Source organism: Nicotiana tomentosiformis, chromosome 12 (genome assembly GCF_000390325.3).
Source record: "Nicotiana tomentosiformis chromosome 12, ASM39032v3, whole genome shotgun sequence".
NCBI classification, from domain to species: Eukaryota; Viridiplantae; Streptophyta; class Magnoliopsida; order Solanales; family Solanaceae; genus Nicotiana; species Nicotiana tomentosiformis.
In genome coordinates this window covers 20,055,113-20,198,258 of record NC_090823.1, presented here as the reverse complement: position 1 = coordinate 20,198,258, position 143,146 = coordinate 20,055,113, and the positions used below count along the sequence as shown (strand labels likewise).

Sequence of the window (143,146 nt, the reverse complement as noted above, 5' to 3'; positions counted from 1 at the left end):
ACTTTTTTTGATATTTTAAAGCTTAAATAAAGAAATTTGGAATTTTTATTAACTATTAAATAAATTCCAAAACTCAAACTACAAATAAAAAGAGAGGCAATATAGCGATACTTATGTCGTAGGGCTCATTTTGATGTTATCACTTCTCGATTTCGTACCCGGGATGTTAGTATTATTTGAAGCACTATTAGAGAGTTCAAGGACTGTTTTTATGTGTTATCTGGTCAAGTTCTATGTAGAAATAAAGAGAGAGACGAGTTAAGACATATATATATCAACTTTTGAAAAGTCAAAAGGTGCTAGCTTGGCACCCTCTCATTCGCCCATCTTCCGACGCTTATATCTTTTTATTCAGATGTCGTATGAACGAACGGTTAAGAGCGTTGGAAAGTACATTCCAAGACCATTAATCTGGTATATAATATATCCCAAAAAGATCTCATATATCATACAAAATTTATTTCTTAAAAAGCTTTGTTACAGGGTAAATCCTTAGTTGGTTTTTTCGCAACTTTAATCCGATTTTTTCCAAACTTCATATGTTTTATCCAAACATCATATATAGTCATATTATGACTTTAAACTCATTTAAATCATGATTAACAAGTCTCATATCCATTATACGTCACCTTGGGATGCACAAGGTGTAACATCGGGCCTCTTCTGCCTTCGTCCACTAAGCAAACAATAATCAGCGCTGCCCCTAATGTAGCTGCTTCCCAACCTTCAACGCCTGCAACGTCACACCTCTTTACACCAGCTGTACCTTCGCCACCAGCACCTACTGCATCTCCACCACTGATAACAAATGTTCGAGAGAGGGGTGCTTCTCTTCCCGGTCTCCCGAGTATGGAAATTTGGGGCACAATTATTCATCCTCTTCCTAGATCCTCGAGGGTGGAGGAATGTTACTCTTTCGGTTTCGAAGGAGTTCTATCTTCTGTCCACACTAGTGGAGCTTGCAAACTAGCTGGTTCTAGAGAAAGATAGGAAGAAAATAAGCCTCCCTTTGGGGGGATTGCTTGTTGAACAATGCCATGCACAATGCGACAGTGGTACCATACTTGTCCTCTTATAACTTCCTTTCCATTTATCTACTGCAATGGGGATATGTATATATATATACATGACAACTTATTTGATTTCGAGGGTCTGCGAAAATTAATCCTCGATAAGCAAGGACTCGATTCCAAGCGGGATTAATTGTTGGCCGAAAGAGACCAACTTGTTGCACGCCTCCTGGTGTTGGAGGCAAAAACTGCTGATGCAGGCAAACTTGAGGCCCGATTGCAGCAAAATGAAGAAGAGATGACGACCCACAACTAGGAAGTCACTCAATTACATGCACAACTTCATGAGGCTAAGGCTAAGTTGGTTGAGCTCCAAGATACTGTGTTTGCGGCTTCCGAGCACGAGTCGGACTCAAAAGACCAAATAAATAACCTGACGGTAGAGCTGACCTCCAAAATCGAGGAGGCAAATACTGCCAAGGAGAAGAGGGCCAAGATGCAGGAGAGGTTCAAGAGAATGGTTGAGCAAAATCGGATCCATTTATCTATAAATATGGAACTTGATTCTCGCCTCGGTGCCATAAAATCTGAAAGGGACGACCCCTAGGCCGAGGTTAATAGACCTAAATCAAGGCTCCAGTTCCAAAAGGATTCCCTCATATTTGAGAAAACTTATGCTATATACAATATGAGGAGGAGAACCTTGGAAGAGGCAAAAGAAGGCATCATCGATATTGATGATTGCATCGTCAAGGCCTGAGAACTGGAGCTAACTGGCCGAGAAAATATTTCTGGTTGGCCTGCTGCAACCGACTCTTCGAGCACCCGTTCCAAATACTTTGGAACCGAAGGGGAGATTGAAGAAAATGATGATGAAGGTCCAGGCTCTGAACCGACAGCTGATCCGCTTTCTTCCACCGGGGAGGGGGGCAGAACCTCTCTCCCTTCGGGCTCCGGCGGCGATAATTCTTGGATTCTTTCTTCCTTTCCTTTGTTGTTTTTTTGTACTTAGTAATTATGACAAACTTTTAATCGAGTTTGGAGTGTTGTGCAAAATACATTCTCTTTGTGTTGAATTAGTTAAAGCTTTGGGCGTATATTTATCCGATAGCTTCTGATTCCGGGCACGAATTCTTCTGGATTTAACCCTTCATTATGAGGGTTTCATAAGAGAGGCCCCTCTTATGTTTACGGTGCACTTGAAGAGGACGTCTTTATTCCGGTACAAGCATTTGAAGTTTTTTGTTAACTTTTGAATGATAAAATAAACTCATCGGTTGGACAAGAAACAAGATAAAAATAAAAGGACTTTATTTTATTCCTTCTATCTTTGAAAGTGCATAAGCATTCATTTGCTAAAGGGAAAAAGAAACTTCCAATACATGTGGCTAACTTGTATAGCTTATTTCTATGGGTCATGCAGTTCTCGGTCCCGATGAGACATTATTATTCCCGGTTCTCGCAGTCCCCTATTTTCATGGCATTCTTGTTTCTGTATCTTATACTATTCCCCCCACTGTCCGAATGCGAATTGGAACACTGGAAGCCTTGGTTCGCTGGTGGAAATAACTTGTGAATGGTTAAATACTCTTTGGTTCGATGGCAAGCTTTGCTTCCCATTAGGAATTTTCCATCTAGCCAAAGATTATTTAACCATCCCATAGCGTTTTATCATTGATGTGTAGACTTCAATGCCTTGTCATTTAAAGGTCTTAATATTGTCGATGACACTCCTTTCGTGGTATGTTTTCTCTTGCTGCCTCACTGAAAACCTTACCTGAAAAATTCGATTAGGACAAAAACTGGTCGAAGGAAAAAAAAAAGTACAGCATATACTTTCAGTATTGATAAGATCCATCAGTAGTAATACCTTTTGAGGTGAGTCACATTCCAATTGCTGGAAAATTTGACTCCATCTTGATTTTCTAGCTCGTACGACCCTTTACCAATGACAGCTGAAACTCGGTAAGGACCATCCCATGTTAGACCCATCTTCCCAGCGTTGATTTCCCGAGTGATTTGAGTCATATTTCTCAAAAATAAGTCTCCTATTTTGAAGTAGCGGAGTTTGGCCCTCCGATTATAATATCTTTCCTCCTTTTCTTTTGAGCCACCATCCTCACGTATGCCAAGTCCCTGTGTTCATTGAGCAAATTTAGCTTCACCAGCAATGCCTCATTATTTTCTTCCCTGTTTGCTCGCGAAAACCATAAAGTTTGCTCCCCTACTTCCACCGGTATCAGAGCTTTCACGCCATACACAAGAGAGAAAGGTATTTCTCCCATGCTCGATTTTGCCCTCGTCTGGTACGCCCATAGCACAACCGGTAACTCTTCAAGCCATTTGTCTTTAGTAGCTTCTAACCTTTTTTTGAGGTTTTGGATAATCACCTTATTGGTTGCTTCCGCTTGTTCATTAGCGCTCGGATGGTACGGTGAGGATGTAATCCTCTTGATTTTCTAATCTTCTAGAAATTTTATGACATTTGAGCCTATGAACTATGGTTTGTTGTCACAGGTAATCTCCTTTGGAATTTTGAATCGGCAGATTATGTGGTCCCATAGCATGTCGAACATTTCGCGCTCACTGATCTTTTGGAAAGGACCTACTTCAACCCATTTAGTGAAGTAGTCAGTTAAAATTAAAAGTAATCTTACCTTGATATCATTTCCGACACCAGCACCGCCTCATTAGCAGCAAGGGGCATTTATCTGGGACTCAAAGCGGCCACAAAGTCGGCAAAAACTTGTGACTTGATTGTAGTCCTAGGCTTGTACTCGATATCGAACTCACTAATTTCGATTGCCCATTTAGCCAAACGGGCTGACAATTCAGGCTTGTGAAGAACATTCCTCAAGGTAAAGGTTGTCACAATAACTATCAGGTGGCATTGAAAAGAAGGCCTAAACTTTCGAGAGGCGACTACGAGAGCTAGGGCCAACATTTCGAGGTGCGGATAGCGAGTATCCGCTCCCAATAATATTTTACTAACATAATAGACAAGAAATTGCGTACCTTCTTCCTCTTAGACTAAAACAGCACTTACCGCAACTTCTGAGACCATTAGATATATTAGCAACTACTCGCCTTGCCCCAGTTTTGATAGTAACGAGGGGCTTGATAGGTACCGTTTTAAGTCTTTCAAGGCATGTTGGCTTGTAACACCCCGAAAAATTTTGAAGTAATTAAGTGTAAAGCCCGGTTAAATTTGCAAAGAAAATAATATTTCATGGTGCCGGACTAGGCTTACGTGTTGAGTTTGGTTGAACAATGCACGGGAAGTAAAGGAAAATATTTGGTGGAAAAGTGCGTTTAAGCGGTCCATTATGCGACCGCATAATCACTCTGCGGGCCGCATAATGCCGCAAAAGTGAGCAGGAGAGGGCCATTCTGGAAGCAGCTATGCGGTCGACTATGCGACCACATAACTGTTATGCGGTGCATTATGCGACCGCATAGTGACCGCATACACAGACAGATTTTTGATCATTTTTGTCAGCAATTATGTGACCGATATGCGGTCCGCATATCCATTATGTGGTTGCATATGCGACCGCAGAAATGTTATGGAGCTCCTTTTTTGGGTTTTTAAAACCTAACCCTATTTCGTTAAATACACTCTTTGGGCCATTTTTGAGCAATAATCTGACACTTTAGAGTGAGAGAGAGTGCCCTAGAGTGAGAAGGTGTTCTTCAATAATTGTTCTTCAATTCTTGCTCAAGTTTTGGAAGATTAAGGAGGGAAACTCACTAAGTCTTCATCCTAGATGTAAGATTCTACACCCCAACCCTCAATTTAGCAAGATAATACTCGGGCATGAGTGTTGTTTATTTTACATGCATGTGTTATCAAAGGGTGTAGGAAGATTTTTGAGCTAAAAATGGTAAAGATTGGGTTGTGGGATGATGGAATCCTTCATAAAAAGGACCTTGAAACCTTATGCACACCTAGTGTTTGATAAAAAGCTCAAGTGAGCTAGAACCATGATCATCTTCGTAATTTTGGTGCAATTTGTTATATTTCTAAAATAGATTGAATTTGCTAAGAATTTCGGAACATTTAGAGTGTAAGGAAGCTCAAGTGAGGTATGCTGGCTAATCTCTTCTCTTAGAATTGAATCCCACGATATTCATGTAAATTATGTAAGTCCCGAGTGATTCATTATGAAATTGGCTATTCCGAGTAAGATTGGGTTGAAAGATATATGTTCAGCAAGCATCCCAAATGCTCTATTCATTTTATGTTACCAATTGAGGATGTGTTAAAATATGGGTTGTGCATTAATAATGTATCGACTTTAAGTCAAGTTCAAATGAAGGCTTTTATGCCAAATTTTGTGAAATATCTCTATGTGCATTAGACTCTAAATTGCTCACATGTGTACTATACACTTTGATTTGAATAGTGTTTGTTGTTGATGATGAGGATGATATTTGAAATTGATAAGGTGAGCATGAAATACTGAATATGGCCAACGTGCCAAGAATGATCTTATAATTATGGCCACTAATGCCAATGAAATGAAAAGATGTAAAAGAAGTATGAAATGCGATGGTTAAGGTAAAAAGGTTAAGGTCTCGAATAAGACAGCCTAGCCGATCGGGTCGTGATCGGACCTCATGCCACACACATGGTAGTGATTGTGTTGGAAATTGTAATTGAAATTGAGATTTTGGTTGATGTCTTTAAATAAGACAGCCTAGCTGATCAGGTCGTAATCGAACTCCGTACTAAATTTACGGTGGTATTTATATTGACAGTAATTGTGGTTGATTCTCTAATGAGATAGCCTAGCCGATCGGGTCGTGATCGGACTTCGTACTAAATTACGGTGGTATTGGTATTGATGGTAATTATGGTTGATTCTCTAATGAGATAGCCTAGTCGATCGGGTCATGACCGAACTCCGTGCTAAAAGTACGGTGGCATTGGTATTGTGAACACTGGTATTGTGGACACTGTATTGTCGATACTAAAAATCTCCCAATATGAGATACGGAAATTAATTTGAACACTGTCTTGATCCTAAATTGAGGTTTGATGTTGATTAAGGCTTTCATTGATATTATGATAATCTTGTTTGTATTAATTGTCATTCTATTGAGGGGGTGTTTAGTTATACATACTAATACTATTCAACGGTATTAACGTCCCTTTTGCCGGGGCGCTGCATCTTTCAATGGATGCAGGTGGTTCTAAAGCAGGAGATATTGATCAGTGATAACAGTGCACCTTCTTCCCAACTGACTTGGTGAGCCCCACTTCATTCCGGGGTCATAAATCTTTTGTACTTAGTGTATTCTGTTTGAGGTATAGCCGGGGCCTTGTTGCCGGAATTATCATTGTACTCTTCTTTATCTATAGAGGCTCCATAGATATAGTGTGGGTTGTGTATTGGTGCTGGGAAAGTCAAAATATATATTATGTTGTGGTTGTATTACTTGTCCATTTGAGACTTTAAAAATGATGAAACTATCGAAAATGAATTGTTATTGTAGATGCTAACACCTTTTTTCTAATTAATAAATATATGTATTATCTCCATTCATGGATGAGTTTGGGTGGAAGGAAATCTAACAGGCTTGCTCGGTCGGGTTCACTCGGTTGAGCGTCGGTCGCGCTCCTCGATTTTGGGGCGTGGCAAACTTGGTATAAGAGCCTAAGGTTTTAAAGTGTCCTAGGATGTCTCGGAGCCATGTCTAGTAGAGTCCTTCTTATCGGTGTATTGTCGACCACATCTATAATTAGTATGCTACATGAGCATTTAGGAATAATACCCTTCTTTGATATTCTGATTCGTGTGATGAAACTGGTTGTGAAACTGTTTTTCCTCCAACTCGTGCGTTGAGGTACAAAGTAAGTTTAAATACTCTTTTGGTTTATTCCAAGTAATGTTGTCATGTGACATGACGAAGTGGTAAAGGCCAGAATATTAAACAGATGGCGCATGTATCATGCTGAATGAATAGTATGACCATATGAGACAAGTATATAGTACCATGAGCGTACTTTATATGAGAAGAGTGCTAGAAGTGATTACCCACCTCCAAATAGGCATTGACGTGAAAAATGAAACTTAAGCTTAACTAGTACACGTGGATAGTGCGGGAACCATGTATATGATTCATAGATGTAAATTTGTTACATAGGCACGTGATATATGAAAGGCATGGCCTGGAGAGTAATTATAAATGTGTAGGTCTCTCACGGGAGACAAGAAGTTATGAAAGGAGAGTTAATTAAACCCACAATGAGAATACCCTAGCACTATAAATTTTATAAAAAAAAAGGAAAAGGATATTGACACGAGGGATTTGGATCCCAAGCTTGTGTGGCTGAATAAGAGTAGATAACCTATGAGGCTAATACCATGGGGACTTAAATCTCCCTAATAGTCAATCATATACAATAGGACTAGAGATGTGAAATATATGTCCCTCAAATTGCTAAATTCAAGACTTATGTCAAAATGTTACATTCACCCCAAGTGGGAGAGGAAGGGCCATGGTAAGGCTACTTAAATACAATAAAACGAGTAGGGCCATGTAGCTATCATGTTTGGATATTTTGTTGAAGACATGTGTAGTCTAGAAAAGTGGTAAGGGATAACACGATTCTCTGAAAGGATATGCAAATGATAAACCACTAGTACACCAAGAATGTGGAAGGTTAAGCAATGTAAATTCTTCGTATGTAACACTGTACATGACATGGTCAATGATACTAGAAACTAAGAGTAATGTTTGTAAAAGGGTTTTATACTTGTTAGACAGGGACAATGGAACCCAGGGAAGTACTATAAATCAAATGAGAAAGGATTGCGAGTTCATAGAATGAGTTAATCACGGATTTGCGATTTAGCTAAAGTTCCAAGGCTTTAAGAAAGACAGAACGAGTGGGAGAGATAAATGTGATGTTGTAATAACCCAAGAGTGCATCGGTACTTGATGGAGAGTCTCTTAAGAATCTTACAAGCAAGGAAGTGTTAAGTGATACACAGTGAATGCACTTTCCCACAGATATCCCAACAAATGTCGAGAGGCGAGCAGGATGAATTCCCAACTAAGGGAAAAGACCACGTAACGTATGGAAGGGCGCATAGATATTCAATAACTAGGGAGAAGGAGGCGAGTAAAATTGGAAGAAAATCTATAAATTGAGATGGTCATGGTTATCACAAAATAGTTCATATCAGAATGGTGGACTCGCCTAGAGCACAAGTGTTAATAAAAGATATAAAGGATCAACTGTAATGCAGCCGACTTGAGTGACGCCGAATATCAACTAAAATATATAGAGGGATTTCATGTCTAAATATTACATTGGAAAGTGAGACTACTAGTGATGAAGTGATGGTGTGATAAACTCAACAAACCAGCCACAATGATACTACAAGTTCATGGGAGGCAAACAAGTGTGGCACAATAAGGTTGTCAACTATGAATTAAGGGCAAAATGGGATGGGAGTAAAAGCTCTAGTCACAAAAGAAATATAGTATCAACATATTGTTTAGACCAAAGGGGAAATGTTTGAAACAGATTAAGAGAGGATGAGCACTTGTTACGAACTAAACATGTTTAACATGATAGTTCTTAGGCTGCAATACCAGGAAACACTATTGGTAACTACAATACGGGAAATAAGGTGATTTACTCATCGAGGATGGAATCAGGTGGACTAAGTCCTACACTTATAAGGAAAACAAGAAGTCGTCGTTGAAGAATTTAGGAGGATCTCAAGTTTCAGAAAAGGCCCTGTTCGGGTTAAATATATATGAAGGGTATCGATATGTGTTTTGGAAAATGTTTAGCAGTAAAGAGGAATCATGAGAATGTTCACCAGGGAAGTATAGTGGTTTCTTAAAATCCTATAAGACTTATAATAAGGAAAGAGGATGGCTAAGAAAGGTCTGAGCACGATGTTACTTCACATATTGAGGCAATGCCATGCAGGTTGATGTTATCAGGGTGTGTGCACAAACTAGTAGATGTTATTCATTTGAAACAGATGGTCCCATAAGAAAACTGGTCTAGTAATGTCTTTTGTTGGAAAAAAAAATTTGGAAAAATAAGTTGCAAGTACTAATAAGATCGTAACTGTATCAAGGAAATTTTTGTAGAACTCAATTTCTAGAGTCATATGAAAGAGAAATCTAATATAGATGTTCCACTAATGATGAAATATGGCAAGATGATCATTTATACCTCTAGGCAACTCAAGAATCATGAGAAAAATAATCTAACACATGACTTAGGACTTGCGGCTGTGATTTATACATTAAAGGTTTGGCATCATTAATTGTATGGGGTCCAGGTGGACATATTCACGGACCAAAGGATCCTTCAATATATTTGCAAATAGAATAAATTGAATCTAAGGTAGAGAAGATGTCATGAGTTATGTAATGATTATGATATCAATATTCTATATCATCCGGGGAAGCCAATGTTGTGGCGGATGCTCTTACCCGGAAATCTATGGGTAGCTTAGCACACTTGGAGGCATATCAGAGGCCATTAGCCAAGGAAGTTCACCGATTGGCTAGTCTGGGAGTTCGTCTTGCGGACTCTAGTGAAGGAGGGGTAATTGTGCAAAATAGGGTTGTATCATCGCTTGTTGTGAAAGTCAAAGAGAAGCATTACAACGATCCATTGTTGGTGCACTTGAAAGGGGGGATTCATAAACATAAGACCATGGCCTTTTCTCTTGGCATGGATGATGGTACACTAAGGTACCAAGGGCGACTCTGTGTTCCAAATGTGGATGGTCTCCGTGAAAGAATTTTGAATGAAGCTCACACTTCTAGGTATTCCGTGCATCCAGGTTCTACAAAAATGTATCATGATCTTAAGGAAGTCTATTGGTGGAATGATATGAAGTGGAATGTGGCAGACTTTATGGCAAGATGTCCGAATTGTCAGCAAGTGAAGGCCGAACACCAAAGGCCTGGTGGGTTGACACAAAATATAGAAATTCCAATGTGGAAGTGGGAAATGATTAATAAGGACTTTGTGATAGGATTACCGCGCACTTCGCGCAAGTTTGACTCAATTTGGGTGATTGTGGATCGACTCACGAAGTCATCACAATTTTTTCCGGTTAAGTCTACCGACACAGCGGAGCAGTATGCTCAGTTGTATATCAAAGAAATAGTTAGGTTGCATGGCACCCCAGTTTCCATCATTTCTGATCGGGGGGCACAATTCACTGCTAATTTTTGGAAGAAATTTCAGCAAGGTTTGGGTACTCAGGTGAATCTTAGTACAACCTTTCACTCGCAGACTGACGGGCAGGCAGAGCGAACTATTCAGACGCTTGAGGATATGTTGCGTGCTTGTGTTCAAGACTTCAAAGGTAGCTGGGATGATCATTTACCACTCATAGAATTTGCATATAGCAATAGCTATCATGCTAGCATCCAGATGGCACCATTCGAGGCTTTATATGGTAGGAGATGTAGATTTCCCATTGGGTGATTCGAAATTGGGGAAGCAGAGTTGATAGGGCCAGACCTCGTACATCAGGCCATGGAAAAAGTTAAAATCATTAAGGAGAGGTTGAAGAGTTCTCAGAGTCATCAGGAATCCTATTCGGATGTTCGTCGTAGGGATTTGGAGTTCAAAGAAGATGATTGGGTATTCTTGAAAGTTTCCCCCTTGAAAGGGGTAATGCGATTTGGTAAATGAGGATCGGTGAGGTGGCGTACAAGGTTGAGCTACCACCTGAGATGTCATTAGTACACCCAATGTTTCATGTGTCTATGTTGAAGAAAGTAGCTGGAGATCTGACACTCATTGTTCCGGTTGAGACCATTGAGTTAAATGAGAAATTGACTTACGAAGAGATTCCGGTTTCTATTATTGATCGGCAAGTCCGAAAATTGAGAAATAAAGAAATTGCCTCCGTGAAAGTGTTGTGGCGAAACCAACAGGTTGAAGAGGCTACTTGGGAAGCTGAGGAAGAAATGAAGAAAAAGTATCCTTATTTGTTTGAATAGCTATGTATTTATAAAGTTGTGATCTATGAGAAATATTCTAAGAGTTGCTTTCTATGAATTTTGTATCATTTGTACAATTGGCGTTAAGGGTGTTCCTTTCTGGAAATACATTGCTTGTGAGACCACAGTTGGTGTTATTTTGTATTATGTTACATCGTTGGATTATGTATGTGCTGTTAGGATGTGTTTCTGGGGCCCTCTGACAGGTGGATAGGCCTAGTTACAAGGGAAACTCTGGCAAAAGTTTTGGAAATTTTAGTCATTCGAGGACGAATGATCCTAAGCGGGGGAGAATGTAACACCCCGAAAAATTTCGAAGTACTTAAGTGTAAGGCCTGGTAATATTTGCAAAGAAAATAATGTTTCATGGTGCCGGACTAGGCTTACGTATTTGAACAATGGGTTGAACAATGCACAGGAAAGTAAAAAAAAAAATTTGCCGAAAAAGTGCTTTTATGCGGTCCATTATGCGACGGCATAATCACTCTGAGGACCGCATAATGGCCGCAGAAGTGAGCAGGTGAGGGCTATTCTGGAAGTAGCTATGCGGTCGACTATGCGACCGTATAACTGTTATGCGGTGCATTATGCGACCACATAACAATTATGCGGACCGCATAGTGACCGCATACACATGCAGTTCTTTTGGCTATATTGTAATCAATTATGCAACTGATATGCGGTTCGCATAACCATTATGCGGTCGCATACGCGACCGCAAAACCTGTTTCGGAGCTCTATTTTTGGGTTTTTAAAACCCGACCCTATCTCATTAAATACACTCTTTGGGTCATTTTTGAGCTATTATCTGATATTTTAGAGTGAGAGAGGGTGTCATAGAGTGAGAAGGTGTTCTCCAATAATTGTTCTTCAATTCTTGCCCAAGTTTTGGAAGATTGAGAAGGGAAACTCACTAGGTCTTCATCCTAGAGGTAAGATTCTACACCCTAACCCTCAATTTTAAATTTTGTGTAGAAATGGATAATAAGCAAGATAATTTCTGGGTAAGAGGGTTGGTTATTTTACATGCATGTGTTATCAAAGGGTGTAGAAAGATTATTGAGCTAAAAATGGTAAAGGTTGGATTATGGGATGATGGAATCCTCCATGAAAGGACCTTGAAACCTTAATGCACATATAGTATTTGATAAAATGCTCAAATGAGCTAGAACCATGATCATCTTCCTAATTTTGGTTCAATTTGTTATATTTCTAAAATAGATTGAAGTTGCTAAGAATTTCGGAATATTTAGAGTATAAGGAAGCTCAAGTGAGTTATGTTGGCTAAACTCTTCTCTTAGAATTGAATCCCACGATATTCATGTAAATTATGTAAGTCTCGAGTGATTCATTATGAAACTGGCTAATCGGAGTAAGATTGGGTTGAAAGAAATATCTTCAACAAGCATCCCAAATGCTTTATTCATGTTATGTTACCAATTGAGGATGTGTTAAAATATGGACTGTGCATTAATAATGTTTCGACTTTAAGTCAAGTTTAAATGAAGGCTATTATGCCAAATTTTGTGAAATATCCCTATGTGCATTAGACTCTAAATTACTCACATGTATACTACACACTTTGATTTGAATTGTGTTTGTTGTTGATGATGAGGATGATATTTAAAATTGATAATGTGAGCATGAAATACTGAATATGGCCAACGTGCCAAGAATGATCTTATAATTATGGCCACTAGTGCCAATGAAATGAAAATATGTGAAAGTATTATAAAATGCGATGATTGATATAAAAAGGTTGATGTCTCAAATAAGACGACCTAGCCGATCGGGTCGTGATCGGACACCATACCGCACACATGGTGGTGATTGTGCTGGAAATTAATATTGAGAGTAATTGTGGTTGATGTCTCTAATGAGATGGTCTAGCCGATCGAGTCGTGATCGGACCTCGTATTAAATTTACGGTGGTATTGGTATTTATGGTAATTGTGGTTGATTCTCTAATGAGATAGCCTAGCTGATAGGGTCGTGATCGGACTCCGTGCTAAAAGTACGGTGGCATTGGTATTGTGAACACTGGTATTGCGGACAATGGTATATCGATACTAAAAATCTCCCAATGTGAGATATGAAAATTAATTTGAACACTGTCTTGATCCTAAATTGAGGTTTGATGTTGATTAAAGCTTTCATTGATATTATGATAATCTTGTTTGTATTAATTGCCATTCTATTGAGAGGGTGTTTAGTTATACATACTAGTATTATTCGACGGTACTAACGTCCCTTTTGCCAGGGGCGCTGCATCTTTCAATGGATGCAGGTGGTTCCACAACCGGAGATATTGATCAGTGATAGCAGTGCACCTTTTTCCCAGCTGACTTGGTGAGCCCCACTTTATTCCGGGGTCATGAATCTTTTGTACTTGTGTATCCTGTTTGAGGTATAGCCGGGGCCTTGTTGCCGGCATTATCATTGTACTCTTCTTTATCTATAGAGGCTCCGTAGACATAGTGTGGGTTGTGTATTGGTGCTGGGGAAAGACAAACTATGTTATGTTGTGAATGTATTACTTGTCTATTTGAGACTTTAAAAATGATGAAACAATTGGAAATGAATTGGTATTGTAGACATGAATACATTTTCGTCTAATTAATGATAATATGTATTACCTCTATTCATGGATGAGTTTGGGTAGAATGAAATCTAAGAGGCTTGCTCAGTCGGGTTCACTCGGTTGAGCACCGGTCGCGCTTCTCGGTTTTGGGGCGTGACATTGGCATTCCGCACTCCATTCAAAATCATTCTTCTTTTTGAGAAGTGAGAAGAAATGATGGCACTTCTTAGAAGATCTTGAGATGAACCTGCTTAAGGCTCCTAACCTTCCGGTTAATCTTTGTACCTCCTTTACATTTGTTAATTGATTCGGAATGTCCTTGATAGCTTTGATTTTGTCGGGATTTACCTCGATCCCTCTTTGTGAGACCAGAAACCCCAAGAATTTTTCGGAGCCAACCCCGAATGCATATTTTTCCGGGTTGAGTTTCATATTATGTTTCCTCAAGATATTGAAGGTTTCTTGGAGGTGTTTTAAATGATCACATGTATTCAAAGACTTGACTAACATGTCATCAATGTACACCTCCATCGTCTTGCCTATTTGATTCTCGAAAATTTTGTTAACGAGCCTCTGATAAGTGGCTTCGGCATTCTTAAGCCCAAATGACATCATATTATAACAATATGTGCCAAAGTTTGTTATGAAGCACATTTTTTCTTGATCTTCTGGGTTCATCTTGATTTGATTGACCCTGAGTAAGCATCAAGGAAACTCATTAACTCGTGCCGGGCCGTAGCATCAATTATCTAATCAATGTTTGGAAATGGGAACGAGTCTTTGGGGTATGCCTTATTTAGATCTTTATAGTCTTCGCACATTCTAAACTTGTTATTCACTTTTGGTACGACAACTACGTTGGCTAACCATTCTGGATACTTTACCTCCCGTATGGAACCGATACTGAGTAATCGGGTTACATCTTATTTAATAAACCTATTCCTAACCTCGGAAATCGGGGTCTTCTTCTACCTTACCCGCGGGTAGCTTGGGTCCAGGCTTAGCTTATGCATGACCACTTCCAATGGGATACATGTCATATCCGAGTGAGACCATGCAAAGCAATCTACGTTAACTTTAAGAAAATTTATAAATTCTAACCTGAGTTTGGGATTGAATCATGTTCCCAAGTGAAACTTCCTCTACAAGAATTCTTCGAATAAATCCACTTGCTTGAGTTCTTCTGCAGTGGACTTGGTTGCATCCGTTTCCTTTGGTACCTGAAAGTATCTCGGCACTTGGTGGGGTTCTGACGACACCTCACTTTTATCATCTTCATTTGGCAAGGGACGAGGCATCGGTTCGTGTAATTTCTATTTACTGGGCTCCTTCTTCTTGTTGTTGTAGATCGACACTACGTTCATCTCCCATGCTATTGGTAGATATCCTCTTATCTGCTTGATTCCTTCTGAGGTTGGGAATTTTAATAGCTATTGGAACAACCTTCATCTCGTGTATCTATGGCCTTAGGATGATCATGTTGTAGCCTATGTCACCGTCTACCACTTCTAATAAGGTGGTCTTGGTTACCCCTTTAGCGTTTGTGGGCAGTAGGATCTCTCCTGGGGTTGTCACACTTATCAAGTTGAACCCAGCTGGGAGCCTTGTCGCCAGAATGATGCTTCCGGTCAACTTTGCTTGTTTCATCACTCTCCATTGTATGATATTGGCTGAGCTTCCTGGGTCAACCAAAACATGCTTAATTTTGAAATCTAAGACATTAATTACCAGAGCGTCGTTATGTGGGAGGAGAAGCCCATCAGTGTCTTCCTCCGTGAAGGTGATATCATCTCCGGCAACTTACCGGAGTCTCTTGTTGTGAGTCGCTAATACCTTTGTCTTCTTGGCCGCTGAGAAGGTTACACCGTTGATTTCATTCCCTCCGAAAATCATATTGATAGTCAACTGGGTGAATTTTCTACCGCCTTCGAAGACTTTGCATTATCCCAGCTTCGGCCATAGTTATTTTTGTCTCGGTCACTTAAAAACGCCCTTAGATGGCCATTCTTTAATAGTGTCTCCTCCCCTTCACGTAAATGCTGGCAGTCCACAGTTTTATGGCCGTGAGTCCCATGATATTTGCACCGTAAGTTGGGATCCCTCTAGCTGGGATATAATCTAATTGGCTTCGGGAATCAAGCTTCTTTGATATTCCTCATTGACGATACCAACTCCACTATGATGACGTTGAAGTTGTAATCTGATAACCTGGGATATGTGGAATTTCGGGCCGCCGATACCTCTTTTACTTGTAGCGACCTACTGTTCCGGCCATAGTCAATTCTTCTATCGGGAACGAACCTGTCCGATAACCGAAACCCTTTGTTGTTGCATCCCTCGGTTATTTCATACGGTAAGAAATGACCTTTAAAAGACCGCCGATCCTCATCGAAGTCATTTTTGAACTTGTCTTGGTTCTTGTCTTGGTCCCGTCCTTTAGTCGATGTCGGGAACCCAAGATGATCATCTTCTATTCTTATTGTTTACTCGTAACGATTATGAACATCCGCCCATGTGGTTTCTTGGAATTCGAGCAGGATTTCCTTCTACTTTCGGAAGCGTCAGAGCTTCGTGGATTCAAATCCTTTGTGAACGCCTCTGCTGCCCACTCATCTGGTACAACCGATAGCAGCATTCGCACATCAATTCAGACTCGCCTTGCACAATCCTGAATATGCCCCGCCTTCCTGGCTTGGACCTTTCTTGCCCCGGCATGGGCCTTAATGAATGAATCTACAATCATTTCAAAAGACTCAATTGAATGCTTGGGTAAGAGTGAATACCATGTCAGAGGCCCCATTGCGAGGGTTTCACCAAACTTCTTCAATAGGACTGATTCGATCTCATGTTTGGCCAATCGTTCCCGTCCATAACTGTGGTATAAGTTGTGATGTGCGTCTGACAATGCTTGCTTCAACTCCGTCATGACCTGATCCTACCTTGAGAGGGGGCCCATGATGGCTTTCTACTGCTATCTTAGGATTTTCACCGTTTGCATGATATGTTCCTCCTCCGCGTCATCGGGAGTTGGCTCCCGTACATGCCAACAGTGTTTTAAAAGGCATTTTTGGGGTAAGCCTTGGGGCGAGGCGCACCAGAAATACCCTGAGGCGATAGTGTGGGGCGAAAGTCTCAAGAGGAGTATGCCTAGCAATTCGAGGCGTACGCCCGGGTGTTCGAGGCGTATACCCAGGCGTATGAGGCGTGTTTTTTAGGGAGGCGTAAGCCCCAGAGACTTTTTCAAATTAAAACAAAATTTGTTGAATAAGTCCTTCATATAATATCCAAATTCTCAAAAGTCAGCTCGGTAATTACTCAAAAGTTTTAAAAAGGAACGTAAATATATTAAATTTAAATGTCAAAACCTTTTTTATTGATTGAAGCCCGAATTCATGGTCTTTCCAAATTCTTTATCTTGTCTGCTAGTCTGCTAATATCTCCTAAAAGCAACGAATATTTAATTTTTTTTACAAATACAAAGAGAACTACATTCTCCTTCATAGCAGCAAGTTCAAATTTCAAATTGCAAGTTAATCATCCCTTTTGTTCCTCCATGTAGAAAACTTTATTCTTTTCTACTCAAGTTACTTATGCTTCTAAGTAGCGTATAATAGATTATTTTGACTAGTTTTTTGTGGGGATGGAGCGCCTCTGCGCCCACAAGACCACACACACACACACACACACACACACACACATATATATATATATATATATATATATATATATATATATATATATATATATATACACACACACACACACACACACACATCACATATTTATAGTTTTCTTTAATTTTTATGTAATTTTACCTATTTATAAATATTTACTGTAATTATATTATTTTATAAAATATTAAAAACTAAATACCTCTGGGGCTTACGCCTCGCTGAGGCATATGTAAAATACCTCGCCTTACGCCGATGCCTTTTAAAATACTGCATGTCGGGGGTACTGCCCTTCACAAACCGGGGTTGCTTCGTCCCTTTTGTTACGGATGTTGTTGATTGAGTCTTCATGTTGAGGCAAATCTTCGTGTCCCTCAACATTGTGTATGATGTTGATATCATTAGCTTCCATTTTCTATTTCTTTCTAAGGAAAAAATCAAACAAGTTAGTAATAAATGCAAGGATCAAAGCAATTACGCAACTGTCTAAGCCACACAGTGGGCGCCAAACTATTTAGCTGTAAAACAGTACAATTAAATTTATTACGTGGCTTATAGACAACCGCACTGATTTGCTCCAAAAATGATAGAGAAATAAGATTAAAAATAAGACATAGCAACTGAAATTGAAGAAGATGACAAGTCTGGCTCTGAGCGCAATGTCTCCGAGGACAGAATTGAAATCAATGAAAAAAACAAATAAAGTTGTTTAATTGAGAGCGAAAATGTAATGCAGCATATGTTTTGCTAAGAATTTCGTGCCTTACAATGGCTGCAGAGCCTGCTATTTATAGCTATACATAGGGAAATAAAATTCTAGGATTAAGCCCCACTTAAATGATAATAAAGGAGGCATTGATGAATATGGAACGACAAACCATGAATGCAAATATTCATTGCAATGGTCGTTCATTTAATATGATAGAATATTCTCTCACTGAATGCCATCTGATGGCAAATACTCGATCTGCTCCCGTTGACTATACTACCTTCGGGATTTCATCGCTGTCAATCACAGGTGTCGTGTCTGGTACTAAGCGTTTCTGGACTTGCCTTTTGTTTGCATTCGGTTCTACATGTCACGCTATCATTTGACCATTTATTATTAACCAATTTTACCCCATACAAATTTCAAGTCAGAAATTACCCAATACGTCCTTTTACCCTATCTGTACAAATAGAATAACTCATTTATACAGAATGGTAAAAAGACTTCTATGGTCAATGACGATAGAAATAGAAATGAAGTGGAAATGCTTAAAGAATTGCTCATGTTGCCTGGCAATAAATATGCATGAACCATGTCACGAAATATATATTCAGATGGTCTAAAGTTGATAATTAGCCCTCGACGTTTTGGTCAAAAAACTATATCGATAAAGGTGTGTAGGTGCACTATTACGTGAAGGAGATTGTAACTTTCTATAAATTTTTCATTTGTCACTCAATAACGAAACCTTGCTTATTTCTTTTTTGAGGATTGACAAATCGAATGATATTTTTGATCTAATTATTGCCTTCCTTTTCTCTCTTTGAATCAAACTTTTTCTTGTCATAATTAATGGTTGAATTCCTATTAGTATCCTAGATGTAGTAATAGAAGAAGGTGGACCACATTTCTATCTCGAAAGAAATAAAATTATTGCGCATACACATATTAAAAATATTAGCCAAATTTGTCTGACGTGCCACTCTTAAAGCAGATTAATGTAATCCAAAAAGTCAGAAAGTACCCTTCTTTAATAACAAAATCAGATTAACGTAATCTTAACTTGTTAGTGTAGCATTGGATTACTCTTTCTTTATGACTGGATAAATCCAAACTCAATACTTCAATTAATGTCAAATCTCTATATCATATCTTATAAAGTGAGGAAACCAAACTTCATTTTCACTCTCATAAAAAACAAATTAAAGTCTCTCAAAATGGCTTATTATTATTATAACCCTTACACCAAAGTGCAACTTTCATTACTTATTTTATCCTTCATCAACACTGTGCATATTACAAATGCTATCAATATCAATCCAACAATTAAAGAAACTTTTATTAGTGGCCTTCCTAAAAATAATCCTTTACTCTATGTTCATTGTAAATCTGAAGATGATGATCTTGGAGTTCGCGTACTTAAAGTCGGTGAAAAATTTGATTTCTCATTTCATGAAAATGCTTGGGGCACAACTCGTTTTCATTGTGAAGTTCGATGGGGTGTAAAACATAATGATTTTGATGTTTATACTGAGTGGTATAGACGAAAAAAGTCATTTTGTAGACCTAAGTTGCTCAAAAATAATATCTATTGCACTTGGTTGATAAAGGATTCTGGTATATTTCTTGCTCGTACTCCTAATCCTTCACATAATGACTTCAAATTTGTCATTTCGTGGTTGGGATAAAAGGAGGGATTGTATTACATATCATATATAGTTAACTTTGAATGTCTTCATAAATTAGAAGTAATTTATAGTATAATGGATCTCCCTTTCCTTGTAATCTTTCTTTTTTCTATAAAGAAATACACATCCACGCGCTGTCTCTATCTTTGATTTTGGTGCGAAATCTACTTTGTTATCTGATGACAAGGTGGGAGATTATTTATGTTAAGTTAGTTTGTAATATTTGAAGGGCCTAAATTGAACAGACATATCTGTTTGTGAAATAGTATGAGACCTTCTCGAAAAGTTATCTCTAAAATTCTATAAATTTAAGGACTTCCCTGAAGTAGCATAAGAAAAATCTGCAGTATAGTAGGGTTTTTTGGATACGAGAGTGGATGATTGATCGTCGCCTCCTTGTCTTGGAGGCTCTCTAGACGGAGAGGGGCTTGCTATCGTAACATTTTCTTCCGGTGTATGTGAAAAAGATGGTGTCTGCCTCCTCTTTAGACGTGTCCTCACAACCTGTCAGTTCTTCAATCTCCGCTTTTGGGAATGATATGGAAGTGCTTGGTCGATGGGGTTTTCTCTTCCTCAACCAATTCGGTTGTATCAGTTATTAAATTGGTCTAGCGGTTTGGAAAAAGAGACATTTATTGAAAGTTATTAAGGCACCTTCCTTTGAGATGAATCTAGAGCTACCCACTTCGATCAATTAGCCAAGATTTTGATCGAATACGAAATCACATGTGCTCGATACATATATCTAGTGCTATTTTTATGGGAATTCTATTTATTATTGTAAAATCTTTATTCAAGATCACTGTAGGTCCTTTTCGGGCGGATCAAAATAGGATTTTACTAGGAAACCATGAATATTTAAGTTTTCGCCATTGGTTACTTGGTTGAGCCACTGGAATGGAATGAGACAAGAATTTCTGGAGATCTTTCCTCTCCGCTTACTCGTAATAGGTTTTTCAACAAAATGAGAAATGAGAGGGAAAGAAAAAAGAAGTCTTTATTAAAGAGGTTTTGCACCTTAAATAGGACTAATGCAGATCTAGAAGAATGATTTTGGGCATTCAAAGAGACGAGGATGCAAGAGGTAAAGAGACAGTCTTTCGAACAACCAAATTGGCATAACAATTCTAGTGTTAACCTACGTTTACCTAATTAATAGGGATGCTTTTCGTGATATTGAAAGGGACATGTACAAGTGTGAAATCTTACTATTACCGAAAGCAAGGGTAGAGCAACCAAATATACCCACCAAAGGTGGAGCTCCCCACAAATTCTTTATATCTTGATGACAAAAATTCCTCTTTATTCTTTATAGTGAATTCAACTATGGATCAAATAGGCTAAACTGACACCTTTGGGAGAAAGAATGCCTTCACCAAATAAATTGATAGCTGTGGCAATAGACAAAGATAGAGGAAGCCAAATTGCTCTGAAATGGAAAATTGATCATCTTTTAGCCAAAGGCCAGACAGTTCTTCTAATTCATGTCAAATCACCTCCTCTTGGTTCCCCAAGTAATTAATCATTCTCTCCTTTTTTTTTTCTATGCTAACAGGCGGATCTAAAATTTAAAATCGATGGATTCATCCTTTGACGTTTTTAACAATAAATTTATTATACTACTAAAATTATAGGTTTTAGAATTTGTTATTTACAAAAAATTTAGTAATTTTTCAATATATATATTATGTTCGATATAAAAATTATGGGGTTCGGTTGAACCGTAGTATAAACACTTTATCTGTCACTTTCCACATACACATACATTATCAAACTAGCTTGCCAGAAACTCAACTATTCTATTGAATACTAACAAATTATAAATCGTATTATATTCATATCTTAAATCGTGTTATTTCTTTTTATGGTATAGTTGCACAACTAACTTTGTACTTTTACAATTTCAGGATCAAACTAGATTTATGATGAAGCTGGATGTAGAAATTTTAATGAGTTGGATTTGCAAACAAAGGAAATGTTTCTTCCTTATTTTGTACACGAAAAGATGTTAGTATTCAACTCTAAGAATTCCCACCAAAACATCAGTTTTTCTCTTATAATCATTTGCTATCTGAAACTCAATGGGAAGAAAGTAGAGGGAAGGGAATTTAACTGAATTCCCATCGTTAAAAAGTTAAAACGTGCAAATAGGGTTTATAGGGATGCTAATTAGCCCGTTAACAGATTAGATAGCCCTCCTCCTAAAATCCCACTTATATTATATAAATGCACTATACATATTTTTTCATTAAGATATGACTGCGAGGGTAGTTTAAATTTCTTAATGGTTGAGGGACTTTTTTCTCTCGTGTACCAAAAGATTTTTCTCTAGGCATGATAACATGATATCATCTCTCTATATAGGCACACGTTAGTGGTGCAACCAACGTACACCACTGATGTTGGCATGGCGAAAGGCCGGCCACAGAAGTATAGAACACGGCACTGGCTCCGGTTCAATTGTCACTGCTACTGCTCCGCATGTTATACTCAAAGCTCAGGCGAAAATGGCGCGACTAGGTGTGATTCTTACTCCGCCTAATGTTAGGCTTCAAGGGGAAACCCCCTGTTTGTTCACACCCCATCCTTGTATTCCTTTTTTGCTTGTATTATCGGAGGTAAAGTTTGTGGTCCCCATCCTATGTAATCTTGTTTAATAATAATACAAGGTAGGATTTAAATAAAGAAAAAAAGGGAAACCCTAACGTGGTGAATCAAAGCGGAGTGACTAAGGTGCAAACAGCCCCACCCGCTGGAAAACTCAATTCTCCGCCAAAATTGGTTGCTAGTCCACAGAAATCTGAGCTTGCAAAGCAGCCACCACCGCCTACGGAAGAGAAAAAGACGTGTTAAAATGGTTCTATTTGATGAAGTTGAGGTCGAAAAGGAAGCTGAAAATTGGGAATACGCAGTGATCCTCTATGTGGTTGGGGATTCTCCAACTATTGGGGCAATCACCAGATTCCTAAGGAGCTAGTGGACGTTTCAGCATAAACCTTACATATACTACCATAACGATGGTTATTTTGTGATACAATTCTATAGTTTTAGTGATAGAGATAATGTCTTGATGTTCGGATCTTATGTGCTAAATAGTAAACCAATGATTGTTAAGCCCTGGAGTGCCAATTTTAATTTTAGTGAGGAGATACTAAAAACAATTCCCCTTTGGGTAACGTTTCCTAACTTACCCCTGAGTTGCTGGAGTCCTAGCTCTCTTAGTAGGCTAGCTAGTGTATTAGGCACCCCTCTATGTGCTGATGAATGCACCTCTCGCAAAGAGAGGATTTTGTATGCTCGAGTACTTATTGAAATGGACATTATTGTCCCATTACCTAAAACTGTCAAGTTGTTGAATTCATTTGGCAAGCCATATGACCATGAGGTCATATATGAATGGTGGCCCCTGTAATGCCGAGTATGATGCCAACTTGGACATATCTGTCAAGCCGAGCAAGCAACGCCCCAACCTAAGAAAGCCAAAGTTGAGTCAAGGAATACTAAGAAAATTTGGTAAAGTAAGGATGCCCCAACACCACCAATACCTGAGGTGCCACCAGAGGAGGTGGAGGGTGATCCTGAAAATAGAAAAGATGGGTGGACAAAAGTAAAAGGGAAAGCAGTTGCAAGGCCTCGGGTATTCTATGAAAGTAGTCAATATCTTGTGGATGTTGAGAATGGTTTCACCCCTATAAGAGGAATCTCATTTCAACAGGTGTTGCAAGCAGCCCTAAGAACGGTGGACACAAGATGCACCTCTAGCCAAGAAGGAAAGCCTCATGACCCCTACAACAATCACCAAAGATTATTGCTACATAGAATGTTAGGGTTTTCAATTAGTTTTTTAAGAACAAGGAGATGAAGAAGATAGTAAATAAAGAGAAAATAGTAGTTTTACTTATTACGGAACATAGAGTCATTGAACAAAATGCCTTAAGGATTATAAATAAAGAATGGTTTTCCTACCTAGAGTTGGCATGATAACTATGATATTAATGGGCGAGGAAGGATCTAGCTTTTATGGGATCACAGGCTGGTTGATGTTACAATATTTTGTACAAGCTCTTAGTTCATTTACTGTGCTATTAGAAGTGCATACTGATTTATTTAGTTTTATTCACTGCAATATATGGCCTTCACACAATTGCTGATAGGAAACACCTTTGGCAGGATCTGATAGGAATAGAGTCCAATATTCAGAGCCTGTGGCTCATTATGGGAGATTTCAATGCAATACTTCAACTTGATGATAGAATGGGAGAAAGTGCAATACACGATATAGCGGTGAAAGACTTTGAGGAGTTCTCGGGGTCAATTGGTCTGACAGTGATGAAAACAATGGGAAGATTCTATACCTGGACTAATTCACACATTCACAGCAGGATTGATAGAGCCCTGGTCAATCCTTCTTGAATGTCTCTATGGCCCAGCTTCTAGTTGAAGCTAAAGATCATTATTTTTCTGACTATTCCATGTTTTACATTACATTCAGTAGGAACCCAAGAAAGGTGACAAGACCCTTCAGGTTCTTGAATCACTTGACCGTTCATATGGAATTTCTTAATACTGTCTTTACTGTGTGGAATCGTACTGTGCAAGGGGAGTATACGTAACACGTCTGGCACAAACTCAAACTAATAAAGGAAGGGATGAAAGCTTTAAATGAACATAGGTTATGTAAGGTCGAGCAGAAGATGTAAAATATCAGGAAAGATCCATGTGATATTCAAGAGAAGCTATGAACCGGCTACATTGATCCCACTTTATATGCTATAGCGAAAGAGTTTAAACTTAACTTAGAGAAATTGATCCTAATAAAGGAAAGTATTCTGAGACAACAATCTAGAGTTCAATGGTTGAGTCTAGGAGACACCAACTCATCTTTTTCCATGTTATCTCAAGAATAGGATTTCCCAGAATCACATTAACAGGCTAATCACTACTAGTGGAGATGTGGTACAGACTGACAGGGCAATTGAAACATAGATCATTGGATTTTACAAGGGACTCCTAGGCATTTGTGCTACACAACTACCTGCAATTTCCTAGTATTCTAGTTGTTGGCCCATCCTGAATAGAGAACAACAACTTGTCACGACCCAATTTCCCCTCTGTTGGGTATCGTGATGGCACCTAGTATTAGGGACTAGGTAAGCCTAACATTTATCGAATACAATAATAAATAACATCTGACAACTTTAGAAATGGAATCCTCTATAAAATTTATAATTTTTCAAAATCGGTAGTACAAGTCATAAGCCTTTCTAGGAGAAATTTTACATAATGGATAAATCATTGTTCCGGAATAGAAGAAACAATGGAAATAAATACATTGGAGGGTGACTTCGGAGCCTGTGAACGCCCGGCAGGTGTACCTTGAAGTCTCCAGCCACACCAAGTATGATTGTCAAAACTTACTTGATCCGAAGTACCTGACTCTGCACAAAAATATATAGAAGCATAGCATGAGTACACCACAGTGGTATCCAGTAAGTATCAAGCCTAACCTCGGTAGAGTAGTGACGAGGACAGGTCAAGACACTCACTAAACATCTAAACATGTGCAGGATATAACATAAAGCTAACAAAAAAGAAATATTAAAGAAATGTCAATAGCAACAGAACTCAGATTACAAACAGTAATAACGATAAGGGAAACACGACTGGCAAAGAGAAATAACCAGGTAATTAGACAACAATATATTTGGGATACAGATAAGGGTAAATGTACTCAAGTAGAGAAAATGATGTCAACTCAACCAATCAAATCGTTCCTAATGCACGACTCCAATAATCCCAATTCTCGTAATTTCATACCACAGATCTCATCTTTCAAACCTTTAACACATACGGCACCTTGTGCCCACATCTTTCCATCTCACCTTGTACGGTAAAATTCGCGTGCTACTTAGTACATATTATTCATGATAAATGCTAATTAGGATGTTCAAAAGACTTTATGTATATATAGCGAAAAGTAAACTACAACTTCTGAACTAAGTAGGAAATCAATGAGAAAATGAGTTTATTTTGGAAATCATCTGGTTAATGAAAATAACCTCTTTCAATAAATACAACACCGGATAAGCAACTGAATTAAATATAGAATTTATTAAATTATAATATAATAACAATTCCTTTTTAAGTAATTAACAAAGGAGATTAAGTTGAGAAATCAATTGAAGTAAAATATGACAACTAGTAGACATGGTAAGTATCGAAATAAACGACGGGTTTTAACTTAAAAGTCATACAAGGCAGCATGATATTAATTCTTTTATTTATCTAAAGTTACTATATTACTAACAACTCAGCAGGACAGGAGGCAATGACTCAACGTAATAAATTCACCTAGAAAATCGATTTACCATAATAATAGTATTAAGAAAAAGAACTCGAAAAATGACGGCAAGGCGGTAAGTCAACGACAATAACTCAATCCTTGGAAAATAGTAAAGAATCGGGAATACAAATCCTCAGAATCTCGTACGAAAGAACCGAAACCAATGCAACAAAATAGGGAATACAAAACACAAAGTATGTTGCGGCGTGCAACCCGATCCCACCATATAATATCAATATCATAATTCACCCTTATTCCACCATATCAATTCACCCTTATTTCACCTGTTGCGGTGTGCAACCCGATCCCACCGTACAATATCAATATCATGCCAATAAAAAAAATATGTTGTGGCGCGCAACCCGATCCCACCATATAATATCAGTATCATAATTCACCCTTATTTCCTTATAACAGTCCACCCTTATCTCACCTGTTGCGGCGTGCAACCCTATCCAACCATATAATAGCAATATCACAATATAAATATCCTTTCTTATTTCACCGCCTCCCTTATTTCACCTGTTGCGGCGTGCAACCCGATCCCCCTTATAATAATTTAAAACAGCAACAACCATTCAATGACTTCATTTATAAGAATTTCTATAATCAAGGGTATCAGTACACAACTACAAAGAAACCATATAAAACCCGAAGGAACACAACAACTTTACAAAAATGACAAGGCAGACAAGGTACGTGGTGACTAAGTATGCAATCATAACAATTAAGACAAGTAGCAGATAAGTGCAAGACATAGAACAATTCAACAATTAAGCGGTAATAAGACAATAAGGAAGGCAATAACTCCAACTACGACATATAAGGCCAAATAACGAGTAAGGAGTACAGTAGGTGCTAGCAGCGTCAAATAAGGGATGTAAGAATAGACTAACAATGAGATACCACATGTTATGACAATTCGATTATAGGCATGGAAAGACACTAGACAATCTAAACGGGTCAAATACCACATATAAACCGGGTACCCACTCGTCACCTTGCGTATACGGCTTTCACATAACAAGATAGTATAATTTACTCGGTTCTTAAGGGGTAGTTTCCTCCACACAAAGTTAGGCAAGACACTAACCTAAATTCGGCCAAATCAATACTCAAATTATCTTTTCCTTTACAAATTCACCTCCGCTCGGCTCAATCTAGCCAAAGACGACTTAAATACATCAAACAATGCAAGAGAAAACAACTTCAATTAACAAAGCTATGGTCTTTATACAATTTGCAAAACGTCAACAAAAGTCAACTCCCCGAGCCCGTACCTCGGAACCCGATAAAATTTATAAAATCCGAATACCCATTCCGATATGAGTTCAACCATACCAAAATTATCAAGTTCTGATACCAATTCGTCCTTCAAATCATCATTTTACATTTTGAAAGATTTTACAATTTTTCCCAAATTTTCCTTTAGATTCTCATGAATTTGACGTTAAACCTAAGGTATAATCACAAAATATGATAGAAAATTTATTAGAGGTACTTACCCAATGATTGTAGATGAAATTCCTCTCTCAAAGTCGCCCACTCTCGGACCTAGGGTTCCAAATATGATAAAATGAAGCTAAGTCCCGAAATGGAAATCTTAATACCACCTCAGATGTCGCATTTGCGACTTCAGGATTGCAAATGCGATGCTCGCAAATGCGACAAAAGTATTGCAAATGCAAAGGCTGGCCAGCTCTGTCAAAGTCGCAAATGCGACATAAGACTCGCAAATGCGAGCTCACTGTTTTCGCAAAAGCGACTGATTGTGTCGCAAATGCGGAGCTGCCTAATCGCAAATGCAGTGAAATGGTTCGCAAATGCGAACTCTCCTGGCCCAGCCCATCGTCGCAAATGCGGATATCGCAAATGAAAGAACAGAAACACCAGCACAGCTGAACCTTCTTCCAATACTCCGAAACGCGTACAAAACTCATCCGAACCCTTGGGGCTCTAAACCAAACATCCTCACGAGTCTGAAAACATAACACGAACTCGCTCGCATGATCGGGACAACAAAATAACCTCTAAAATCACGAATCAGACGCCAAAGCACATGAAAATCACCTTGAACTTCAAGAACTTCTAGAATCGCAACCGAACGTCCGAACCATATCAAATCAACTCCAAATGATACCAAATTTTGCAGGCAAGTACCAAATGACGAAACAGACTTATTCCAAGTTCTGAAACCATAATCTGGACCCGATAGCCTTAAAGTCAAACCATGGTCAAACTTAGGAAAATTCTAAACCTTTAAATTGCCAACTTCCGCCAAATGATGCCGAAACCTTTTAGAAATATCCAAATGAAATTTCAGGCATACGCCAAAGTCTAAAATCACCTTCCGGACCTACCAGAACCATCGGAACTCTGATCCGAGGTCAAATACTCAAAAGTTAACCTTGGTCAATTCCTTCAACTTCGAGCTTCTCAAATGAGAGTCATTCCTAAAAAACCTTTTTGAATCTCTCAAAAACCCGAACCGACAATGCACGTAAGTCAATACACTGTGTGAATATACTCGTAACCTCAAACTACCGAGACGGATGAAATTGCTCAAAACAACCAGTCGGGTCGTTACACAACTGCCCCTCATAGCTCCAGTCACAAGAGAAGAACTCTACCTAACCTTGAAAGATATATCTGATCTGAAGTCCCCAGGATGTGATGGATTTAATGCATGCTTATTCAAGAAAGCATGGTCTATTATTGGAGATGATGTTTCAGATGCTGCGTTCCACATTTTTCAGACCACATGGATGTATAATGCTATTAACTGCACCACTGTTACCTTGATTCATAAGGTACAATCTGTCACGATCCCAAATACATTAAAGGTCGTGATGGCGCCTAACACTGCTATCAGAAAAGCCAACAATTAAATGATTAACTCCACTACTCATTTTAGTATTTTTGAAATCATAATTTCCTTCAATTAAATAGTAAGAGATAAAATTTACAAAGTAAATGACAATATTTTCACAACTACAATACTGAACAATCCATAAGCATCCCCAGAACCCGGTGTCACGAGTGTATGAACATCAACTAGAGAAAATACAGTAAAATACAACATCTGTGTGGGATACAATTAGACAGGAGCGTACAAATAACTCGGATGGAGACTTTGTGCGTGTTGCGGACTCATAACGTGGACTGCAGCTCACCTAAATCCCCGCAATAACTGCGCCTCTGCGCCCACAAGGCCACTAGACATATATGCACCTGCACAAAAATGTACAGCAAGTGTAGTATGAGTACGTAAATCAACACATACCCAGTAAGTATCCAGTCTAACCTCGAAGAAGTAGTGACGAGGGGTCGACTCTGACACTTACTATGGGCTAACAATAAAATACCGATATTATAATTAAGCATGGATTGTATGGAACAGCTGTAAACTCAATAACATGAAGTAGGTAAACAATTCTTTTGTTAATAGGACATTTTCAAATTTATTTTTGTCATTTAACGTTTTTGTATCTCGAGCCAATGAAGCAATATCAATTATTATTAATTCCGAAGATTTAACATGCGCAAATCATGCCGAGGTCGTATGGCCCGATCCAACATAAATATTTAAATTGTGCACTGCCGAGGGTCGAACGGCGCGAACCATAGATGCATCTATCTGCTACCGAGGCGTTCGGCCCGCTCCACAAAAGAAAAAATACATTCAAAACAACCAATTCAAGATTTATTAAGGGGCAATTATTCAAGAAAATACCAATTTCATTAACGGTCAAGAAAAATGAATTTTAACCTTTTACAATTCCTTTATCAAGTTTCAATATGATTTAAGCAATTAAATTAACAAGTAGGGTGCAAACATCGCAAGTATAATATGATTTGGGTCTTACACTACCCCGACATAAGCATAATAGTAGCTACGCACAGACTCACGTCACCTCGTGCGTACGTAGCTCCCACAAATAGGAGCACATAATAAATTGATTCACCTATGGGGTTAATTCCCTCTTACAAGGTTAGAAAAGAGACTTACCTCGCTCCGAAGTTCCATAACCGGCTTCGACGCCACTCTAACACCTCAAATCAAAACTTGACGGTCCAAACTACACATTCAATGTGCAAACCAATCAAAACGTGTTCTAATAGCCATAATTAATAAATTTAAATAATTTCCAACTCCGCTCGAAAAGTCGATAAAAATCACCCTCGGGCCCACGTGCCCGGATTCCGAAAATTTTCGAAGATAAACATTACTCATAACCCCACGAACTCAAATATAAAATTTATTCCCAATTCCATGCCCAAATTCGTGGTCAAAATCCAAAGATACCAATTTCTAGGTGTTTCTTCAAAATCCCAAATTTCTACAAATTTTCATTTATAAATTCATATACAAACCATGTATTTAACTCACAATGTGCGGGAAATTACTTACCTCATGATAGATGATGAAATCTCCACTTCAAAAGCTCCAAAAATCTCCCAACCAAGTGAAAGAAGGGAGAAATGAGCAAAACCCCCCTGTTAAAACAATCTGCCCATTCTTCGCTATCGCGGAAAGACCATCGCGATCTCGAAGGCCAAAAATCACTGCCTCCAAAAATTCCCTACGCGATCGCGAAGTACGACCAACCCATCAATCACGAACGCGGGACAACTTCGTGTTCGCAAAGGCCAACTCCATCAGCCCCTGCTTTACCACTACGCGAACGTGTAACTTCATTCGTGAATGCGATGGTCCAGCCAAGGACACTACGCGATCGCACTCCTTAGCCGAACGCGAAGAACAATTCACATCTGCTTCCATTCACCTTCCGCGATTGAGAAGCATGCCAAGGACACCAGAAACCAGCAGCTGCAAATCACCCAATCTTGGTTCGAAACCACCCCGAATCACACCCGAAGCCCCGTGACCCCATCCAATCACACCAATCAGTCCTATAACATAACACGGACCTGCTCTTGGCCTCAAATCACATCAAACAATATCGAAATCATAAATCGCACCCTAATTCAAGCTTAATGAGCTTTAGAACTTCAAACCTCTACCTTCGATGCCGAAACATATCAAATCACGTCTGATAGACCTCAAATTTTGCACACAAGTCACATTCAACATTACGGACCTACTCCAACTTCCAGAATCGAAATCCGAACCCGATAGCTAAAAGTACACTCCCGGTCAAACTTCCCGAAAACCTTCAACTTTCCAATTTTCGCCAAACAACTCCGAAATGACCTACGAACCTCCAAATCCACATTCGGACACGCTCCTAAGACCAGAATCACCATACGGAGCTATTTTAAGGCTCAGAATCTCAAACGGACATTGATAACATTAAAATACACTTCAACCCAAATTTATCAAATCCTTCCAAAATACCAATTTTCCACAATAGGTGCCGAAACGCTCCCGGGTCATCCAAAACCCGATCCGGACATACGCCCAAGTCCAAAATCATCATGCGAACATGTTGGAACCTTCAAACCTCGATTCCGAGGTCGTTTACTCAAAAATCAAACCTTAGTCAATTCCTCCAACTTAAAGCTTCCAAAATTAGAATTTTCTTTCCAAATCAACTCCGAACTTCCCGAAATTCAATTACGACAACACGTACAAGTCATAATACTCGAGGTGAAGCTACCCAAGGCCTCTATCCGATGAACGACTCGCTAGGGCTCAAAATGACCAGTCAGGTCGTTACATTCTCTCATACTTACACATATGTTCGTCCTCGAATGTGCTAAGAACTGCTCTGGAGTTGTCCGAAATCACTGTTTAACCCCTTGAGCACCTACCCGTGATACCACAACCCAGTCGAGCGCATTAGCTCGAGCCAGTCTGAAGATTCTCCTTTTTATTTAGTCAAAAAGCCTTAGAGCCAGATTTCAACATCCAAAATTCCTACCATGCCTGTTTCTAACATACAAACACTGTATCAATCATTACACACCGTACCGAACATGACTGTATACCCTTACTGAATTCATAATATGCACCGCATAATTCACATGACCATAATAACATCCTCTGACGACAATAGCCATAATTTCACGAATTCGATGCCTATAACACACCTCACAACACATTTAAGTTCTGTTCTAACCGTTGCAATACTGCCACGACGGAAGAGATGTGTAGAAATTCTTAACCAACTGCCGAGTCAACAAATCATTGAGTCTCTCCTCCTGACAAGAACCGTTACATCATTATGAACCAAATAACGATATTTGCTTTTTAATATGCCTCATATAAATTTGTTCGCACTGATCCCAGGTCCAAAAATCTCGTCTCACCCAGTACAAGTCGTTCTGGTAATAAGCCACTGCAACACTACCAAAAGTCTCATATGATGCCACCATGTGCCAACAAGCCACGAACTCGAATGTGATACATAAGGAAATCAAACCCTGGAAGGAACTACTTAACCCGCGTAACTAATTTAACAACTGAAAAATGTGTTATGAACCTTCCTTAGATCATGAGAAACAAGACACACAAGAATAGATATGGGGAAATGTACTCAACATCACACTGTTGCGGCGTGCAACCTAATCCACACATGATACCATTGCGGCGTGCAACCCGATCCAACCATGATACCTGTGGCAGCGTGCCACCCGATCCAAACAACATACCCGTGGCGGCGTGCCACCCGATCCACACATAATAATCTATAAGGGAATACTTACCGAGCTAGACTGCTCATAACTACGAAATACCCGAATATTAATACCATCCTTGGGGAGACAGATAGCGCCATATGCTACAAAACTCAAGCACGATAAGGTGCGATATATGATCTGCATCTCGAGAGCCATCCTACTCACATAACACCATCACTAACCTTAACATATGTGCAATTAATCAAGTCGTCTCACAACCCACACGACACAATAGAGTATTACATGAAATAGTTGACGACGAAATAACATCCAATGTCTAAATACTCCTTCATAAAGAGTGTTATGTTGAATGAATACCCCCAGGCTGGTGTAGAGTACACATCCACATTTGGACCTATCAACGGACCTCAAACCGATTCTGATCATACCATGCTTGGGCAAATAATCTCTCAAGGACCCACAATGACCTTTTTCCCATGACACACAAGAATAGTCGTCGAATCTGGAACGAACTTCCACAATTCACAACCAACTGAATAGAGCGCCTTTTAGGCCTAAACTCTCACATTAGCGATAGTACCAAAATCTCCTTACTTGGTTTCAATCTTTAATCAATCAAGTGACTACATGTCACACTTAAACAATCTTCCCGTGGGATACGCTCCCACGACCTTCCGTACCAGGTAACAAGTCTGCACATCTATACCACCGGCCACACTAATGTTGTAAAGCAAATCAAGAATCCGTAATCAGTATACAAACCCTCTTACACAAGACACCGATCTCAGGTGACGCTAAAGACAATACCAGCTTACTCTAACCATCTGAATCCTTTCTTGCTCATTCGCGCTCGTGATATTCTTGTCAACACCAAACTGCAACCTTGATCCTCAACTTCCAATTCCCATGCCGCTCACTGCACCTAACATGCCAATACGCGAGAGTACAAGAATTTTACCATAACTCCTAAACCACTAGTAGAATAAATACTTCATCATATAGAAACCTCTTACTTAGCTTATTTCAGAAGAACCAATGCAACGCGCAACTGAATTCTCAAACCGCGGGAACACAAATCTCATGTCGCGATCTAAATCGCCATGACTCTTCCGGAATCCATTTACTCAACCTAGTCCTTAGAACCAAATACCTCCCAAATCAATAGAATTATGGTGGCTGTCAGGCCTCGTACGTACCGCCATAAATCACATATATAACTGAACACGATGAAGGAACTGATCACGACCACAATCATATCGATTCAACCATTACTAGCCGACCCATCTTCTTCCAATTTATTTTTAACTTGCCTTAGAAATTATAATAGCTTCATTCATTAACGTAACAAAACCCAACAACACTCATCCCGAGTGACCCAATCCACGAGACCACATTGTCTCAATACCCATGAACCATCTCGTATTCTCCTTAAGCGTATAATAGCATCGCCAACTGGTACACCCTTTCTGAAAATTCCTCTATGAACCCGAAGTTATTTTCTCCCATTCCTCCAATGCTACACCGCAGACCGATAATAACATAGAACACTCCCAGTCCCTTTTCATAATCTACTACAAAATCTCAATACTTATCCATACCACGGACTCGAAATCTTTAGGCACCGCACTTAAATTTTGAACCCGCTAGGACCGCTGTTGAGAGTTACCCACTCTGACTTGTTCCCAAATATGATCAAACTCCAAGGCCCTGCTAGAACATAAACACCTTCCAAAAGAAGCACCCGGCTGAATTTTGTACATTACTCCCACTAGAAGCAGAAACTCTGAGTCTTCTCAAAAATGAACATGAATGGATAAGGCCAAATATAGCATACATTCCCCAAATCCCTTGCTCAAATTACCACTGATGTTTTCTTTCCTTAGTATAAATAACCCACCGATATGCCGATAATCAGAAACCTCACAAGTAGACAACTATGCAATCTAATCGTAGACGGTGCGGCTCTCCCACTTAGCTTGAAGCTACAAGTACATAACCCTGGAACCTACCAAGATTCCTTATTCTTCACCGACATGACCTCGCGCAATCGACCTGCCAAATTCCTCGAAATCTTCCTGTTAACCATTTCATGAACGCTATGAATCACTAGCCACATTTACCTGTTCGACCTCTTTACCGGATAGCCAGTAGAATCCTTCGTATAAGCTTCGTAAACACCATACAACCGTTAACTTGCTAACAGGAGATAACTCACATGTGGAAATTCCATGCCGACACCTTCAAACGATGTTGCACTGAGTACAATTTCTACGAAATCAATAAACCATCCTGAGCCCGTGCTCATTCACCAGCTGTACAAGTCTGTTCACTCCCCATTGACTTCGACTAAAGGTGTGACGATACATTCCAATCCAAAGTCATGTTTCCTCCCTCTTTATATTAAGCAACTCCCTCCTATCGTATCCAATCTTTCTCAGTATAGTAGCCAATATTCCAGGTTAGTCCGTAGACCTAGTTACTGTCCACCATGAATCCCAAATCACTCTAAACTTTCCCCTAAGGCGTGTAGCTATCCTACTACAGAACCCATATGCTACTCTGCCACTCTCCCACTTTGGTCGAACCCTGTCCTTTAAGCAACTACTTGACTTCTGCTTCTCATACTTGGCCTTCTAGAAATTGAACCACCACAAGACACCTCCCACATGTCCTTCCTCATCCTCTGCTGCCCAGTTGTTGCCTTAAACCAAAATCCGTCTCTATAGCATTTGAACCAATAGATCGCTACCAACGTTAAACCTCTCCGAAGATCATTCTTATAGAGCCATCAATACTAGAAACACCGATTCGATCCTGAACCACTGCACACCGCGATCTCTGACAGCCGCTTCCCTGGCACCATTTCACAATACCCTGCCCCAAAAGCGAATTGAAGAAGACCATAACACCAGCAAACTTAACACATTCAATCAAGGACGACGACACCACATCACAGATGAAAATTCCACCACGCTCAAAAATACCAAGTTTCGTTACTCCATCAACCCAAGCCTGAACATTCGTAGTCCGATTGCCTTTCCTCGCTAGAAATAAAACACTGAACCTCTTAATCATGCATTGAGAAAAACCTCCTTTCAAGTCGTTCACTACCCCGACACATATACAAGCATCCTACCATTACATCAATACTGGGCGATAACAACTCATAAATATCATAGTAATCTGTGCATAGCCTCAAAACCATCGGAAATACAGCTACTAAGCTAAAATGACAGAACATCCTTCCGCAAGGTGACAACATTAGCCCAATCGAATACGCAGTGAGAAACATCCTGCACCATCTCTGTTGTACCATTAAAATTCCCTAATTCCCAATTGATAACATGCGCTTCACGTCACATAAGATTAAATAGGAAATAAATAAAGGCATAAGCCTCAAAGGAATCAAATCGCTCGATGAGGAATCAAGAAGGGCAGTGCTCCTAACAGCCCTGTAGCCTCTCGAAGATAAGTACAGATGTCTCTGTACCGATCCTTAAGACTCTACTAGACTTTTTCATGACTCGTGAGACCTAAGTGAACCTAGTGCTCTGATACCATGTTGTCACGACCCCAAGTCCATTAAAGGCCGTGATGGCACCTAACACTGTAGTCGGGCAAGCCAACAATTAAATGATTAACTCCACTACTCATTTTAGTATTTTTGAAATTATAATTTCCTTCAATTAAATAGTAAGAGATAAAATTTACAAAGTAAATGGTAATATTTTCACAACTACAATACTAAACAATCCATAAGCATCCCCAGAACCCGGTGTCACGAGTGTATGAGCATCAACTAGGAAAAATATAGTAAAATACTACATCTTTCTGGGATACAATTAGACAGGAGCATATAAATAACTCGGATGGAGACTCTGTGCGTGCTGCAGACTCGTAACGTGGAATGTCTAGTGGCCTTGTGGGCGCAGAGGCGCGGCTATTGCGAGGACTACAATACTGAACAATCCAATCGAATACGCAGTGAGAAACATCCTGCACCATCTCTGTAGTACCATTAAAATTTCATGATTCCCAATTGATAACAAACGCTTCACGTCGCATAAGATTGAATAGAAAAGAAATAAAGGTAGGAATCAAATCGCTCGATGAGGAATCAAGAAGGGAAGTGCTCCTAACAGCCCTGTAGCCTCTCGAAGATAAGTACAGATGTCTCTGTACCGATTCGTAAGACTCTACTAGACTTGCTCATGACTCGTGAGACCTAAGTGAACTTAGCGTTCTGATACCATGTTGTCAGGACCCCAAGTCCATTAAAGGTCGTGATGGCGCCTAACAATGCTGTCAGGCAAGCCAACAATTAAATGATTAACTCCACTATTCATTTTAGTATTTTTGAAATCATAATTTCCTTCAATTAAATAGTAAGAGATAAAATTTACAAAGTAAATGGTAATAATTTCACAACTACAATACAGAACAATCCATAAGCATCCCCAGAACCCGGTGTCACGAGTGTATGAGCATCAACTAGGAAAAATACAGTAAAATACTATATCTTTCTGGGATACAATTAGACAGGAGCGTATAAATAATTCGGATGGAGACTATGTGCGTGTTGCAGACTCGTAACATGGAATGCAGCTCACCTAAGTCCCTGCAATAACCGCGCCTCTGCGCCCAAAAGGTCACTAGACATATATGCACCTACACAAAAATATGCAACAAGTGTAGTATGAGTATGTAAATCAACGTGCACCCAGTAAGTATCCAGTCTAACCTCGAAGAAGTAGTGACGATTGGTCGACTCCGACACTTACTATGGGCTAACAATAAAATATTGATATTATAATTAAGCATGGATTGTATAGAACGGCTGTAAACTCAATAACATGAAGTAAGTAAACAATTCTTTTGTTAATAGAAAATTTCCAAAATTATTTTCGTCATTTAACATTTTTGTATCTCAGGCCAATGAAGCAATATCAATTACTATTAATTTCAAAGATTTATCATGCGCAAATCATGTCTAGGTCATACGGCCCGATCCAACATAATATTTAAATTGTGCACTGCCGAGGGTCAAACGCCGCGAATCATAGATGCATCTATCTGCTACCAAGGCATTCGGCCCGCTCCACAAAAGAAAAATACATTTGAAACAACCAATTCAAGATTTATTAAGGGGCAATTATTCAAGAAAATACCAATTCTCATTAACGGTCAAGAAAAATGAAGTTTAACCTTTTACAATTCCTTTATCAAGTTTCAATATGATTTAAGTAATTAAATTAACAAGTAGGGTGCAAACATCGCAAGTATAACATGATTTGGGTCATAGACTACCCGGACATAAGCATAATAGTAGCTACGCATGGACTCTCGTCACCTCGTGCGTACGTAGCCCCCACAAAAAGGAGCACATAATAATTTTATTCGCTTATGGGATTAATTCCCTCTTACAAGGTTAGAAAGGAGACTTACCTTGCTCCGAAGTTTCATAACCGGCTTCGACGCCACTCTAACACCTCAAATCAAAACTTGACTGTCCAAAACTACGCAACCAATGTGCAAACAAATCAAAACATGTTCTAATACCCATAATTAATCAATTTAAACAATTTCCAACACTGCTCGAAAAGTTAATAAAACTCACCCTCGGGCCCACATGGTCGGATTTCGAATATTTTCGAAGATAAACATTACCCATAACCCCACAAACTCAAATATATAATTTATTCCCAATTCCATGCCCAAATTCGTGATCAAAATCCAAAAATACTAATTTCTAGGTCTTTCTTCAAAATCCTAAATTTCTACAAATTTTCATGTATAAATCCATATACAAACCATGTATTTAACTCACAATATGCGGGAAATTACTTACCTCATGATAGATGATTAAATCTCCTCTTCAAAAGCTCAATAAATTGCCCAACCAAGTGAAAGATGGGGAGAAATGAGCAAAACCCTCGCTTTAAAACAATCTGCCCAGGCGACCCCTTCTTCCCAATCGCGGAAAGACCATCGCGATCGCAAAGGACAAAAATCACTGCCTCCAAAAATTCCCTACGCGATTGCGAAGCACGACCAGCCCATCAATCGCAAACGCGGGACAACTTCGCTTTCGCAAAGGACAATTCCATCAGCCCCTGCTTCACCACTACGCGAACGCGTGACTTCATTCGCGAACACGGTGGTCCAGCCCAGGACACTACACGATCGCACTCCTTAGCCGAACGCGAAGAACAATTCACATCTTCTTCCATTCACCTTCCGCGATCGTGAAGCATGCCAAGGACACCAGAAACCAGCAGCTGCAAATCACCCAATCTTGGCCCGAAACCACCCAGAATAACACCCGAAGCCCCCGGGACCACGTCCAATCATACCAATCAGTTCTATAACATAACACGGACCTTCTCGAGGCCTCAAATCACATGAAACAACATAAAAATCATGAATCGCACCCTAATTCAAGCTTAATGAGATTTAGAACTTCAAACTTCTACCTTCGATGCCGAAACATATCAAATCACGTCCGATTGACCTCAAATTTGTACACAAGTCACATTCAACATTACGGACCTACTCCAACTTTCAGAATCAGAATCCAAACCCGATATCAAAAAGTCCACTCCCAGTCAAACTTTCCAAAAACCTTCAACTTTCCAATTTTCGCCAAACGACTCCGAAATGACCTACTGACCTCCAAATCCATATCCGGACACGCTCTTAAGACCAGAATCATCATACATTCCTAGGCTTGGAATCCCAAGCGGACATCGATAACATTAAAATAAACTTCAACCCAAATTTATGAAATCCTTCCAAAATACCAACTTTCCACAATAGGTGTCGAAACGCTCCCGGATCATTCAAAACCCGACCCGAAGATATATCCAAGTCCAAAATTATCATGCAAACCTGTTGGAACCTTAAAACCTCAATTCTGAGGTCGTTAACTCAATTATCAACCTTAGTCAATTCCTCCAACTTAAAACTTCCGAAATTAGAATTTTTTTTCCAAATCAACTCTGAACTTCCCGAAATTCAATTCCGACTATACGTACAAGTCATAATACCTGAGGTGAAGCTACTCAAGGTCTCAATATGCCGAATGATATACTAGGGCTCAAAACGACCGGTCGAGTCGTTACACAATCTCTCTCTACTATTAAGGAGTTTAGGCCCATATCTTGCTGCACTATACTATACAAACTGTTCTCTGAGGTTATTACAAAGAGGACATAGAATGTCATGGATTGCTTAGTTGATAGTAGCCAGGCTACCTTTGTTCCTGGGAGGGTTATAATTGATAATATCCTACTGAGCCATGAACTAGTAAGGGGCTATGGGAGGAAGGGTACTTCCCCAAGATGTATGCTTAAGATTGACATGCAAAAAGCATATTATTCTGTGAAGTGGGCATTAATTGAGCAGGTGATATTTGGTCTGAACTTCCCTAGTGCATTTTTGGGCTGGATAATGACATGACTTAGGATAGTATCTTTCTTTATCATTATAAATGGGAAGCCTTCTAAACCTTTTGATTCCAAAAAGGGCCTGAGGTAAAAGGATCCTGTATCCCCCTTCCTATTTATTTTAGTGATGGAGTACTTGAGCAGATTGTTGAAGCAATTGGGAAAAATCGTGATTTCAATTTTCATCCCAAGTGCGCCAAGCTGAATATCATCCAATTGGGATTTGCAGATGATTTACTTCTTTTCTGTAGAGGTGATGTTGCATCAGTAAGATATTTGATTGAGCATTTTTAGCACTTCACAGCTATTTCTGGACTCATAGCTAACCCTGCCAAAAGATCAGTCTACTTTGAAGGCATGACTACTGATGTGCAACAAGAAATTTTGCAGATGCTTAGGTTCAGTAAAGGAGAACTCCCCTTCAGATATTTAGGGGTTCCTTTTAGCTCCAAAAGAGTTTCATTTGTACAATGTAACCCTCTGCTAGATAAGATTCTACAGAGAATCAAATCCTGGACTACCAAGTTTCTGTCATATGCTGGTAGAGACAACTCATCAAATCTGTCTTATTCTCTATACAAGTCTTCTGGCCTTAAATCTTTGTGCTCCCTAAGAAAGTTGTGCAGATCATAGAAGCTACATGTAAAAGCTTTTTGTGGACTGGTGGTGTTGAACTCTCAAAGAAAGCATTATTGACCTAGGACAGAGTATTCCAACCTACAACTGTTGGGGGCTTAAACATTTTAGACATCACTGCTTGGAACAAAACGGCAATTAAAAAATTATTTGGAACTTATGCCAAAAGAAAGATAAACTATGGGTTAAATGGATACACTGTTATTATGGGGCTAATAAAAACTTCCTGGAGGATATTCCAAATCAGACTTCATAGATCATCCAGAAGATTATGAAGGCATCAAAGTACTATATAGAAGCAGGATATGAACTAACTGATATACACAACATGGATCAGTTCTCTTCAACGAAATTATACCAGAGGCTAAGAGGTGAGTTTCCAAAGGTGTCCTAGAGGAAAATGATATGTAATAACCTTGGACTGCCCAAATAAATCTTTGTGTTAAGGCTAGCAGCTCATAGCTAGCTATATACAAGGGATAAACTAAGTAAATGGGGTATGACTAGCGATAAAATATCCCCTTTGTGTGGCCAGGAGAAAGAAAGTCACTCCTATTTGTTCTTAGCATGTGAATTGCCTGCTCAAGTCTGGCAGAAACTTCTCAAATGGCAAGGTATTAACAGGAGGCCGAGGAACTGGGATGATGAGCTACAATGATCAATCAGGTTTGCAAGTGGAAGGAGTGCTAGAGCAGAGGTACACATAATGTGTTTTGCAACTTCGGTCTACTCTATTTGGAGAGAAAGGAACATGAGAGTATTTCAAAACAAGCAACAACCTGTGGATTTAATGACCAAGCAGATAGTCCAAGAGGTGTATTTTATAAGTTATAAGAAACTCAAAATAGCTTGTTGGTTGGCAAGTTTTGATTTCTATCCTACTTAAGTAGTAAGTAGTTTGCCTTGGTAGTTTTAGTATATAGTTGATTTGATCATGAGCCTAACTGAAGTGTTGGAATCACTGTCCAACAGTCAGTCGCCGAATGCTTTGTAATTCAACACCCATTTTGGTAATAAAATTTTTTATTTACCAATAAAAAAAATGACGGCTAGGGTTTATGAAGAGAATTCTCTTCAACTTCTAGAGGATATCTATACTGTGAAAATCCCTTGGTAGTACCGACATCTTCTAACATAGGTTTCTCCATCCTCGACGCTCGAACTAGAGATTTCTAGTAAGGAGTGAATGGATCTGATATATCTCACCAGACATCCACACCCTTTCGAGGTGCCAAAACATCTTGAATATAAACATGGACGAATTAGAATAATCAAACTTTTTTGTATACTCTTACTAATTTTTTTCCTTTAGCTTTCACGTCTCTAATATTGGTAGTTCTTCTAATTCTCCGAGAAAACAGGTAGAGAGTCATGTTGTTGTGTTAGAGGACAAGGATGTAGTCAAAGCAATTGTTGAATATGTGAATAGAACTGGAGTAGAGGCATTGATTCTTGGTGCTGCAACAAGTGGCGGTTTTCTCAGGTATGACTCCGTTATTAACAAGAATTAATTAATAATCTGATAAAATTATGTAACTAACATGTTATGATATATATTAAACTATTATTAATAATGCTCATCTTTCTAAACTCACCATAGGAATATGTAGATATTAGTGCATAAATATGCTACAGCCTTGGCTTGAAATATTTTTTCAAAAGTTTTGTGACTAGAAAGATAAGGGGAAAAGGTGTATGTACATGTGCATACCTTTAGAGCTCTACTAATGTTTCATTTGATGAATTAAATTTGAATAAAACATCTTACTCGTACCGGTACAAATTTATTCACATTTTATGTTCACATCAAATCGATACTAGATGCATTGTGTTCGTATACACACTTTTCTCTCCTAATCATTGTTACATATACTTTTACCTCATTCAATCACTTGCCTATGGTAATTTGATATGATTTGCTGTAAAACATTCGATTTTCACCACTACTCTAGGCAAATGGTCAACTCTGCAGTGAAAGCAAAATGGCTTTTATATAGAAGCAAGTTGTCCCCGTTCAAAAAGAGCACTCTATCTAGTTTGGCCCCGATACAATCATCGATATCGATCTCATCAAAAAGAAACCTTTAGGCTTGTTATATAAGAACTTATTTTGCATCATGATGTCGAATCATCTTTTGATGAAACTCTTCAAATAGTCTAATTTCAGTAGCCTTCTGCATTGCAGATTTAAAGCCAAAGACATTCCAGGAGGCGTATTAAAAGGCGTTCCTGATTTTTGTACTATACATATCATCTCAAAATACGGAAAGATTGCATCTACACGATCTGCTTCTCGCCCCCCTCCTTTTGTCCATCCACCACCTTACCATTTCGCCGATTTGCTAATTCAAGAGGTGAGGATCTATTCTATTATAATATATACGAGGCGGGCCTAAGATTTAAAAGTCACGGTAATGAAAGTTCCGAAGCATGTCTTAAATTTAACATGTACTGTGGGCAAGAAATCAAGATGTGGAGGAAATTAAGAGAGAACTTCAACAAATAAGAGCTCAATTCGTCGAATTAGAACAACACACGAGGGTGATTAAAGTTATGTTGTCCAAACTCCTCGAGACTATTGGGAGGAACCACGACCCCTATTCTACAACACTATCATCTCCACCACCCCCTCCCCCTCCTCCTCCCCATCCCGTGGTTGTTTGATACTTCTGTTTACTTATTTTTAGAGGCTAGTATATACGCAATCCTATCCTTATCTTGCAAAGGTAGAGAGGTTGTATTTTGCTTCTGAACGTGAAATAATCAATACTACATAGTTTAGTTAGTTTTCTTCGGCTTGAATCTTTAACTTTTCTGCAACTACTCCAATTCATATTTCTTTCACACAATAATGTCTTAAATGTTACAATTTTATATGTACATAATTCTTTATTAAGTAGCACATTGTTTTATCCAACACAGAGAAAATAATATAGGTAAAATCATAACTACATATTAGAACTCCATAGACATTACTTTGCATGAATTATTAGGTAGAAGAGAAAATTAATTAATCTAAACAGCTTCAATGGTAGCAGTAGCCATAGGCCCTTTCAATCAAGAGGTCCTTCTGGAAGGTAAAATTGACAAAATGACACGTTTTCGCTCCCCCTGTAATTGAAAATATAGCCTCTGTTTTAGAGTTTCAAATTCTACAATTGAAACTACTGCAGGACAATAGTTATTTTTTTTTTATAAAAATAAGGCTAAAAAGTGGCCCGTGAGCGAACATAAGCACATCTAGCCAGAGGCGGACCTATGTGTTATAGTGAGCGGTCACCGGATTCCGTAAGTTTCGACAGAAATGTTATATATGTATATGTATACACCTTGAAAATGATTAATTTAAAGTACTTAGCATCCTGAACACTAAAAACCTTTAATCGTTGTTAACGGAGACAATTTGTTAGCCTTTAAGCAAGGTGTATATATTAGAAGCTAGCTCGAACCCGTAACCTATAGGTCATACGGAGACAATTTAATCGTTGCTTCAATATTCCCTTCAATATGAAACCTTGTTAGCTAGCTCTATTTAATTTTTCTGATCCTTGTGAGCAAATTAACAAAATGATGACCAAAGGTTTAATTCCAAGTAGCAATAGTCTTCCTTTGCTTCTAATAATCAGAAGCAGAGCGATGATTTTAATTTTTTGAGTTTTAGATTTTAGAAGGATGACGATTTAGGGGTCGTTTGATTGGAAACAAATTATCAGAGGATGCACTATTATGAGATTGTTATTTTATCCTCCCGTAGGGATAAAAATAACACTAGTTATACTGTGATTTTATCTCAACCAAACGTGAGATAAAATTATCTCACCTTTAATTTCGTGATTAATTATCTCTTATCCCTCGTGTCAAACAAGCACTAAAAATATTAATAATTGGGTTCTAATTTAATATATGTACTTATTTAATGAACTAGTCCTTGGGCACGCGCGTTGCGCGTCTATCCCATATAATTAGTACAAAATTGAAAAAATTGTATCATTTTTTACATGGATGGTAAAACGTTTTGAATCATGATTGCATTTATAAGAAAAGAATTGCATTAGAAATAATAACAATCTGAATATGTAAGCAAAGAAAAATAAAAGGAGAAGATAAAAGATATGAACCGTAAATGTTAGCTTAAAAAAATTATTATACGCATGGGAAGTTAAAGAGCTTATCTTTGTAAAGTGAAGAATTTAGATACATATACCTTAATAAATTCTTTGATGATTCCAAGTCAAATTTAATGTTACAAAACTAACTTTGTTATTAATATTGAAAGTATATAACTTTTAAGGGCAGAAAAGTCTAATAATATGTAGGGTCAGTTTTGTCTTTCACATTTAACTTTTATTCTCCATACTTATAATATAGTATGATATCTAATACAATTATATTTTTTAAGTAAAAGCTACTGGAGCGCTTTACTCTAATAGACCTTACGCAGCGCAATGTGGGTACCAAATAAGACAAGGAACAAAAAAAAACAGTAAAAACTAGCTCAATAAATTATTAGCTCATAAAATGGGCTCCATTCAATCTCTAATACACTTGCATCTTTTCCTATTGGTAATTGGCATCTTGCAAATGAGAATTTTTGCGTTCATTCTTATAAAATGGATTATGTATGTGCTAATTAAATCTAAACAATTAAGGACCCACTAACAAATTGGTTTGATTTGGTATACAGATGATATAATTAAGATAGCCACTAAGTACTTGTTAACATAATCGAATACAGGATTATAAGTTAGTTCCGAAATTCAGTTACACCCATAGCCCTTTTGTGACAAAGGGTGCAAACATTAAATAGTAATCTAAACATACTTTAATATATATATATCATAAATGGGTTGTTTGTCCCGGTGAAAGGGACACTCTCGTTTTAATCGCTATGACGCATATGTTGAATAAAAAGGGTCAGAAATGTCCTTAACGTATTAGAAATGGCTCAAAAATATTCTCCTTTCACCTATAGGTTCAAATTTGCCCTTAATGTTATTTTTAGGCTTAAAAATGCCCCTCTCTTAATAGAAAGATGACATGGCATTGATGGGCATTGTAAAAGGAAAAATTTGAACACATAGGTGGAAGGAGAGCATTTTTGAGCCATTTCTAATACGTTAAGGGCATTTCTGACCCTTTTCCGTTTTAATTAAACATGTAGCATTTATTTAGTCTGGAAAAAGTGATTTTTTTTTTCTAAAAACTGAAAAAAATGAAAATATTTTTTTTCCAGTTTTTACAAAAAAAATGCTTTAAAAAAAGCTGAAAAATATTTTCTAAAATAATATTTTTGTAAAAACTGGAAAAAAAAACTGAAAAGCAATTTTCTAAAGCAATGTTTTTGTAAAAGCTGAAAAAAAATATTTCCTCTTCTTCTTCCTTCCTTGTTTGTCCATATGCTTTATGAGTTTATTTTTTATATATATTTTAGTTCTTCTAATGAGTTAGTATATCAAAACTGAAATATTTTTCGTTTTTTTCAGTTTTTAGTAAAAAAAAAAATTATTAGTCTCGGAAAATTTAGCATTTATTTAGTTAAACATGTTACATTTATTTAGGAATAGATTGGCTTTCTGAGTTTTGAAAAAATGATATTTTAATTAAACATGTAGCATTTATTTAGTCGGAAAAAAAGTGAATTTGTTTTTACTAAAAACTGAAAAAAAAACAAAAATATTTCAGTTTTGATGTACTAACTCATTAGAAGAACTAAAATATATAAAAAATGAACTCAGAAAGCATGTGGACAAACAAATAAATATATATAAATGAACTCAGAAAGCATATGAACAAACAGGGAAGGAAGAAGAAGAGGAAATATTTTTTTTTAGCTTTTACAAAAACATTGCTTTAGAAAATTGCTTTTCAGTTTTTTTTCAGTTTTTATAAAAATATTATTTTAGAAAATATTTTTCAGCTTTTTTAAAAGCAGTTTTTTCTTGTAAAAACTGGAAAAAAAAAATATTTTCATTTTTTTCAGTTTTTAGTAAAAAAAAAAAAAAATCACTTTCTTCCAGACTAAATAAATGCTACATGTTTAATTAAAAAGAAAAAGGATCAGAAATGCCCTTAACGTATCAGAAATGGCTCAAAAATACCCTCATTCCACCTATGTATTCAAATTTGCCCTTAATGTTAAAATGTCCATCAATGCCATGCCATCTTTCCGTTAAGAGAGGGGAATTTTTAAGCCTAAAAATAACATTAAGGGCAAATTTGAACCCATATGTAGAAGGAGAGCATTTATGAGCCATTTATAATACGTTAAGGGCATTTCTAACCCTTTTTTCCGATTATTTTATGTGTTCATTATCTTTCTGGAGCATTTGGTTTTTCCAGAGATCGCCGTGAGTTCTTTGCCATTATATATTTATAAATAATTTAGTAGCAATGATATATATGAGGACAAATTTGATATAGCCATTGAGTTGTTGTAAACATAGAATGCAAATAATTTTATCGCTATGGGCATTTAATTATTATTATTATTATTATTATTATTATTATTATTATTATTATTATTATTATCATCGTTATGTTGTTGATTTTATTATTATTATCAATATTAATATTATTAATATTATTATTATAAATTTCTTGGAATAACAATTGAACACGCCTGTTTTTTACCGCACAAGTAAAAAGGGGAAAGGAAAGAAAACAAAAGAATGCCCAAAAATCCTCTAATCCAAGAAAAATTTCATTAATTTTTCAAAGCCCTGAAATTTCCCTTCGTCGTCTTTCCTCGTCAATCTATCACTCGATTTCAACAAGATCAAGGTATGGTCTACAATTGCTTTCAATTGAGTGTTCAACTCATGTGGATAAGTCCCTTGAATTTTCACGTGTGTGAAGATTTGTGGGCTTTTTGGGTTCTTGGGTGGGTTCATAGTCAGGATAGTGACATGTTGATTTCTCAATTGTATCTTTGGTTTATTTATTTTATTTTTTTTTAAATTTTTTGGCTATTGATTGATATGATTTGATCATTTACTGCTTGAATTCTGTGAGCTGGAGCTAGGTTTTCAACTGTATTGTAAACCCAAGTTATTGTTTAAGCAAATATTTCATTACAAAAGAAAATGTTCCAAAGGGGGAAACCCATATACAATAAGAACAGAGCCCCCCAAACCCAATATTTGTATGGCCTCAAAACTCCACACCTATGCCTTTAGACAACCGTCTATTCCTTTTATATATTTCAAAATTGTCTAATTATGATCTTACCATTTTCACAGTAGCAACTTGTAGATGGAGATAGGTTTTCTTATTGTAACAGGATAGATAGATGGCACCTCAAGGGTCAATCAGGTTTAGATAAACCTTAAGGCATAACATCTAGTTTCAAGTTTTTGAATGCCCATTATGAGCTAGCTAACAATTTTTCTCATATGAAATGATGCTAACAGTTTGCTTTTTGACCTTCGGATTAGTCCATTATTGGATATCTCACAGTGTTCTTTAACTTATGACCTAAGTTACTTGGAGTCTGGTACCAGTGTTTTTGAGAGTGAGAAGCGCAAAAAAGCGACAGGGGCTCGCCGCAAAACGAAGCGACGCTTCATTGAAGTGAAGCGCAATTCTTAAAAAACATAAGGTAAACCTTGCAAAGACACAATATAAATAATCAAAAAGTTCAATTTAAAAACTTTAAAGTAGGTACCACATAATTAACTTTATAAATTGAAATACACATAAAAATTAATAAATAAAGGCTAAAATACTAATCAAATAAACTGAAAATATAATATATATATATATATATATAAATTAATTAACTTTATAAACTGAAATACACATACAAATTAATAAATAAAGGCTAAAATACTAAATAAGAAGAATAAAAAGGAAAAAAAAATCGCCCCTGCCCTAGCTGTGAGCAGACGCCCGGAAGAATAATTACCTAGAGGACCGGAGGAGGTCTCTGGCGACTTGAACCCTAGCAGCACTCAGCAACAATTGATTTTGAGAAGAAGAGAGAAATGGTCTTCACTTTGGTCTTAGGGGTCTGTTTTGTATAATAAAAAAACAGACCCAAACTTTTTCTTAAAAAAAACTGACCCCTCTGAATAGAAGCAGCGATTCTGCGCTTCTCGCTTCAAGGTTGCTTCTCGCTTCTTCGACTGAAGCGAGCGCTTCGTGTGGTCGAGTCGCCTCAGGCATGGAAAAGTGAGCAGCCATCGCTTCGCGTCGCTTCTCGCGTAAAGCGATCGCTTCGTCATTTTTTAAAACACTGATCTAAACATAGAGTTACAAAAATATGCCTAAATTGTGGTGGACTATTTGGAAGGAAATGAATGCAAAATTTTGAGAGCAAGTTTGAATTTGTAACTATTATTAAGTACAGATGCATCTCCGTACACTTTTTTTGGTTTAACACGGCTATTGCAAATGATGTAGAGACCATGATAGACTTCTTGAGTTCGTTGCGCATTCTGCCGTGCTTTGACCGGTAAATATCTTTAAAGCACCTTCTGGTTGCTGACGTTTTAATACAAATATCTTTAACAATTAAAAAGATCATATGCCTAAATTATGGTCACCCTAGCTTTTGTTTACTTTCAAAATTATTGTATCTGTCTCGAATTTCTTTATCGATTTTTGTCAAAGTACCCAAAATCGATTGACCAGATCGGGTACGGACCCCACTCACACCCACACGCATGTCGTGTCAAAGTACCCAAAATTTTGTTTAGTTTTCAAAATTATTGTATCTGTCTCGAATTTCTTTATCGATTTTTGTCAAAGTACCCAAAATCGATTTACCAGATCGGGTATGGACCCCACACTCACACCCACACGCATGTCGTGTCAACACCGTTATGTCACTGAAAGTGAAGAGTCCAAGCAACTTAGCTTATGACTTTTTTGCAAGACTATCCCATTTGCACATTCTTTTAGGTTTACTGGTTATGGTGAATTGTTGTGTCTTGGATTTATACTATGGGAGAAGTCATTGAAAATTGATAACAACGACAGTTTGTGTTGAAAAATTTGTACGAGGAAAAGAGAGAAGTGGAATAAAATGCAAAGCAATGAATACATCGGCGACCCTTTTAACTTGTCTAAATATTCCATTTAGACACGTGAAATAAGGCTACAACCTATTAGACATAATGTTAGTTGAAAATGTGCCTATTGAACCCTTCATAAATAACTTGTCAAACCAATAAAAGAGCGTGCAACTCACACGCGAATGATGTGTCAAAATCACGATGAGACCATGCCACATGGCTTTTTTCTTAAGTCTAAATAATTTTAAAAAGAATTTTGAGAAAAGGATCTATATATTTTTAGAAAATTTTTTCTCTCCCTTCATTTCCTTTTTTCTTACTTGCATGGTATACCCACCCTCCAATTTGCTGTGAGCTTAAAGGAAGAAATCAGAGATTGTTGCTGATAGCTTTTTCAACTTCTACCCCTACTTTGTTCATACTAGTAGTAGTGTAAGTTTTCGGTAAAAGAAGAACATCAGGAACACATTTGTCCGGCGACCATCATCACTGCCTATTTGTTTTTCCTCTAAACCTTCTTGCTCTCCTACTTTTCAAACACTCTCAAATATGTTCATATACATATAGGTACACAGTTATACACAAGAGTATAATGAAATTGAAAGCAAATATTCCAGGAAAGAAATAGAAAAATCATACTGAAGCTCAACTTCACCAATCCCTTAAAAGAGAAATCATCAAAGACAAGATTCTACTTGCATTCCACTTAGTTGACTGCACTTTCAGTTCACATCCGAACCCCAGAATACAAACTCCACACCCACCAATTCAATAAGCAATGCACCCTCAAGAAAAATGTCAACAGTGTGTGTCTAATAGACACCGTTTGGACATAGATTAAGTGTTCAATAGTTTAGGCCCTAAGATAAGGTGTCTAAATGAAATTCTTTGACAAGCTTAAGGGGCCGCCTATGCATTTGGCCAAGTGCAAATAGTGGATGGATGATTAAGACTACCTTTATCTTAGTTAAATAAGTTATTTTGCATGTCTCTGCTGTGTTATTGCGGAGAAGTTAATTGTTACATTTGCAGCATGATTTTGTTTTGTTTGCTGCATGCTTGGTATCTTTACTGTCTTCAAAACTCATGGACGATTTTACATGATGTATATTGTTTAACTTTTGATATTTGGATTTTAGCTTATTTTGACATTCATGTTATATGGCTATTGGTGTCGACAGTTTTTAGCTTTCATGTTTAAATTCCAACTGATCTACTCTGGTTATTGGTCTTGCTATAGGTTACTCAATTTCCAATTTCCTGATTTGCTTTATCTTGTACCGAGCTTCCACAATGGTAAGTCAGAGCTTTTACTTGTGTTATGTTTTGCGTGATACACATTATGCCCCTCCCTGGACCCTGTTACCATTTGATTTTCCTTATAAATTGTACCCTGTATCATTGTTTCGTTTGCCAACAAAGTCAAATATATGTACTAGAAATGGATGTCAATAGCTGTTATATCCAGTAACTGTTTTTTGTTAGATTAGGATTTCTCATTTATACTCTTCATCTGTATGAACTTGAAAGCCTAGCGGATTTCAGTGAGATTTAATTATCAATTATCTGATAAAATTGAGAGCCTTATGATCCTTGTTGCATCTCTGGATGTTTACACATGCAAAACTTGCTTGCAAGAGGGAGGAATGCAAAAACTGTAGATGTACCTTATAAACCAACTTTAAATGCATATCAACATATGTTTAATCGAAATTCAGCCTGGAGAGAAAGGATTACTGGTTTGTCTAATTCTCCTTTTTTTTTAGGCTGTTTGGTAGAGGTGTTGTTAGAAATCCATAGCAGCAGTTGGAATGAGTTGAGAAGCATATGCTACTCAAGCTAAAAGATGTGCTTATTACTAGGTTATCAGCATACTTGCAGTACTATGAATAATGTTTTTTGTTTCCCACCCGGTGGCCGGTACCCGCACCGGGGACCAATTAATCCAGATTTGCGCCGCGTAAGGCCCATTAAATAGTGGAAGCGCTCCTTACTAGGATTTTTTCCCATTCTCAGGGTTCGAACATGAGACATCTGGTGGTGTAGTGCGGGGAATTTCATGGCACTAGATAAATGCATAATTGAGATGGGAATGGACTTGGTATTGTTATGGAATGGATTTAGTAGTGATTTTCCCTTCCATTTCTTGCATTATTCGCCAGTGAATAACTTTTCAGGTGATCATAGTAGTCAGTAGTCACTCTAGGTTTTTGTGTCGTAGACAAGGAGATTAGGTCAGCGAAAAAAGAATTAAGATTCACTCTTGGGTCTATTTTCCAGGTTCAAGTTCTACCCTGGTACAATTGTTCGTCTAAGAGTTTATTCTTTCCCACTAAGAGAGGCTCTCGCTTTACTTAGCAATTGTATCCGAATTTAAAGGCGGAAGAAAATTGACAATATGGCCAATTTCCCCTCAAGCCAACATAAAATGAAAAGACAACAAAACAGAACAAATCAGAAGAATTATGCTATTCTTTTTCAGTATGCTCTGATGAACCTTGTGGTTACGGGCTTTTACGGCATATTTAGATATACGTGAAAGCAAAGAAGACTTATTGTGAATATTTCACTAAAATCATGTTCTTGTTACAGGCTGCAAAAATCCTTGCTAATTTGATTGTCATGGGTTCTACAATATTGGCAAGGTCCTTTGTTCAAGCATATCGTCAGGCACTGGCTAGTAAGTATCTTTCATACACTTTTTCCTGTCATTTTGCAATGAATTGATACGCGACTAATCTGAAGAGTGGTGTAAACAAACATTTCAGTGGTACATCAATATTCGTGCTTTTTCCATGAGAGGTTGATGCAAGTCCTGAGGAAAACAATGTGATGATAGTTAAACATACCAGTTAATCAGCAATTAGCACTTCGCGTACCTTAATGTTTCATTCCAAGAACTTGTAAATCAGTGTTAAGAGATAGGGCAGCGCGACTTTCACACTGATTCTTCTCATCTCTCATCTGGATCTCTGACTCGTGCACTCAAATTCATCGTGGATAGATTATGTTACTTCTGCGCAAATCATACTATCTTACACTTCCTTTTTGCTAATGATGGCAGAAGCCTCTAAAAACGGGGTTGCTCAAGAAGCAGTGCAGAATATCAAAAGAGCTAGTAAAACCATGACCGAAACAGAAGCAAGGCAGATTCTCGGTGTCACTGAGAATTCATCATGGGAAGAAATCGTGCAGGTTAATGATCTTTCGTATTTGATGCTGCTGTTTGCATATGCGTGATCTCAACTTTGCTTGCTCTGTCTGCAGAGATATGAAAACTTGTTTGAGCGAAATGCTAAAAACGGGAGCTTTTACCTTCAGTCAAAGGTTCATAGAGCCAAAGAGTGTTTGGAAGCAATTCACCAACCTAAAGAACCAGAGGAAAAATAAACAACTTTGTTGAGTGTATAGCTTTTCTGCATAGTTGGTTTACTTATAGTCAGTTCCTAGGGTTTTGTTGGGAACAAACTGAAAATTCTTTCTGATGGAGGAAGCAATATTTCCTATTGTAACTTGAATTTCCTATTCAAGTTTCATGAGCTACTCTATGGTGTTAGACAAACATTGTAAAATAGCCTTAGCATATATTAGTAAAGGGCTTCTTTTTTTTAAAAACAAAAATAAGCGTTGTGTTTAGGTCAGCTTGCGCGCACCTGGACTAATCCCGTGGGGTACTTGCTATCTCCCACCAACACAGAAATAATCTAGTATTTTTTGCCTCCGCTAAAATCTGGTAACAAAAGTTTATTAACCACTTATCTTACTAATGTAAAAGTAAATGTAATTTCCTTCCTGTAACGACCCGACGGTCGTGTTGAGCATTTGCACTTCGCTCGATAGTTTGAGGGCATGAGTAGCTCTGTATGATGTATTATGACTTGTGTGAATCGTCGGTTTTGGTTTTCAGGTTATTCAGAATTGATTTGGAAGAACGGTTCTCAACTAGGAAGCTTTAAGTTGGAAGAGTTGACCAAGTTTGACTTTTTTGAATTTGACCTCGGAATGGAGTTTTGATGATTCCAATAGCTTTGTATGGTGATTTTGGACTTAGGAGCGTATTCAGAAAATTATTTGGAAGTCCGTAGTTAAATTAGGCTTGAAATTGTTAAAATTGAAATTTAAGTTTGGAAGTTTGACCGGGGAGTTAACTTTTTGATATCGGGGTCAGAATCCAGTTCTGAAAATTTTCATAGGTCCGTTATGTCATTTATGACTTGTGTGCAAAATTTGAGGTCAATCGGACCTGATTTGATAGGTTTCGGCATCGAATGTAGAAGTTGAAATTTCTTAGTTTCGTTAAGCTTGAATTGGGGTATGATTCGTGGTTTTAGCGTTGTTTGATGTGATTTGAGATTTCGACTAAGTTCGTATCGTGTTTTAAAACTTGTTGGTATGATTGAATGGGGTCTCGAGGGGCTCGGGTGTATTTTGGATCACTGGTTGAGAAAGTAGTTAAGTTAAAGATTTGGAGTTTGACCATGGTCAATACCGGGTCAAGATGATCTCTTTTCGGTGTTTTGAGTGCGCGAGCAGGTTTATAGCGTATTTTATGATTGAAATGCATATATGGTTTGTGTCCGAGAGGCTCCGAATGAGTTTTGGGTGCTAAAACAAAAGTTCTTTCGTTTCTGATTTTCTGGTGTAAAATAATTACGAAAATGTCATTTTTTTTATCCCTTAAATTTCCACACTTCATTTAAATCTTCAAAATATCATATATCCCTCATGTTCGGGCCAAATTGGGTGATTCAAAAGCCTAACTTGACTGCAATTTTACAAGGAATCCATTGGAGGCATCAAAAGAGAGTTTCGGGATTTTTTAGCACACGAAACGAGGCAGAACAACTGGGCAAAAAAAAATTAATATCGAGGATTTGTTCATTTTCCATTTTTGACGAATTGGAGCTCGGGAAGAGGCGATTTTCGGGAGGTTTTTAAGAAAAACATCGGGGTAAGTGTTCTTAACTAAATATTGATCAAATTACCCGAATTCATGGTTGTTTTTAACATTTAATTGGCGAATTAAGTTGGAAAATTTAGAAAACCCTCTTAGTTTAATTTGAGGATTTGAGAGTCGAGTTGATGTCGGAATTGGTAAAACTGGTATGGTTGGACTCATGGTTGAATGGGCATTCATATTTTGTAACTTTTGTCGGGTTTTGAGACGTGCGCCCCACGGGCGATTTTTGATTGTAATTTCGGATTTTTGGGAAAATTAGTATTTTGATATGGAATTAGTTCCTATAATTTGTGTTGACTGAATCGAATTAATTGTGACTAGATTCGAGCCGTTCGGAAGTTGATACACGCATAATGGAATTTCTAGAGCGTTGTTTAGCTTGCTCGACATTGGATTCGACTTGTTCGAGGTAAGTAACATCTCTAATCTTGGAGTTGAGGGTATGAACCCTGATTATACGTGTTATGTGAATTGTTTGGAAGTGACGCACATACTAGGTGACGGGCATGTGGGCGTGCACCATAGAAATTGAGACTCAGTTGATTCCGTAGATCTGTTTAGTCAATTAATTTGTATTCTTCCATATATTTTTATGTGTTAGAGAAACTGAGTTGTGACTCATGTTAGAAATCATGCTTAAGCAAAGGTTGGTATTATTGGGACCCGATGAGGTTATTTCTATTGTCGAATTATATGTTTAAACTGTAATTTCATATTTATTCATTGCATATCATATCCCAGTCTCTGCTGTTATTTATTGATACATCATATCATCATTTTGGGCTAGTTTCATGACATTGTGAGCTCGAGAGACTAGAGAGATTGATAACTGAGTGAGGTCGAGGGCTTGATTATGAGGATATTTATTGATCGGGTTGCACGCCGCAGCAGACCAGATTGGCTTATTATAGCACGTGAGTTGTCCGTGCGGATTTAGATATTGATAATATAGCACGTTAGTTGTCCATGCGGATTCAGATATTGATACTATAGCACGTGAATTGTCCGTGCAGCACGTGAGTTGTTCGTGCGGATCCAGATGTTGATACTATAGCACGTGAGTTGTCCGTGCAGATTATAGCGCTTGGGCTAAATGAACCCCTCCGGAGTATGTGCACACTCCTAGTAAGCGCAGGTACCTATCGAGTGCGATTGCCTAGTGCCGAGCGATTGGGAGGATTGAGTGACTGTGAGGACGGAGTGACCGGGAGGAGTGAGTGAATTGATACTCTGAGAGTATGCACCTTGCGTGCAGATATTGGATGTAGATGTTGTTGTGATCGACGAGAGCTGGATTTGAAGATGTAGCAGATGTTGCTGTGATCGACGGGAGCTGGATTTGAAGATGTACTGTGTTCCGATCTTAGCTGTCTCTTGTTCATGGAAGCCTTAGATTTATAAAAATCTATTTATGTACATTTCGAACAGATGATGTATTTATTTCATACCAGCTTGTAAATTCTAATCTTAGATGCTCATGATTTGTACTACCAGTCATTGGGGAGTGTAGTAGAGTCAGTTAAATATTAATTGAATCGCATTATTGTTATTTGAGTTACCTAGCGGGTGAGGTTAGGTGCCATCACGGCTAATTGGATTTTGGGTCGTGACACTTCCTTTATTGATGTTATTTATATGAGGAGCGGATAGATATGGAAGGAGTAATTTTCCTCTTGTTAGAGCAAAGTATAAACTTCAATAAATATATTGTGTATATTATTACTTACTAGATCTGATATTTGCTCTAGTTTTTTGCATATAATTTTATAGGTCGTTTGGTCTATGGTCTAGTTACGCAAGAATTATAATACGGCGAATGATATGTAGGAATTATTATGTAGTGAGTAATATTGCATGGTGTTTACCCGAAAAACGGATAGAGTTGAATTTATATGTAGTTCTAAGGATACGTGATATAAATTGATACAAATTGAGAAAGATATGTAAATGAATATCGAAATTAGTTATAAAAGAAATGGATGCAAATCGAATAAACTAGTTAGCCTAATCCTTCAAGTTTTATCACTTCTAAATTGAGTGAAGAACGATTGGTAGAAGAAACAATATGACTTAATATAGAATCCAAAAAAGGATAGTATTTGCTCTCTTTTCTGTATATCTCAAAATGAATGTGTGTTTTACAAATGATAACAACTCTTAATATAGTGGGGGAATCCCATTTTGGATATAACTAAAAATACATAGTGTAGATCCCATGATAGATTAATTAATAAGTTTTTACTTGATTCAAGTCGTGATTCCACCGAGATTCTCCCCCCAATTGCAGCTATAACGGCTTTTTTGTTTCTTGGTTCGATCTCGATCTTGGCCGATCTCAATCTTGATCGGTTTCTGGGTCTCGAGCTCGACCTTGACCGATCTCGATATTGATCGGTCTTTGGAGCTCGAGCTCGATCTTGACCGATCTCGGTATTGATCGGTCTATGGGTTTCGAGCTCGATATTGATCGGTCTCTGGGGCTCGAGCTCGACAACCTAACTTCGCATCATGGCTCGATATTACAATGATGAACCTTCGGCCATCATGTTCCAATCTTAATTAGTAATAAGAAGGGCAGACTCGGTTTTGATCGTATAAAGATAGTTCCCTCGTTTCTCGGAAAGAAGATGACGAGAAACGATATGAATTTCCGAACTTCGACTTGGTGGATGATGATATTAGCGACGAGCCCGATTATGACGTATGTTACAAATGTCCCATCGGTCCAGTTATCAAGGCATTAAATGTCTGTTAGTCGTTGGTCGGCCACTACCGGGACTGAACCGTCATCACCAGGCTATAAATATTCAAACTCTCATCCCCATCCAAACTTTTCACTCAAAAGCTTCTTCTCTATTCTTGCGTCTTCTTCAGAAAATCCCTCTGCTTCATACATTTTACATCGCATACAACACTAATTCTCTTTTCCTTTATTCATCAATGGCGAAAACCTCCAAAACGGTGCCGCAAAAAAAGGTCGTTTCTTCATCATGACCTATCGGCGGCGAGGATGCGGCGGAGCCTCGCCCCGAGGAGTTCGTTCCAGTAAGGTGCTCAACTGTCATCGATTTTAAGGTTGAAAAACCTTCTTCGGTACCAGGACGATGTGAGCCGATCTCGAGCTACCAGTGTTCAATCACCGAGAAAATTCTCGACAAAGTAAAACAGGAATGTAACTGGGCGACAAACACGTGGTAGTCCCATCACCTGAGGAATTAATTACTACCCACGTGGAAGGGATCTTAAGCGTTTATACTTATTCATTTACGTTGGGCCCATTAGATCCTGTCATCGTCGCCTTTTGCAAAAGGTATGATGTGACCCTTGGCCAGATCCACCCTTCTTTTTGGAGAATATTGATTCTCCTCCGATTCTTCTCAAGCAAAATCGTGGGGTATTTTTTCACCCTCGATCACCTTATGCGCCTTTATAGTCCCCGACTCTATCAGGAGGGTTAATCAAGCTTGCTCGCCGAGCCACCAAAGCGTTGTTCTCGAGTATAGACGAAACTCATGATTGAGGTTGGATGAGCCGATTTGTTCGAGTCAAAACCTCGGACCTGATCCCTACCGATGACATGATGTTTCCTGAGAAATGCAATATCAACTGTGAGTACTTATTTCCCTTCAAGCGTTTTAATTTATGTCTGTCTTTCATTTTCTTGATCCATTTTTTCTTTCCTGTTACAGCTGGGGCTCGGATGCCGGAACCGATTTCGGACCTTAAACAATGGGTTGAAGGTCTGGTGCTGCAGAGACTGTACTCCGAGCGTGCTTGGGTGGAACTATCAAAGGGGCGATGGGAGGCCCGTAGTCATGGTAAGTTTCTTTCTTAGTTTGTTTGGTGTTCGATCTTCTTCACTTGCTTATCCCCCTTTTTCCTTTGTAGGACTTGGGAAGGATGTTGCCATGAGGCCCCCATTTGGTGATGAAGAGGTCCCTTACCTGGAGCAGGTTAAAGAGAAGAAGAGAAAAGATGCACCGAGTTCCCCGGTCTCGAAAAAGAAAAAACCGGCAAAGAGAACTCGCAATCCCAAGGGGGGCTCCGGTATCATGCCTTTGGACTCGATCCGTTGATTAAGGGACGAGCCCGAAAAAGGAGAAGAGGAATTAGCCTTTGTACGAGCTAATGTTGTGATACAACAATCCTCCAAATCGGTAGAGACAGATAAGGGAGCTTTGGCCATAATTCTTGAATAAGGAAAAGTCGAGACTATTCCGTCTCGAGCTGAGATGGTTGAAGGAGAGACCGAGGGCAGGACTTCTCGGGAAGTAGAAGATATTTTGAGGGACAAGCTCGGGATAGTCGTTATTACTGGATCCCCTCAATTTTCGGATGCTATGATCCACGAGGCCAGCATGTTGGAAGGTCGATCGTTAAAATAGCACGGGCTAGCCAGTTTTCAGACTAGTCATTCAAAAATAGTCGACGTTTGCCAAGTCATTATAAAATAGCCACTATTTTACTGCAATAGAGACTAGTCTAGCATAATATACTGGAGTTCGATGCATCTATGTATGAACTTCCAGTATATTATGTTGGACCGGTATACTTTGCTGGCTCCAGTATAATATACTGGAGTTCCAATATATTATACTGGAGTTCCAGTATATTATGCTGGAGTATTTTCCGAATTTTGAACAGTGTTTTCGTTCATATTTATCTTTACATGAAAAGTGGCTAAATTTTGATGACTTTTGAAACTGTGGCTATTTTTGAATGACCACTTGTAAATCTGGCTATTTTTGAATTTCTCCCAGGTCGATCTTACGAGGGCATTCAGAACCATTTAAATCACTTACATGAAACTTTCGATATACTGGGGGAGTACAATATGAAGCTCAACCCCGAATAGTGTGCATTCGGAGTTGGCTCGGTTAAGTTTCTTGGTTTCATGGTGTCCAATCGAGGAATCGAGATCAACCCCGATAAAATTAAACCTATCGAGGATATCACGGTAGTGAATAATGTAAAGATTGTGCAGAGGCTGACGGTGCGGATAGCCGCCCTATGACAATTCATTTCAAGATCCTCATATAGGAGCCACCGATTTTTCTCGCTGCTTAAAAAGAAGAACAATTTTGCATGGACTCCGGAATGCCATCAGGCCTTGGAGGAACTAAAGCGGGCTTCATTCACCGAAAGTGAACGAACAACTTTACATGTACTTAGCTATCTCGAAAATAGCAGTAAGTGGAGTCGTGGTTCGAGAAGCACAAGATATGCAATTACCTATTTATTATGTCAGTCGGACCTTAGGTGAGGCCGAAACTAGATATCCACACTTAGAAATATTAGCACTTGCTTTAATAAGCGACTCTAGAAAACTAAAACCATATTTTCAATGCCATTTGATATGTGTTGTAACAACTTATCCTCTTCGAAATATTTTACACAAACCCTAGCTTTCGGGTCGATTGGCCAAATGGGCCATAGAAATCAGTGGGTACGATACTTAGTATCGATCCCGAACTGCCATCAAATCTCAAATCTTGGCGGACTTCATGGCTGACTTTACGCCGGCCTTCGTACCCGAGATTGTAAAAGAACTACTGATAAAATCGGGCACATCTTCGGGTGTCTGGACCCTCTTTACGGACGGAGCTTCGAATGTGAAAGGTTCAGACTAGGTATCGTACTAAGCTCACCCACAGGTAATGTAGTTAGACAGTCTATCAGAACTACAAAATTGACTAACAATGAGGTCGAGTATGAGGCCATGATTGCAGGTCTCGAACTAGCTAGAAGCTTTGGAGCGGACATCACAGAGGCTAAGTGTGATTCCTTGCTCATGGTAAACCAAGTTAACGGGACTTTTGAAATCTGAGAAGATCGAATGCAGAGGTACTAGGATAAACTATAGGTGACTCTACATCGATTTAAGGAATGGACCTTGCAACATGTACCTCGAGAACAGAACAGCGAGGCCGACGCTCTTGCAAACTTAGGTTCATCAGTCGAAGATAACGAACTCAACTCGGGGACTGTCGTACAACTCATGGGATCGGTAATCAAAGAAGGTCACGCCAAGATAAACTCCACAAGTTTAACCTGGATTGGAGAAATAAATACATAGAGTACTTAAAGAAAGGGAAGCTTCTATCAGATCCAAAGGAATCGAGAGCTCTGCGCATAAATTCAGCACGGTTCACCTTTTTCCGAAGACGGAATGCTGTTTAGAAGGACGTTCAATGGACCATTGGCAATATGTTTGGGATCGGGAGATACCGATTACATCCTACGGGAAATTCACGAGGGCACTTGTGGAAATCATTCCGGTGCCGATTCGCTAGTCCATAAAGTAATCAGAGCAGGGAATTATTGGATTGATATATGAAATGATGCAAGGGAGTTCGTTCGAAAATGCAACAAATGCCAAAGTCATGTGCCCATGATTCATCAACCTGGGGAACTACTCCACTCGGTCCTATCCCCATGGCCCTTCATGAAATGGGGAATGGACATTGTTGGCCCCCTCCCATCAGCCCCAGGTAAGATTCAGTTTTTTTTGTGTATGGCTGATTATTTCTCTAAATGGGTTGAAGCACAGGATTTCGAGAAAGTCAGAGAAAAGGAAGTCATAGACTTCATTTGGGACCACATCATATGTCGATTCGGGATGCCATCCGAGATTGTATATGATAATAAAAAATAATTCATTGGCAGCAAAATAACAAAATTTCTCGAGGATCACAAGATCAAAAGGATCCTATCGACACCTTATCATCCCAGCGGAAACGGACAAGCCGAATCGACCAACAAAACCATCATCCAAAATCTTAAGAAGAGATTGACCAACGCCAAAGGAAAATGGAGAGAAATACTACCCGAGGTCCAATGGGCATACCACACAACATCAAAATCCAGTATCAGAGCAATAACATTCTCGTTGGTTTATGGCGTCGAAGCTTTGATCCCGGTCGAGATCGGAGAACCTAACATCAGGTTTCGATATGCAACAGAGGAGTCAAATAAAGAGACCATGAATACGAGCCTAGAATTGTTGGACGAAAGACGAGAAACTGTTTTCATCTGATTGGCCGCCTAAAAACAACGGATCGAAAGGTAATACAATTGAAGAACCAATATTCGACATTTTAACATCGGGGACTTGGTGCTAAGAAAAGTCACCCTCAACACCCGAAATCTGAATGAAGGGAAACTATTTCCGAACTGGGAAGGACCGTATCAGGTTCTCGAAATCATCGAAAAAGGATCTTACAATCTCGGCATGATAAACTTCAAACAACTACCTAGCAATTGGAACGTATCGCACCTAAAACAATACTACTGCTAAGGTACGGCCCCTCCCATTTTCATTTATATTTTAAAACTAAACCTTGCAAGTGTTCGACCAGAAATAGCGATGGATTCTTCAAAACGAAACCTTTAGGTTTGAAAGCACGCGTTGCACTCTTTTTCTCTTAGATCGATTTTGTCCTAAATGGGTTTTCCGGTGAGGTTTTTAATGAGGCAACCATTGATCGTGCTAACTTAGAACAATTCAACAGTATCCTAGGCCTCTTTACAATCAGCCTCGAATACTGGGGGCATTGCCCTTGAATATCAAGTTTGATGCGAGGAAGTTACTTCATGGCAGCAGGGTCTCGATAGAAAAATTTTATAAGGGCCAAACGGTCAAACGAACCATGCCCGCGTAGTTTACTCGAGCCCTGACACAAAACATGTATGTATGTATAATGATTTATAAATAGAAATATTCTTCTTTATCAATATCTCATAAATAGTTTCTCGGTCTATTATGTAAATAAGCTTAAAGGCCGACCATGACCGGAGTTCGGATAATTACCCCCAGAATCGGGGACTACCGTCCGAAAAATAAACGAGATCGAATTTTATAAACTCTTGGATCGTAAGACCTTTTAGGCAACCCTCAATTTTATAGGCCACGGCCATCCCACCCGGGGACTGACACTTCGGGTAAGCTCGAAGTAAAATGGGAAAGTAAGCCCAAGGGGAAAATCTCGAACCAAAAAGGCTACGACCGAATTAACACAAGTCGGAGACGTCCAAATTCTATAACAAAACACGCCTTTGAATCCTCTCATAAACCGGTTAAAAAGGCTACCCCGGGCAAAATCATAAAAGGCTTCGATAATATCAAGACTCGAAAACTCTAATGAGTATAAAATTGTTCGAACTCTCGAACAATTTCATATTTTATGCTAAGGCATTACAAGTTTTGCAAATAAAAGTCGAAAAGGTGACAAAGCCATAAAAAATCTTTTTTATAAAAGCCTAAGGGTTGTTTTTTGCTTTGAGTTCGAGAGATCATCATCGCTCAACTAAAAAACCTAAGGGTTACCTTACTTCGAGTTAGAGCAACTACTCACTCAATCGTAAGACCTAAGGGCTACACTGGTTCAGTTTCAATCATATTGTCTGAATCTCGATCCTTAGAATACAACTTCATAAATTTATAAGGCAGAAGGGAAATAAAGGCAAAGTTCTCCCGAACCCTCGAACACAAGTTTATGCTAAGGCATTTTCGACCTTTGTAAAGTACATAAAAGCAAAGAAAAAACACAAAAACCAAAAAGGCAAGAAAAGCCTTATGTTTATATTCAAAGGTTTTTACAAAAGGCCAAATCGGCCTCAGAATAAATACAAAAGAAAAACAAGAAACTTAATATCCTAAGTGGCTTGGTCTTCATTGGAGGCCGCGTTCTCAGGATTTTCTCCGTCTTCAGATTCGCTCGAGCTATCGGAGTCTTCCTCAAGGAAGGCCAACATTCGAGCCCTGGTTTCCTCCGCCTTGGCATTTTTAATTTCGGCCTCAACATCGAAGCCCTGAGCACTGACCCCCTCGAGAGCTTCACTTCCGAGCCTGCTATTTAGCATGTTCGACCATGCTCTTGGCCTTGGCCTGGTTGACCTTAACATCGATCTTGAACTGGGCCACTTTAGCATCAACTCTTTTATTAGCCCCGGTCACCTCAAATCTGGCTATAGCCACTTCAGATATGGCTACAGCCACTTCAGATCTGGCCACTTCGAGTTCATTAGCCAAGTTTGCCGTATCGGAAGTGGCCAAATCTAATTGATGCTGAAGCTCTTTAACCCTCTCGATCTGCACCAAGGCATTTTTTTTGGCAGCCCGAAGCTGGGCCTCAGCCAACTCCAATTGCGCTTGAACGGCCTCCTTTTTCGAGGCGAGGATATCCATATTCTTTTTGAATTTTTCCTCCTCGGCCATTAGCTCATCTACCTGCAAATTGAGTCATCCGATCTGTTCAAGCCTCTGCCGAACCTGCAGAATCAGATCGTTAGTGGTTATCTCCAATTCATCTTTACTATCGTGAAGAATTCGAAATACCTACTCAGTTATCTCCTCGTGCTCATCCCAAGCTACTGCTAAATCTGCTCGAAGTGTCTCACTAAGAAGTTTGTAGGAGTCATTCTTCACAGTGAGGTTCCGAACCTCGGCCTCATGCTCCTCTCAGATTCGGAGGAAAGCCTCGTGATGCAACACCAAAGCCTACAAACATGGGAAAAATATTAGAATTATCTACAACTCTAAGTGTAAAATAAACAACATAGATGCCATCGAAGTTACCCGATTCAAAGCATGTTGGGCCTCGTTGAAAAGGCAGTCGGGTCCTACCGCATTCATCACGGTTTGACCCTCTTCGGTCACCAAAGATCGAAGGTAACTAGAAATCCCCACGGGGGTAGAGAAAACTCGGGTATCCTCCAAGATGGAGAGCACTATTTTCCGCCTGCGATCGGGATCAACACTCGGGGTCGGGAATCGATCCACCAATTTTGGGCCCGATGAAGATTCGACAACACCCGACCATGATGTTTTCTTCGGTACCAGTAATCCACTGAACTCGGTAATATCCTCCGAAGTAGAGGACTCGAGCCCTTCCAAAAAGCCATGGATATCGATCGACTCCTGAATGCCCTTGTAAGATCGACCTTCCAACATACTGGCCTCACGGATCATAGCATCCGAAAATTGAGGGGATCCAGTAATATCTACTATCCCGAGCTCGTCCTTCGAAATATCCTCTGTTGCCCGAGAAGTCTTGCCCTCGATCTCTCCTTCAACCATCTCAGCTCGAGACGGAATAGTCTCGATTTTTCCTTGTTCAGGAATTATGGCCAAAGCTTCCTTATCTACCTCCGCCGATTCGGAGGATTTTTGTATCACAACATTAGCCCGTACACGGGCTAATTCCTCTTCTCCTTCTTTGGGCTCATACCTTAATCGGCGGATCGAGTCCAAAGGCATGATATCGGAGCCCCCCTTGGGCTTGCGAGTTCACTTCGTCGATTTTTGCTTTTCCGATACCGGGGAACTCGGTGCATCTTTTTTCTTCTTTATTTTAACCTGCTTCGGGGCAGGGACCTCTTCATCACCAGATAGAGGCCACATGGCAATATCCTTCCCAAGTCCTACAAAGGAAAAAATGGGATAAGCAAGTGAAGAAGATCGAACGACAAACAAACTAAGAAAGAAACTTACTATGACTACGGGCCTCCCATTGACCCTTTGATAGTTTCACCCAAGCGCTCGGAGTACGGTCTCTGCGGCACCAGACCTTCAACCCATTGTTTAAGGTCCGTAATCGGTTCTGGAATCCGAGCCACAACTGGAACAGGAAAGAAAAAGTGGATCAAGAAAATGAAAGGCAGTCACAAATTAAAACGCTCGAAGGGAAATAAGTACTCACGGTTGATATTCCATTTCTCAGAAAACGGCATGTCATCGGTAGGGATCAGGTCCGAGGTTTTGACTCAAACAAATCGGCCCATCCAACCTCGATCACGAGTCTCCTCTATACTCGAGAACGGCGCTTTGGTGGCTCGGCGAGCAAGCTTGATTAATCCTCCTCTATAAAGGCGCATAAGGTGATTGAGGGTGAAAGAACACCTCTCGATTTTGCTTGAGAAGAATCGGAGGAGAATCACTATTCTCCAAAAGAAGGGTGGATCTGGCCAAGGGTCACATCATACCTTTTGCAAAAGGTGATGATGACAGGATCTAACGGGCCCAACGTGAATGGATAACTATAAACGCTTAAGAACTTTTCCACGTGGGTAGTAATTGATTCCTCAGGCGATGGGACTACCACGTGCTTGTCGCCCCTTTTGCATTCTTGTTTTACTTTATCGAGAATTTTCTCCGTGATTGAACACTGGTACCTCGAGATCGGCTCACATCAGCCCGGTACCGAAGAAAGTTTTTCAACCTTAAAATCGATGACAATTGAGCACCCTACCGGAACGAACTCCTTGGGGCGAGGCTCCGCCGCATCCTCGCCGCCGGCAGGTCGTGATGAAGAGGCAGCCTCTTTTTGCGGCACCATTTTGGAGGTTTTCACCATTATTGAAAAAAGGAAAAGACAATGTTGTATGCGATGTAAAGTGTATGAAGTAGAGGGATTTTCTGAAGAAGATGCAAGAATATAGAAGAAGCTTTTGAGTGAATAGTTTGAATGAGGATGAGAGTTTGAATATTTATTGCCTGGTAATGACGGTTCAGAGCCCGTAGTGGATGACAAACGACTGACAGACATTTAATAATTTGGTAACTAGACCGACGGGACGTTGTAACATACGTCATAATCGAGCTCGTTGCTGACGTCATCATCCACCAAGTCGAAGTTCGGAAATTCATATCGTTTCTCGTCATCTTCTTTCCGAGAAACGAGGGGACTATTTGTATACGGTCAAAATCGAGTCTGTCCTTCTTATGATTAATCGAGATTGGAATATGATGGTCCAAGATTCATCATTGTAATATCGAGCCATGATGCGAAGTTAGGTTGTCGAGCTCGAGCCCCAGAGACCGATCAATATCGAGACCAGACAAGATCGAGCTCGATCCCCAGAGACCGATCAATATCGAGATCGGTCAAGATCGAGTTTGAGACCCAGAAACCGATCAAGATTGAGATCGGCCAAGATCGAGCTAAGAAACAAAAAAGGCGTTATAGCCGCAATTGGGGGGAAAATCTCGGCGGAAATCACGGCTTGAATCAAGAAAAATCTAATTAATTAATCTATCATGGGATCCCTACTATATATTTTTAATTATATTCAAAATGGGATTCTCTCACTATATTAAGAGTTGTTATCATTTGTAGAACACACATTCATTATGAGATATATAGAAAAGAGAGAAAATACTATCCTTTTTTGGCTTTTGATATTTAGTCATATTGTTTCTTCCACCAATCGTTATTCACTCAATTTGGAAGTGATAAAATTTGAAGGCTTAGGCTAACTCGTTCATTCGGTTTGCATCCATTTCTTTTATAACTAATTTCGATATTCATTTACATATCTTTCCCAATTTGTATCAAATTATATCATGTATCCTTAGAACTACCTATAAATTCAACTCTATTCGTTTTTCGGGTAAACAATAGGATTGCTTAATTTAAAGGAACTTTGATCTATAGATACTTTTATACACGTCTTGTTACTATACAACTCCTTTTACATATGTCCGATATAAAATAATACATACTAATTTTTATAACATAATTTGTACCCCTTGTTAGCAATACAGTGTTTGGATGGTGATAGAGATTATATTAGTTATATATAGTTTTATCTTGGAAAGAAAATGTAGTATAAGTAAATCAGAATTTTACGACAAGATTAATTTCATTTATTCATCAAACCAAAAAATCCATTGTTATCTATATGTAGGGCCGGCAAGTGAGTCGGTCCAAACGGTCCCGGGCTAAACGAGCTTTTTGTAGGGACCGGCTCGGGACCGGGACCATTTGATCCCGGGCTAAACGGTCCCAGCCCGCGGGCTAAACGGGATAAGTGAGCTAAGTGGGTCCAACATATATTTTTTTTAAAAAAAAAAAATTAAATAGATATTAGAGACAAAAGGATGTTGAAAAAATATCTAAGACTGCTTTGTAAATTTTATTATAGAATTGTGACCTAAATTTTAATATTTAATATTTAATATCGAATATATATATATATATATAAGTAATAAGCTATATTCGATAAGCTATATATACATCTTATATACTATATATAAGATGTATATATAGTATATAAAATGTATCATATATTTATATATATTCGATATAAGTAATAAGTTATACTCGATAAGCTATATATACATCTTATATACTATATATAAGATGTATATATAGTATAGTATAATATTCAATATCGAATATATAAGATGTATATATAGTATAGTATAGTATATATATTAAATGTATAATTATATATAAAAGCTATATATATATACAAAAGCTATATTCGATAAGCTATATATACATCTTATATACTATATATAAGATGTATTAGTATATAAGATGTATATATAGTATAGTATAGTATATATATTAAATGTATAAAACGTTTGGGGTTAAAACAAAGTTGGGGGGATTAAATGACTTTTTTATAAATAGCCAACGGCTATATTTATAAAAATATATATATAGTCGTTGGGACCGTTTGGCCCGCTAAGAGACCGGTCCAGTCCCTGGCGGGCTAAATGGTCCCGGACTTGGCAGGCCCAAATCATAGGACCGGCCCACGAGATCGGCTGAGGCCCACTAAAATCGAGCCAAACGGTCCTAGCCCGTTTGGTCCCGCGGTCCCGGGCCTGGACCGGCCCACTTGCCACCCTTATCTATATGTATGACAGAAGTTTAAGCATCAACAAGTTGAAGATCTCTTCTAAATATCTCTTAGTTTATTCTTGCATATAACATGTTAAGGTAGGGCTAGCAAATAGGCCGGTCCCGGACCTAAACGCTCCCGTGCCGGTCCCAAATTAAACGGGCCAAACAGTACCGAGCTAAACGAATTTTTTGTAGGGACCGGCTCGGGACCGGGACCGTTTGGTCCCGGGCAAAACGGTCCCGGCCCGCGGGCTAAACAGGTTAAGTGGGCTAAGTGGGTCCAACATATTTTTTAAATAAAAAAAAATTAAATAGATATTAGATACAAAAGGATGTTAAAAAGAATATCTAAGACAATGCTCTGTAAATTTTATTATAGAATTGTGACCTAAATTTTAATATTCAATATTTAATATCGAATATATATATATATATATATATATATATATATATATATATATATATATATATATTATACATTTAATATATATACTATACTATACTATATATACATCTTATATATAGTATTTAAGATGTATATATAGCTTATCGAATATAGCTTATTACTTATATATAATAAGTTATATTCGATAAGTTATATATACATCTTAAATACTATATATAAGATGTATATATAGTATAGTATAGTATATATATTAAATGTATAAAACGTTTGGGGTTAAAACAAAGTTTGGGGGGTTAAATGACTTTTTTATAGGCTATTTTTGACAGGCCAATGGCTATATTTTAAAAAAAATAATTTTTAAAAAAAAAAAATATATAGCCGTTGGGACCGTTTGGCCCGCTAAGAAACCTGTCCCTGGCGGACTAAATGGTCACGGGCCTGGCGGGCCCAAATCATAGGACCGGCCCAGGCCCACTAAAATCGGACCAAACGGTCCTGGCCCGTTTATCCCGTTTGACCCGCGGTCCCGGACCGGTCCCGGACCTGGACCGGCCCACTTGCCACCCTTATGTTAAAGACTAGTTGAGTCATAACTCCAACAATAAATTTCCCAAAAACAAAGCAAAATCATTAGCATCACTTGAGGAAAAAAAGAAACAGAAACTAAGTGGACGTTTGGACATAAGAATTGTGAAATTCCGAAAAAAAGTAAAAAAAAATTCAAGTGAAAATTGTATTTGAATATTAGAGTTTTGTTTGGACATGAATACAATTTGGAGCTGATTTTTTAATTTTTGTGAGTGATAAGTGAAATTTTGAAAAATAAGTTTTTTGAGTTTTTCAAATTTCTAAAAAATTCTGATTCAACTTCAAATGAAATCTAAAATTTTCATGGCCAAAAACACTTATAGAAGAGGACACCCTAGTACATGTTCCTCGATGTTGAGGGCATCCTTGAAGATCGAAAAAATTTGTGATTTTTCTAATTGATTTGTCTTATATTTTCAGTAAGTCGTTTAGTAGTTGGCACGTTGAATCGTATACATAATAAATAAAATGGGTTGGTTCCCACTTCTCATACCAAACAAAAGAGAGAAAGTAACTTTCATTCACTTTCTCCTTCAGCTTTCCATTTTCTATTACCAAATACAGTCTATTTTGGAGTAATAGAAAGAAAAAGAAAAGAGGTGTTAAGCCATCAAACTTTCCATGTTTACTTTTTTGGACCCAAATGTTTTCATCAAAGAGCCAATAGTTGAATACTACATCTAGAAAGGTTAGGTACTTACAAGCTATGTCAAAAGCATTAAAGCCATATAAAGATAGAAAAAGAAAGAGAAACCACTTGTTTAAACAAAGTAAAAAATGGGATACTTTATAAAGCACATAAAGTTATTTCAACAAATCTTTTTTTAATAATTACTTCCTTTAGTTATTTAATCTTCAAATTAGTAGTATAAAATAAGACTACAATATTAAACTTAATCGAGTTAGCTGATAAAATTACTTTTTGAAAAATTAAAGTTCTTATATCAACATTATTCTTTTTTAAATTTTGATATGCCACATTAGTTGAAAACTTTATTTTATACATAAATTTACAATATCAGTTAACTGAAATAATAATTTAGAAAGAATTACAAGAAAATACACATGACTTTACACCATAACAAAAAATGACCCATATTTTAAAGTTTTATCCGACCTAGCCCATATTGTACATATTTTAAAAACACTAGCAAATTCAAAATATGTGTTCTTACAAACATTGCTTCTAAAAGTTATGGAGTTAAATCTGTGTTCTCACAACCATTGCTTTCACTTTCTCTTCTTCTCACATCTTCTACATATGCTTCAAGGGGCCGTCTCTTAGCCTATTATTTTTGGGCTAATTGATTGTAAATTAAAATATGGGCTATAAAATTAAAAAGTAGGGAGTCGAGTTGTTCTTATGCGAAATTTTTCCAATAATTTATACTTTTTTGGTAATTAAAATTATAGTTGTTACTTCCTCCACTACGAAATATTAATCTTTTAATTTTTAATAAATTCTTACTGTTTTTTAAAAATTGTAGGTGGAAAATATTAATTATTTCTATTTTTAATTGAACAATCTTTATTCAACACGACATTCAACTTTTAAGTACAATCTTTGGATCTATAGCAGCCTTTTTAAGGGTCAGTGCAAGTCCCAATCAAACTACATTGCTTAGGTCCACTTGTTTCCGAAAAAGCCCTCAAATGTTTGTCCTATTTGCATATTTACCTCTTGATATCACTCTCCAAGATTGATAGACTCTAATAAATTTTTCGTTTTGTTTGAGAACATGCAACAAAAAAGAAAAAGAATTGCATACCAATATAGCATTTAAAGCTTATGAGGTAATTGAATTTCCGTTTAAATATTTATGAATATTTGAAAACTTTTTAATATCCTCTTGTACAAATAATTCGAGGATTTCTTGTAAACAACATCTTTATCCGCACAAGGTAAGAGTAAGAACTAATACTTGCGTATATATTAGCTTCTCAAATATGCTATTGTTGTTATATTTGAAAATTTCTTATAAAATATATACAAAGTTTCTAAAAAAAAAAAAACTATTGAATTGATGTGAATTCATTAATTAATTACATTATAGATCTGCCTTGGGATTTGTGTACGTTTTGTTAGAATCTTTCACCGAACATATATTCCTCGGGAGGCAACAAGTATATTCTCTTTAAAGTTTGCAGGAACTTGATCTACACGTTCTTCTTTTTACTATTTTGAAGCCTAAAATTTAGTTAGTTGTTGATATTAATTCACAAAATGAAAAATATAGCTCTAAACTTTTCTCTTTTTTTTTTTTGGAAGAAAAACCATTTTAGTTCGATAAAGTTGTACATAATTAACAAGTTATTAGCATTTGTTTTAGTAATATTTTTTTTTCAATTACATAGGGGAAGAGGAAAAGGGAGAATATGAACAATTGAGAATCAAATACATACCTATATGATAGAAACTCACGGTATCATTAGATTATAACTTTGATGATAAGTTGTTTATTTTCAGAAAAATGATTGGGAGTTGTTTTATCTTACATTTCTTTAATTGAAAAAAAAAGTCATAATCTACTTCTGAAAGAATTATTTATAAATTTAACTTTTTCGGAATTATTTTCAAAAAATTTAACAAATTATATTTTGGTAAACTCTTATACAGAATTATCAATTAGATAAGTATTTGAAGAACACCAACAAGGTCTATTCGTTTGTCCAATTCCATGAAAAGTATAAAAACAAATAACGCATTTGATGGTATATAAATGAGGTCCTATCAGTCATGCATTTAAAAATTATGAGCTTTCGCAAAATAAAATAAAAATTAAGATAGAACAACGAGTTGGGAATCATTATCGAAAAGATGCTTTTTTAAAACTTAAGGATTAAGAAACTTGACAGTCAAAACCGCAGTCGATCCCAACGTGTAGGAAATGAAAATCATAAGTTGCTTTTTCTTTCGTCTTTAATTTTTGTTGTTTCTTTTTTCCTTTTTCTTATTTTCGATTTAGTGGGACTATGAAATATAGAGAAGGAAAAGGCAGAAAAGAGAGAGTAAACAACATATAATGACTGAGGATTTGGGTTCAAGTCGCGCGAATTAAAAAAAAAATTGTAGGAAGCATTTTCTTTTTTAATGAATTAACACAAATTGAATTAGTTCGAACTTCAATACGAATACAAGACATCAAATAATATTAGAGAATAGATTGAACTCAAAAGTTTTCATCTATATGTTTTCTCATGCAATTTCAAATTACAAAAGTTTAACTTTATGATAAATACATTAATAATTTTATCGATTTACCTAGAAATTAAACGAGTATATTGACAAAATAAATAAGATATTAAATTTGGATTTTAATACCTTTTTCATATGCAACAAACGCAATGGAAGAATCTTTTACACAAAAAATTGATTTTCATCACTTGATGTTACTCTCTTTTAATTCTTCTTTAATGTAGGTGTCAATTAGAGACTTAACTAGCATTTGGACATAGATTTGATTGAAACTTGAAAAAAGAATTTTTGAAGTTATATTAAAAAATATTTTTTAAAACTTGAAGTCGTTGTGTTTGGACATGCATTTTATTTGAAGAAAAGTAAAAGTTTTGTGAGTGGAAGAAAAAATTTCAGCAAAAACTATCCTAAACTAGTTTTTGGGAACTTAAAATTTTTTGATTTTTTTTTTTCAAAAACATGATCATATTTCATAAGCAAACTATGTTTTCGAATTGTTTTTAAAAAATGAAGCCAAAATCTATGGCCAAACGGGGGCTTAATCTAAGTTAACAAGATGTTCTCTTCTGAGATAAAATTTTCTTTTAATTTCTCACATGGTGTTCGGTACCTGTATTGAATTTTAATTAACTCAGATTCTTGCCAAGTAGCCCGTTAAAAGAGGAAGTGCTCTCTGTCAAGATTATATTCATACTTAGGCCTCAAACACGACCTTGATGGTGAGATAGGTTTACTAAGAAATATGAATGATAATCTTTTACAAGTTATGTGGTACCTCTCTAAAGAGTCATGATTGAAAGTTGAAACTACTCATATTTCCATCCCTCCTCCCCCGCCCCGCCGATGCCCCCCCCCCTCCCAAAAAAAATAGCACAGTGCACAAAATATTTTGCATAGGGTGTTGGGAAGATTCGCACTCAAGGGGTGTGATATAGATAATTCATCCTAATGTAAATAAGTAACTGTTTTCAGAATTCGAATCGATAACCTACACGTCACAGAGGAACAACTTTACCTCCTTCGATTTTCTCAGTAAATGTATAATAATTTGATTTATTTCATTTTATTAATTTGTTGATTTACATGACCATATAACTTCGTTACTACTCGTTAAATAATATATTAAAAAAAGATACTATTGTGAAACAACCGCTAGTTTCTCTGTTGTTCATTAATTAATTCTAGCACCAAATAAAATCAATTAAGCTAAAATTAGTACTAATTAAAAGTAAAACTACTTTTGGAGTCTTCCCTTACGTAAGAAGGTGAAATTCTTTGTTAAAATTGTAGAATGAATGGGACATACATGATGTTCACATCGATATACATAAGGGGTCGTTTGGTATGCAGACTAAATTATCCCAGGATTATAATCATGGAATTAATTTATCTCATATAGAAGGTGGAATAATATAATATCAAGTTTGATGGGATAAGGTGGGATATCCAGTATTAAAATTGGGATTAAATTTATACCATATTTAGTTGGTGATCGCCAACCAAACATGGTAAAAATTTAATCTCACACCTTATCCCTAGGGGCGGATCCACCCTTTAGGGTGGGGGTGGTACGTCACCCGCTAGATTGATAAAATTATCATATATTTATGTAGAAATTTTCTTAAACTAGGTTAAATATTTGATCTTGCCACCCCCAATCACAAACTAGACAAAGGTGTCATGGCTGGTAGACCTTTGTGAAAGCGTTTCTCGTGTGCAAAATTCAAATTCGAATTTATCTTGAACCTTGTCTAACTTTCCTTTTTTTGTTGTGCTTTTTATTTCCTTTGTCCCAGTCATTTTCCTTTTTGGCTACCTCCCAATTTCATATTTGTCGTTTATTATTTTTTATATGTTTTCCTCTATTCATTTTATCTATGATCTTTTGCAAAGACACTCAAAAAAGAGCCTCCTATATTTAAAATACCGTAAAATAATAATTTCACTTAATTCAAATATGTTAATTTTTTTTTTGAAAAATCAAAAAACTTGGGTATTATTAGAAATTTTGGATTGAGATCAGATTTAATTTTTATAATTTTTTTTATTATAACATAAAAATTTGTGTTATTCTATGACTGTTAAATACAATTTAATTGTCTTTACTATTAAATTATGATGAATATTTCGTAAGTATTGCTTAGAAAAATATGAGATTTTTTATTTTAATTTTTGGGATCTTGTAGTTTATCTAATTCTGCATTTACTTATGGTGTATAATTTATCTATTGAAGATATTTTTTATTTTTCTTATTCTGATTGGTAGAATTCCCTTATTAAAGATGTTATTTTACTTGTTCAAATTTACTTTTAGCATACAAAAAAAGAAGTAGTTTCCTAGTAAAACAATATTGATTTTACTTGTATTGTTAATAATAAAGGTATGATTCCTTCTTTAAAATGCTAATTATATTTGCTTCTTGATGTCTGAGATGTAATTTTTGTACAACAACATACCTAGTGAAATCTCACAAGTATATTCTAGGAAAGAGATGTAATTTTATAATTTTAAATAAAAAATGTCTATTAATTACATGAATAAACTAATAAATAAATAAATCGGACAAACGTTCCGAACAAACTCTATATTAATTATTTTAAGGTGTACATTAAAAAAATTTGTGACACCCGCCACCTTCAAATCCTGGATCCGTCTCTGCTTATCCCACCTTATCCGCAGTACAAATATTAGTATATAACATCGGTTACAATGATAACATTAAAAGCTCGAGTTGGAAAAGTGGGAATTTTTATTTGATATTTCCTTAAAACTAACCTTTATAACCTTTTACTATATGCACATATGACCTTTCTCCCCCCCTCCCCCCCCTCCCCCCTCTTTTTTTTTGGACGTAAGCATCTGCACGTTCTTGTAAGGTATAATTTATACACGTTCAATATTTTACAATAAATAAATATAATTTAGGATAAATATTAGATACGGATAAGTTTGAATTACCATATGTCATATAGGGACGGATACGAGTTTACTAGAACTCAATAGTTTTTGCTTATACCTTATATATATATATATTAAATATTTATAAATATTAGACTGTAAATTCAATTATTATATTATATTAACTTGAAATTATTTTAGTAACTCATAAATATTATGGCCTCGTTCACGTGATTTCCTTTTGGCCCTTTTTTACTTGGTGGTAGGGATACTTTGGTTTTGGTGTGGTAGCCACTTTAGTGCGAATTACATGCAAGTGCGTTGCAAGTACAATGACAATGACTAAATAAAATACAGCTTTATAAAATAAAATAAAAATTCAAACTAACTCTGTATTTTAAAGGAGAGTATCTCAAAATGTTGGGGAGCAAATAAATTTTAGAAGGACGACTTTAATATTTGTATATATTTAATAATGTCTTAATATAAAATATTCTGTCGAGCAAAAGCACCAAACTCGACTTCTACCTTGGCCCCAACCTCTCACATCAGATATTGTCATGATCCAAATTAACTAGTAGCCATGGCCGACACTTGACGAGCTTACCTCATCAGGTGAATCACTACTCGAAATTCAAATAACTCATAATAATTAAAAATACACATAAATAATGCAATCTTAACTTAATTTCTTAAACACAACTTTTAAATATCAGTTTAGAAACATGCTATCTTTAGAAACATGTTCAATGGAATCCAATAACGTCTACATAAGTAACACCCGTCTTAAATCACCTTTATGTTACTTTAACACAAAACTTTATGACATATATTTTATTATTCATATCTCATTTACTCAAGGGACTTGCATTGTAATTTTAACTCATAAGATCTCATATCTCGTTAACTTAGCTTATATTTTTGTTCTAATTATGTATTATAACCTACTGAGTTTATATATTTATTTTTTATATTTTCAAATCCTCTTAATTAAAATCTTGACTTCCCCACCGATTTTAGTTGTTAAACATATGACTTACACAAAAGCATAATTTGGCTTTGTTATTATACATCGCCAATCTTAGAAAGTAGACTAATTATAAATTAGCATTCATAAAGCACGTTCGATTATGCAACCAAAATTAGTTTGGATCATAAATTTGCAATTCGAAATCATACATTAATTTAACAAGCAAAGATGAAGCAAAACATCATAGATTATTGGAACCAACATATAATTCATATCATTGATCTATGGAACCAACATATAATTCATATCATTGATCTGCCCTAGTTCGACAGAATAATTAATTTATTCTTGAATGCAAAATTAATTTTCACCAATAAGTAAAGAAATATATTAATTATATTGAACAATTCATACAATTGGGATTCATATATTGGTTCATAAACCCATTATAAATTCCAAAACACTAACTGCTCATCACTTGATTCACACTAAAACTTGAGAGCTCAAATATGAGGGTTCATCTGAATCTCCTTGGTCGGATAACTATAATGTTTATACAAAGTTAATTTTTTTTATATAAAAATATATTAATTGTTGAAGCTGCTTGACTCAATCCAAGAGCTTTTCGCATATTTGCTTCTCATATAGATTTTGAATCCACTTAATAAAAATGTAACTTCGCCACCTTCCGACCAGTGATAAATATCTAAAGTTTCTTGTATATGTTAGACCGCCTATGGTCTTTCCTTAACTATTTCGACCTCGTTTGATCAATCCTACAGTTATCATATCATTCCATTGCTTGGCCCTACCAACCTCGATAGAGGCGTAGTCAGTATTTCAACTTTCTGTATTCTGAAGTTTTGAATGACGACCGCAAGTGCTAGCTATTGTCTGAGTTCTAAATTTAATATTTTACATATTTAATAAAATTTTAATATAAATATATTATTTTAAAAAAAAATAGTAGATTCGATCGAACCCGTAACAAAACTTCTAGCTCCGTCCCTAAACCTCGAACCAAACAATCAGGTTAGCTCCAAGTTTAGGATGTAATTCTCATCCTTTATTCGAGTTTGAAACCGATTGTGAGAAGCTCTCATAAGATACAAAACGCACATAGATGGAGTACTCCATTATTTTTTTAAAAAGTTGACATTAATCAACAATTTTAAATCATAAAAAAGGGTAATATCGTAGATATAGCTCCTACCAAGGATATAAAAGTAATTCAAGACTAAACAAAACAACTTTATCTGGTGAATGAATTGATTCTTGGCTTTTCCTTTCATCAGGAACCTACTTTGGCTTCTCTATATAATAACTCACTTAGCTACTCTTATTTTCCCCCCTTTCTTTCTTTCTTTCCCCACCCACTCACTCCAAACCCAAACTACTTCCTTGCTAAGTATCTAATTAATATTTTCATCTCTCTCACTCCTTCAACTCCCCTTTGGCTATATGGAGAAGAAAATGGCTAACTTTGCAAATATTAGAGACATGAAGAAAAGCCCTTCTTTATTGGCTTTTGAAGAGTACTTTAAAACTGGTGATGGTTTTGGAGGCAGTGATCATCATCAAAATACCAATAATAATAATATTAATGATGACGACAATAACAATAATAATGTTCATGCTGATATTTTTGGTGATATTTGTTCAGTTGCTCCTTCATTTAATCAGGTTAGCAACTTTCCCTCTTGATCTTCTTGAATAAATTTATAGTGCGTGTGTATGTGTTTTTTCAAATTTTGGACATGGGGGTGTCTTCTTTATTTTCTTTTCATGTTTTTATATGTATTGAATATTGATAGTACCAAAAAAGGAAATTTTACTATCAGTATATTTTAACATAGAGATTATATGTTACCCGAATTTGTGACATTTGTCTAAAAGATTGTTTGGAAAATTATTTTTCTTTTAATTTAGAATTTCTAGGATATTGATAGTGTACGAACATTTTTAGGGGTGTTAAAAAATCAGTATATCAGAATATTTGCTAAACAAGATCATACTATTATTTTTAACATAATGAAAGCTAGCGAATCTTTTTTTTTATTTTATCAAATACGAAAATAGAACTTTAAAAAGGAGGAGAAATGAAATGAAAGAGATGATTATTATTTGAAGGAGGACAAGAATAATGAAGAGGGTGGGTTGATATTTAAAGAGAAGATGCTATACAGATTTGGAATCTGATTGGGTGAAATAAAGTATAATTGGTGGTTTATTATTTATAATAGACTCTAGCTACTTTATTATGTTTAGAAATATTAAATATAAAAGGGACCATCTTTATTTGGAACGTGACTCTTTATTATTGGTGGTGCAAAATCATTTTTCTAAATAAGTTTATCTATAACTAACAACAACCCAGTAAAATCCCACTAATGGGGTTTAGGAAGTATAGTGTGTACGCAGACCTTACCCTTATTCCTTCAGGCTGTTTCCGAAAGACCCTCGGCTCAAAAAAATAAAAAATAAAAAATAAAAAACCAAAAGGACAAAAAGGGAGCAATATTAGTATCACAACAACAATCATATGATAAATAGGAACACCATGAAATCCAGAAGAAAGATGCAAAGCAAATGGAGACAATATTAGTAAATATTAGTATCACCACAACAATCATATGAAAAATAGGAACACCATGAAATCTAGAAGAAAGATGCAAAGCAAAAGCGATAACTAGTAAATAGGGCATGCACTGAAAAGCGAAATAGTAAGTCACAACATTGCCACTAGCTATCTTAGCCAAAACCCCTACATGGCTAGTCCCACAATGGTACGAAGTAAGGCACGACTCAACTGCCTCCTAGCCTACAACCCTAATACTCGACATCCACATCTTCCTATCAAGTGTCATGTCCTCGGAAATCTGAAGCCTCGCCATATCCTGCCTGATCACCTCTCCCCAATACTTCTCCCCAAAGGTTTATCTATAACTCTAGAAAAGAATATTTGAGACATAAAAAAAGATTATGGGCAGGGTAAGGGCAAATATATCTATATATCTATATACATATGTATACATATACATATGTGTGTATATATTATAATATATATATATATATATATATATATATATATATATATATGCACATATGAAGTGAGCCGTAAAGCAACGATAAAGTTTTATAGTTCACGGTTCGAGTCGTGAAAGCAGTCTTAGACCTTGAACGTGAAATGACTTATGTATTGGACTTCCCTTTTTATATATATTAGGTTAACAGTGACATGTAGATAATTGGATATGAACTTGATCACTGGGCAGCTACCCCAAAGACTAATACATACGATCTTATCTTTACATATATAATTGAGGATTTCATAAGAAAATTATTAGGGATCTGCCAAAAAAATATCAAATTAAAGTTTTTAGAAAGTAGCGGTAATAAGGACATAAATGTTCACTAAAATTTCAACCTTGGAAAATTGTGACTTTATATATATATTTTTTGTAATAGTGACTTTATATTTATTTGTTGCTTAGGAAAATTTTAATTATTTCTTATATATTAGTCCCTTTTTGTGTTTATTTTCAAAATACATTTTCAAATTATTCCTTTCAATTTCCAACGGTGCTTAATAGGCAAAAATGGGATATGACTTTTTAAGCAATAAATTAATGAATTAAATAATGTATGCGGTTCGTTCAAAAGTTGTAAATTTAGTTTGTTTGTTTTTGTTTTTCAATAGGTGTCTGAGTCCGATTAAGTTAAAATTCCACATAAATAAATAAAATACTCCCTAACAAAGATACTCGAGAATAGAAAAAATATTTACCACTTTATCATAATTAATGAATTAAATAATGCTTAGGGGCCTTTCTAAAGTACTAAAGTGAATTGAAGTACTGAATTTCCACGTTACTGTGAATGGTCGGTTTGCTGTGTAACTTTCGGGGGAATATTTTTGGAATATGACAAAAACTTGAGTTTAAGAAATTGATTGTACAATTATATTTTTTTTAAGTGGTAAGTTGATTGATTTCGGCCTTTGATCAAGTTGTATAGGCAGTATGAGATTTTGAGATTGTCTTAGTTCTTTGTATTATAACAAAATTAGGTATAGATTGAGAATGACAGCATCAAAAACTAAACCACGAAAAAGACAAAACAAGAAAATAAGAAAATAATTATATCTTTCTCTATCTCTTTCGTACCTCACACAAAACTATAAAATAATAAATAAAGTGATGTATATGAATTAAAGTATAGTCTTGGTTGAGAATTTGAAAGTTCCCTAGGAACACTTTTAGAAGTTTAAAAATAAAAAGTAGAATCGGAAAAATTCGTGAAGTCTTTTTAGTAGTTTAATCACACCAAGGTCCTTTGAATTACTCAATAATAATAAAAACAAAACAATTTTTTGTATACATTTCAAATGGAAGTTGGGCTACATAATTTATTAACGAAATAGCCATTCAAGTTCTAAAGAGACACATCTATAGCCTTTTTCTTTCTTTGAATCTATAGCTTTCTTGATGATGCGATATAAGCAGTACTCCATTATTTTTGTTTTGGCATTTATACTTTATTTAATAATTGTAAGTTATATTTTAGTAGTGACGCATTGGACAAAACAAGTGCATAATACTATTGCAAAAAATAATTCTTCCCTTCTTTTTATTTTGCATACTTAATACAATCAATTGATTATGTCTTTTTTCTTGCTGTGGCAGGAGATGGTAAATGGTTTCTCAAATTGTGCACTGACAGACAAACCCCTTTGGTCTCCAAACCTTACTCCCAAGCAGTCCAGCATTTCTGCAACTGTGGATTCACAATCTTCAATATGTGGTATTTATATCCAAATTTACCCTCTAAAATATATTTTCCTTGCCTTTTTTTCGCTTATTTATTTATTTATTTTTTCTTTGCTGACCTTTTTTATTAATTCCTTAATATTATTTGTGTGTTTGTCATGACACTGAGTATTCTTTCGAAAAAGGTTCATTTTTTCAACAAAATAACTTATTTTCTAGTGTTTGGTTCGTTGCAAGAAAATATTTTTTTTCAAAAAGAATACTTATTTCTTTACAAAAATGAGGAAAATGACTTCTTTCACTTTTGGATGACAATCTTTTTCCTTCGCAACTATCTCAATTCTTGATTTCATATGACTAATCTAACCAATATATACACATTATTATCAATCTTTAAAAGCAAAACTTTTTATTATAACACCATCCAATTTACTAATATTATCAATCTTTTATAAATTATTTTTCAAAATGATAGTTTCCTCTGCAGGCTGCAGCCAAACAATGAAAATTTCTCTAGAAAATAATTTATTTTTCAAAAATTATTTCACGTCACACCAAACACACAATTTGTTTTTTAAATTTATCTTTAGTTCTAAAGTTTCTAGCATATGAATTTGTATACTATACTCAGCTGGGAGTCCAACGCCAACTATAATGCCAAAGATGAAGGAAAGTCAAGTTATGGGAGCTACAAGTGGGTCCTATTCAGATGATGATGACGTGGACGCTGAAGTGGGTCCCTGTGAACAAAGCACTGACCCATTGGATATTAAACGCACCAGAAGGTGAATCTTATTTTTTCGACCATAGAGTAAAAATATTATACTAGTAAATTCTGAACTTTCTTGTCTGTGGAGTTATTTTATTAAAATTAATAAAAACACAGAAACTTTTTTTCTTGAAAAACATTATATGTCGTGTCAATTAATTAACCTACAAATTATGAGTTCAGTGGTATCAGTAAAAGTCTCACGACAATAAGTGTGAGTTTAATTTTTATTGTCTTCCTTTCTTTTTTTCCTTTACCATACCTAATGTAATAACAATTTAGAAAAGGAAAGATGGGAAAATTATTGAATTTTCATGTCAGCAGACACAATAATTTTAACAATACAAATAAGAATTAGCCATTTATCCACCCTTAACCAGAGTTCTCAGGTTCGAACTCTCTGAATGAAAAAAAATTAAATCTGAAGTAGTCAACACTCCATTACGAATATCAAACAATTTCGAGTGGAAAAAAAAAAGAAGAAGAACTAATCATTTTCCTTTAACTAGTGGTCCTTTGTTCTATATAAATGACATCTTTTTTTATTTGATCTTATTATGTTAATCTAATTATGATAATAATAATGGTACACGTGTACTTCCAAATACGATATGTATTATTCCTGAAGTAGGATAAAGACTTGGAAGTAAAAGGCATGTTTTGGCAAATAAATCAATGATCTCCAAAATGTCACTGTCGTTGGCTTAATTAAAAATAATAATTATTTGTCTCTATATAGAGTTTTATTTTTGGCTAATAATTTGGATATGGTGATTTCAATTTTTAGGCAAGCCTCTAATAGGGAGTCTGCAAGGCGTTCGAGAAGAAGAAAGCAAGCACATTTAGCAGATCTTGAAAATCAGGTATTTAAATAAATATTACTTCTTTTATAAGAGTTTATAAAAAAAAAAGTATTTAAATTTAAAGAAAAAGTAATTAAATTAGAGATCTGTCTATAAATTTGTTTGTCTCTTCATATTAATATATTAATTCACATCTTGACTAATTATATCTAGATCAATAATCATCACATATATGGTCATTGAATTAATTATGAAATCATTATATGCTAGTGAAATTTCTTGTTACAACCATTTTGAGCTGAAGTCTAGTGATACTAGTAGTTACTAGATCCTCTTCGATTAAAACTTCAAAATTGTTTAAAATATATATAGTTATTAGAAAAATATCATTGAGTGCCTAATACGAGTAGATTTTTGTTTTTTACAAAATGGATATAGACAGAGTAGTCCGTCAAAAAGTTGACTTACTAGTCATATATTGAAAGGTGTTATAATGCTAGCAATTCATAATTAGCATCATATTAATGGTTCACTCATTCATCCTAATTAGCAGTATAGGCTCGGTACCAAGATTACACTTACATTTATTATAATATAAATACTTTAAATTTTGTTAATTGTTATAAGTTCTCCTTTTTCTATAATTCTTTGAGGTATTTTATGTACATATTTTATCAGGTTGATCAGTATCGAGGTGAAAATGAATCATTGTTCAAGCAGCTTGCAGATGCTACTCAACAATATAAAGATGCTTTGACTAATAATAGAGTGCTCAAATCAGATGTGGAAGCATTAAGAGCCAAAGTATTGTACCCACTATTCTTCCTTTTCTTACACTCCGTTTCCCATTTCAATATATTTTTAATGGTTCCTCAAAATAGAGGTTTAATTTTGCCCATGAAAATATAATTATTTGAATCGCCTAAGTTTAAACAAGTTAGATTGGATATATATTCATTTGCGGGTCAATTTTGGTATAACCCAAATTAGCTCACATATTAGTTCGGGCCAATTTGGACTATCTATATACAGTCAAACCTCTTTATAACAGTCTCGTTTGTGTCGAATATTTTTGGATGTTATAACGAAGTGCTGTTATAGAGAACATATATTATAACATAACATAAAAATTGGTTCCGAAAAAGCTTGGCTTTTATAGTTAAGTGTTATATATAGGGATGCTGTTATAGAGAAGTTTGACTGTAGTCCAAATTGACCTGTAAGGAAACTTATCAAGAACATTAAAGTATACTAATTTTTTTAGCAAATATTTTTTTGAGTATGATTGATTAGATATAGTCATGTAATAAATAGAAAGGAAAAGTTTTTGTTAGTTTGATTGGTAATTAAATAGATTATAAAAGGAAAAATAAACAAATGAAAAATAATTTTGATTTGAGGGTTGGATTTATAACGCGTTGTTTAGTCCAAGTTGACCTGGTTTAATGCAAGTAAATTTTGAGTGGCCGGGTGATGACTTTACTCGTATATTGACTCAACCTATTTTAACACGGTCAAATTTAATCCAACCCATTCATTTTACGCCATTACTATTAAAAGTAATCCGTTTTGCCTTTGAGAAAAATGACATGACTAATGGTCAATTTATGTGATTCTCTTGCATGACGCATTTGATATTTTAAATTATGCTTAAACAAGTCAAATCATAATTTAACATGACTGATAATTTTTGTTAGTATTTGCGTATCGTGCAGATTCTAATACTAAATTTTTATGCGATGCAGGTGAAGTTGGCTGAGGACATGGTGGCTAGAGGTTCACTAACGTCAACAAGTTTAAGTCATCTTCTTCAAAATTACTTGAACACTCCTCAACCACTTGGTACTAACAACAATAATTTGTGTCGACTCGATAATGTCTCTCCGACCATCACTGTGCCCGGAGAAGACGCGTGGAGTGCAATTTCCGGCCAGAATCCGGTGATCGGAGTCGAAAATGTCAATGCATTTAACCGGAATTTCAGGAATGGTGGTGCCATGAGTGATACTGTTAGCTGTGTTTCTGATGTATGGTCCTGGGAATCACATGTCCCTTCTATTTCAAAGTGAACTAATTATTATGGTTTTATGTTATATAAATATTAATTATTGTGGTATGTATGGTCACAGACAATTAATCATATGATATGGTTTCTAATGTGTATGTGAGACTTATCATAGTTGTAACTATTTCAGGACTTTGGTAGTTAATTTAAGCTACTTATATGTTTGAGTTTGCCAATACTATATGTGAACTTTAATTTCTATAGTGGATACCTCGATTCTATGTTGTGTTATTCCACCTTTAATTATTATATGTACAAATTAGCATATTAGCCTTACATTAAAGAACAAAATACAAAATTGGTCGGTTGGCCGAAATTGATTACATCCGCTAGCCAAAAAGTATATAAAATATGTATAGTATATGCATATAATATACAATATATATATAAAGTATGTTATGAAATATAATCAAAGTAACAATATAGAACAAGAAAAAACAAGCTAAGAGATATATATAGAGAGAGGAGAGATTTTTATTTCTTCTTCAATTGTGTATATTTTTCTATCTATTTCAAGGCCTTTATATAGGCATGAAAAGTGAAGAAAAATATGTTATTGAATATGTCGTTAAGCATAGAAATATGTCATTAAGCATTTGAGAAGATCATGAAGGAAGAGTAGACATCCACCATAATTTGATTTTTCTTATAACACTACCCCTTGGATGTCCATAGATAATGTGCCTCGTTAAAACCTTATTAGGAAAAAACCCTATGGGAAAAAAATTCCAGTGAAGGAAAAAGAGTACATATGTTTAGAAATACGCCTTTTGGTTGCCTCGTTAAAAATTTTGCAAGGAAAACCCAGTGGGACAAAACTTTGTACAGGAAAAAGAGTACAACGCGTATTAACTCCTCATGATGAGAGCATCAATTCATATCCTTGAGTCTTCGCATCCCAATCTTGTACACTAGTTTCTTGAGGTTGACGTCGGTAGAGATTTGGTGAACAAATCAGCCATATTATCACTTAAACAGATCTGTTGCACGTTGAAATCACCATTCTTTTAAAGATCATGTATGAAAAATAACTTTGGTGAAATGTGCTTTGTCATATCCCCTTTTATGAATCCTCCCGTCAATTGGACTATGCATGCTGCATTGTCTTCATACAAAATTGTGGGTAGTTTGTCACACTTCAAATCACATTTGTCTCGAATAAGGTATATTATAGACCTCAACCATACACATTCTCGACTTGCTTCATGAATAGCAATTATCTCAGCATGATTAGATGAAGTAGCCACGATTGATTGCTTATTCGATCGCCAAGATATGGCAGTGCCTCCATATGTAAACACATAGCCTGTTTGAGATCGAGCCTTGTGTGGGTCAGATAAATACCCAGTATCGGCATAACCAACAAGATCGGGACTGCAATCATTGCCATAAAATAATCCCATATCGATAGTCCCTTTTATGTATCACAATATGTGTTTGATTCCATTCCAATATCTCCTTGTAGGAGCAAAGCTATATCTTGTTAAAACATTAACTGAAAAAGTTATGTCAGACATTGTAATGTTAGAAAGATACATTAGTATACCAATTGCACTAAGATATGGTACTTCAGTACCAAGAAGCTCTTCATTATTTTCATGAGGTCGGAATGGATCTTTATTTATATCGAGTGATCTCACAACCATCGGGGTTCTCAATGGATGTGCGTTATCCATATAGAATCGCTTTAAAATTTTTTTAGTGTATGCTGATTGATGGACAAAAATTCCATCTTTCATATACTCAATTTGTAGACCAGGACAAAATTTTGTCTTTCCAAGAGCTTTCATTTCAAATTCTTTCTTTAAATAGTCTACTGCTTTAGGAAGCTCCCTAGGAGTCCCAATGATATTTAAATCATCAACATATACGGCGATTATAATAAATTTAGATCCGGATCTTTTTATAAAGACACAAGGACAAATTGAATAATTCTTGTACCCTTCTTTTAACAGGTACTCACTCAAGCAATTATACCACATGCGTCCTGATTGTTTCAATCCGTATATGAATTTTTGAAGCTTTATTTAATAAATTTCTTGGAAACCTTAATATGCTTCATAACAATTTAAATCCTTCAATGATTTTCATTATACGCATATCACGTTTTTCTTGTATTGCCAGATTAAAACCTGAAATGACGACATCTACCACAGGAGAACATGTCTTTATATAATCAATGCCAGGATATTTACAAATCTTCTTGTGACACAAGTCGTCCTTATGTCTATCGACTTGACCTTTATTTTTTCGTACAAGAACACATTTATACCTCCACTGGCTTTATACTTTCAGGTGTTGGGACTATCCGTCCAACTTCATATTTTTCAGGTGAAATTAATTTTTATTGTGTATTTTTTATTTGGCCAATCATTTATCTATCCAAATTTCATGACAGATTTGAGCTCAAGATCCTCGCCAATATTAATAATATTGAGCGCTACATTATATTAACAATATCGTCGACAATTATTTTATACCGGTTCTACTATTACACAATAAAGACATAACTTATTGAGATCTCTTTATCTTATTATTTTCAGGTACATGAGCCTCTCCCATGAGGTCTTATGAAGTGTTATGTTGTGGTGCTCTTCTAGAGCACTTGCCTCCTTATTATGATCATTTTAAACATTTGCTCCTCTCCTTCTTCAAAGAGTTTTATCTTTGGAACCGATTAGTCTATTATGCTTCATGCATGCCATAGACTCTATTCATTATAAACTTTATATTATTTGGAGCATTAGCAGCTGAATATGACATTTAACTTTGGGCAGCAAATACGCGTGTCAATATTTTGCAAATGAATTATCACTTGAATTTCAAGTTCACATTTTCTCGTACGAGGATCTAGATGTACTCATAATAATTCATTACATGCATTACCTTTTCAGCTGCCCATTTTCTTCCCATATTGTTGGGATCACCAACATATATACCTAGCCTTATTTGGGGATCCATCTTTGTGCATTGTGGTGGAACAATTAAATCATATAGCACATTCATATTTCTAGATGAAAATTATTTGGTTTCTGACCCTGAACCAATTGTGATAGGGAGAACTTATCATAACTTGGCTAGATACGTACACGTGTTGTTGTATATTAAATAATACATCACATACCAAATTTTATTTTGGTAGTTTTGTTCTCATGACCAATGGTTTAGATATAATTGGAGGTATACAATTTCTGCTAAACCAACTTGGATTTAAACTAGTATTATCAAGATAAATTATCATAATTTATATTCTGGAACTGTGCTCTAATAATTTGAGCAATCAATCTTGCAAAAGCCAAACTGCAAGCTGATAACAAATGCACATGTGACCATAGAATAGATGCATCTATTAAAATCATATAATAGTAAACGGTCCACATGCAAGGTGACTGGGCCCATATATTTATCGGGATTCAATCCCAACCTTAACTGGTATATCATGAGAATAAGCAGCACAAGAGAATTCTTGAAGAATCTTCTATTTCTTCAATATATGCCTATGTAATTCTCAATTAATTTTTCGCATCATAATTGAACCGGATGGTCAACCGGTCATGCCAACTAATATTTGTTTCAGTAAACCTCTAGTTTACTTGTGACATATGATTCCATCATCATGCTTATATTTGTATAGTATAAATAGAAAGAAAATTATAACGACCCTGCTGGTCGTTTTGAGAGTAGTAGCCCCGATCCCCTATTAACTGCTTTCCCCGTATCTATTTCTGCTATTGTGACTTGCCGGGAGGTTTCATTTTATTTTTTGGAGTGTTTTGGGACACTTAGTCCCTAAAACGGGAGCTTAAGTCTTAGGATTTTAACCGTAGTCGAAACTATATGAAGAAGACTCAGGAATGGAGTTTCGTCAGTTTCGTTAACTCCGTTGGGTGATTTTGGGCTTTGGGGCGTGTCCGGATTGTGTTTTGGAGGTCCGTAGCCCAATTAGGCTTGAAATGACGAAAGTCGAATTTTTGGAGATATGGACCGATAGTGAAAATTTTGATATCGGGGTCGGATTCCAATTCCGGAAGTTGGAGTAGGTCCATAATGTTGAATATGACTTGTGTGCAAAATTTGGGGTCAATCGGACGTGGTTTGGTTAGTTTCGGCATCGGTTGTCGAATTTGGAAGTTTCAAGTTCTTAAGTTTAAATCGGAGGATAATTTGTGATTTTAGCATTATTTGATATGGTTTGAGGGCTCGACTAAGTTTGTATGGTGTTTTAGGATTTGTTGGTATGTTTGGTTGAGGCCCCGGGGGTTTCGGGTGTGTTTCGGATGCTTAACGGATTGAATTTGGACTTAGGCTAGTTGCTGAAGATTTTCTGGTTTCTGGTGTTTTCGCACCTGCGGAGGGGAGACCGCAGGTGCGGGATCGCATGTGCGAAGGGGGAGCCGCAGATGCGGCCAAGAAGGAGCTGGGCAGGAACCGCATGTGCGAAGATGTTCCCGCACCTGCGAGAGTCGCAGATGCAGGCAGCTGGGCGCAGGTGCGAGGGGAAGTCGCAGGTGCGATGCATTTCTGCACTTGTGATAGTCGCAGATGCGGTCGCATAGCCGCATGAGCGGAACCTGGGATTCTAAGTGGAATCTGCACCTGCGATGGCATTTTCACATGTGCGGCGTCGCAGATGCGACAGAGAGTCCGCATGTGCGAGATTTCTGGACAGGACACTTAAATGCAAAGGTTCGCGATTTTTGCTCATTTTCAACATTTTGAACTCGGGTTTGGCGATTTCTTGGGAGTATTTTGAGGGATTTCTTGAGGTAAGTCCCTTGTGCTTATTTTTGATCAATAATCTTGCTTCCCCATTTATTTTCCCACCTAGTTAGTATGTATTTAAGGTGGAAATTGGGAGTTGGAGGCTAGGGATTTGAAGAGTTTGATTTGGGGTTTTGAGTAGTCATTTGAGGTCGGATTTTGATAAATTTGATATGGTTGGACTCATGAGTGAATGGACTTTCAAATTTTGTAATTTTTGCTTGATTACGAGACGTGGGACCGGGTCGACCTTTTAGGGCGAATTTTGGAATTTTTCGTTAAAATATTGATTTCATTATTTAGATGAGTCTATTATGGTTGTATTCATGATATGTAATTTGTGTTTGGCTAGATTTGGACCATTCAGAGTCGGATAATCGAGGAAAGGGCATTCTTACGGATTGATTGAGCTTGACTCGAGGTAAGTGGCTTGCCTAACCTTGTGGGGGGGGGAACTCCCCTTAGGATTTGGACCTACTTTTGATATTTGAGCGCCGTGTACGTGAGGTGACGAGTGCGTACACGGGCTATTGTTGCAAAAATACTCTGTTTTCATTAAGTAAAATACATGTCTTCCTTTAACCGAACTACACTAGCATATGAATTTATCCTGTTTAGTCTAGAACATCATGTCTACGTGTCTTAATTGCTTATGTGAACTCTGTGCAGCATGCTTAGTGAATTTCGTGCTTCTTCCTTGACTAGTACTTAGTCTAAATCGTGAGATTTCGTGATGTACTTGTATTTTTATTATTTGCGCTGCATATTTACTTTGGGACTACGGAATAATATTCCAGTAGATCCCCCTGTTGCATTTCTGTGTATTGAGCTGTTGACTTGCTATGATTTCATTCTTGTTAAATTTCAGTACTTATTTTTACTGAAATATTTCATTCTGTCCTAGTTTATTATATATATACCAGTAGGGTCCTGACCTGATCTCGTCACTACTCGACCGAGGTTAGGCTTGGCACTTACTGGTACTGATTATGGTATACTCATGTTACTCTTCTGCATATGTTTTTCGTGTGCAGATTCAGGTACTCCTTATTAGCCGCACTATCAGTGAGCCAGGCCAGCTTTGGAGACTTCAAGGTATATCTGCCGCGTCCGCAGACCTCGGAGTCCCCTTCTACTCTTCTCCATGTCCATTATCTTCTGTATTTTCTTTTGATAGATTCTGATGTGTAGAGACACTAGATTTTCCTTCTGTAGTTTGTGATTCACGATATTCCGGGTTTTGGGAGTGCTATGTAGTATACTAAGGAGTTGGTTATTGTGCATGCCAAGCGGCATGATATTCAGTTATGGTGTTATTGCTATAGTTAGTTGTTGAATTTATGTTTTCATCTCATTATTCGGCAAATGTTAGGCTTACCTAGTCATAGAGACTAGGTGTCGTCACGAAGTCACATGGAGGGGAAATTGGGTCGTGACAAATTGGTATCAGAGCTCTAGGTTCATAGGTATCGTGAGTCACAAGCCGATTTATTAGAGTCTCACGGATCGGTACAGAGACGTCTGTACTTATCTTTGGGAGGCTATGAAACTGTTAGGAAAGTTACACTTGTTTTATTCCTATCGTGCGAGCTTATTGATCTCGGAGTTTGAACTTTTATCATTACATTCTCTCGCAGATGGTGAGGACACGAACTGTAGTTATCGATGACGCTGCTCCCGGAGCAGGTGTCGCTAGAGGCAGAGACAGAGGCAAAGGCTGACGAGTAGTGCTCACCGCAGCTAGAGCACCTACCAGAGCATCAGTTGAGGGGCCGCCAGTAGCTCCAGTTGGGGGCCAGGTACCAAAGGTGCCTGCTGTTACCTCCGAACTTCAGGAGACCTTAGCACAGTTCCTGAGCATGTTTGGTACATTGGTTCAGGCAGGGTTGATTCAGGTTGTACCAGCTACTTTACAGACCGGGGGAGGGACCCAGACTCCCGCCGCCCACACTCTAGAGCAGCGAGTTCGCGTTGGTCATGTTCCAGGTGCCATGGAAACACAGCCTGTGGTCCCATTTCAGCAAGTGATAGGGATCGCTTGCCGGGTAGAGGATAGGTGGGTCCAGGCAAGAGAAGACAAACGAGGTCAGGAGAGAGAGTACAGGGAGGCGAGGAGACCTAGTAGACTGGAAGATTCACTGGTCCTTATTTTGGAGGTAGGGTACGACATGATAGAGGTTTTATGGGTCAGCCAGTTCAGTTTGCGTTTCAGGCTTCGCACGGTGTTTCAGGTGTTCATGGGTCTCAGGGTACCCGTACCGCACAGTTCCCACAGCTACGTCAGCAGTAAGGTTGTTTTGAGTGTGGCGACACTCGCCATGTGGTGAGGATTTGTCCCAGACTTAGGAGGGGAGCACCTCCACAGACTTCTCATCCACGTCGTGCTCCACCGGGTCCTCAGGCTATGATTACAGCACCAGCTGCCACCCCACCTACTCAGCCAGCTCGAGGTGTAGGTCGGGGAGCTAGAGGTCGCCCTAGAGGGGGAGGTCAGGCCAGATATTATGCCCTTCCTGCTCGAACAGAGGCAATTGCTTCTGATTTTGTCATTACAAGTATTGTTCCGGTCTGTCATATAGATGTATCGGTATTATTTGACCTAGGCTCTACATATTCTTATGTGTCCTCTTATTTTGCCTCATATTTAGGCGTATCTCGGGATTCTTTAAGTTCCTCTGTTTATGTGTCTACTCCTGTGAGAAGTTCTCTTATTGTGGACCGCGTGTATCGGTCGTGTTTGATTGCTCTTAGAGGTTTTGAGACCAGAGCCGATTTGCTATTGCTCAGCATGGTAGACTTTGATATTATTTTGGGCATGGACTAATTGTCGCCCTATTATGCTATTCTTGATTGTCACGCTAAGACCGTGACATTGACTATGCCAGGATTTTTGCGATTAGAGTGGAGAGGTACCTTAGAGTATACTCCCAACAGAGTTATTTCATTTCTTAAAGCTCAACGAATGGTTGAGAATGGGTATGACGCGTATCTAGCTTATGTGAGAGACGTCAATATTGATACCCCTACAGTTGAGTCAGTTCCAGTAGTGAGGGACTTTCCATATGTGTTTCCAGCTGATCTTCCGGGCATGTCGCCCGACAGAGATATTGATTTTGGCATTGATTTATTGCCGGGCACTCAGCCAATCTCTATTCCTCCATATCGTATGGCTCCTCTTGAATTGAAGGAGTTGAAGGAGCAGTTACAGAAGTTGCTTGATAAGGGCTTCATTCGGCCTAGTGTGTCACCTTGTGGTGCTCCTGTCTTATTTGTGAAGAAGAAGGATGGTTCTATACGGATGTGTATTGATTACCGCCAGTTGAACAAAGTCACAGTGAAGAACAGGTATCCATTGCCTCATATTGATGACTTATTTGATTAGTTACAGGGTGCCAGGGTATTTTCCAAGATTGACTTACGTTCAGGATATCATCAGTTGAAGATTCGAGAGCCAGATATCCCGAAGACTGCTTTGAGGACCAGATACGGTCACAATGAGTTTCTTGTTATGTCTTTTGGGCTGACCAATGCCCCAGCAACGTTTATGCACTTGATGCATAGTGTGTTCCGACCTTATCTTGACTCATTCTTCATTGTGTTTATTGACGACATTCTGGTGTACTCCCGGAGTCAGAAGGATCATGAGCAGCACCTGAGGACTGCGCTTCAGACCTTGAGAGAAAAGAAGTTATATGCAAAATATTCAAAGTGTGAGTTATGGCTAGACTCAGTGGCATTCTTGGGTCATATAGTATCGAGTGAGGGGATCCAGGTGGATCCAAAGAAGATTGAAGCAGTGCAAAGTTGGCCCAGACCGTCCTCAGCTACAGAGATTTGGAGTTTTCTTGGTTTGGCGGGGTATTACCATCGATTTATAGAGGGTTTCTCATCTATTGCAACTCTTATGACCAGGCTAACCCAGAAGGGTGCTCCGTTCAGGTGGACAGAGAAATGTGAGGAGGGCTTTCAGAAGCTCAAGACAACTTTGACTACAGCCACAGTATTGGTATTGCCTACAAGTTCGAGGTCTTATACTGTATATTATGATGCATCGCGGATTGGTCTCGGAGCGGTGTTGATGCAGGACCATTGGGTAATTGCCTACGCGTCCAGATAGCTGAAGGTGCATGAAAAGAACTACCCGATCCACGACCTTGAGTTAGCAGCTATTGTTCATGCCTTGAAGATTTGGCGGCATTATTTGTACGGTGTTCCTTGTGAGATTTACACCGATCATTGGAGTTTGCAGCATCTGTTCAAGCAAAAAGATCTTAACTTGCGTCAGCAGAGGTGGTTGGAGCTACTTAAGGACTATGATATCACTATTTTGTACCATCCAGGGAAGGCCAATTTGGTGGCCAATGCTTTGAGTCGCCGGGCAGAGAGTTTGGGGAGTTTAGCATATCTACCAGTAGCAGAGAGGCCATTGGCGTTGGATGTTCTGGCCTTAGCCAGCCAGTTTGTGAGATTGGATATTTCTGAGCCGAGTCAAGTATTGGCTTGTGTGGTCTCTCGGTCTTCTCTTTATGATCGAATCAGGGAGCGTCAGTATGATGACCCTCATCTGCTTGTCCTTAAGGACACGGTCCAGCACGGTGATGCTAAGGAGGTCACTATTGGGGATGATGGTGCATTGATGATGCAGGGTAGGCTATGTGTGCCTAATGTGGACGGTTTGCGTGAGTTGATTCTCCAGGAGGCTCACAGTTCACGGTACTCTATTCATCCGGGTGCCGCAAAGATGTATCAGGACTTGACGCAGCATTAATAGTAGAGGAGAATGAAGAAGGACATAGTAGAATATGTAGCTCGGTGTCTAAATTGCCAGCAGGTAAAGTATGAGCATCGGTGGTCGGGATTCCGGAGTGGAAATGGGAGCAAATCACTATAGATTTCATTGTTGGGCTCCCACGGACTCAGCGGAGGTTTGATGCAGTTTGGGTGATTGTGGATAGGCTGACCAAGTTGGCTCATTTCATTCCTGTGATGACTACCTATTCTTCCGAGCAGCTAGCTCGAATTTACATCCGTGAGATCGTCAAGCTTCATGGAGTACCAGTATCTATTATCTCTTATCGGAGTACGCAGTTTACATCACGGTTCTGGAGAGCTGTACAACATGAGTTGGGTACTTGGGTTGAGTTGAGCACAATATTTCACCCTTAGACGGATGGACAGTCCGAGCGCACTATTAAGATACTGGAGGATATGCTCTGCGCTTGTGTGATAGATTTTGGGGGTGCTTGAGACCAGTTTTTGCCACTTGCGGAGTTTGCCTACAATATCAGTTATTAGTCCAGCATTTAGATGGCACCGTATGAGGCTCTGTATGGTAGGCGGTGTCGGTCCTCAGTGGGTTGGTTCGAGCCGGGCGAGGCCAGATTATTGGGTACGGACTTGGTTCAGGATGCCTTAGAAAAGGTTAAGGTAATTCAGGATAGACTTTGCACAGTCCAGACAGAAGAGTTACATGGACCGAAAGGTTCTCGATGTTGTATTCATGGTTGGAGAGCGGGTCTTGCTTCGGGTTTCGCCTATGAAGGGTGTTATGAGATTCGGAAAGAAGGGCAAGCTGAGCCCAAGGTTCATTGGTCATTTTGAGGTTTTGCGGCGTGTTGGGGAGGTTGCTTATAAGCTTTCCTTACCTCACAGCCTAGCAGGAGTTCATCCGGTATTTCACGTTTCTATGCTCCGGAAGTATCACGGTGATCTGGCTCATGTATTGGATTTCAGCTCAGTCTAGTTGGACAAGGATCTATCTTATGTTGAGGAGCCAGTGGATATATGAGACAGGCATGTCAGAAAGCTAAGGTCAAAGAATATTGCTTCTGTGAAGGTTCAGTGGAGGGGACAGTCGGTCGATGAGGCGACTTGGGAGACCGAGCAGGATATGCGCAACCGTTATCCTCATCTTTTCACCATTTCAGGTATGTCTCTATGCTCGTTCGAGGACGAACGATTATTTTAAGAGGAGGAGGATATAACGACCCGGTCGGTCATTTTGAGAGTAGTAGCCCCGATCCCCTATTAACTGCTTTTCCCGTATCTATTTCTGCTTTTGTGATTTTCCGGGAAGTTTCGTTTTAGTTTTTGGAGTGTTTTGGGATACTTAGTCCCTAAACGGAAGCTTAAGTCTTAGGGTTTTGACCGTAGTCGAAACTGTGTGAAGACGACTCCATAATGGAGTTTAGTCAGTTCTGTTAGCTCCGTTGGGTGATTTTGGGCTTAGGGGCGTGTCCGGATTGTGTTTTGGAGGTCCGTAGCCCAATTAGGCTTGAAATGGCGAAAGTTGAATTTTTAGAGATTTGGACCGGCAGTGAAAATTTTGATATCGGGGTCGGATTCCAATTCCGGAAGTTGGAGTAGGTCTGTAATGTTGAATATTACTTGTGTGCAAAATTTGGGGTCAATCGGGCTTGGTTTGGTTGGTTTCGGCATCAGTTATCGAATTTGGAAGTTTCAAGTTCATAAGTTTGAATCGGAGGATGATTTGTGATTTTAGCATTATTTGATATGGTTTGAAGGCTCGACTAAGTTCGTATGGTGTTTTAGGATTTGTTGGTATGTTTGGCTGAGGTCCCGGGAGTTTCGGGTGTGTTTCGGATGCTTAACAAATTGAATTTTGACTTAGGCTAGTTGCTGAAGATTTTCTAGTTTCTGGTGTTTTCGCACCTAAGGAGGGGAGACCGTTGGTGCGGGATCGCATGTGTGAAGGAGGAGCCACAGATGCGGCCAAGAAGGAGCTGGCCAGGAACCGCAGGTGCGAAGCTGGGCGCAGGTGCGAGGGGAAGCCGCAGGTGTGATGCATTTCTGCACCTGCGATAGTCGCAGATACGGTAGCATAACTGCAGGAGTGGAACCTGGGATTCTAAGTAGAATTCACACCTGCGATGGCATTTCCGAAGGTGCGGCGTCGCAGATGCGACAGAGAGTCCGCAGGTGCGAGATTTCTGGACAGAACACTTAAATGCAAAGGTTCACGATTTCTCATTTTCAACATTTTGAACTCGGGTTTGGCGATTTCTTGGGAGTATTTTGAGGGATTTCTTGAGGTAAGTCCCTTGTGCTTATTTTTGATCAATAATCTTTCTTTCCCATTTATTTTGCCACCTAGTTAGTGTGTATTTAAGGTGGAAATTGAGAGTTGGAGACTAGGGATTTGAAGAGTTTGATTTGGGGTTTTGAGTGGTCATTTGAGGTCGGATTTTGATAAATTTGGTATGGTTGGATTCGTGAGTGAATGAGCTTTCGGATTTTGTGATTTTTGCCTGATTCCGATACATGGGGCCAGGTCGACATTTTAGGGCGAATTTTGGAATTTTTGTTATAATATTGATTTCATTAATTAGATAGGTCTATTATGGTTGTATTCATGATATGAAATTTGTGTTTGGCTAGATTTGGACCATTCAGAGTTGGATAATCGAGGAAAGGGCATTCTTACGGATTGATTGAGCTTGACTCGAGGTAAGTGGCTTGCCTAACCTTGTGGGGGGGGGAACTCCCCTTAGGATTTGGACCTACTTTTGATATTTGAGCGCCGTGTACGTGAGGTGACGAGTGCGTACACGGGCTATTGTTGCAAAAATACTCCATTTTCATTAAGTAAAATACCTATCTTCCTTTAACTGAACTATACTAGCATATGAATTTATCCTGTTTAGTCTAGAACAACATGTCTATGTGTCTTAATTGCTTATGTGAACTCTGTGCAGCATGCTTAGTGAATTTTCTGCTTCTTCCTTGACTGGTACTTAGTCAAAATCGAAATATTTCGTGATGTACTTGTATTTCTATTGTTTGCGCTGCATATTTACTTTGGGACTACGGAACGGTATTCCGGTAGATTCCCCTGCTCTGCATATTTACTTTGGGACTACGGAACGGTATTCCGGTATATCCCCCTGCTCTGCATATTTACTTTGGGACTACAGAACGGTATTCCGGTAGATCTCCCTGATCTGCATATTTACTTTGGGACTATGAAACGGTATTCCGGTAGATCTCCCTGCTCTGCATATTTACTTTGGGACTACGGAACTGTATTCCGGTAGATCCCCTGTTGTATTTCTATGTACTGAGCTGTTGACTTGCTATGATTTCATTCTTATTAAATTTTAGTACTTATTTTTACTGAAATATTTCATTCTGTCCTAGTTTATTATATATATATACCAGTAGGGCCCTGACCTGATCTCGTCACTACTCGACCGAGGTTAGGCTTGGCATTTACTGGGTACCGATTGTGGTGTACTCATGCTACTCTTTTGCACATGTTTTTCGTGAGCAGATTCAGGTACTTCTTATCAGCCGCACTATCAGTGAGCCGGGAAAGCTTTAGAGATTTTAAGGTATATCTGATGCGTCCGTAGACCTCGGAGTCCCCTTCTACTCTTCCCCATGTCCATTATCTTCTGTATTTTCTTTTGATAGATTTTGAGGTATAGAGACACTAGATTTTCCTTCTGTAGTTTGTGATTAACGATGTTCCGGGTTTTGAGAATGCTATGTAGTATACTAAAGAGTTGGTTATTGTACATGCCAAGTGGCATGATATTCAGTTATGGTGTTATTGCTACAATTAGTTGTTAAATTTATCTTTTGATATCATTATTCCACAAATGTTAGGCTTACCTAGTCACAGAGACTAGGTGACGTCACGATGTCATATGGAGGGGAAATTTGGTCGTGACAAGTGAGGTAACCTTTCATATTTACCCGTTATGATTATAGAAATATGAAGATATTCAATATTTCTTTCATTTATAGTCTCAATATGCCAACCACTTTGACTTTACATTTGAAACATAAAAAGTTTATTTTGAGACTTTACAATATCAATGTCGTGAATAATTTTATTCATCCGAGTAATAACAAATTTATTTTTCCGGAGCTCTTAACAACTTTTGTACTACAAGATCTTTTGTCACATCATTCATATGGTAAATGTCTTCTTCACGGAGAAAATTATATCATAATAAATTATCATGGTCAAAATCATCATAAGCAAAATCATTTCTTACTTTAATTTTGCCTTTAATAACCTTTTATAAGGCACAACAAAATATATATTTTTTGGCGTATCATATGTACGCGACCAATGACATATTCATGTAACTACACAATAATATTTATTCTCTTTATTTCACTCAAACCTCCCTTAGAGGTGAGTTGTGTGGTATTCATCTAATCATGCATTGCATGTCTTTATTCATTACTTTTATCACATATTGCCACATTAACCTTTAGGAATGGGTCTGCATTCTCAATGTTTATCACAAGTGATAATCGGCTTAATGTATGCATATTTTGATATATATCGCCTCACATTTTGCTCATGTCTCATAGATTTTAGATGTATAATATAATAATTTATGCTAAATTATGGTATTTCTATGTGAAGGAATCATTTGGATGCAATTTGGGACGAAAGTGCGCGAATTGGAGCGAAATTGGGATGAAAAGGCAAAAAGTGGAACTCGCAATTTACAACATGTATAAAATCTGAGCGCCAGGGCCAGCGCCCCACGCTGCCCTGGACGCTCAAGACGGGAAAGTGGCCTTTTTCTACTAGAACTCGGTTATTTCGACCCCTAGACACCTCAACTCATATAAAAACCAACCTAAACCTATTTTAAAGAAGAAAACGTGACTTTGAGAGAAGAAGGGAGGCGCCAAACACTCGGGAGCACAGATTTGATCAATTCTTCCATCCCTTTCCTAGTACTCATTGATTTTATGTTTGAAAACCTTATTTTTGATGATTGTATGAACATGAATGGCTAAGAACCCTATTATTCTAGGGTCATGGGTGATACATGAATGTTGATGTTTGAAGTTTAATTTGACGAAGTTGATTTTATCATATTGGGTTGTTTATTTAATTCTGTTCTTAATTATTTTGCTGAGTAGCTAACAGTGAAATACTATCTACGAATCTAGAGTTGAACTCGAAAGTGGAAATTCTAGATTGCATATAGAATTAAATAGAGCAAGTTCTTAAACCCTGACATCGAGGAACATATTCGCGGTTACGATAGAAATATACCTAATTGCCTTGCTCGGTTGAAATACAGGAATTGTAAATACAGTCTTGTTAATCTTAATTCCATAGATATATAGGCATTAGGTTAGCTTGAATAGGCGAGTAAGGACTCGACAGATTCTTATGAGTAATATCAACACTGTCAATCAACAATCTAGATAAATCAATTAGTTATTTTAAGCTAAGAACGCAACATGATTGTTAGCTAACCCGTGACCCTGGAATATTATCTCCTATTGATTGTTATTCAAAATTATTTTAAGTATTGTGGTTGATTTCTAGTATTTCATTACTTGATAGTTTTTAGGTAGTAAATTAGGAAATTATCTATTTTGTGAGAAATCGCTTGAATCGATAAGAAATTTGAGTTTGAATTAGTCAAAAGTTAATCATAAGTCTTCGTGGGAATGATACTCTACTCACTACTCTATTACTTGACGACCACATATACTTGCGTGAGTGTGTTTGGTCACAACAAGTTTTTGGCGCCGTTGCCGGGGACTTAGAAATTAGCTACTTGACTGAGTTAATCTTTTATTAGTTATTTGTTCAAGCTCTAATTTTCAGTTTACCTTGTTTGTGTTAACGCAGGCTCTTCCCTTGAATGCGGAGGAGTAGAAGCGCAAACAATCTCCTTCCTCTTGATCCTGAAATTGAACGAACACTTCACAGAGTGAGGAGGGAAGTCGAAGCTAGAGCTGGAATAGAAGGAGAGTTGGACATCGTAGTTTAACCACAACCAACAGAGATGGCAGGTAATGAAGAGCATGCGATGATAGAAGTCGCAATGCCCAATCTTGCTAATATGACTCAGGCTATTGTGAAGCCTGATATCACAGGGAATTTCGAACTCAAACAGTACACGGTATAACTGATACAGTCCACAGGGCAAAAGGAGCCGCAAAGGCACATTCAGAATTTCCTGGAAATTACGGACACCTATAATTATCCGAACATTTCCAAGGACTATGTCAGGCTGACACTACTTCCCTTTTCACTACTGGGGGAATCTAAGGAATGGTTGCAAAAGGAGCCCGCGAACTCAATCCACACTTGGGATGATCTAGCAAGGAAATTCTTAATCAAGTTTTTCCCCACTAAGAAGACAAAGTCGCTGAGCAGCCAGATTCTTGGGTTCCAACAACGGGATGGAGAGACACTGCGTCAAGCTTGGGAAAGATACAAGAAGTTACTCAGAGACTGCCCGCATCATTGTCAGACTGATGAGGTGTTGGGTCACACTTTTGTTGATGGGCTAGACGAGGCATCAAAGATGAATCTTGATTCAACTTGTGGGGGTAGTTGCATGGTGAGGCCTTATAGTGAAATACAACTCTTGCTAAATAGCTTCACTGCTAATGACCATAATTGGCAAGGTGATGGGGACTCACGAAGAGCAATTAAATAGAAGGCAGCCGGGTTGATTGAGCTTGATGACTTCTCAGCCATGAGAGCCGATATAGAAAAATTGGCAAATCATATGAATAGAATGACAATGCAACAAACACAACAGATGCAACATGTACAACCGATGTTTATTTGCTGCGAACTATGTGGTGACAGTCATATGAGTGACATGTGCCCCACGAATCCTGAATCTATATATTATGTGGGGCAACAGAGCAGAGGTCCAATGAATCAGCATGCACAATATGGGAACACTTATAATCCAAATTGGAAGAATCATCTCAACTTCTCATGGGGCAGAAATCAGCCGAATCAGAATCACTATAGGCCCCAAGGAAATTTCAATAAACCTCAGAAACCTCCCCAACAGATAGAATAGAGTACGAATGACTTGCTAAAGAAGTTGTTGCTAGACAATAAACAGCTCAGGACCGATTTCAGAAATCTTGAGAGGCAAATGGGGCAGTTAGCAGCAAATCAAAATACTAGACCTGCAGGCGCTCTCCCCAGTGATACAGAGAAAAACCTTCAAGTTAATGCAGTTACACTAAGAAACGGGAGGGAACTAGAGGAAGTGCCAAAGAAAAGAAAAGACAAACCTATACCTGAGGGGGAGTTGATTCCTAAGGCAACACACGAGAAAAAAAAATGATGCAACTTCAGAGCCAGTGGAGGCTGCGAGGCCACCACCACCTTTCCCCCAGAGATTGCAGAAAAAGAATGATGATCGCATGTTCAACAAATTTTTCTCTATGTTGAGCCAGGTTCAATTGAATATTCCATTGGTGGATGTACTTCGTGAAATTCCAAAGTATGCTAAGTAAATAAAAGATATAGTGGCTCACAAGAGAAAATTGACTGAGTTCGAGACAGTTGCACTTATTGAGGAGTGCACTTCAAGGGTCCAAAACAAGCTTCCTCAAAAGCTTACGGATCCTGGCAGTTTCACCATCCCTGTGCGAATTGGTAATATTGATGCGGGTCGTGCTCTTTGTGATTTGGGGGCGAGCATAAATTTGATGCCCTTGTCCTTGTTCAAGCAATTGGGTCTTGGAGCTCCAAGACCAACCACTGTGATGTTGCAATTAGCTGATAGGTCCATAGCCTACCCTGAAGGAGTGATTGAAGATGTATTGCTACAAATTGGGAAATTTATTCATTATTCTAGATTTTGAGGCTGATGAACAAGTTCCAATCATATTGGGACGACCTCTCTTGGCTACTGGTGATGCAATTATTAAAGTGAGAGAGGAAAAAATGATTATGAGGGTGGACAAAGAGGAAACAGTCTTTAATGTCTACAAAGTGGTCCAACTTCCCCGCCACTATGAAGAGCTCTCTATGATATCTGTTGTGGAGGTGGATGGGCAACTTCTTGACACAAGTGTATATCTAGACGATTCTCTAGAGAAAGCACTCATGTTGTTCGATAACTTGGAGATTGATGATGAGGTTGAGGGGATGATGCATATCCTAGATGCATCATGTGCTTACATGCCGGGAATACACCCCATTTGAACCCCCGAATAGGCCAAGTGAGCCTCCTCCAAAGCCGTCAATTGAAGAGGCTCCAAAATTGAAGCTTAAATTACTGCCCCCTCACCTTCAATATGCTTATTTGGGTAGTTCTGACACTTTACCTGTTATTGTTTCTTCTTACTTGTCTAAATTGTAGGAAGAAAAGTTGTTGAGAGTGTTACGTGAGCACAAGCGAGCAATTGGGTGGACGACGTCTGACATTAAAGGCATTAGTCCAGCTTTCTGCATGCATAAAATCCTCATGGAGGACGGACACAAGCCAAGTGTAGAGCAGCAACGCCGACTAAATCCAATCATGAAAGAGGTAGTAAGAAAAAAAGTGATTAAGTGGCTTGATGTAAGTATTGTATTTCCAATATCTTATAGCAAATGGGTAAGCCCCGTCCAATGTGTGCCTAAGAAAGGCGGGATGACTGTAGTGATTAATGAAAATAATGACTTGATTCCCACAAGAACTGTCACTGGGTGGAGAATTTGTATAGATTATAGAAAATTGAATAATGCCACCCGAAAGGACCACTTTCCCCTCCCCTTTATTGACCAAATGCTTGATAGATTTGCTGGCCAGGAATACTACTATTTCCTAGATGGTTATTCGGGGTATAATCAGATTGCTATAGCCCTAGAGGACCAAGAGAAAACCACATTTACGTGTCCCTATGGCACGTATGCGTTCAAAAGAATGCCCTTTGGTCTCTGTAATGCACCTGCGAATTTTCAAAGGTGTATGATGGCTATTTTTACTGACATGGTTGAAAGATTTGTAGAAGTGTTCATGGACGATTTTTCTGTGTTTGGGTGCTCTTTTGATAATTATTTAATGAACCTTGATAAAGTGCTTGCTAGGTGTGAAGAGACAAACTTGGTACTAAACTGGGAAAAGTGCCATTTCATGGTACGTGAAGGTATAGTCTTGGGACACAAGGTGTCCAAAAATGATTTGCAGGTGGATAAAGAAAAGGTGGAAGCGATTGAAAAATTGCCCCCACCGACATCCGTCAAAGGAATTCGCAGTTTCTTGGACCATGCAGGTTTTTATCGTTGTTTCATTAAAGATTTTTCGAAAATTTCTTCCCCTTTGTGCAGGCTTCTTGAGAAAGATAACACCTTCAAGTTTGATGATGCCTATCTGAAAGCATTTGAGAAGCTGAAGGGAAGGTTAGTGACTGCACCAATTATCATTGCCCCAGATTGGGCGCAACCATTTGAGTTAATATGCGACGCAAGTGACATAGCAATCGGAGCTGTTTTGGGGCAAATGAGGGATAAAATCTTTCACTCCATTTATTATGCGAGCAAAACTATGAATCCAGCTCAGATGAATTACACAGTTACTGAAAAAAAGTTGCTTGCAGTGGTGTGGGCGTTGTGTGGTATTCATCTAATCATGCATTGCATGTCTTTATTGATTACTTTTATCATATATTGCCACATTCACCTTTAGGAATGGGTTTGCATTCTCAATGCTTATCACAAGTCACTTTCTCTTCAAGGAATGGATCATAATCAGCGGCGTGCTTTATTATTTTTCATACTAATTTGATGGTAAACATTGCCTTCATCTTTTGAAAGACTATTTTGAAAACCCTTATTTTTCTCCTTTTATAATCATAGTGATGATTATTATTATTTTGATCTTTGGAACGCCCACGTTCATTGTTCAATCATTTATTTTTATTTAATCTTATTATGCGCCGCTACCACATTCACTTCAAGAATGGAGCAAATCAAGTGGGACAATATTCATGCCTTTTCATGAAAAATATATTATTTTTCTTTAGTTATCATTATATCATCAATATGGCATAATGAGACTCAAACCCAATGTTTTATCAATATAAAAGGCATGTTAGACGATAATGAATTGGGACTCAAACCCAACTCTTATCATCATGGAGCATCAGGACTTGATCCTGATGTCTTACCCTCATGGTGCATTGCGACTTGAACTCATTGAAGTTGATATCATTAATAAAAACAATTTCAAATACGAAGGAAATGCTTACCTCTTGAGTTAAACTCTTCATAATGTCATTTGGATATAATTCTCAACAATAGATTTTCGTTTACTCAAATCAGCTAAGTAATTAGTGTCAAACAGATATATAAAAATATAAAATAATATTGAAAATTCACATATGGTCTCTGCTGCAATAAGCTTACTTCAAGATGAAAGTGATATGACCAGAACATTAAGAAAAAATTATGTATCAAACAGAATAATAGTACTACTAGTTACCATGCGCTTTTGTGGAAACTAAGTATTATGCTCTCTAGGAAAAAAAAAGATATAGCAGAACCTTTAAGTCAATCAGGAAAATAAAAAAATAGTGGACAAATCTCTGTCTACTATCTACTATTATATGCTTTCCATACAGAAATGATTCAACATGTTAATTTGATAAGAACTATCATCAATGAAAAATTTGATGTAGTACATATTTCTTATACTAATATTTTATCTTATCAAAATAAAATAGTTACGAATATTATTATTATTATTATATTATATTTGACAGTAAACTAATGTATAACCATTATACTAGGCATACTAAAATCATATTATAAGGTAAAACCATAAGCATACATAATAAAGTATAATTTTAATTTTGTAGATTATTTAGTATACCACATGTCACCTATTATTTAGTTCATGAAAATTTAACAAGGTGACATCCTTAGCAGCCACATAAATACTAATTTTCTAATAACCGGACCATTACTTATTCCAAATATTGGTATAAACTTATATGGTTTAAAACTCGGACTTGTTGATGTAGCAGAAAGACGTGCCTATAACTCAGAAGTGTAATTCAACCTTGAGGTTAGAGACTTCGTGTTGATAACGTGTTATAAAATATAACTCAAAGTAACAATATAGAACAAGAAAAAACAAGCTAAGAGATATAGAGAGAAAGAGAGGAGAGATTTTTATTTCTTCTTTAATTATGTATATTTTCCTATATATTGCAAGGCCTTTATATAGGCATGAAAAGTGAAGAAAAATATGTCATTGAATATGTTATTAAGCATAGAAATATGTCATTGAATATGTCATTAAGCATTTGAAAAGATCATGGAGGAAGAGTAGACATCCACCATAATTTGATTTTTCTTATAACAAAGTATACATTTTATCGACTATTATTTTTAAGAGCGCCTAAAATTATATAATTCTCTATATTAAATCATATTTGTCCCTACAATTAACAGACGTTAACTAACTCTTGTGCAAATACCTAAACTGTTGAGATGTATATTTCTGTTGTATAGGTTGCTAGCTATGTTGAGAGAAATATTATTTAAGTTGTGGTCGCTAATAAGTAAATTTAACTTGTAATAGCAGGTTAACTAGTTATTATTTTTATCAAATTACTAATTAATGCTTATTAAAAGATTTACCTCTAACTAGTTATTAAGCAAGCAGTAAACCTACAAAATTGAAAGGAAAAAAACTTACAAAAATTGCTCAGCCTTGTTATAATTTCTAGCAAAAAGACCACATAGCTTACAAATTTCATACTACAAAATCTTCCCATTTAATTACTTGTGCTCATCATCCTCTTTATCGATATTGATTGTTAAGTAATTTAACAACTGATTATAACTCAACGAATCCTAGAGCGAGAAACTCTCATCTCTCACTAGAGCCAGGATGGATAATACAATCAAACCACCAAACATCCCACCAGAACCACTAGATAATAACCTCATGGACGAAGACGCTAACCCAACACAATCCTATAAGGAAATGCTACTGGACAAAAAAGAAACAACCCAAACCCAGTACTATGAAAATGAGCCTTGCATAACAGAAGGGACGAAAATGGCAAAGAAAATCTGGGCCCAATCACCCTCTCCCAAGATGATAAGAATTGCATATACCAGCCATTGCGCTTCTATGTTATTATCAAAATCTTTTGTAGAAGAATGCTACATTACCTCCTACAATCCAAACTAATTGATCTATGGAACCCTTCTGAATAGTTAATCTTAATTTACCTAGAATGAGATTTCTTTATAGTCAAGTTTGGTAAAGAGGAGAATATGATTAAAGCATTACACCAAGGGCCATGGTTCTTATCTGGGAACTTCCTCTCAGTCAGGAGATGAGAACCGAAATTTGTCTCGTACGAGGCACAACTGTCCTTTATCGCTATATGGGTATGTTTACCATAATTACCTACAAAGTTCTATGACAAAGAAATACTGAAAAAGGTCGGGAGAAAATTGGGAAAGCTTCTCAAAATAAAGATGTGCACATGGGCCACTCTAAGGGGTAGATACACGCGAATTTGTATCCAAGTACCACTGGAAACGCCAGTAGAAACATCCATCACAAAACCATAAACAAACGGTGGTATATGAGGGAGAAAGAGTCCAATACACAGGATGCGGAAAGATAGGGCACACCCTAAAGTCATGTACTCACAGACCAAAACCACCAACCCCCTCCCAGGACCAACCTGAATGCTCATCATCACGAATCAATGTTGATGGGGGGGAGGGGATGAATGGAAAATGGTTATCTTTCCAAGAAGGAGAAAACAGGGCCAACCTCTATCACAAGTTCCAACAAGAGCGACATAGACGAGCAATGCCAATGCCAATACTACTCCAACAAGAGGCATTCACGTTAAAATATTCGACGCAAACTCTGGTAAGTTCCTTGAAACTAAGGCTTTTCAATATTATTCTAAGAGTAACCCCAAACAAGTAAACTCAAATCGTTCTACTAACATAAACCTTAGTTTAAATCAAAATACCTCCCTCCCCAAAATTCAGCCCATACAAGAACAGCCCAAATCGAGTGCAAAGAGGAGGCGGGCCCAGCAGGAGAGGACTAAAGCATCAACTCGACAATAGGCCCTACCCAAGCAAAAGACCCCGATCCAACGGCCCCCAGAGAAAATAAAACAACAGGCCCAAAGGTATTAAGTAGGGAAATGTTAGCTAACCAAAGAATGACCTACCCAATCCCAATAACCCTTCCGTCACGGGGGTTCATACCCACTTGGAGAACCCCATTACCAATGATATCCCCTACAGAGCTACTCCACCCCTACCAAGTAACCCTGCAGAAACACCCTCCACAGATACTCAAGTGCCTTACCTGCGAAACTACCAAAACTCAAGTGATTTGACACTCTCCATCAACTCAACCGGATACACAATTAATTCCAAATCTCCGGTATTAGACAAAATTATCAAAACCCAGCAGCCCGATAATGATTTGACGCCTAATAACGGAGATGACAAATATCTACCCCAAACCCCTCATAATTAATTACAGTTCCAAAAGAGGAACAATAAAAAAAAATCCAAAAATGGATCAACCCACCAGGCTCCCAATCATCATAACCTCCATTCCGCCGCCACCAGACCACACATTGGCATTGTGGACGAAATTGGCCTTGCAGGGTCAGGATTATGCTATAATTTTCAACTGGGCAATCAACCTATCACCCTCATCATCCCAATCTCGGCCCATCTAGAAAGGGTGAAAATGGGGGCGCTGAATATGGGTTTGGCGACCTTTGGAACCCAACTCTGGCAATCAATGACCCTTCAGAGCAATCTCAGCTCCACGCAAGCCAGTAATGATCCCCCATCAGTGCACAACCTCATGCAATAAGCCTTTCACTCGATCCCGTTCTTCCCAGATCCAACAATGATAGACCCAGTGGCAATGCCACACTTCACAGTGATCGAATAATGGCCTCAACATGAACCTTCGTCTTCAGTATCGGAGAAAAACCAAATAACACCATTGGGGAACATCTCAAAGGATATCAAAAGCATTGAATATCCTGAAAGGGCAGAGAGCCAAAGAGGAGATGTCATCACAAAGATTCTATTGCCCATCGAGGACAGAATCCATATGGCTAGAGGCAGTGAGAGCAACAGAATTCAGTATGGACTACATCGAGATCCTAATCTTGTTATGCACCAAAATGCTTGCCAAAAATGGATTGAGTCGGGGATCTCACTAGAGCCAGGGGGTACTGAATCCCTTATTGACAAAGACACCAATGATGCGCTCTCAGATACCAGCATCAATGAGAAAATAGATGCATGCCCAGGGGAAGAAAAAGGTACAAGTTGTGACGCCCCAAACCAACCACAACCCTCTAATGCATTTCATCATATAGAATGTTATAGGGGCAAACAATGTTAAGTTTAAGAGGCACTGCTCCAAAATGACAATATTCACAGGCCGATCATGCTAGTGTTGCTAGAAACCAAGATGGCAGACCATAAAAAGCTAACAGAGGAGCTACAGTATGACATGCACATCTAATTCCCATCAGTGGGCCACTCATGAGGCATCGTCATTATGTGAAAAGAAGACATCCTCCAGGTAGATGAGGTATCCACCACACCCCAAGGTATTCATGCAATGGTCAAGGTACTACCCTTCTATACCCCATGGCTCTTTTCTGCTATTTATGCAAGCAATAATCTAGAAGATAGGAAAACACTTTGGGGCAATCTAATGGAGATTTCAAGTAGCATAAATGGAAGCTAATTTGTGGGTGGGGACGTCAATGAAGTGTTAAAAGCCAGAGATAAGTTTGGTGGTAACTACATTAACACCAGCAGAAGCAATTTATTCTGGAATTATTTTAACCAGTGTAAACTAGTGGACCTAGGCTATAAAGGTAGTAAATATACATGGACTAACGAGAGATAAACAGAACAAACCTAATCTTAGAAAGAATTGATAGTTGTTTAGCTAATAATTGTTGGATTCAGAATACCCTGAGGCCACTTTAACACACCTGCCTAGGACCCATTCGGATCACTGCCCCCTCATAATAAAGCTAAAACATGACCTCCCCCCCCTAATGCTAGCACCAAACCCTTCGGATTTGAGTCAATGTGGTGCAGCCACCCTGCCTTCCCACAACTCATTCAGGACTCTTTCACAGCTGCCTCCACTCTTATCCCATCTTCCCAAAGGCTCAAGAACAATGCCACCTATTGGAATAAACACACCTTTGGGAATATATTCCACAAAAAGAAGAGACTTCTAGACAAGATTGAAGGGATCCAAAATTCACCTAATTACTAGTTTCATCAATTCCTCCTGAATCTAGAAAATACCTTAATTGAAGAATTAGACTCCATTCTCAAAAATGAAAAGAATTTCTGGAAATTGAAATCCAAAATCAACTGGCTCACTGATAGAATTGCCAATACCAGATTCTTCCACACTTCTACTTTAAATAAGAGAAGAAGAAACATGATTCTTTCTCTCAAAGATGAATCTGGTAATTGGCAAGATGAACTACATGACATCAAAGATTCCATTACCAGATTCTTCAGTTCTCTCTATACATCTTCACATACACAATCACCCATCGAAACCACCAACTAAAACTCCTAGAGCTATACACTGTCTACAATCCAAAAAGGCAATTTTTCCCTACCTCTAAGAGACGGTGAAATTAAAAGAGCAATCTTCTCCTTTAAACTATTCAAAGCACCAATGGCCAAATGGACTGCACCCTTCTTTTACCAAAAATATTGGGACATTGTTGGGAAAGATATCATCTAGTTCGGCAAATAATATTTGAATAAAAAGTAATGTAACCAAAACTGAATGAAACACTCTTATGCCTCATACCAAAATGCCCTCATGCCTCAATGCTTAAGAATTTCAAACATATAGACCATTGTAATACTATCTACAAAACTATGACCAAAATTCTGGTTAACAGAATTAAGCCCTGCCTGCCCTACATAATTGGTCCCAACCAAGTCAGCTTTCTGTCTAACAAGAGAGCTTCTGATAATACTATTATAGTCTAGGAGTACATCACCCACTTTGGGAATATGAGAGGGAAGAAAGCACATATGATCTTAAAAATTGACCTGGAAAAAACATTCGACATGATTGAGTGGTCTTTTATCAGGGACACCCTCCATGCTTTTAACTTCCACACTGATCTTATCAATCACATCCTATCTTGTGTAAGCTCCTCCTCCATTTCAATCTTGGTGAATGGAGACCAAACTCCTCCTTTCAAACCATCTAGGGGCATAAGACAAAGAGATCTCTTATACTCTTACCTATTCATCATGTATATGTAAAGGCTCTCTAGGTTAATTGATGATGTTGTTCAAGCCAACGAGTGGTGCCCAATCAGCATCATCAGGTTTGACCCTAAAATCTCATATATTTTCTTTGCTGATGATCTAACCTTATTTGATAGGGCTGACTCCAATAATTGCTCAGCCATCATCAATACTCTAAACTAATTCAACCATGCTTTAGGTCAGAAAATTAATCTTACAAAGTCAAGGGTCTTATTCTCTGTTAATTGTCACCCTTTTCAGATGGAGGCTAACATTACCAACCTATCCATCCAAGCCTCATTTACCTTTGGCAAATATTTGGAATTTTCTATCTTCCATAAAAACCCAGTGAATAATGACTTCCAATTCATCATTGACAATATGCAATCCAAACTGGCTGGGCAGAAAACAAGTTTCCTAAATATGATTGGGAGAACCACCCTAGCAAAAACATCCTTGAATAGCATCCCAAATCATATCATGCAGTTCATCAAGCTTCCCTAAAAAACCACTAAGGCAATTGATAAAATCCAAAGAAACTTCATCTGGGGCATCACCCCTAGCAAGAAGAAAATGCACCCGGTAGGCTAAGACACTGTCACCAAACCTAAAAGCCACAGAGGGCTAGGAATTCAAAAAGCTGGGTATAAAAACAAAGTTATCCATGTTGGTCTTGCATGGAGACTCTTTCACAACCCCTCCCCACTCTGGGCAAAGACTCCCATTGCTAAACACTATAACTGGACCCACATCCCCAAGAAGGCTAAATCTTTTACCTGGCAGTGTATCCTTAAAGGTTGGAACACATGCAGAAAAGCTATCAAGTGGGTGGCTCACAAAGAAAACAGAGTCAGCTTCCTAATTGACTATTGGACCCCCCCCCATCAGGAACATGATCGAGGGCCCACTCACTCTAACTGATCATTTGGCCAAAGTGGACACCATTTACATTAATGGTGCATGGGATACCTCCCCCATATCTCTAAATATCCCACCTAACATCAGAGATATAATCTCATCAACTTTCATCCCACCCAAATCTATGAAGGTGGATAAAATAATTTGGAGCAAAATAAATAATGGCCTCTTCAGCTCTAAATCAACCTATACCCTCATCACAAACAAAACTGTCCAAAGTCTGGAAGGGGAAAACAAAAGCTACATATGGATATGGAAGCTTAGGGTTCTTAACAAGATCAAGACCTTCCTATGGCTCTTATACCATGGAAGGCTTCCTACATGGGCTTACCTCCAGAAAATTGGGGTCAATTGTAACCCCATGTGCTGCTTCTGCACTTCTGAAATTGAGACTGCTACCCACATCTTCTTTGAGTGCCCTAATACAAAAATATTCTGACAGCATCTAATCTCCAAGAGAACTACCACAACCTTACAGCAAAACCTCACCTTCATAAGTAGTTCTTGGTCCAACATATGGTCAACCCTCCGGAGTAAACCGTTTAACAATATTCTTTGCTCGGAAGACTTATTTCCATTCCACTTCTGGCATCTGTGGATAACCAGAAATAACAACTTCTTCAAAATAAAAAAGATCAGGTTTGTATCTTTAATGTCCTAGTAAGGGCAACCGAATATATTACTATCTCAGTTGGGCACTTACCAGAAAAGAGAAGACCATTTGGGTCAAATGGGATTCACCACCAAGGGGCCAATACAAGCTCAACACTGATGGGGCTGCATTAGGGAACCCTAGAAAGGGTGGTGTGGGGGGGAGGGAGGGGGGTGTCTTCAGAAACTCCAACGGCGATTGGGTGATAGGCTATATGGGAAGCTTGCCACACAGCACAAACACCCAAGTTGAGCTTCTTGCACTGCTTCAGGGACTGCAAATTGCAGAGAAAGAGGACTAACACCTCTCGAAATCAGCACAGACTCGACAGAGGTAATAAGAATGCTTAATTTAGGTAATCATATTTTTGACTCAATTATCTTTGAATCCAGGTCAATCATCCTAAGATTGAGAGGCAAAGTGGTAAAACACATCTACAGGGAGAAGAATAGAGTAGTTGATCTGATGTCAAATGAATGAGCCAAGAAAGACCTTTTGGAAGAACAACAATCTTGACAGTTCCTCCGGCATTTACAACTGAAGCTTTTTGGCAGACATCCTAGGAACTGTATTTTTTAGAAAAATCATGCAATGTAATGTTAATATTGTGGAACTAAGCTCATGGGGCACTTCATACCCCCTGAAGGTGATGTACCTATTTCCCTTTAGATGCTAATATATATAATCATCCCTTTAACCAAAAAAAAAATATTGATTGTTAAGTGTGTCAAGTGAAATACAGGGATTGAAATCGAAATAAACAATAATTTGAGGACAGAAAATTATTGTTTTCCTTTTTATCTCTATTCGGGTATTTGATAAAAGTAGCTCAATCTGTCTGGTGTATAAATTACTTCTCTGCCCATATATTAATACTTTGTTAGGGGGATTCATTAATTTCTTTCTAAGCTGACAAAAATATTATTTATTTTGTTAAATGTAATATATTGACCATTTACGTCCCCCAAGTTTACTCTAAAAATCAAACTCATCCTCCAACTTTGAACAATTGTGATTTTCATTCTTTTCTCCTACGTAATTTCTATTTTGCTCTTGACATTTTCAAGTATATATATATGTATACCTTTTTATATTGTCTAGATATTTTTTAAGGAAGGTATTTATTCATAATTTAAATAATACTATATCTTATTATATCATTTAATCTAAGTTCACTAACATTGTAAATAAAATAATTATATATGAATATATTACAAAATATATTGCTACTTTATTATCATTATTATTTTAATATTATGTATATTAAAATGCATATAATGTATGTCGGTGTGTATGTTTGTGAGATTTTAAGCTTCACTATTTTTATTATTCTTCATGTGTATATAAATTTTTGAGTTTTTATTGTTATTAATAATTTTTTTCTAAATTATAATTAAAGTTCATATAAAATATAAATAGATATTTTTTACAAATTTATTATAAACAACAACAACAAAAATAACAAACCTAACAAAATCTCACAAGTGGGGTATGTGAAGGGTAGTGTGTACGCAAACTTTACCTCCACCTTATAAAGGTGGAGAGACTGTTTCTGATAGACCCTCGGTTCAAGAACAGTGAAAGGAAGCAATAACCAATTAATAGTAACAACAAGGTAAAAGGCAGCGGAAGCAAATGGCAAACACATGTAATAACCAAGATCAAGAAATACGAGAATACACGACTAGTGCCAACTACTAGTAATAGTGATGCACCGTGTAATAATAGCCAGCATTTACAAAGTCATTGAAAAATAGCCATTATTTTGCTGCAACACGAAAAATTAAAGCATAATATACTGGAGATTGGTACACCTATGTATGAACTTCCAGCATATTATGCTGGAACTCCAACACACGGAAAGTTCCAGCATAATATACTGGAGATTGGAGCACCTGTGTATGAACTTCCAGCATATTATGCTGGACCAGTATATTATACTGAAAGTCCAGTATATTATGCTGAAACTCTAGTATATTATGTTGGAACTCTAGTATATTATGCTGGAACTCCAGTATATTATGCTTGAATATTTTTTGAATTTTGAACATTGTTTTCGTTTAGATTTATCTTTACATGAAAAGTGGCTAAATTTTGATATTTTTTAAACTGTGGCTAATTTTCAATTACCACTTATAAATCTGGCTATTTTTTAATTTCACCCCCAAACCTCGGCCCCTCTTTTTTGGACCCTTAAACAACAATTTTAGCCCAGGCCCAATGATACTAAGTCGCCGTACTATTGGCAAGCAAGCAACCACAATCTCTTAATTGAATAAGCTGCCAAGTGGCAACTCTAAATAATCTGCTTATTTTAAAATTTATTTTAAATTAAAAGTACTTTTTTAAAACGTAGTTTGAAATTATAATAATTTTTATTTGACAAATCATTTTAACAGCGTGCTTTTTTTAGTGTCAGAAAAGGATTCTGTGTTTGATCCATCCTTCCAAAAAAATACTTCTAATTATACGCGTCAAATTAGTAAAAAGATATGTACAAATTTATTGAGAAATGAAGATTTTTAGTGTTGGAGATATATAATTAAGTCGATAACAAAATATTTTAAGTGTCCAACTATCACATTTAATAAAAATTTAAGCTGTTAAAAAAAATATATTTTATATACCGACTTAATTATATTTTTTTAATAGTTAATAGCCCTTTACATACAGGCTTGAATTTTTTATGAGCCAAACACATGAAATTTTTTTTAATAATGGGTGACAGTGCCAACTGCCAAAGTTTTTAAGTTTAGCTTCTTTTATTTTTCTTATTGGCGAAGGTTCTATAAATCACAACTATATTTAAACTTCTCGTGTCGTTAATGTGCACTTGAGAGCAGCAACAAGGAGAAAGACAAGGCTATATTAATTCGTTTTCTTGGATAAAGGAGATTTACCTCGAGGTATCAAGTTCAGAGGCGCCCAGAATTTGAAATTATTGGATTCAGGATTCTAGTCTTTTTTATGTTAATGGATTCTAAAGTAATAATTTATATATATTCATTCTTAAGACAAATATAGAATTTGTACTAAAGCTACTGGGTTCGATCAAACCCGTTATTGAAGCTCTAGCTCCGTCCCTGTGCAAGACATGTTTATTCTCTTTGTTTATTTCTTACTTTTGTTATAATAATTTATTTGGATTGACTTTTATATGGCACACCACAATTAAAAAAAGCAAGCCATATCTGTTTTTGCATGTTGAGGGGCAAAAAAGCATATAAAACTATCTAAAGTGAACATTCAAAACTATGATTTTTCTCAATTTTCGTTTAACTTTGATTGGACAAACTAGTTTTAATATGTACACTTGTTAGAAAAATGTTTTGAATTTCTTATTCAAATTATTCAAGTTGATTAATTGGTGGTGGTATTGGACTCACAACAAGTCATTATACTACACACACATATATATATAGATTAGTTTTAATGTTGGGAAGGATAGTGATGTTCTAAACAGTTTCCACGACCTCTGCCATGCTTGTGTCTAGCTCTTTTTAGCCGACATATAGCTAAAATTTTATTATAAAGTATTAAGTACTTGTTAAGGTCAAACTAGAGAGATTAGAGTATGTGAGTGTGAGTGATTGTAGGCCCAATGTTTTTTAGCTATTGTGTTTTGGGTCCGCTCTCGTGTATCTCAATTAATCACACAAAAAATTTACTACCTCCCACTAGTATCAGAAGTTCTATCTATCAAATCTTAGATAGATAAGAAGAAATTACCTAGTATTTTTACCTCCGCTGGAATTTAAACTTAAAATCTTATAGTTCTCAACTCACTTTATTGACCACTAAACTACATCATCGTGTTCATTAGCCCAAATTATGTTAGGTCATGTGCTAAAAAATGGCTTAAAGTATGCCAAGTGGTTGTTAAAGCCAAACTAGAAGTGTATGTGAACTAAATAGAATTACATAGGATATCAGCACGACTAAAAGTTGCGAGAAGAAGTGCTAGAGTGATAATTCCCACAACAAAAATGGAAGTCAAATCGAAGAAATATAGTAAGATATATAGATACATCAGACATGCATGGTAAGAGTCAACTCGAGTGATTTATCGTTATTCATTACTTTTATACAGTAACTAATTTATGTTGGATATTATGAATAGCTTAATCACACATTGATAGAACCTAAATTTCTAACATTTGGCAACATTATCCTCAGCTCAAGAAGACTAGAATTAGGCTACATTTGCAATTTCTAGACCGCCAACGGTTGTGGTCGGATGGATAGGATCCCTCCATAGGGGGTGCTTAAGAATGAAAAATTCTGATAGGGAGTGCTTCTCCTATGGACCTTACAACGTGACACTCGATTATCGGGCGATAATGCAGATACCGAACACGGAATGAGAAACCAAATAGAAAAGGCCAATTTCTAGTACTAGAAAAGAAAGATACACAAAGGAAGTGTGAATTCCAAGTACATAAAAATTTAATAAACAACATTCTTATTGATAATAGTCCATAATCAAGTATCCCATTTCAATTAGACAGATACAACAAAATCAGAAGCACCATTAATACCATTTTCATGATGATGATGTACCATTTTGCCCTTTTCATCTTGAGAAATCACAATATCAAGATTGTAAAGCACAGTGACCAAACTAATAGAACACAAGAAAACCAAAACAGGTCCAAATATCCAAAGTACAAGTGTTAATGCTGCATAGAACAACCTATTCCCCACTGTGTTCAAAATGAAACTCTTTTCAAGTAATTCAGAGATGTATTCAATGCTCACTATTCCAAAAATATCTTCTGGACAATTGATTAGGAAATTCACTTGGTTTATGAACCTAATTGAGATGGAATAACAAATGAATGAGAAGAGGAAAATTAGCAAAAGTGTCACATATTTTAGTGCCACCATAAATTCTCCGTGACCGCCATAAACGGCATCGTTTAAGGGTTTTTTGACACTGTACGTGCTGCTTATTACTGCAGCTAGGCCAGAGCAAAGAAGGATTGATGTTGTTGCCATTAGAGTTGATCCCATTATTGTGTTTCTGAATGTTTGAACTGCCAATATGTTTTTCTTGTCATTGTCCTGCAAAACCAGAATTTTATGTTATATGCATTGATGGCGTAAATTACATAATCATGTTACTTACTATAAGATAATACTATTAAATTCCGATACATTAACAGAATAAAACAATTTTTACAATATTAGATTAAGTACATTCAATTAATACTTAGAGAATAAGTCATGTTACTTGCTACACATGTCAACGTTATAAGGTAGGGTCCAGGCCAAACGCCCCACCACCGCAGGAGGTTAAAGCCTGGTGGATGGATTATAATTTTTTTTTTAAAAGTTATTCGTCCATAAAAGTACGTTCAATTAATAGTTCAATTAATAATTAGAGAATAAGTTATGTTAGTTGTTACAACATGTAAATGTGACCTAACTAGAAAATAAAATATGTTACTTGCTACAACACGACATTAGTTCTTCTTTTGTTAAGAGAGAACAAAAGGGGAAATTGGGTTAGTCATGAGAAAAAGGCTGCTTACTGTGTAAACTACTCTTTATGCATGCATGTGGTTGTGTTTATCTTAAAATTGCTAAAATACACAAAAGAGTACTATAGAGTTTCATCTATTTATAGTATTAGAGAGACGTTATGGTTTTATCATGTAACAACCCCACCAAATTAAACCCTCTTTCCCCCCAAAAAAGAGAAATAAAAATATAAGCAGAAAATTTAATTTTCTTTCCTTTCCCTTTTTTTTTCTTTTCTCTCTCACTAGACAATCTGAACAAAAGATAGTACGTAACCTTTTTATATATTCAACTTTTCTAAAAGTAGGTGGAAAATGATTTTGAAAGGACACATAACCATTTGAGAAACAAATGTTGTCTCCCTATTGCATTCAAATGCAAATATGCAAAATGGCCACTAATGAAGCTATGGTCCACTCCAAATGACAAGGGAGGAACTATATATGGTTAGAAGAGAGTTAAATTGAATTTATTTCGTCGAAAATTTATATGGTGAAAATAGGATTAAAAATCTATTTGCCATATTGGTGGCTCAAAAATTGATAGATATCCGGGTATAAATATCATATGTAATATCATCATAGAGTATGCTATAAACTCTATGATGATCATACAGTACTTAGTTCGTTCTACTTCATATTTTTTACATTCTAGTTAGTAGTTGAGGTTATTAATGACTAGAGTGTGAAATTTTAATATTTTTCTGAACTCCCTTGTTAAAACGCTTGACTCGCCATGCATGCATCCCTCTCTACCCAAACGAAAGAAAAGCTCTAAACAAAGAAAATAAAAATTCAGGATGCCTGAGAAAAAATTCGAAAGATCAAAAGAAGAAGAAGACAAAAACATGCTAAAAATCTTAACTATGATCTTTTAGATAAGCAAAAATCAAACAAACTTGACTATTCCGTTTTGAAAGAAGCGGATTTAAGACAGATTTTGTTGGTTCAACCAAATTCATTGGTTTTGGCTTAAAACTCTATATGCATATGAAAAACAAGACGTAAGTGCACTCATTCCGAACTCACTTAACTTTTTTAAATCCTAATTTCATCTTTATAATTTTGATACATCTTCAGCAAAGCTTCTGGACATAAGGGACTAAACCTTATAAACAAGGGCGTACGTAGAAATCTTTGTAAGCGGTATCGAAATTTATAAAAAAATTGGAATATAACTTTGATTATCGTAATTTTAGACAAGAAATAGCCTTAGTCTATTGGTTTTGTTTAGTCTGAAGTTAGAAAAAGTCTTGAGTATGCTCTCTCAAATATTTACAAAAGAAACATTTGCTAATTGGGGTTTGAACCTGATAGAGCAAAATCAAGCACATAACCAACCACCAAGACACGACTTATGTCAAGTGATGTCATTTTTTCATACTTATCCGTTTATGTACAATATTAATATATATATTTAGTAAAATTTTTCAACGAAGCGGTGTCGCGTGACACCTCTACGGTATATCCGCCCCTGCTTATAAAACACTAAAATACCAAATCTACACAACCAATTTAATTAAAGATATCGGAAAGAAAGAAAAAAAAACAGACAAAAGAATTGAAGAAAGAATCAGTACTAACTTACCTTCATAATGGCAGAAACCCATAAACGTCTGCCATTAGCATTGGTTCCAATAATAGTTTGAAAAGGTTGTGTCTTAACCTTATGCCATAACCAAATATGATATCCCATACATATCATAAACCCTAATGGAACTAATATTACATCCAAATAACACTTCCTCCATTCCATTTCTTTTCTTTTTACACTACTTGTTTCTCTCTTTGTGTGTGTGTGTGTGTGTTTTTCCTCCCTTCTGATAATATTAATGGAGGAGGACTTATAAGTTTCACCTTTCTACTCAATTGGTTTATGTGCTAGCAAGCAATATATATAGGTATATATAGTTTTTAAGTTCTATATATGCATTGACAGTGTACATATAACTTTAATCTTTACATAAATGCACATGGGATTAAGTTTTATGCATTGATGGAGATAAAAATATTTATATAATTATGTCACTTATAAGATAATATAGGCAGGCGGAGCCAGGATATAAGTTTTAACTTGCCACTGAATCAATATATAGTTGCTTTAAGTATTGTGCTCACAATTATATATTTATATATATTTAATGAATTTTCTGATACAAATATACAAAATCTAACAAATACAGAATCTAACAAAAAGCTATTGGGTTCGTCTAAGCTAGTAGCTAATATTGTAGCTTCACCTCTATTATATAGGTAAATCTCTTAATGTAGTAACCTAGTTAAATACAATGAACATAGACTTGTTTGAAGGAAATATCCCATTTTAAAGGAAAAAGGGGCTTGTAGATAAATTTAAAAAAAGGTAGATTTCCACTTCATATTAAATTAGAGTATCCATACAAAGGAACATTACACATACATTTCTTTAGCAGTTCCAATTCCATTTTTTATTCTCGTCAATTTCGCAGCCTCATTGTTAAAGATTTCCTTATTAAAATGTAATGAAATGTAACTTTACCTACTAAACTTTGTATTTACTAATTATCATTTTCGTTAAATACATATTAAACCTAAACAACATTTTAATTAATTAGGATAGATTTCAAGATTAAAGGAAATTTTATTTAGTTTGATAAAACTTCAAATAATACAATTTTGTTTGGTTTGACATATTCATTCAATTGAATCCACATTTAAAGGATTACAAGCTCGGGACTCTGACGAAATAGAAAGTTTCAGCATATTGAAATTTATTGAAGTTCGTATTGAAAATCCAAAATTGTATCAAAACAAATGATTGAATGATAAAAGCAATCATTTGTAGTCATTATTATTGATCATGAGTGATAATAAAATTACTAAATCAAAGTAGTAATTACCCATCTAACTAAATAATTCTTAACTGCTGATTTTTTAAGGCAACGTGTAGCCTAAAATAGTAAATAGTAATGTTGGATTGGTTGTTGTTATTATTATATATATCTAAGAACAGAAATTCAATGTATCGATACTAAATTTCTTGTTAAATATATGCCACAACTAAATAGTTCCATGTAACTCGTAAGTGTCATGCGGTATGATGGTGGTATTCTTTTTCTTTTTGTTTTTTTATTTTCGCCCGGTGTTCGGTACCTGTATTGGCACTGACTAATTTGGATTCGAGTCACATAATACTCATGAAGGGGGAAGGGGAAGCCATCTTTATCATAATTTTTTTCATTTTTAAGGTTTGAACTCGAGATCTTTGACAAAAAATGGAGAGATCATATTCATCTCACCACAATCTTTTGGTGATAATATAAATAATATAATAGTTGTATTCTCTCTCATAACTTAGTTTTCACTGTTTAGATTGCTTCTATTTTTGTTCAATATTGGTATTATAAAATATTGATTTGCACCCTCAACATTCTATACGAGCCTTCGCTTATCAATTAATTTATCTTTATATTATAATATACATGCAATCTGTAGTTTGTGGGTTGGATGTTGAACAATATATAAAAGAAACACCAATATAGAAAGCAAAGAAACCAACTATTTTTTAGAGACCTAATTTGCTTAGCAAAATGCTGAGTTGAACTCCACTAGAAAGGCCAAAAAATATTAAAATAAACTTCACTAAACCAATGAAATATAAGAGATTAGGCGAGTATAGTATATGAAACCATAGAATAGATTTTGCGAGACGAAACTAAAGTCTTAAGAGGCAACACACCTGTACGCCACTATTAACCTTACTATATAATTAACAACGTGTAAGGGTCAAATTGGCTATTCGAGTTGTTAAAGTTTGTTATCTTTGTATTCACACATTATATATGTGAACATTGTTTATATATACGTGTACGCTTAATGTTATATATACAATATGGAGTAAGAAAATAATATATTATCAATGTAATTTAATATATAATTAACATACTGGTTTCCACTTTAACCACGTCATTAGTTAATGCCCATGTCAGATTAGCAAGATATGCAAAAAAAATGGGAAAGACGTTGTAATTGTTGTTGAGTATAAATATATCGTGACAAGTGACATGATTTAATGTCAATCAACAAGATGAGCCTACAAAAGAGGATAAAAAACAAAGTTATATTAGAAATTTATCTGTGATTATCTCATAAATCACCTAATTGTGTATTACTTTTATGACATCATTATATTGAACTCTAAGCTATATATATATATATATATATATATATATATATATATATATGCACTTTCAATCACTCTAATTATATAAAACTTTAAGTTATACTTTTTTAACCTGATTGTGTTTTATTAGGTATTGTACGTAACTATGCGATGATGTTCAGTTTTCTCAATGAAGACCAAAAGGCGAAAAACCGGCTGCGCATTAAATTTGTTTTTAATTAGTGTTAAGATTAGCTTTTTTTCTTAATAGTAATATATTATGAAAAGCAGAAAAAGACAAATTAAGAGTGCAATTTAAGTGCTTTCTGGTTGGCCACCTTCTTAGCACTCAAATTCTGATCTCTCCAATATTTTTCTGAGTTTATGTTTCATGTTCAGTGTAAAAATATTTCATAATCAGGTATAATTATTAACAAGTAATTACAGATAAATTTATACAATAAAATATGTCAAAATTGGTAACTCTATCACAAACATGATAATATTGATAATTTAGTGTAACGACCCGACCGGTCATTTTGAGCTCTAGCGCGTCGTTCAGCAGTTTGAGGCCATGAGCAACTTCACTTCAGGTATTATGACTTGTACCCGTAGTCGGAATTGAGATTTAGGGAGTTCAGAGTTGATTTGAAAAGAAAATTCTCATTTCGAAAGCTTTAAGTTGGAAGAATTGACTAAGGTTGAATTTTTAAGTAAACGGCCTCGGAATCGCGATTTGAAGGTTCCAGCATGTTCGTATGATGATTTTGGACTTGGGCGTATGTTCAGATCGAGTTTTGGATGCCCCGGGAGCATTTCCGCACCTATTGTGAAAGTTAGCATTTTGGAAGAATTCCATAAATTTGGGTTGAAGTGCATTTCAATATTATCGATGTCCTTTTGGAATTTCGAGTCTGAGAATAGCTCTGTATGGTGATTCTGGTATTGGGAGCGCATCCGGAAGTGGATTTGGAGGTCCGTAGGTCATTTTGGAGTCGTTTGGCGAAAGTTAGAAAATTGAAGATTTTTGAGAAGTTTGACCGGAAGTGGACTTTTTGATATATGTCGGAATCCGATTCCAGAAGTTGAAGTAGGTCCGTAATGTCAAATGTGACTTGTGTTCAAAATTTAAGGTCAATCGGACGTGATTTGATAAGTTTCGGCATCGAATATAGAAGTTTGAAGTTCTAAAGGTCATTAAGCTTGAATTGGAGTGTGATTCATGGTTTTAGCGTTGTTTGATGTGATTTGAAAGTTCGACTAAGTTCGTAATGTGTTTTGGGACGTGTTGATATGATTGGTGGAGGTCCCGAGGGTCTCGGGTGGAATTTGGATGGTTAACGGATTGAAATTCGACTTGAGGGATCTGCTGAAGTTGTTGTCATGACTTTTGCTGGTTTCCTTATACGCGATCGCGAGTGGAAACCCGCGATCGCGTAGGGTTGTTTAGGGGCGACTGTGAAATATGCTATGCGGTCGCGATAATAGACCTGCGATCGCGATGCGGTGGGTAGTTGTGCTACGCGAATGCGGCTGTGGTAATGCGTTCGCAAAGAAGAAATGAGGGATGGCCTGATGCTACGCGTTTGCTCATCGCGATTGCGTGAGGAGGAGTGCGATCGCGAAGTGTTGGGTTGTAGAATGTCGCGTTCGCGTGGGCTTGTGTGCGGTCACGTAGAGGAAAATGAGGAGGCAGTGTGCTTAGCCTTCGCGATCGCGAAGGCACTCCCGTGATCGCGAAGAAGGGCGGACCTGGGCTGGGCAGAATATTTTAAAAGCGGGGTTTGAGTTCATTTCACCCATTTTCACATGGCTTGGGTAATATTTTGGAGCTTTTGAAGAGGGAATTTCATCATCAAGCATGAGGTAAGTGATTTCTACTAGTTGTGAGTTACATACAAGTTTTATACATGGATTTAGGCATGGAAATTTGTAAAAATTGTGGGGGTTTCGTAGGAAACCTAGGAATTGGTATTCTTGGATTTTGATCACGAATTTGGGCATAAAATGGAGAATAAATTATATATTTGAGTTCGTAGGGTTATGGTTAAGTTTATCTTCGAATATTTTCTGAATCCGGGCACGTGGGCCCGGGGGTGATTTTATCAACTTTTCGAACGGAGTTAAAAATTATTATAAAATGATTAATTATGAGTATTAGAGTATATTTTGATTCGGTTGCGTCATATTTTTTAGTTTTGGAGCGACGAGCATCAGTTTGAATTGTCGGAGCGGCCTTGGAGCCGGTTATGGAATTTCGGAGCAAGGTAAGTCTCTTTTCTAACCTTGTAAGAGGGAATTTACCCCATAGGTGAAATAAATCAATATGTTCTCCTATTTGTGGGGGCTACGTACGCACGAGGTGACGAGAGTCCGCGCGTAGCTACTATTATGCTTATGTCTGGGTTGTCTAGGACCCAAAAGCATGCTCTACTTGTAATATTCGTAACCTTGTTGTCAATTTAAATTCCTAAATCATATCGAACTTGGTAAATAAACTTTCTAAAAAGTTAAACATCATTTCTTGGCTATTAAAAGAGCAATTGCCATTTCCTTGGATAATTCACCCTTGATGAAGTCTTGATTGACTGTTTGAATGTGTTTATCTTTGTGGAACGAGTCGAACGCCTCGGCATATTAAATAGATACATCTATGGTTCGCGTTGTTCGACCCTCTGACAGTGCACAGTTTAAATATTTGTTGGATCGGGCCGTACGACCTCGGCATGATTTGCGCATGCTTGTATTGCTTGCCTTGAAATTTATAAATAATGATATTGCCTCTTCGGCCTAAGTTAAATTGTTAAATAATGGGAGATAAATTTGGAGATTTCTTAATTATGAAAGAACTGTTTACTTACTTCAAAATATTGAGCTTGCAACCGTTCATATAATCCATACTTAACTATATCATTGATATCCTATTTATAGCTCATAGTAAATGTCGAAGTCGACCCCTCGTCACTATTTCTTCGGGGTTAGGCGGGATACTTACTGGGTACGCATTGATTTACATACTCATACTACACTTGGTGCACATTTTTGTGCAGGTACACATATGTTTAGCGGCCTTGTGGGCGCAGAGGCGCGATTATGGCGGGGACTTAGGTGAGCTGATTTTTATAAGACGCATCGCAGCTAGCAGAGTCTCCTTCAGAGTATTGTATTTTCTTTCCTATCCAAGTTGTATTCCAGACAGTTATTGTATTTTATTTTAAATTTCTAGAAAAGGTTCATGCACTTGTGACACCGGGTTCTGGGATGATTATGGGATGTTCGCTATTGGGATTGAAAAACATTATTATTTATTCTGTAAATTCATCTTTTACTAGATAAATTGAAGTAAATTTTACGATTTTAAAAATATTAAAATGAGGATTTAATTAACTATTTAGTGTTGGCTTGCCTAAGAGTGGAGTCTAGCGCCATCACGACCTTTATGGATTTTGGGTCGTGACAACATGGTATCAAAGCACTAGGTTCACTTAGGTCTCACGAGTCATGAGCGAGTCTAGTAGAGTCTTGCGGAACGGTACGGAGACATCTGTACTTATCTTCGAGAGGCTACAAGGCTATTAGGAGCACTTCCCTTCTTGATTCCTCATCGTGCGATTTGATTCCTTTGAGGCTTATGCCTTCATTTCTTTCTCATTCAATCTTATGCGACGTGAAGCGCTGGTTATAAGTCGGAAATTGAGGAATTGTAATAGTTCTACAGAGGTGGTGTGGGATGTTTCTCCCTGCGTAGCTGATTGGGCTATTATCATCGCCTTGTGGAAGGATATTCTGTCATTTCAGCTCAGTAGCTGTACTTCTGAGAGCTTTGAGGCTATGCACAGGTTGATATGATGCTCATGAGTTGTTATCGCACAGTATTGATGTGATGGTAGGGTGCTTGCCCATATGTCGGGGAAGTAAATGACTTGAAAGGAGGTTTACTCGGTGCATGATTCAGAGATCCGGTATTTTATTTTCGGCGAAGAAAAGGCAATCGGACTATGACTGCTCAGATTTAGATTGACGGAGTAGCGAGACTTGGTATTTCGAGCATGGTGGAATTTTCATCTGTGATTTGGTGTCGTCACCCTGGATTGAATGTGTTAAGTTCACCGATGTTATGGTCTTCATCAATTTTCCTTCGGGGCAGGGTAGTGTGAAATAGTGTCGGGGAAGCGGCTGTCAGAGATCGCAGTGTGCGGTGGTTCAGGACTTAATCAGTGGTACGAGTGTTGAGGGTTCAAGGAAGATGATCTTCGGAAAGGTTTAAAGTTGGTAGCGATATATCGGTTCAAGTGCTACATAGGTAGATTATGATTTAAGGCAACAACTGGGAAGCGAAGGATGATGAAGGACATGTGGGAGCGTCTCGCGATGGTTAAACTTCTAGGAGGCCAAGTGTGAGAAACAGGAGTCGAGTAGTTGCTTAAAGGAGAGGGTTTGACCAAAGTGGGAGAGTGGCAGAGTATCAGATGGGTTCTGTGGTAGGATACTTACACGCCTTGGTTAAAGTTTGGAGTGATTGGGATTCATGGTGGACAGTGACTAGGTCTACGGGCTTAATTTGGAATATTGGTTGCTATATTGAGGAAGATTGGGTGTGACAGGAGGGGGTAGCTTAATATGAAAAAGGATACAACATGACTTTGGATTGGAATGTATTGTCGCACGTTTAGTTGATGCCAATAGGGAATGAACGGGCTTGTACAGCTGGTAAATGAGCACGGGCTCAGGATGGTTTGTTGGCTTCGTGGTAATTGTACTCGGTGCAGCATTGTTGGAGGATGTCGGCATGGAATTTCCACAGGTGGGATATCTCATGTTAGCAGGTTAGCAGTTCCGTGGTGTTGATGAAGCTTCTACGAAGAATTTTACTGGTTATCCAGTAAGAGGTCGAATATGGCTAGCGATTCAGAATGTTCATGAAATGCTTAACATAAGGTTTTCGAGGAAATTTGGTGGGTTGATTGTGCAAGATCATGTCAATAGGAGATAAGAAATCTTGGTGGGTTCCAGGTTTATGCAATGGTAGCTTCAGACTAAGTGGGAGAGCCCCACCGTCTATGATTTGATTGTGTAGTTGTCAACTAGTGCGGTTTCTGGTTATCAATGTATTGATGGGTCGCTATGACTAAGGGAAGAGAACATCAACAGTAATTTGAGCAAAGTATTTGAGGAATGTGTGCTATATTGGGCCTTATCTATTCATGTTCAGGCTTTGGGAAGACTCAGAGTTTATGCTTCGTGTAGATGTAATGTACATAGAAAGCTAGACAGCCGGGTGTTTCCTTGAGAAAGTGTCCATGTGCTAGCAGGGCCTTGGAGTTGATCATGTTTAGGAACAAGTTAGAGTAAATGACTCTTAATAACGGTCTTAGTGGATTCAAAAAAAAAATATTGAAGTGCGGTGCCTAAGGATTTCGAGCCCGTAGTAGGGTTAAGTATTGAGCTTTTGCAGCGGATTATGAAAGGGGCTTGGAGTGTTCTGTGTTATCTTCGGGTTATGGTGTAACATTGGAGAAATGGAGGAAAATAACTTCGGACTCATAGAGGAATTATCAGAATAGGTGTACCAGTTGAAGATGTGAATATGCGCACAAGGAGGGTATGGGATAGTTCGTGGGATTTGGGACAGCGTGGTCTCGTGAAATAAAGTCACTCGGGATGAGTGCGGATTTAGGTTCGTTATGTAATGAATGAAGCTATTATTAATTCTAAGTCAAGTTAAGAATAAATTGGGAAAAGATGGGTCGGCTAACAATGGTTGAATTATCATGATGGTGGCAATGATCAGTTCCTTCAATGCATTGAGTTATGCATGTGATTTGTGGAGGTACGTGCGAGGCTTGACGGCCGCCGTAATTGATTTTATTTGGAGGAATTCAAGTATTATGGCATGTTATGTGTAGATGGATCCCGGAAGAGTTATGGTGGTTTAGACCACTACTTGAGGTTGGCATTTTCTGCGGATATGAGAATTCAGTCACGTGTTGCAATGGTTCTCTTGAAATAAGTTAAGTAGAAGGTTTCTATATGATGAAGTGTTTACCCTATTAGTGGTTCAGGAGTTGTGATGAAATTCTTGTACTCTTGCGTATTGGCGTGAATAAGCACATCAAGTAGCATGGGATTCGAAAGTTGAGGATTCGAGATTGGGGTTCGGTGTTGACAAGGATGTCATGAGCTCGGATGAGCAGGAAAAAGTATTTAGATGTTTAAAGTAAGATGGTATTGTTTTCGGCGTCACCTAAGATCAATGTCATGTGTAAGAGGCCTTGTGTATTGATTTGCGGGTCCTTGATTCACTTTACAACATTAGTATGGCCGGTGGAATGGATGTGCAGACTTGTTACCTGGTGCGGAGGGTCGTGGGAGTGTGTCCCACGGAAAGATTGTGTAAGATTGGCATGTAGTCACTTAATTGATCAAAGATTAAGACCAAGTATGGAGATTGTGGTACTATCACTAATTTGAGAAATTATGCCTGAATGGCGCTCTATTCAGTTGGTTGAGAATTTTAAAAGTTTGTTTCAAAGTCGATGGTTGTTCTTGCATGTCATAGGAAAAAGGGTCATTGTGGATCCTTGAGGGATTATATACCCAAGCGTGGTATGATCAAAATCAGTTGAGGTCCATTGATGGGTCCAAATATGAATATGGGCTCTATATCAGGCCGGATGGGTTCATTTCAGCATAGCGCTCCTTATGGAGGAGTATCGGACGTTGGACGTCATTTCGTCGATGACTATTTCATGTAATACTATATTGTGCCGTGTGAGTTGTGAAACGGCTTGTTAATTTCATGTGTGTTAAGGTTCCACATAGCGATGGTATTATGTGAGCAGAATAGCTCTCGAGATTCAAATCATATATCGCACCTTAGTTGTGCTTGAGTTTTGTAGCGTATGGCGCTGTCGGTCCTCCCAGGGATGGTATTATGCACTTAGCGTGCTTGTGTCAGATATTCGGGTATTTTTGTAATAATGAGCATTCTAGCTTGGTAAGTATCTCCGTATATAGATTTTATGTGTGGATCGGGTGGCACGCCGCCACAGGCATGTTGTTTGGATCGGGTTGCGCGCCATAACAGTGTGATGTTGAGTATTGTCCCCTATATCTATTTTCGTGCATTTTATTTTCCATTTTTCTGAGGAAGGTTCGTAACACCTTTTCGGTTATCTAGTTAGTTACGTGGGTTGAGTAGTCCTTTCCTGAGTTTATTTTCTTTATGTATCACATTCGAGTTGGTAGCTTGTTGGCACATTGTGGCATCACATGAGACCTTTGATCGTGTCTGAGGTGGCTTATTGCTTGAGCAGCTTATACTGGTAGGGACGAGATTATTGGATCTGGGATCAGTGCGATCGGATTATATGCAGTATATTAAAGAGAAAATACCATTATTTGGTTCATAATGAGGTGATGATTCTAGTCAAGAGGGGAGATTCGATGGTTTGTTGACTCGGCAGTTGCTTATGAATTTCTACACATCTCTTCAATTGTGGCGGTATTGCAAGAGTTGGAGCAAGACTTATATATGTCATGAGGTGCATGGTGAGCATCAGATTCGGGGATTGTCGGCTATTATGATCATAGGATGTTATTATGGTCATGTGAATGTTGCGGTGCATGGTGTGAATTCGGCAAAGGTATGCAGTCATGTTTTGGTACATCGTGTGGTGATTGATACAGTAATCGTATATTGGAAACAGGCCTAGCAGGAGATTCCGGATGTTGGAATTTAGCTCTAAGGTTAGTTTGACTAAACAAAAGGGGAATCTTTAGATCTACTCGATCCAGTGTGCTCAACTGAGTTGTGGTAGCACAGGTAGGTGCACGAGGTGCTAATCAGTGATTTCAGACAACTCCAGCGCAGTTTTTAGCACGTTCGAGGACGAACGTATGTTTAAGTGGGAGAGAATGTAACGACCCGACCGATCGTTTTGAGCTCTAGCGCATCGTTCAGCATTTTGAGGCCATGAGAAACTTCACTTCAGGTATTATGACTTGTACGCGTAGTCGGAATTGAGATTTAGGGAGTTCAGAGTTGATTTGGAAAGAAAATTCTCATTTGGGAAGCTTTAAGTTGGAAGAATTGACTAAGGTTGGATTTTTGAGTAAATGGCCTCATAATCGGGATTTGAAGGTTCCAGCAGGCTAGTATGATAATTTCGGACTTGGGCGTATGTTCGGATCGGGTTTTGGATCCCCCGGGAGCGTTTCGGCACCTATTGTGAAAGTTAGCATTTTGGAAGAATTCCATAAATTTGGGTTGAAGTGCATTTCAATGTTATCGATGTCCGTTTGGAATTCCGAGTTTGAGAATAGCTCCGTATGGTGATTCCGATATTGGGAGCGTGTCCGGAAGTAGATTTAGAGGTCCGTAGGTCATTTTGGAGTTGTTTGGCGAAAGTTAGGAAATTGAAGGCTTTTGAGAAGTTTGACCGGAAGTGGACTTTTTGATATCGGGGTCGGAATTCGATTTCGGAAGTTGGAGTAGGTCCGTAATGTCAAATGTGACTTGTGTGCAAAATGTGAGGTCAAACGGATGTGATTTGATAGGTTTCGGCATCGAATATAGAAGTTTGAAGTTCTAAAGTTCATTAAGCATGAATTGGAGTGCGATTCATGGTTTTAGCGTTGTTTGATGTAATTTGAAGGCTCGACTAAGTTCGTAATGTGTTTCAAGACGTGTTGGTATGATTGGTGGAGGTCCCAAGGGTCTCGGGTGGAATTTGGATGGTTAACGGATTGAAATTCAACTTGAGGGATCTGCTGAAGTTGTTGTCATGGCTGTTGCTGGTTTCCTTATACGCGATCACGAGTGAAAGTCCGCGATCGCATAGAGTTGTTTGGGGGCGACTGTGAAATATGCTATACAGTCGCGATGATGGACCTGCGATCGCGGTGCGGTGGGTAGTTGTGCTACGCGAATGCGGCTGTGGTAATGCGTTCGCAAAGAAGGAATGAGGGATGACATGATGCTACATGTTTGCTAATCGCGATCGCGTGAGGAGGAGTGCGATCGCGAAGTGTTGGGTTGCAGAACGTCGCATTCGCATGGGCTTGTATGCGGTCGCGTAGAATAAAATGCGGAGGCAGTGTGCTTAGCCTTCGCGATCGCGAAGGCACTCCCGCGATCGCGAAGAAGGGCAGACCTGGGCTGGGCAGAATGTTTTAAAAGCGGGATTTGAGTTCATTTCACCCATTTTCACACGGCTTGGGGTGATATTTTGGAGCTTTTGAAGAGGGAATTTCATCATCAAGCATGAGGTAAGTGATTTTTACTAGTTGTGAGTTACATACAAGGATTATACATGGATTTAGGCATAGAAATTTATAGAAATTGTGGGGTTTTGGTAGGAAACCTAGTAATTGGTATTCTTAGATTTGGATCACGAATTTGGGAATGAAATGGAGAATAAATTATATATTTGAGTTCGTGGGGTTATGGGTAAAGTTTATCTTCGAAAACATTCGGAATCCGGGCACGTGGGCCCGGGGGTGATTTTATCAACTTTTTGAACGGAGTTGGAAATTGTTATAAAATGATTAATTATGAGTATTAGAGTATATTTTGATTCGGTTGCGTCATATTTGACTAGTTTTGGAGCGACGAGCATCAGTTTGAATTGTCGGAGCGGCCTTGGAGCCGGTTATGGAATTTCGGAGCAAGGTAAGTTTCCTTTCTAACCTTGTAAGAGGGAATTTACACCATAGGTGAAATAAATCAATGTGTGCTCCTATATGTGGGAGCTACGTACACACGAGGTGACGAGAGTCCGTACGTAGATACTATTATACTTAAGTGTGGGTAGTTTAGGACCCAAAAGCATACTCTGCTTGTAATATTCGCAACCTTGTTGTTAATTTAATTGCCTAAATCATATCTAACTTGGTAAATAAACTTTCTAAAAAGCTAAACATCATTTCTTGACTGTTAAAAGAGCAATTGCCATTTTCTTGGATAATTCCCCCTTGATGAAGTCTTGATTGACTGTTTGAATGTGTTTATCTTTGTGGAACGGGCCGAACGCCTCGGCAGATTAAATAGATGCATCTATGGTTAAAGTCATTCGGCTCTCTGGCAGTGCACAGTTTAAATATTTATTGGATCAGGCCGTACGACCTCGGCATGATTTGCGCATGCTTGTATTGCTTGCCTTGAAATTTATAAATAATGATATTGCCTCCTCAGCCTGAGTTAAATTGTTGAATAATGGGAGATAAATTTGGAGATTTCTTAATTATGAAAGAACTGTTTACTTATTTCAAAATATTGAGCTTGCAACCGTTCATATAATCTATACTTAACTATATCATTGATATCCCATTTATAGCCCATAGTAAGTGTCGAAGTCGACCCCTCGTTACTACTTCTTCGGGGTTAGGCGGGATACTTACTGGGTACGTGTTGATTTACGTACTCATACTACACTTGCTGCATATTTTTGTGCAGGTACACATATATTTAGCGACCTTGTTGGCGCAAAGGCGCGATTATGGCGGGGACTTAGGTGAGATGCTTTCTATACGACGCACCGCAGCCAGTAGAGTCTCTGTGATGACCCAAAATGTCATCTCTAAATTTAATAAATAATTATGTGTTCTAAGACCTTGAGCACCATTTATCATTTCTCGACTTGCGTGCGCAGTCCGTAAAATTTTTTGAAAAGTTTTCATGTGAAAAAAAAAGGATTAAAATGTGAAATAGAGCCTTTAAACTCAACTGAGTTGACTTTGGTCAACATTTTGAGCAAACAGACCCGGATCAATGTTTTGACAGTTCCGGTAGCTCCGTATCGTGATTTAAAACTTGGGCATATGCCCGAAATTTAATTTGGAGGTCCCTAACTCAAGTTATGGCCATTTAACGGAAACTAGTAATTTAAAGACTCAAGATTTTCAAGTTTGACCACGGGGTTGACTTTTTGATATCGGGGTCGAAATTCAATTCTGGAAATTGGAATAGCTCTGTTATGTCATTTATGACTTGTGTGCCAAATTTAAAGTCATTCCGAATTCATTTAATATGTTTTGGCGCAAGATTTGTAAATTAAAAAGTTTGGAAACTCAAAAGATCGAATCGAGGTGTGAATTATAATTTCAGCGTCGTTTGACGTGATATGAGACCCCGAGTAAGTCCGTATAATATTTTAGGACTTTTTGATATATTTGGTTGAGATCGCGAGGACCTCTGGTGGATTTCGAATGGTCAACGGAATTTAATTTTGGCATTTCAAGAACATTCAACGTCGTTTCTTCAAGAATAAGTGATATACCATTAAGCAAATTAATTCAAAATTCAGTTTTGATGGAAGCATTAGATCCGTATTGAAATTTTGGAACCATAGCAAAAAGAATCATCGAATTCGAACATCGTATGAGAGAGTTATGCCCATTTTCGTGTCGGGAAGGATTTTTCATAGCCGCCAGCGCCCAGGGTAGCGTAGGGCGCTAGCCCTGGCGCTGGGAATTATTGGTGTTCTGGAAACTGCGCCACAGGCAGCGCCCCACGCTACCTGTGGCGCTCGAAAACGCCAGAAACCCCATAAAATGGGGAGTTTAGCCATTTTACTCATTTTTGAGTTTGGGGAGCTCGGTTTAGGCGATTTTTGGGCGATTTTCAAGGAAAAAAATTAGGGTAAGTGTTCTTTATCCTATATTGATTATATTTCATGATTCCATACTCATTTACATCATGAATCCATGAATTTATGAAAGAAAAATCAGATTTTTACAAAACCTTCCAAAAATGTAAAACGAAGATTTGAAGGTCAATCCGATGTCGGAATTTGATAATTTTTGTATGGTTGGACTCGTCTCGGAATGGGTGTTCGAATTTCGTAAGTTTTTTCGAGATTTGAGATGTGGGTCCCACTGTCAATTTTTAAAGTGAATTTCGGATTTTTATCCGAAAAATTAGTAAATTCATATGAAATTAATTCCTACGATTTGTATAGAGTATATCGAATTATTTGTGAATAGATGTGAAGCTTTTGGAGACAAATTTAAAAGGAAAAGTTATGGTCGAGTAATTTATTGAAATTTGCAAAGCGAGTTAAGTGTCGTGGTTAACCTTGACTTGAGGGAATAGAACCCTTAAATTATTTGTTATGTGAAATGCATGTGAACGACGTATAGGCGAGGTGACGAATGTCTATACGTCGTCAAATTAATTATTTGCATAATTATTTGAAAATCATAAATTGTTCTAAGACACGAATTAATTGTTATAATAATTATTTTTTTCCTATTCCTTGACAAATATTAATTCTTGAATTCCTGCAATAATTGTTACATGCTGTTTGATTTATGTGTATTAATTGCTACTTGACATTTTGCATATTAAATATTAAACTGTCTATTTTCTCCCTGATTTTTATAATAAATTGCTAATTGTCATTGCTTGATTCATAATTAAATCATAACTATTGAATGCTTGTTGTTTTAAAATTTCATATTAATTGTTGTATTTATTGGGGAAATTTATTCTATAAGAATTGGTAAATGAATATATTGGAGGAGCGGGTTGCGCGCCGCAACAGAGTTGATTGAAATGAATATATTGGAGAATCGGGTTGCACGCCGCAATAGACTTGTTAAAAAGTTAATATTGGAGGATCGGGTTGCATGCCGCAATAGACTTATAGAGAAGTCAATATTGGGGGATCGGATTGCACGCCGCAACAGACTTATTTAAAAGTCTATATATATACTTGATTGAAATAAATATATAACATACTTGATTAAAAGAAAAATATTGGGAGAGCGGGTTGCACGCTGCAACAGAATTGAATGTGAATATATTGTGAGAGCGGGTTGCACGCTGTAACAGAATTTATGGAAATGATAATTGGTTATAACTGATGAGTTGGCTTCAACCATTATAAATGAGTTACCTGATTTATTTCTATTATTGATGTTGTTACTAATATTGCGTACAGGTTAATGTAAGTGAACCGCCTTAGCCTCGTCACTACTTCGTCGAGGTTAGGCTCAGCACTTACCAGTACATGGGGTCGGTTGTACTGATACTACACTCTGCACTTCTTGTGCAGATTTTGGAGTTGGTCCCAGCAGCGTACCATAGACTTGCTCGGATTTCAGCTACTCAGAAGAGACTTGAGGTATAGCTGCACGACGTTTGCAGTTCTGAAGACCCCGTCTACTGTACCTTAGCTGTGTGTTTATTTTCAGATAGCTTTATTTTATTCAGACCTTTATTTTTATTATTCTAGAAGTTCGTGCACTTGTGACACCAATTCTGGGATGGTATTTAGACGCCGTTATTTTTATGGATTATTCACTATATTTCAGACCTTGCTTCCGCATTTGTTTCTTTATTATTATAAATTTAAAAAAATTTTAAGAATGGCTAATATTATTTTAACGTTGGCTTGCCTAGCAAGTGAAATGTTAGGCGCCATCACGGTCCGAAGGTGGGAATTTCGGGTCGTGACAGTTGGTATCAGAGCACTAGGTTACATAGGTCTCACGAGTCACGAGCAAGCTTAGTAGAGTCTGAAGGATCGGTACGGAGACGTCTGTACTTATCTCTCAGAGGCTGTGAAGTTTAGGAACAATATCAACTCTTTCATTCCTTATCGTGCGGCATTGATTTTGCTTGAAACCTATATCTCACATTCCTTTGTATCTACTCATGTATGACATTGCGCACTCGGTAACAGTTATGCGTCTACGGTTCGTGATGCCGCAGATGAACTGCGAGGGAGCCAGAGATGCTCAAACATTGCCTCAACATGTGATTCCGACTGAAGATACGGACATATAAAGAGATCACCCAGTGAATAATGTGGGGGTGCAACGTACCTTGGCATCTGGTGTATTTATACAAGTTGTGAAGTTAATATTGTGGACCATCGGATGTGGTGAACTATGACTTCGCGCCGAGTAGGGGAGTCCACTATCAATGAATCGATTGCGAGTCATGTGTTATATCAGTTTTGGCCTAAATGTATATATGTGGTACTGAAAGGTTCTCCCAAAATTTACATGTGTTTAAGGCCTGAGATCTTGTAGAGAATAAAGTTGGGACTTGCGGTATGTCCGCCTCCATAATAATCTTATACTTCAGTACCAAAGGAGTTAGAGAAACAACATTAAATTTACTGAAGGTCTACTCAGCTTGGACGTCACGGTTACGGATTTTGGGGTGCTGCGGAGGAAGTACAGTGGTTGGCGAGATTCTGGACTAAGAATTGTCTGTATGGAGCTCTACTTTTGTGATCATGTATATAAATAAGGGTAAAGTTTACCCCAAAGATGAATCGAAGAGTATGTTAAGAAACGGGTCAGCTCAACAGTGTTGAGTCAGCATAAGAAAAGAAGAAATTGGCCTTGGGAGAGATAATTCTCCATAGGTGTCTGTGGCAAGCCTATGAAGAGGGCAGACCATCCAATACAACACCGCCCACTTGGCTCGGTTCTCAGAAATACTTTTGAAAGAGTTTATTTCTCGGACTCTCCGTAATGCATGGCGCATAGGGTTTGAACGATTGCGTCAGGTCACCATGACAATGTCATAATATGCCATCAGGTTCAATAAGTTAGCCTGTCATATTCCTACTTTGCTTCCTATAGCCAGAGAGCGAGTCCACATAATCATTAAAGGACTCAATTATGATCGTAAAATTTTGTATGAATCGGGAGCTACAGGCTGATATTTCATTTCCACTAGTGGTAGAAATTGCCAAGATAATAGAACGTGTTCGGGGTGAGGAAAAAAGGAAACTAAGGAGACCAAGACGTCTCGAGGTTCTGGGGGATTCAGTGGATTCTACTCTGCGAGTATAAATCATTAAGGCGGGGGCTCGGGCAGTCGGCTAGCCCAGTTCGCATATAGGATTAATCGAGGTGCTCTAGTAAGTTCTTTCAATGCACCACTGACATGAGTTTCCTACAATGGTTATCCCAGTTATCTGGCAAAGACTCAATATGAGCAGCTAAACCTGAAAAGGGGTTGTTATGAATACGGCGATACTAGGAACATCATGAGAAAATTGTCCCAAACTTGGGAGAGGCATATTTCATCAAAGCACTCAGGCTACGTGCCCCATTATAGTTACTACACCACCCACGCGATCAGTTAAGGGTAGATGACAAGCGGGTAGAAGGCGTCCTAGAGGTGGAGACCCAACCGTTGTTATATTTGTTTTATGGTATGGTGGAGGTCGTTACATCAGATGGTGTCGTTATAGGTAAGACCTCGGTTTAAAATAAAGGAATAATTTCCTTAACTTGATTCGGTTCTGAGTATAAAGACGAGTCCTCCTATTGTGCTCCAATTATGAGTGAGCTTCGTAATTCTATAATCTACTTATGTGTTTACTTCTGTTGGGAGGTTTTATGGAGATAACTACACCTATCATTCCATGATGGACTCTAATAAGATCTGTGAGGCTAAAGGTGCATTTCTGGTACTTATTTCGGTATGTTTTGATGTATTTCCGAATAATTAATTACAAATTGTAAATTATATGCTCTACCGGTGTGGGGTTCATTATGTGTTGTGATTTTGTTTAACGAAAGTTATTTAAAAAGAGAAAATGGAAATTTTCGATTGGCACAATGTGCATATTACTTGTGATTCAAAACTGAGAACGAGATCATCGCATTATAATATAAAAGGATATATTTAAACCGGGCTACGAGCTGCGGTGGAAGTTATATAAGGACGAGATCCTTGTGATAAAAACCCTTATGTTTAAATCCTCCCTTGTGAAATTAAATTTGTACTATAGTACTAATAGAGAGCCATGCCTGCTAGGCTTATTTTAAAATATTTGTATGAAATTCTCTTTGCATACTTGCTAAATTCGTGTTGTAATATTGAGTTGTAACCTACGAGGTAGGTGTCCGCCCAGGTGGCGTTAAATGTGACTCGTTAATTCGGGTAAATAATTATGAGGTTTTCATGCCTCGCATCTCGTTATTAGTATTGTGAAGGTTTGAAATGAGATTTTTGTTAACATGAAGTTAATTGACAATTCTGTAATTGATTATGAACAACTATTAAGACTAGATTAACCTAGAAATGTGTCCTATTCAGATGGTCAGAGGAGTGTGAGTTGAGCTTTCAGAAGCTCAAGACCGCTTTGACTACGACGCCAATGTCGGTATAACCCACAGGTTTAGGATCGTATACGGTATATTGTGACGCATATCACATTGGGCTTGGTGCAGTATTAATGCAAGATGGCAAGGTAATTGCATATGCGACGCGGAAGTTGAAAGTTCATAAGAAAAATTATCATGTCCATGACTTAGAATTGGCAGCCATTGTTCATGAGCTGAAGATTTGGAGGCATTACCTCTACGGTGTCTCATGTGAGGTATTTACTGATCATCGCAACCTTCAGTATCTGTTCAAACAAAAAGATCTTAATTTGAGGCAGAGGAAATGGTTGGAGTTGTTGAAATACTATGATATCACCATTTTGTATCATCCCGGAAAGGCCAATGTAGTGGCCGATGCTTTGAGTAGAAAGGCTGTGAGTATGGGCAGTCTTGCGTATATTCCGGTTGGTGAGAGGCCATTAGCTGCAGATGTTTAGACTTTGGCTAATCAGTTCGTGAGGTTAGATGTTTCAGAACCCAGTCGGGTTCTAGCTTGTATAGTCGCTCGGTCTTCTTTATATGAGCGCATCAGAGAGAGGCAGTATGATGATCCTCACTTACTTGTCCTTAAGGACACGGTACGACATGGTGATGCCAAACGAGTTGATGTGGGGGAAGATGGAATTCTGCGAATGCAGGGTCGTATTTGTGTGCCTAATGTGGATGGGCTTCGTGAATTAATTCTTAAGAAGCACACGGTTCCAGGTATTCTATTCATCCAGGTACCGCCAAAATGTATCAAAATTTGCGGCAACATTATTGGTGGAGGAGAATGAAAAAGGATATAGTTGCACATGTAACTCGGTGTCTAAATTGTCAGCAAGTTAAGTACGAGCATCAGAGACCTGGTATTTGTTTCAGAAGTTAGAAATTCCTGAGTGGAAGTGGGAGCATATCACAATGGATTTTGTTGTTGGCCTCCCACAGACTGAGAGAAAATTTGATGCAGTTTGGGTCATTGTGGACAAATTGACCAAGTCAGCCCATTTCATTCCAGTGGCAGTTACCTATTCTTCAGAGAGGTTAGCTGAAATTTACATTCGTGAGATTGTCCGCCTTCACGGGGAGTTTAGCCATTCGTGAGATTGTCCGCCTTCACGCTACCTGTGGCGCTCGAAAATGCCAGAAACCCCATAAAACGGGGAGTTTAGCCATTTTACTCATTTTTGAGTTTGGGGAGCTCGGTTTAGGCGATTTTTGGGCGATTTTCAAGGGGGAAAATTGGGGTAAGTATTCTTTATCCTCTATTGATTATATTTTATGATTCCATACTCATTTATATCATGAATCCATGAATTTATGGAAGAAAAATCAGATTTTTACAAAACCTTCCAAAAATGTAAAACGAAGATTTGAAGGTCAATCTGATGTCGGAATTTGATAATTTTTATATGATTGGACTCGTCTCGGAATGGGTTTTCGGATTTCGTAAGTTTTTTCGAGATTTGAGATGTGGGCCCCACTGTCAATTTTTAAAGTGAATTTCGGATTTTTATCCGGAAAATTAGTAAATTCATATGGAATTATTTCCTACGATTTGTATTGAGTATATCGAATTGTTTGTGAATAGATTTAAAGCTTTTGGAGATAAATTTAAAAGGAAAAGCTGTGGTCGAGTAATTTATTGGAATTTGCAAAGTGAGGTAAGTGTCGTGGTTAACCTTGACTTGAGGGAATAGAACCCTTAAATTATTTGTTATGTGAAATGCATGTGAACGACGTATAGGCGAGGTGACGAGTGTCTATACGTCGTCAAATTAATTATTTGCATAATTATTTGAAAATCATAAATTGTTCTAAGACACGAATTAATTATTATAATAATTATTTCTTTCCTATTCCTTGACAAATATTAATTCTTGAATTCCTGCAATAATTGTTACATGCTATTTGATTTATGTGTATTAATTGTTACTTGACATTTAGCATATTAAATATTAACCTGTCTATTTTCTCCCCGATTTTTATAATAAATTGCTAATTGTCATTGCTTGATTCATAATTAAATCATAACTATTGAATGCTTGTTGTTTTAAAATTTTATATTAATTGTTGCATTTATTGGGGCAATTTATTCTATATGAATTAGTAAATGAATATATTGGAGGATCGGGTTGCACGCCGCAACAGACTTGTTTAAAAGTCCATATTGGAGGATCGGGTTGCACGCCGCAACAGACTTGTTTAAAAGTCCATATTGGAGGATCGGGTTGCACGCTGCAACAGACTTGTTTAAAAGTCCATATTGGAGGATCGGGTTACACGCCGCAACAGACTTGTTTAAAAGTTAATATTAGAGGATCGGGTTGCACGCCGCAACAGACTTGTTAAAAAGTTAATATTGGAGGATCGGGTTGCACGCCGCAATAGACTTATAGAGAAGTCAATATTGGGGGATCGGATTGCACGCCGCAACAGACTTATTTAAAAGTCTATATATATACTTGATTGAAATAAATATATGACATACTTGATTAGAAGGAAAATATTGGGAGAGCGGGTTGCACGCTGCAACAGAATTGAATGTGAATATATTGTGAGAGCAGGTTGCACGCTGCAACAGAATTTATGGAAATGATAATTGGTTATAACTGATGAATTGGCTTCAACCATTATAAATGAGTTACCTGATTTATTTCTATTATTGATGTTGTTACTAATATTGCGTATAGGTTAATGTAAGTGAACCGCCTTAGCCTCGTCACTATTTCGTCGAGGTTAGGCTCAGCACTTACCAGTACATGGGGTCGGTTGTACTGATACTACACTCTGCACTTCTTGTGCAGATTTCGGAGTTGGTCCCAGCAGCGTACCATAGACTTGCTCGGATTTCAGCTACTCAGAGGAGACTTGAGGTATAACTGCACGACGTTCGCAGTTCTGAAGTCCCCGTCTACTGTACCTTAGCTGTGTGTTTATTTCCAGACAGCTTTATTTTATTCACACCTTTATTTTTATTATTCTAGAAGCTCGTGCACTTGTGACACTAATTCTGGGATGGAATTAGACGCCATTATTTTTATGGATTATTCACTATATTTCAGACCTTACTTCCGCATTTGTTTCTTTATTATTATAAATTTAAAAATTATTTAAGAATGGCTAATATTATTTTAACGTTGGCTTGCCTAGCAAGTGAAATGTTAGGCGCCATCACGGTCCGAAGGTGGGAATTTCGGGTCGTGACAGTCTCCTTCATAGTATTGTATTTTCTTTCCTGTCCAAGTTGTATTCCGGACAGTTATTGTATTTTATTTTAAATTTCTAGAAAAGGCTCATGCACTTGTGACACCGGGTTCTGGGATGATTATGGGATGTTCGCTATTGGAATTGAAAAATATTGTTATTTATTCTGTAAATTCATCTTTTACTAAATAAATTAAAGTAAATTTTACGATTTCAAAAATATTAAAATGAGGATTTAATTAACTATTTAGTGTTAGCTTGCTTGACAGTGGAGTTCGGCGCCATTACGACTTTTATGGATTTTGGGTCGTGACATTTATTATCACAAATTAAAATACACATCATCCATTAATGTATTTGATTCTGAAGTATATATATATATATATATATATATATATATATATATATATATATATATATATATATATAAATAATTATACCATCAACATGTATGGATTCATTTACAGCTACTAACTTATAATTTTAAATTTGTCTCTTGATAAATTAGAACTAGTCCAGGCCATCGGCTGATCAATATAATTGGAGCTCTCAAGGGCTAATACCATGAAGGTTATAGAAAAGAATAGGGAGGCCTAAGTCTCTCGGAGACGGGAGTCAGGATTTCAATTTTATAAGTTCGAAAATTTAAGACAACAACTTTAAGTAGGCGTATCGACATAAAAAATATGAGATTTAGAAAAAATAGTTTTTAAAGTTAAGTTGAAAAAAAATATATGTTTGGACATGCATTTCACTTGAAAAAAATATTACAGCGTTTGTGACAGAAAAATATTATTTACTTGAAAAAAAATACTTTTTAAAATTTAAAACTCATCTTCAAAATTTTTTGTACTCGACTTTAAAAATTCAATTAAATATATAACCTAACACCGATTTGAAAAAACATTTATGTCCAAATGACTCCTAAGTGTTAATAAATGGATTTGACATTCAACATTTATACATATTTAATAGAAATCTTGATATATATATATATATATATATATATATATATATATATATATATATATATAAAATTTGAGCTAAAGTTACTAATTTCTATCAAATCTTATATTGTAACACTCTCCCTACCCCTCCCTTAAGGCTTGAGATAAGAAGAAATATTCAAATAAGACAATATATCAATGACTCAAAGTCCTAGATATTGAAAAAGACTTGTATTTCTATGTTCTTTACACAGTTAAAGTGACATATGCACAAGCCTAGGCTTTTCTTTTTATGTACAATGTGTGTTTAGTCAGAATTCTACACAATTTTTTCCCCTACTATATTAGTTAGGTATATTGATTTACAAGTTTCACAAACTAAGTTGGTTAGGTTCAACCGTTTAAAAAAAATGATTTTTAATTAGAAGGAGGGGAAGAGGAACTCATTAAAATGATAGATAAACTCAAACATGTTGGAATCAAGATTATTTATGTAAGGGAAAAAGTGAAATATTCATCAATAATGAGAAAATGAAAAATGTAACGGAAATATTATTTTTTTCTGAAAAGTTTAACCCAAACAATAATCTTCCAAGTTAATAGGCCACGTCGATCAAGAATCAAATTGGAGTAATAGTTTTGGCATAATAACATTTTAAAGGGCAGTCGGCCGGTGCGTTCACGTAAAGTCCAGGGAAAGATTACATCCTAAGGGTTGTGATATAGACAATTTATTAGTGGCGGCTTTCACATCCCGAACTCGTAACTTATAGGTCACATTGAGATAATTTTATAGTTGTTGCATGATTCCCTATTAATAATAATATTTTATGGAATAAAATTTCAAATTCCTCCGGAATATGAAAGTAGAATAGGAAAATTCTTTTTGTTAGTTGCACTAGATGAATGGTTTTAAAATATCGTGCACCACAGTCTAGAGTATTAAATTAATATTATAAAGTGGAGAATATAGGAATAATAATTTACCATAATCTTTTATTAGGTGTGGATATCTTAGAAATGAAAGGTGATGAGAATATGGGTTAAATAA

General features: G+C 37.4%; 4 protein-coding genes, 2 long non-coding RNA genes and 1 other non-coding gene across 7 annotated transcripts; 4 read left to right on the top strand and 3 right to left on the bottom strand.

Moving 5' to 3' along the window:
• Positions 1 to 20,929: 20,929 nt before the first annotated feature.
• On the top strand, positions 20,930 to 24,243 carry LOC104108935 (uncharacterized). The gene is made up of 3 exons (XR_689122.4): positions 20,930 to 21,172; positions 21,566 to 21,665; positions 23,829 to 24,243. It is a non-coding gene; the product is annotated as an uncharacterized lncRNA (long non-coding RNA).
• A 15,488-nt stretch (positions 24,244 to 39,731) lies between these two features.
• On the top strand, positions 39,732 to 43,482 carry LOC108947330 (uncharacterized). Its single transcript, XR_011413043.1, has 2 exons — positions 39,732 to 42,168; positions 42,871 to 43,482. It is a non-coding gene; the product is annotated as an uncharacterized lncRNA (long non-coding RNA).
• A 3,829-nt stretch (positions 43,483 to 47,311) lies between these two features.
• On the top strand, positions 47,312 to 53,242 carry LOC104108936 (mitochondrial import inner membrane translocase subunit PAM16 like 2-like). The gene is made up of 5 exons (XM_070191902.1): positions 47,312 to 47,465; positions 50,940 to 50,995; positions 52,292 to 52,379; positions 52,764 to 52,894; positions 52,967 to 53,242. Exons 2-5 carry the CDS (start codon positions 50,993 to 50,995, stop codon positions 53,087 to 53,089), a joined length of 345 nt encoding a protein of 114 aa, XP_070048003.1. The 5' UTR covers positions 47,312 to 47,465; positions 50,940 to 50,992; the 3' UTR covers positions 53,090 to 53,242.
• Positions 53,243 to 63,510: 10,268 nt separating this feature from the next.
• LOC138902327 (filament-like plant protein 1) lies at positions 63,511 to 64,917 on the bottom strand. The gene is made up of 2 exons (XM_070190177.1): positions 64,498 to 64,917; positions 63,511 to 63,888 (listed from the first exon to the last, which is right to left on the bottom strand). The coding sequence occupies exons 1-2, from the start codon at positions 64,915 to 64,917 to the stop codon at positions 63,511 to 63,513; spliced, it is 798 nt and encodes a 265-aa protein (XP_070046278.1).
• Positions 64,918 to 77,689: 12,772 nt separating this feature from the next.
• LOC104087307 (bZIP transcription factor RISBZ4) lies at positions 77,690 to 84,934 on the top strand. Its single transcript, XM_009591725.4, has 6 exons — positions 77,690 to 78,035; positions 81,038 to 81,155; positions 81,753 to 81,906; positions 82,678 to 82,753; positions 83,372 to 83,497; positions 84,439 to 84,934. The coding sequence occupies exons 1-6, from the start codon at positions 77,814 to 77,816 to the stop codon at positions 84,760 to 84,762; spliced, it is 1,020 nt and encodes a 339-aa protein (XP_009590020.1). The 5' UTR covers positions 77,690 to 77,813; the 3' UTR covers positions 84,763 to 84,934.
• Positions 84,935 to 100,675: 15,741 nt separating this feature from the next.
• Positions 100,676 to 100,782, bottom strand: LOC117281886 (small nucleolar RNA R71). Its single transcript, XR_004512524.1, has one exon. It is a non-coding gene; the product is annotated as a small nucleolar RNA R71 (small nucleolar RNA).
• Positions 100,783 to 116,607: 15,825 nt separating this feature from the next.
• Positions 116,608 to 119,576, bottom strand: LOC104117990 (uncharacterized). The gene is made up of 2 exons (XM_009629148.4): positions 119,273 to 119,576; positions 116,608 to 117,226 (listed from the first exon to the last, which is right to left on the bottom strand). The coding sequence occupies exons 1-2, from the start codon at positions 119,438 to 119,440 to the stop codon at positions 116,663 to 116,665; spliced, it is 732 nt and encodes a 243-aa protein (XP_009627443.1). The 5' UTR covers positions 119,441 to 119,576; the 3' UTR covers positions 116,608 to 116,662.
• Between the last annotated feature and the right edge of the window lie 23,570 nt (positions 119,577 to 143,146).

What these genes read in the sequence shown, in the direction of transcription:
- LOC104108936 (XM_070191902.1), top strand. An exon ending in ATATCGTCAGGCACTGGCTA is followed by an intron (nt 52,380 to 52,763) that starts GTAAGTATCTTT and finishes TAATGATGGCAG; the next exon opens with AAGCCTCTAAAAACGGGGTT. An exon ending in CATGGGAAGAAATCGTGCAG is followed by an intron (nt 52,895 to 52,966) that starts GTTAATGATCTT and finishes CTCTGTCTGCAG; the next exon opens with AGATATGAAAACTTGTTTGA.
- LOC138902327 (XM_070190177.1), bottom strand. Translation starts at nt 64,917, where the DNA reads ATGCCTTTGGACTCGATCCGCCGATTAAGGTATGAGCCCAAAGAAGGA. An exon ending in CCGAGTTCAGTGGATTACTG is followed by an intron (nt 63,889 to 64,497) that starts GTACCGAAGAAA and finishes CTCAATTTGCAG; the next exon opens with GTAGATGAGCTAATGGCCGA.
- LOC104087307 (XM_009591725.4), top strand. Translation starts at nt 77,814, where the DNA reads ATGGAGAAGAAAATGGCTAACTTTGCAAATATTAGAGACATGAAGAAA. An exon ending in GATATTAAACGCACCAGAAG is followed by an intron (nt 81,907 to 82,677) that starts GTGAATCTTATT and finishes TTCAATTTTTAG; the next exon opens with GCAAGCCTCTAATAGGGAGT. An exon ending in TGGAAGCATTAAGAGCCAAA is followed by an intron (nt 83,498 to 84,438) that starts GTATTGTACCCA and finishes TATGCGATGCAG; the next exon opens with GTGAAGTTGGCTGAGGACAT.
- LOC104117990 (XM_009629148.4), bottom strand. Translation starts at nt 119,440, where the DNA reads ATGGAATGGAGGAAGTGTTATTTGGATGTAATATTAGTTCCATTAGGG. An exon ending in GGGTTTCTGCCATTATGAAG is followed by an intron (nt 117,227 to 119,272) that starts GTAAGTTAGTAC and finishes CTGGTTTTGCAG; the next exon opens with GACAATGACAAGAAAAACAT.